The following is a 144,179-nucleotide window of genomic DNA, read 5'->3' as shown; positions in this document are numbered from 1 at the left end:
GGCTGTGATAATGAGTACCACGTGATAACACGGACATGGAGCCATGTGGACATACAGAACTGAAAACAGTGATAACAGAGCACCCTGTGATGACAATGACATGGATCCACGTGGACATACATCACTAAAAACAGTGATAACAGAGCACCCTGTGATAACACAGACATGGAGCCATGTGGACATACAGAATTGAAAACAGTGATAACAGAGCACCCTGTGATAACACGTACATGGAGCCATGTGGGCAACCAGCACTAAGGTCAGGGACAACAGAGCACCTCATGATAACAGGGACATGGAGCCATGTGGACATGCAGCACGAAGAACAGTGATAACAGAGAAACCTCATGATAACAGGGACATGGAGCCATGTGGACATATAGGACTGAAAATAGTTCAATGTTTTCTTTAAAAGGTCAATGCACAGTTAGCCTATAGCCTAGCCATTATACCTGTAGATATTTAGCCAAGGAGAATGAAGACATTTGTCCACAGAAGGCTTTGTCATGAGTTTTCACAGTAGCTGTAGTTATATATACTTAAAAGGAAAATAACTCTAGTGCCTCCAAATAGGTAAATAGAAAAACAAAATGTTGGGCTGGCCAGATGGCTCAGAGAGTAAAAGTTCTTGCTGCCAAGGCTGAGGACCCGAGTACAATCTGGCAAGATGGAAAGAGAGAAAAACAAAATGTTATAGACCTAAAAAAAAAAAAAAATAGAAATGAAAAATACTGGTTGTCAACAAAAAGTCATTTATGATATTCTTAGCCACTTAATTATCAAAGCTATTGTTCTGAGTTAGAATATGTGAGGTGTAATTCCAGTTCTATGCTTTTTAAATTTTTATTTTTGCATAGGTATTTTAAAAGAAGAGAGTAATCTGCAGGGAGAGAAAGGAGATGAGCAGGTGTCAGGTGGTTGTCTGGGAGTAAGAAGAGGTTGGAAGGGATCTTGAGGGAAGTTCTCAGAACGATGGAAGTGATAATACCCTATCATCCGTTTCCTGGGTGGAGAAACCATCCCAACAGCTCAAAACGGATATTTTAAACCTGTCGAGTGTATTCCTAGTCACAGTGTCTCAACAGAGCTGTCAAAAGAGAACTTTCAAGTCAGCTCTGCTGGCCTGCACCTGTAATTCCAGTACTCTAGAGGCAGGGTCACCAGTTTGTCGTGGGATAATCTTTCTCTACGCTCTGAAGATGTGTCTCTGCCAAGGCACCTTCTGATTGGTTTATTAAAGAGATGAATGGCCAATAGCTAGGCAGGAGAGCATAGGCGGGACTTCTGGGCAGAGACAGGAACTCTGGGAAGAATCTGAGAGGCAGGGGATTTGTCAGTGAGACACAGGGGAAGTCAAACATACAGTGTGCAGGAAAGTGACAAGTCCCGTGGCAGAAAACAGATGAACATAAACAGGTTAAGTTATGAGAGCTAGTTGGAAGAAGCCTAAGATAAGGCCAAGCTCTCGTAATTAGTAAGAAGTCTCCATGTCATTATCTGGGAGCTGTCAGTAGGAAGAAATTCTGGCTACACCGGTTCAAGGCCAACCAGGACCAAATAGTGAACAGCAGTCTCCAAGGCGGCCTGGGCTAAATAATGAGGCCTCATCTCAGCAAAAGCCACACACACACACACACACACACACACACACACACACACACACACACACACAAGAAAACTGAGCCTTTCAGAGTCATATAATGAGGCCTCATCTCAGCAAAAGCCACACACACACACACACACACACACACACACACACACACACACACACACACAAGAAAACTGAGGCCTTTCAGAGTCATATCTAAATCAAGAGGAACAGTTAAAGGCCAGCAGTGAGCCACCAGATTGCTAGAATGGACCTAAAATGGGAGGTCTAGGGAAGGTGTTCTACTTCCTGGTCAGCACAGGAATAGAGGAAGTGGGTAGATATTCCATGATAACGATTTACAGGAGGGGCTTCTAAGTGACAGGAGGCACCAGCCTTCCCATTTTAATTAGATCGACTAGTTTCTCCGGGTCAGGACCATCCCGTGTTGCGTGTACTCAAGCTGAGCTCCATCCTCAGGTTGGACTGACTCCTGGGCTGGAGGGGATCCTTGCTGTTTTACCAAGCAGGGATTGCCTCAGATGCGTCTTTCTGTGTCTTCCCTCATGGCGCAGGCTTGCCCCGGCTGGAGGAGCACCCCTACATTCTTTGACTGAAGCCACTCATCCCATTGGGAACTTCTTGAGACCAGAGGGCCCAGGAGCATGAGTGGATCCCCAACTCCAGCTTCACCAGGAGGCTTTGTTTGTCTTTGTGTTGAATGTCTGTTTTGTTCCGGAAACATCTTCAGACCCACCGCAAAAGGGTTCTGCCTTAAATATCTTTGAAAACAGCACAACAGTTGTTTTCACTTTTCCACTTTAAAATAGTCTTATGTTTATAAAGGAAGTTTTAATTAAAATATTGGAAAGCAGGAAAAAGGAAAACATTGTTTTTGTTCTTCCCACTATTCAAATGCTAGGGCAAATAACTTTCTAACCCCCACTCCTTTTTTTTCTATTTAAAGGTTTTTGAAAAATCGTGCATATGGCTTTACTTCCCCTTTCTTCTCTGATAATCACACATCTCTGCATCATTATCTAGTCTTTATAAATGTTATCTTTGTGGGCTGTATGACAACCCATGGGGAGGGGACATGCCATTGTGTGTATGTGTGTGTGTGTGTGTGTGTGTGTATGTCTGTGTGTGTGTGAGTGTGTGTATGTCTGTGTGTATGTCTGTGTGTGTGTATGTCTGTGTGTGAGTGTGTGTATGTGTTGTGTGAGTGTGTGTATGTGTGTGTGCATGTGTGTATGTCTGTGCATGTGTGTGTTCACATGTGTCTGTCTGTTGGTAATACAAGTTAGGATAGAAAATGAATTAGGCACATTTTGGACTCACCAAAATAGTATAGATAATGGAATATTTTCTCTGAATTGGTCAATGCAAATGGACTAGACATTGTTGATGTATTTATTTCTTGGATATATTGTATATAGTTATTATGCTTATTGTATATAGTTTTTCTTATATTAGTTTTAACTCTTTTTAAACTTTTTATTTTCATTAGACAAAAAAGAGGGGAAATGTGATATTTTATTTGTGCTGAAATATGGTGATTTTTTTATTTGTACTTTGATAAATAAAGCTTGCCTGGAGATCAAGGGGGGAAAGGCCAGTCATTTTAGGTAAACAAAGTCAGGCAGTGGTAGCACACGCCCTTAATCTGATCATTTAGCAGGCAGGGTCTCTGTGTGTTCAAGGCCATACTAGGGAACAGAGCCAAGCATGGTGACACATGCCTTTAATCCTGGTACCAACCATAGAGACCTGGAGGTCTGTACAGACAGGCAGTGACAAGGAAGTGAAGTAGATGGGCTAAGATAGCCCATGAGAGGGCAGACAAGCAAGGCATATAAAGGCGTGGGTAGACAGGAAGTAGCTTGCATTTGGAAGCTGCAGAGTTGGTGAGGTAAGGTTAGCTGATGATTTTCCCTATTTCCTTGATCTCTCTAAGGCTTTAACCCCTATATTTGGCTCCGTGTTTTTATATTTAATAAGACCATTTAGAAATTCCTCTACACTGAGTGCTGGGATTAAAGGCATGCACTGCCACCTGGCTATTCCTCTGATTCTTAAACTGTGTGAAGTGACTATATGGATGTTGCATAACAGATTGGGAGGAGGGGTCACACAAAATTTGGCAATAACCAAAAGTCAAACACACAAAACAAAATATTAATTCAAAATCAACATGTAATGAATCCAGGATGTTTCTGGCAGCCCTCAGCCGTATTACATTACCTTGCTTCACTGCCACTCAGCGCCTTAGCTCAGATTTAACCGTGGGTTTCACTGTGCTGTTGTGCATACAGTTGTCTGTTTTGGTGAAGGAAGTCCAAATGTTTCCCTGCTATTGCTCTGAGCATGTAGGTGTCACTGATGTGGCTTTAGGTTATACTGTGCTCAAAGTTTTGATTTTTAAAATTGTTGTTTGGTCTGCTGACAATTTTTTTAAAAAGTCATTTAATGAGTTTTGGCTTAAATTAGGATGAAATTTCCAACCACTCTGAAGTGGCCCTGAATATAGTTCTGCCATTTATATTATGTATTTGTGCTAAAAGGTGTTCTCAGCATTGACTCTTGTAATATTCAGATACTGATCAACTTGGACAAGCATCACAAATGTGCTGTGTCCTGCAGTATCAAATATTCAGCCAAGAGTTAATTCCTTATGTAAAAATCCTTCTCATTGCTGTGAACATTTGCTTTTGTCTTTAATGAGAGATAAAACTATATGTAACCAAAGGATTATTTTTAAATGAATTTATGATTCATTATCAATAAATATTTTATTTGTATACCTATTTTATATCTCCATACCCAGGGTCACTTAAAATTGGGGGTGTAAAAGGGATCATGAATGGAAAAAGTTTTAGAAGCTCACTCAATCTTCTTTATCTGTGTGTGTGTGTGTGTGTTTGTGTGTGAGGGAATTTATGTATGCATGTGCAAGTCATGGTCAGAGGTCAAGCTCGGATGTCTCTCCTCAGGAGTCATTCACCTTGGTTTTTAAAGACAGGGTCTCTCACTGAGCTATGGGACTCTCTGATTCAGCTAGGCTGGAAGGCCAGTGAGTCCTGGGGACCCACCTATTGCCACCTCCCCAGTGCTGGGGTGGTACGTGTGCTTTTTATGTGGGTGTTGGGATCAAACTTGAGTCCTCCTTCTTTGGTGCAAGAACTTTACTGAGTGAGCAATATCCCTTTTCCCCTTCTTAAATGAAAAGCCTGATTTGGGCCATCCAGGATCCTACCCATCTATTCATTCCTAAAACAACTCAAGATTAAAAAGCAGGTGCCCAGTGAGGTACTTCATACTCATTTGAACTGAAGTCATCAGAGCTCACCTGAACTCTTTTTGGCAGATTCTTCAAGGAAAAATAAGTGATTTTGTTGAACTCCTTGTTTGTGGAAATAAGTGGTTTCAAAAATCTTACCTGTATTCTGCACGCCCACCCAGAATAGTTATAAAGGCTCCATGCCAAACATAAACCATGACCCAAATCAAGCCAGATGTGATGGCACACCTGTAATCCTACTGCTCAGAATGCTGAGGCAGGAGGATCAGGCAGTCAGGTTCAGCCTGGGCTACATAGCAAGGACCTAACTCAAGTAGATAAATACTTACCTTAATCAGCATGGTGAATCTCAGTTTCAAAAGTGACACAAAGTCCAGCCACAGGAAAGTCTGGGGGAAGAAGGACGGTGACAATTATCTCATTACCATCTACAATTAACAGCGACCTTCAGGCTTGGAGAGGCTGCTGAGAATTACATGGGGTTCACTGGATTCATTCCACACTTTACAACATTAACTCTGCAAGATTGTACAACTCCAAAAATAACAGGAGAGACTCCTTCCTGGCTGTCTGGAACCCCATAAACACCTCTGTTAATTAAAAGGCACAGGTCATTAGCATGGGTTTCTCCTTGCTCTACATTCTCCTGAGTGTGATTTCCATCAGCCTCCATGTGCCAGGTTAAACTCCCTGCTTCATCTGAGCCTTTCATTCATTTGTTTTAAACAACAATCTCTATGTAATGTTCACTGACGAGTACTGTAGTGGGAAGGGTGAGTTTCTTCATTTCTCCAGGGAGAGCAAATCTAGTCTTAATGTGACCACCAGTTTCAGAAATTCAAAATACAGGATACACGATGCTCAAAAATATAAAACAACACATGAAAATGTCTATTTAATCAATAGTCCATGTGCTGTCACTACTTAACAATTACAAACATCATGTAAAATACTACAACTATGGCTAGAATAACACCAAAAAGGATTATTTCAAGTAATTTAAATAAAACATTTTAGCAAATTGGAATTATATTTATTATAAAAAAAATAGAGGAATCCCTTTTTCTTTTTGTCTTTAGCTTCTCTTCTATTAAGAAGAAACTTTGGTAAACTGAACTGTGAAATTCCTCTGGAATAAATTTCACCACTAGGGACAATCTCTTCAGGTAACAGGACTTCAGGAATACCACTCAAACAAACAAACAAACAAACAAAAAACCTACTTAACTTTGCCAAGTGAGTTCAAAATTTATGAAGAAATTTATATTTGAGTTGTTTTAAATGACCAGAAACAATATAAGCTTATTGATTTTTCAACATGTTTTAAAGGGGAAAAAATCCAATATTCCCCCTGCTCTGCAGACTTAGAAATGTCTCCATCTGCCACAATGACTCGTGGATGTCTCCTCGTTCAATTATCAAAGGTACCTTAGGGTAGGAATTCATTCACTCAGGAGAGCTATTGATCAACAAAAAAGCAGGGAAGTCCATTCATTCAGTTTACTCATTCAATAGATTTATGCTTCCAGTGCGCCAGGTGCACAAGAGGGAAATATTTAATTACGGATCTCCACAATACAGTCAGAGGCTCCCGAGAAGTCACTACAAAACCTCCTGTGTCACACCCTCCACTGATTTTAGTTCTCAGAAATAATTCTAGTAATTAAATTGCTTTTAGACATAAAACGGTGTTCCTCTATCCACACCATCAATAATTGTTTACGGGAAACGTCTTACAAAGAAAAAGCTGCAGAAGATTCGTGGATCAATAAGATAAAGTCCCCGCTGTCCAAGAGTTTGCCACTGGGTCAGAAGGGGAGACAGTGATCACACGTGAATAATAGCGGTAACGGAATTAGAGTGAGTGCGGCAGGTGTCCAGGGTCTGCCAAAGCTCTGGGAGGGGAAATTCTGCTTAGGGATGGCTGTCACTCATTAGATTGCCCCGCCTCCGTGCTCTGAGCTCTCAAAGGAAGGGCAAGGAACCCCATGTCTTGGTTAAACCCTAAAAAAACAAATGCACATCCCGTGTGTGCCTTTGCACATATAAGGTGTGCCAAAAAACCCAAAAACTTGTTGAATAAATGCGTAAGTGAGTAACTTGGCACTTGTCTTAGGTCTTCAACAGTTATGTTGAACATGGGAAGGCGGTGGTGTACCTGATAAGGGGAACCTAGGCAGTAACGTATCAAGAGCAACCCTACTTTTCCAGTCTGGAAGAAGCCAAGTGTTCTACAGAAGTTGCCACAGCAGACAAACCCCTGTGTCCCTGAGGCTGACTTACTGCCTGCTTCGTTCCTCCCTCAAGTTAAGTCCTGTGGGGGTTGGGCAGCCCTCTTGGTACTGCGGATGGTCCTGTAGAACAGATGTAGAACAGTGTAGAATAGATGGTCCTGCTGTTTGTCACAGCAAGGGGATGGGAAGGCTGAGAACGCCACCTTGACTCTTAGCTGCCTGTGGCGTTGGCAGATAGACAACTAGAACTAATCCTGTGGCCAGTCTAACCTCGAAGAAGACTGGGGAATGTGAGATGGACAGGAATAGTTGGACATGGATATTCAGAATTTTCTGTCATTCAAGTCTATGTCCCTGTTCATCTGTAAATTACTTGTGACATATTTCTTATGTCTTACGTATAATTATTTCAGATGTTTCATCCACCACCACTTTCTCTTCCTTTTTTCAGACCACATGTCAAAAGTCTTATTTCTTTTGCCATTCTCATAAATTAAAGGCAAATGCTTTGTCCTCTCATGCTACTTAGTAAGTACTGGCCTCCATATAATTATGATTACATTCAGATCTCAAACTTTGCACATAAATGATAGGAACTTTTCATAGCTATGAGCAGTAGAATCATCTTCTAGCTTATCAGATATTTGGATGTTGGGTTTTTTGTTTGTTTGTTTGTTTGTTTGTTTGTTTGTTTGTTTCTTAAAGTTGCCCTAGGGATCTGGTAGGACTGAGTCACGAAATGACTTAATACTTCATTTTGTATATTGCAAACAAGCATGCAAAGTGGACAGTAGAAAAAGGAAGACCATGGAAGAGCACGGATCGGTGTATCTGACACTCAGACTCCGCGGGGGGCCTCATACCCTTGTGGTCTGTAACATCCTCCTATCCATTGTTTATTCTTTAATAAGAATTCTCCCAAGAGTGGAAAATGAGGTAGGTTTACCATAGGAATGATGGGTGGATGTTTAATTCTCTAAAAAGAAAAAAAAATGTTTAGATAAAGGTTTCTGAGAGGCTATGTTTGAATTTGTGAAATAAAAACTAAGATGAATCACTAAGAATTATAATTAGGCATGATTAGTTGGGTCTCAAGAAAACCATATATAAGTGAACATTTTCTTGTAACCTCAGGGTCATAGATTTTGGGTACAATATTAGTTTGCTGTTAAAAAAAATATTGGTGGTAATACACTCCCTAAAACAACAAGGCATCAGGAAACACCCAAAGGATGGATGCATTTGTTCCTAGCTATCTTACAGGGATGAGATTCTCTGGATCTCTCCAGCCTTGGGGGAGACTCAAGATCATACAGAGGATGGAGGGCACTGATGATGGACACTGAGAATCAGGATCACACCAAGGCTGGAGGGCATTGATGATGGGCACTGAGAATCAGAATCACACCAAGGCTAGAGGGCACTGATGATGGACACTGAGAATCAGGATCACACCAAGGCTGGAGGGCACTGATGATGGACACTGAGAATCAGGATCACACCAAGGCTGGAGGGCACTGATGATGGACACTGAGAATCAGGATCACACCAAGGCTGGAGGGCACTGATGATGGACACTGAGAATCAGGATCACACCAAGGCTGGAGGGCACTGATGATGGACACTGAGAATCAGGATCACACCAAGGCTGGCAGGCATTGATGATGGACACTGTGCATTTTCATCTCCAGCACATTATGCTACTGCTGCTGTCAGAGACCATACTGAGAACTGCTGTTTCGAAGCCTTCTTTGTAAAAAGGTCTCAATGAAGGTGGCAATGGAGACCTGCACACTACCTGAATGCTCATGAACTTCACATCCTGATTATGTCTAAGTCTAGACACCCATTGACTGAGATGCTGTCCTTTAGGCATATCTTGCTACTCTAACTTCTGCAAAAGCAATGACATTTTAGACTGTGTCTGAATAAGAGATCATTTCCACATTTTGGTTATTTCACAAAATTTGAGACCTGAGCAGGATACTAAAAATTCTGTGGTGGTCCACAAGGCTTGGAGAGCAATCCCCGGTGAAGAAAGCCACCAGAGTGCAGCTTAATCCATTCAGTTTAGGACTAGAACAAGAGATGTACATTTGACTCTTTATGTCAGTGGGCTCCATAGCTAAGGATTCAACCAAGAAGTGCTCAGAAATATTGAGGGGAAATTACATTTTCCTGAAGACACAACTACAACTACAAACATTTTTCTTATCATTAGTTTCTAAACAATATAGTGTGAGGACTGCAAAGCTAGCCTAGCTCTTACATTTCATTAGATATTGCAATTAACCTGGAGATTATTTAGAGAATACTGGAGGATATTCACATATGCAAAGTACGTGTGTATGGCACACATTTTACACAAAGGACTTGGACACCCATGGAACTTGGTATCAGGGAGAACAACCACTCCAGTTCCTGGTTGATAGCTGTTGTGGAAAGTGGTCCTTGCAGCCAACACAACACTCGCACTGACCAGTTAGCTTTCTACAGCACTGTGATTTTAAAACTTACCATGAGAGAAGTCTCACAACTTCATAGAAGAGATTCCTGTGTCAAATAAATACCCGGAATGAGGAATGATTAATAATAAAATGCATTTGTCCAGTGAATTTGGTAGAAACCAGAAGCTCAGTGAAACAAGAAAAACTTCCAAATTAAGTCATTATGCCAAGAGGACCCTTCCATCCTACTTAAAGTTTCTTTCATTGTAAACAAATGGCACTACTTAGCAATTTTTATTAATGGAGTTTCTGTATACACAATACCACTTTTAAGTTTGACATCTTATTACTTAAGTGCCTTGTAAAGCATGTAATAAACGCCAAATTATAAGGAATATAGAAACGCCGCAGCAACCTTGCAGATCAGTATGAAAATAAACCAGGTCCCAGAAAGTTTCAATCACTCTGCCACCCACCAGGAGGTTCACATGGAATAAAATAATGAAAATGTTATTATATCCAACCTGTCTGGCATGCCACTCTTGGAGGTCTTTAAACTTGGTCAGAAGCTAGGCAAGACAACCTAGCCACGGAGGTAATTTTTAAAGAGAAACTAATGAGCCGAGCACATCTAATTTTTCACTCAGATCCACTCTGGATGTTAACTGGCCTAATTCCATGCCTATATGTCCCTTCTCTAGGCTCTGAGAAAACCCGCTGACAAAGCCCATCAATAGAATCTGGAAAAATGCTCAACAACTATTTCTCATGTGTGTGTTTGTGTATGGGGAGGTAGGTGTGCACGTGCCACAGCAAAGGGTGGTAAGAGCACAACTTGAGCGTCCATTCTCTCCTTCCACCGTGTGGACTGGGGATTGAACTCGGGTCACCCGACGTGGTGGCAAGCACCTTTTACCCACCCTGCCATCCCACTGGCCCCTGTGTAGAATTTTTAAATCACTATTCAGGTTCTTTGTGAACTTCCTTCTGAGCACTGATTGTCCATGTATGATCACAGGAATTATAAACATGGACAGGCACATTCATCTCAACTGGGTATGTGTTTGTATTGGACAGAAATTTCTGGTGCTGGAGAGATAGCTTAGCAGCTAAGAGTGCTTGCTGCTCCTGTACAGGACCTGGGTTCAGATCCCAGTGCCCACATGGTGGCTTACAAATGCCTATAACTCCAGTTCCAGAGAACCCAGCATCCTCTTCTGGCCTCCAAGGGCACTGGCACACATATGGTGCATGTGAACCTGCTCAGGCACATGCACATACATATAAATTACTTTAAAAATCTACAATAACCCATTACCCTCAGTGTAAAGAAATCACAATATGTCATTAATACAAGTGTATCTTCTTCCCATGAGATTCTTGGCACCCAGCCCCTTTAACGCATTTAATCCACAAACTTCTGTCTCGAGATGTAGCATCCACAGGCCTCAAGAATCCTGTGTCTGTCATGTACTACACAGCCCTGCCCCACCTTGTTTTTAGCCCCATAACCCGTAATTCTTATAAAAACTTTGGCAGTCGTGGCCCGTTTCTCATTAAGACTTAATAACAGTGATCTACAGTCAGGGCTCATCATTCTAGGTCATCATTATTTGGATAATATATGCTATTAAGAATTATCACAAATAATTGAAATTAAATCACACTTGTAAAAAATGAAACACAAAGTCCATATTGAAGTGTGACTCTCTGGATGATTCTCCCAGACACGGTGATGCATCAGTCAAGGGTCAAAGGAGTGGGAGGGACCAATAGCTCAGTGTGGTTTCGCTTGCTTAGTGCCTTTGGTTAGCTGAACTCTGCTTTAGTTTTTATTCACTGATATTTAAATATCACATTATGACATTTTATTAGATGACATCTTAATAATCTTTATTGAATGCTGTACAGTTTATTCTTGCTAGAAGACAATATTCAGTTTCTTAAACATAACCGAATTAAGGATGGTGGTAGTGGCATAGGAAGGCAATGTGAGTGACTATGAAGACAGCACATTGCTGAGCTATAAGCTACGGAACATCAGAATGATGACAAGGGATGTCCAGTTCCCTAATAATAGTCACAGTCACTGTGCGTGGAAAGCTGCCCAAGTTCCATTTTAGTTTTAGAACAATGTAGGTATCGACTGAGCTCCTTATCTGAAGTCAGGGAGTATTGGCGGCACCACAGTTTGAATACAGACAGGTCTGACTCAAGTCCTGGTGCTCCCTCCCCGTAGCTAGCTCTGTGCTCTGGAGGAGGACAGAGACTCAGTTACTGGAAGATGTGGGGCTCTTTCTGCTGGTTAGGAAGTTACTGCTCTCTACTGATTCAGGTCGCAGGCAATATCCCAGCCACAGAGGAAAGCAGCCCAGAGCTCTGTGTCCCCAAAGGCAAGTTTGAGAGGTTTTCATGTGTATTTTTTCCCCCTGAAGTTTCTCTCTATTGCTGCTGTGCCAGAGGGAACTGCACTGCCTCTCGGTTAGAGACGCTGCCCAACGACGGATAGAAGAAAAGATGGCAATGCTATTCCAGGCCGCAGTACCTGTCAGGAGGCCTTGCCACCCTGCTCCAGATGAACAGGCTAATATTCTGGTGCCGTTACGAGGTCCTGAGCCGAAACTTACAGACATGACCACCACCCTCATCAACTAAGGTTGTTTCAGTTTGTCCCCCAAACAACTGATTGGCCAATATTTTAATGGGGAATCTATGGTGCCTTATGAGAATCTCTGGGGACCCTGAGAGAGAAGCCTAAGGCATGACAAAAGCTACTTATTTGGAGACGATCTGGAGAAGACTGGATATCACCTGACACACCCCCTCTCATCATACTCACTGACAAGAGGATGGTACATGCCTCAGATTCCTATATAGACCCACGAGGAGAATGGAGGTGAGGAGCAGTATGTTTTCCCTTGACTAATGCAGACAGTTCATCCAACAGCTAGTCACCCCATGAGTAGTTTTGGTCCTGAGACTATAGTTCACTCTGGATGAGATAGCATCAGGGCTAGGGAGATAAGTCAGTGGGTAGAATACTTGCTGCAAAAGCTGAGGTCCTGAGTTTCATCCCCAGCACCTGTGTGAGAAACTGGGCATGACGAACACCTGTAATCCCAGACCTCAGGAGTGGAGACAAGAGGACTCCCAGGGCTCACTGACCAGCCAGCCTAGTCTAATCCCCCAGGCCAAAATTTCAGTGAGAAACCCTGTCTAAAAAGCAAGGATGTATCTTGAGGAATGACATCCAAAGTTAACCTCAAGACACACACACACACAGACAGACACACAGACATAGACATACACACACAGACACAGACACACACAGGCAGGCAGACAGACAGACAGACAGAGACACAGAGAAAGACAGAGACAGAGAGCAATAAAAGGCCAGTGTCCCGCAAGATCGATGATTGGTTTTAGGAAGATTCTGCCCTCTCACATTTATTGCTAAGACTCAGGTTCCAAGGTATCTTAGAATGCTTGGATGCTTTGCTGGGCTGATATTACCTTCAAAATCCTCAGTGTATCTAGTCACTACAGAGTAACATTAGGGTCAGGTGGGCACTCATTCCTTTTATTAATTAATTGGTCTTCCAGTCCCAGTGTCTCTACATGCCTTATACTCATTGCTACACTTCAGCCATCAATTATACCCAAAATGCCCATTTTGAGCATCCCTTTGATTGTGTTTCTGCCTTCTCAAGAAGCCATTAAAAGACTTCCATTTTCCACTCCCAGCCAATAACAGCTCTGATCTCAGTCCTGGTTTCTGGTGTTTGTTTCACCCAAACAATCCGGCTGCTCCATCTCACAGTGTCTGTTCTCCTCCCGAGCAGTTAGTGGCTTGCACTTTGCTGCCATGAAAACCACATCCTTTATTTTTAAAAACTCCAATAAATATATAACTGGGGGAGAGAAAGCACTTCTTTATAGCATCATTCAAATTAATCAATGTAGGAAGAATGATTGAAATGGAAAATTACCATTTGGCAAGCACCACAGTAAATAATTATATGCAAGAAGCATGGGCGATGGATAAAATTAGTGGGCAGAAGTCTAATGAGGAAGAAGATACTTGCACAACCGCCACGTTCAACCTCATAAGAAACTTATTAATTATAAGGGAAAAGTAGTTACACTTTAGTGGGGAAACCTGTCCAATGCCACCACAGCTAAGTGATCAAAGCTGATGCCATTCTCAGCGCAGCATGAGGTACAAAGAAAACATCACGTCATTCCCATGGTAATTCTTGCAATAAAAAATTATCATTTTTCTAAATTCATTCAAGAGGGCATACCAGACAAACACAAATTCGAGGGCCACTCTACAAAATGACCAATCCTCCACCCAGGTCACAAGGGAAGATTGACTCAGATTGCAAGTGGGTGAGGACAGTGGTAAGTGAAGGTCACATGTGACCTTGAATTGAATCTCACAAAAGAATATGACCAGTAATGGGACAAACTGAAAACACTGAAGAAAATCTGTGGATGAACAGTAGTACCATGATATAGTAACCCCCGGTTCTGCTAAGATCGTATTAGATGTTAGCATTTGAAGCTGGGTAAACGGCCTTTAGGGATTCTCTTACAGTACTTCCCATTTCTCTTTCTTTTTCCTTTCTTTCTTTTTCTTTTTCTTTTTGGTCTTTTGGAGACAGGGTTTCTCTGTGCTTCCACTTTTCTTAAAGTCACACATTACTTAAAAATTCAAGGTTAAGTTGACACTTTAATTTCTTCTGAAAATCAGTTCAAGACTTACCTTCCTCAAATCTGTCTGTAGAAATTTCCGACAGGTAAACCAAGCATGCTCCCTCCCTCCCTGGCAGAGTGCAGGTGTGTAGTGAGTGAAAAACTACTGATCTGACAAACATCTATTGGTCATCCAACATGCCCTAGAAATGCCATCAGGTCCCAGGACTACATGGTTAGATGCACTTAATCAGTTCTAATAAAGTGCCTTGTTTCTCTTAAACGGAGAGATCCTAAAAGATCAGTTCAGTCGTTCCTGGTGTTTCCCTGTGGGATACAGGAGACAATGGCACTTGCACAGCATCCCCTTCGTAAACAATATACTAGATAACTTAGTGGTTGTTCCATGAATAAACATGGCCTAAATCAGCCTGTTGTGGGTTATCTTCCTTTGGTGTGAAGCTGCTCCACCAAGATTTTTCTGTGTCCTGTCCTTCTCATGACACTGTGGGAACACATCGTTGTCCCGCCTTTCTGGGCTCTGTGGAAACACTGTGATGTAAAGATACACATTATCTGTGACCGTGAGCAACCGCTTGGCTTCTTGCCTCCTTTATTCTGCCTCTAAAATGGGGATACTGATAAGGGTTTGTCAGAGCCGTGGCATGCCTCTTTCCCAACTCTAAGTACAAATTACCCCTAATTGAGAGGAAGAGAAGCCGAGCTCCTTGTAGGAACCCCCTTTCAGGAAAAGGCAACTCCACTCCGAGGACTTAGGCAGAGAAAACGTCATGCGTTAAGAGATCTGGACTCAGTCACATATTCTTCTGGGTAAATCATAGCTAGGACATGGCTCATTTGGTCCCCAGAAAGCTTCATCTAGACAGGAAACAAAATCATTTAACTTTCAACCTTATCATCACCTGGGATAAACAGCACAGACTACAGAAGCCTCCAACAGCTTCACAGTCGTGTGGAAAGCATTCGTTTTGTCTTGTGCCACCCCGGGTTGTTTGGGAGGCATTGCCAATCCTGCCCTTTCTCCCTTGTCTTGGGTTTGGCCCTGTGACAGGATGCATAGGATGTACTGTTTCTAGGGCAGCCAGCCTGCTCATTGTACACTGCAATATCCAAACCATAATTATTAGTGGTATCTGTGCTACTGTCTATTGGAAAAGATTTAGTGTTTAAACGTAGACCAGCTACTTTGTAAGGGTAGTTTCCAGAACCGTTCTGATATTGGCAGTTTAGAAATAAATAGCTCTTACTGCCTGAACCAAGATATCAGCGTTAAAATGCACATCAGTAATAAACAAACCAGGATTTGCAAAAGAGGAGGCTGTAGAGTTTAGAACAGCATGTGAGCTTCTGTGCATAGAAGGGCTGCAGCGGGTGATGCATGGGGGCTAAAAGCAGTCAGAAGACCATAGGCAAGCATGCATAAGATAGTCACATTCAAAGCAAGTATGGTCATGTTCCCATTGTGGGAGCTTCCACTAACCACCTGGGACAGACATTCAAAGAAGAGTGTTTCAGGAGCTGTAATAGAAGAGGGGAAACCCAGAGATTTTGCTGCTCTAGGAAGGGAGCAGAGAGATCCCCTGAAGACTGAAAACTATATAAGCATATGCATGCCATGGCTGCCGATAACAGAGACTAGGGCTGCATGGGAGGACTGGCCAGTTTAGCCATACAGTGCTCAGCATATTCAGTGCAGGAAAGAGGGAGAGAAAATTAATTTGGTTCACACTCCCGGTGGAGGCAGAGATGCAGGGGGCGGGGCACATATAGCTGGACCTGGGATGTGTTCCTCATGAGTGGGAGAGAAGGTGGAACATCCATCAAATATCCCTTAAACTAATGGAGACAGACTAGCTGAAGATGAATTCGTAAGAGAAGGAGAAACAACCTAAGTACATGTGAAAAACAAGCAATGAAAACCCAGTACCCAGTACCAGATGCTCATGCCTGGTACAATGCCGGCTCCAGATACTCTGTTCCTATGAATAACTCCTCAAAGTTTGGCTACATGGACACTATTTGAGCTTAATTCATTCACTCCTACTGACCAGTGTACCAGTACTTAGATAGCTAGGGGCCTTTGTGCATGAACTTGAAATCTCCCAGAAAGCGTGTCTTCTGCCATCTAGCTAGGAATAAAAGATGTGCAAGAGTGCAATGTCACCTTAAAATGTCTGTGGAAAATAGATAGCCGAATGCTTCTCTTCTGGTTCCTAACTCTTGGGAATGCTGTTGTTTATTTGTCTAAAGGGGTATAGGAAACTGTAAATGCAAACCTTCATGGCTCAGGGTGTCCTTTCGGAGGGAGCTGGTTAGTGGCAGTGGAAAGTGGGACAGGCTGGAGCCCTTGGGGTGGAGTCTTTAAGGAATGTCTCTGACATGCAGGGCTTCCTATTGCCCAGCAGCCCGTCTAATCAGGATAACCTGCATGAAGTATGGTGTGGGGAAGTGCGTTGTAGGTTGCAGAACCCACTTTATAAACCAAGGGCTTCTGTGCGAACTTACTGCTGGGGAGACACGGATCTTAGCTTCACCAGGCTGATCAAAAGCAATACTGTGGTTTGGGAAACACAATGAGGTGGCCTTCCCAGTCACCTTCACAGATGTGTACAACTTGACACAGGGCACACAACTGATACTAGAGTCTCAGGAAAACCACTCGCTCTGAACAACTGAAAATTCCCATAGTTGGTTCTTTCAATTTGATGACCCCCAAGGTCCTCAGGCAAAGGAAAAGTACTCTGATAATAAGTTCTTAGCAGCTCAATGGTTAAACAAGGCTGTGATGTCACCGTCTGCTCCACCAATCCATGCCTAGCAGGGAACTTCCTGCATCAGTGGCATTGGCTCCACTTACAAAGTTTCACTTACGTTTTTTTCCTCCAGTTTGGTAATTAATGGCTCAGGCCTTTTGTGTCTCGGGTTGACACCCAGGGACTGCTCAGTTATTCTGAGATTCTGGAAAGTTAATATGAATAGAATTCAGTTTGTAGCATTTTGTGGAGTTGTATAAGGTGTAATTTAGGAGTAGCTGGAAGTGGTTTGGATGATGGTTCTTTTTGGAGAAATGCCTAATTAGAAGAAACCCAATCTTTGACATGGCAGAATACTGTATACAGCCAGGATCTGAGGTATTAACTTGAGAATCGAAATTCTCAGAGACGAGGGTCATGGGGCAGAAACCACATCATTAATGACATCTATAAATAAAGAGTTATTAATTATAATAGTAATAAATTATTTTCAGATAATTTCTGTAAAATTAATTCTTGTGAGAAAATAAGAGGCGAGTGCTTAACCATTTCACTGACAATATTGAAATGATGTCCATGCTTTGCTGCCCATCGTTGTAAGACCTGGCATTAAAATGATGTGTTAATAGACAAGCCTTACACTTTTATAACACTTACAGCTTCCGAGATTAGCTTGATGAATTCTCATGCCAGAGCAACTGAGATTCAAAATTGGCTTCAACTCAGTAGCAATGTGCATTGAGGAAGAACCTGAACATTGCTGACCCTCGGTTTCCTCTTTTGCAGGAAGATGGTAACACCTGCCACGAAATGTCTTCTTATGCATTAAAGGGGCTATTTCTAACACCCCCAGTTTCTATTTCTAATACCATGGGCAGTTGCTTAAAACTAATTTTTCTCTCTTTAGTGAAAGCGGACGGGTTTAAACAGCTTTGGGGAACTAAATTTGAATGAGCCGATGGGCAAAACATGATTCCAACCGTTTTTGATTCTGTTGGTTGGAGTGACATGAGATCCCTCAGAGAAAAGAACGATTCCAGCACCTAGTGATAAATTATGAACTGTTTGCTCCTCCACCAAGGGAGGGTGCTTATACAATGAATGCGGCAGAAGCTCCATTCAGGAAGCTTTGCGTGCCCCAAGGCTTGATCAGTGCCTGGAGCTGGTAGGTGTTTAAACATTTGCTGAAGAAATGAATGGATAAAGGACCCCCATCACCAGGTGGCATGTCTCTCCCTCCCTTAGCCCTTCATTCAGGTGACCTACGCTTTACACTCAGCTCTCTGAAAAATTTATTTCTTATATTTCTCCCGGGCTTCTCTAATACCTTGCAACAACAGAAGAGTAATAGAGCACTCTCATCCAGACTGACAAGGAACGCTTCCCTCCTTCTGTTCCCTGTAGGTGTTCCCAGAGCAGAGCTGTGGCGCTCTCAACAAGCTGTCTGGTTCTGAGCTGCTGGGTGAGACTCCCTCTGCAGAGAGCCTAGTATGTATGCCCCACGCTCCTCATCAGGTCCTAAGAACCCCTCACAAGGACACCCTACCTTCTCTGGTCAGCTCAGTGGGCACCTAGGAATGTCTACCTTGTCTCACTGGTAGAATCCGATGCAAAACAGACCGGTTGGGCCTGTTTTCTAAATTAACTCTAACAGTTAGGGTGGAAGTGACAGCTTTCTGTATTTCATTTCCTATTTTACACTGTCAGATTTAAAAAAAAAAAATCAGGGGGATTTGATAATTGTGTGTTCTGTGGCCTCATGTGGATGGTTGTCTCACAATGTTGTTTGAGAAGAAAACACCCACAAATAAAATAATGGAAGAATATGCCAACAATAGCAACTTTTTAATTGGTTATTTTAGTATTTTTAACAATCTCCTACCCATTTCTGCATGTGCAAATGTGTGGTTTTGCATGCATTTTCAGACTGAGGAAAATGAAAACCCGAGAGGGCTCAGCTCCTGGACACTGAGTCCTCCTCAGTGGAAGGGTTACTTTAAAAAGCAACTCAAAACTGAATAGACTGAGGCATTTTTAAAGTAAAGCTCAGAATAGACAGCGCTGTTTCTCCTCTGTTTTTCTCTTTTGAGGATTGCATATAATTTAATATTTTAAAATTGGAAAATGTGCTGTCTCATGGACCACACTGAGATGGTGCCCTTTGGAAATTTGGGAGAAAAGCAGACAAAAGACCTTTTAAAAATGTAGGCATGGCCCATGAGAATGAATGTATAGTCAAAATATGTGCTACATGAAAATGCACCAGATTTTCCAGCATTATGACCTATCTAATTAAAGGTTACAGTTTCAAATATATGTTTAAAGGCCAGAGCTCCAGGTACTGGGCTGAGGATCGTATTTTGGGCAATACCCAGTAGTTGATAATGTTTAGGATTCGGTCTTTAAGCTGTCAGAGGGCAGTGTCGACAAGTTCCAAGGAAGCTTTTAGACCCATTTGCACTTGAACATACAAAGCCACCATTCCCACAAGACTTTTTTTGAACAGCCTGAGCCTTAACAGGCTCTGTCTCCGTGGCAGTGCCTGGTGCCCAATACATAGTAAATGATATTAAACAGGTAAAATAAGTCTTTGCTCGTGTTGATTAAGAAATTGATGATGATGATGATGATGATGATGATGATGATGATAAGTACTAAACCAAGCCTAAAGCTTTTTCATCTTTGAGCAAATGGAAACCCACAGAGCAAAAGAAAGGTTTAGATTTGGGGCCACGGCCATCCTGTAGGCTAAGATGGGTTGTCCTTAAAGTTATCGAGTGATAAGGACTGGGTCAAGGCTGCCCCCGCTACTCGAAAAACACCACCAGCTCAAATTCAGAGCAAACTGGGGCCGGAATAAGATTCCAGGCTCCGTGTTTGGCCGCACCGCGAACTGGAGCACCTTCCTCACCAGACCCTGGGACCCGAGCTTTGTGTGATCTTAAGTTACCAAGAGTTTGCGCAAAAGGCCATCTTTAAGGGAGCTGCAGAGACTCCCGTTCTTTAGGCGCACATGGTTCTCCTTAACACCACCCCCGCCCCCGTGGAATGCAGAGATGGAAATTTCTAGATGGGGTGGGGTGAAGATCTGGGGTTCGTGAATGCGAACGGAGCAGAGTCCTGGTTTGAACGTTGCCTGTCTTCTAGCAGCCGAGAGGGCGCTGCTGCCAGCTGGAGGGCCGGCCAGCATGTACAGGCTAAGCACGTCTCCAGCGGATCTGCCGAGCTGCTCTCCGGTGAAAGGCCGCTGCCGGGAGTTCTTGCCGAGAAGGGGTGGTCCAGGAGTGCCCACCAGGGAAATTCATTCAGCCCCAGCCTGATGGGCTAAAATATCACTGCGCGCTGCGCGCTCCCGGAACCTTCCTGCCCCATCCGCGTGCCCGGAGTTGCAGAGCCTGGAACCCGGAGTTCCCGCCCAGTGTCCTCTGGACCCTGAGGAGGAGCGACAAGACTCTTTAAGGCAGCGTTGGATTTGACTTGTCGCGGGTTCCTAGTAGCTCTCTGCCCCCCCCCGCCCCACGCCCCACCCCCACTTCCAAAGTGCCGGGAATGCTCCTGCCTACGTCCTGATGTGTGGTTCCCAGGTGCTGCGCTGAGGACCACTGGGAGAAGCAGGGAGGGTGGCCAGACCGAGCAGAGGGATGGGATGAAGGAGGGTCTGGGCCTCTCCCAGCCTGCAGAGTCGCACGGAAAAGAGAAAAGGAAGCTGGCCGGACAGGCAGCTGCGATCGCCCGCAGGGAGGCCAAGCGGAAAAGGCACCCTGGCCCCAACCCGGGCGGGCAGGGCTGGGGACCCTGCGGAGCTCCGGTGCCACCCTCGCCCTCGGCGGCGGCGGGACCCCCGGGAGCCTTGTCCTGTCGGGAGCCTCCACGAGCTCGACCTCGGGAAGCCCAGTGCCAGCAGTGAGCGGCGAGCTGCGGATGACTGCGTCCGGCCGCCGGGGCGCCCGGAGACTCGGCCGCGCATCCCTGCAGTCACCTCGCAGTTGCTGCCACCCGTGGCGCCCTGGCGCAGCAGCTGCGGGAGGAGAGGCAGGCCCAGCGTCCCACCCCCTGCTCCCCGGGAGCCCTTGGATCTCGGACCAGCAGGCTAGAGACCTGTTGAAAACTCCAAAGGCCGACTTCAAACACAATCAAATCGCCCGAGCAAAACCCTCTCTGTGATCTGATATTTTCAAGTGTCACAGACGCTGCGTGGCAGTTAAGATTGCTGCCCCCTTAAATGGGCCAATAATTTGCAGTGCTCTCCCCCACAAATTCCCCCATCCTGGAATCTCAATGTGAAGCAATTCAAATAAGTAAAAACCATTTTATTGCTGTTGGAAAATTCGCATGCATTTATTCAGTTTAAAATTTGATATAGGGCATTTTTTTGTATTCCCATTTATCGCTTGCCAAGAAATAATTAAGAGCAGGAGCTCGAAGATTAATTTTAAATAAAAAATCTTCTCGAATGAAAATGTCAGGTCATAAAAATTCCTTTTAAATCATAACAGCATATAAATCTTTGAAATTAACCATGTAATTACAATGTCTATCAACTTTTACCTGGAGCTTTGAGCCTCTCTTTTTAATCTTCCATTCTTTTTTTAATGAATAGCTATTTTGAAATTAAAAAGTACTGTTCATTACACATGCCCCACTATAATAGGGTTTTTATCATATTTGCGCTATGTAAAAATACTTGCTACTTTGTAATTATTCACACGCCGATCCTTTCCTATATTGAGTGGAAAATAAAAAATGAAATAGAAGTCAAAGGTGCTTTGGAGCTGAATGATTTACACAATTCATTAAGGACGGTGATTTTTCAGTTAGCATCAGATTAAATGGTTACTTACTCTCAAATAGCCCTTGGGGAGTTGAATTGCTGGGTAGCAAACAGATTAAAGTTTGCATTGAAAGAAAAATTGAATTCAGAGGTAATCAATAGCATAATAGGGGCAGTGAGTGGTGCCTGCTGCCTGAAATGAAATTACCATATTTTTAATCTTAATTTTCCACTCTGTTTATCTGACAGTGTGGATGTGCAATCCAAACAGATAATGAGAGAGTGGGATATTGACACCGCTGTCCTCTGGAGTGCTTGTTTTCAGTGATTAAATGCTGTGATCTGTGATTACTTTGTGCAGGGATGTCGGGGCTGCTGGCCAGAACCAAGGGAGGGGCCGGCACCAGGCAGCTGAGCTCTGACTCTCCCAGGTCCTAATGTCTGAAATTCATTTTCCACAGCAATACTGGGGAAAAAAAAAAGAATAAGACTTACCTATTTATGTATCTACTCCAGCTGCACAAATTGCAATAATTAATCCCATTATTATTGTTGTCCCGACTCAAAACGTTTTAATTAGATCAATATGTAACTTCTGTATTAATGAGCCAACAAACTTGCTTCTAATCGGAAGAAGTGTTACAGAAAACAGCACGTTGGGAACTTTGATGGGAAGATGTATTGTCATTGAAGAAAAAGTCGAGAGAAGAAAACTACAGGCATTGTTAAGGAAATCCAGTCCTGGTGGCTGCAATCGTATAGCAAGCTGCCATAATTTTTTAAATGCAAATTTTGTTCTTTGGATATTAGGAGAAAGTGTTTTTGTACATTTAATCAGATTAATGTGTCTAGCCAAATGAAAATACTTAATTACAAAACTGTAGGGTCATATAAAGCTGGTGGTCCTCAAATTTGGTGTCTTTTGATGTCTACTGCTTTAATGGTGGTTCAGGTAGTTCTCAAGGATACCATACATCAAAGGCGTTGTTCTGTTTTGCAATGAAGAAACCGAGAATGCTTCACCACAGACAGCATATTATGGGCACATCATTTGAATTTTAATTTGTGCAACCCTGTGGGAATAAGTTTACAATAGATGACGGCTGTCTACTAGCTATACCAACCACCTGCAAAGCACAGCCTACACACTGGGTGAAGTCTGCGTGTGTTTGGAGAATTTTGTGATTATGCAGAGTTATTCATCCTCCCTTGTTGTGTATGTGGACTCAGACAAAAAGGAGTGAAGAGGAAGGGTGATGGGAGCCGGCAGTCATCCGATGGTAGAGTGTCATATGACATTGATCTGCTCATGCTGGAGAGTCACGGCAAAGCGAGGGTGACCTCCACTGCCCAATTTCTCCTGGGCTTTGGTAGACATGGTGTCATGAGATCCTAACTTGCATAACATTTTTTTCTCAATTATTTTTGATATACACAACTCTCTGAGAGGGGAAAGGGAGTCATAGGCTAAGAACTCAGGAAGGGAAGTTTTTTCAAAGGTGAGTGAGCTCCACAAATGGGCATGAAGTTCAAGCCTAGTAACCCCACGACTGGCGGTGCCCCTCACAACCTCCCTCCAACTTCTCCATAGGGCCAACTGGTTAAAACAGGAATTTTTAATAAGTTAATATCTTAACCCTTGAGTGGCTACCCCACTCTTGTAGCACATATTAACCGGGTAATGAAAGTGTGTCGGGGCAAATACACTCATAAATATTGACCGACAAATGTTGGTAAACTTCATGTTATAAACACAGACTAAAGAAATTCCCATGTGCTGTATAAACTTACAAAGATAAATACACAATCTCCCTTACCAGCCTACTGTAGGGACTTGTTTTGTAAATTGCTTTAAAGAAAGATGACACAAGGCCCACCCACTGAATCAGGGCAAAGGGATCCTGACGAATCTTCACAGTCGTGCTGGAATGAGCTCCAAATTTTCACTTAGAGTCTTACACATACACACACACACACACACACACACACACACACACACACACACACACACACCGGATATAGCAGGAAGACTAACAGAATTTGGACTGATGCTTTCACATGGAGTTCTTGCGCCATCTTGACAATTTATTCAGTATTCAGAAAAACCCGCAGGCGTGACTATTAGGTGTGCACAGAACTGTGCGCACTGCACCAAACTCACCCCATGTTTTGATCGCTTCCACTGTGTTCTCTAATTTTTTTCTTTATTGATACTTAAACGTGCTGAGTCCTTCCTCGAGGGACTACGGCTGACACACATCCCTCGACATGGACAGGAGTAAAAGTGTTCGAACTTTCCCCTAGATCCCGCCCACGTCTGTAATCCAACTGAAACCCAGGTTTTCTGAGGACACAAAAGCTTTCTGCTACCCCTTTACCTGCAGTCACCATTCAAAGTTTATTGAGCTTTGGAGCACACAAAGAGAGGGAGAAAATCCAAACCAATCTCTTCCCTTTCACTCTTTAAATCCCGACATGGTCCATCACCCTTTTAAAATGGTGAGCTGGCCTTCCTCAAAAAAGGAGAAAGGAAGCAAAATCCAATGAAAACAATGGAAGACGGATAATCTAATCTCAAACAAGAGGGCTTGTTTCTGGAGGCTTAAGAAGAGTAAGTCTCTCATTGATGTCACCTTCTCCTGAAAAACGTGAACCCTCCAGGTGGTGAAAAAGAAAATATTAATGCCCTTCATTCATTGTCCTTGGCCTCTCCCTAAATAGATGGGACTCAAGGGAAGGCTCCAGGTCACAAAAGTGGAAGTATTCATGGAAAACAAATGGCTTGCTCCTGATTGGCATCTCGTGTGTTCAATCATGAATCAGCCAGGCTCTGGGAAAACCTGCTGGTTCCAATGATCCAAGAGGCGGCAGTTCTCACCTCCTGCATGGGACCCAAGCTTCCTTCCAAGCCGGTCAGGTCTAGCAAGGACAGCAAATGTCCTTATCATGGACTCTGGAAATGGGAGCTTGCTCTGGAACAAGGGTGGTTGAGTAATGCCTCAAGTGTATTTTATGCTGAGGAAACAAATCCCCAAAGGCTTTCCTTCAGAAATGTCTCCAATGGATTTCCCACGGCAGTGTCAAATGCTTTCATGAGTTCCCCCCATGTATGGGGGTGTCTTAGTTAAGCTTCTATTGCTATAGCAAGCACCATGACTAAAATAAACCTGGGGAGAAAAGGGCCTATTTCAGTTTACAGTTGTAATCCATCATGAAGAGAAATGGACGCGGGAACTCAGGGCTGTAACATGGAGATGAAAATTGAAGCAGAATCCATGGAAAAACACTGCTTACTGGCTTGCTCCTCCTGGCTTGTTCACTCTGCTTTTTTATGTACTCCAACGCCTAGGGATGGTATCGCCCACAATGGTATGGCCCCTTCCATATCAATCATCAGTCAAGAAAATGCCCACAGACTCGCCTACAGACCAATCTGATGGGGATATTTTCTCAGTTAAGGTTCCCTCCTCTCAGATGACTCTAGCTTACATAAAACTGACAAAAAACAAACAAACAAAAAAAAAACCCGCTAACCAACACAGGAAGTCAGAAGGTTTGCTTTGGTTTTGTTTTCATTTCTGAGTGTGTATCTCCCTCCATCCTCTCCCCCATATGTGTGTACGTATGTGTGTGTACATATACACATGGATGATAGAGGTCAATGCTGCTGTCTTCCATCCCTGTGATTTTATTTTTGAGATGGGGGTCTCTCACGAAACCTGGAGCTCACCAGTTGGCTACACTGTCTAAAGCAAGCCTTAGGGATCCACTTGTCTCCAGCCCACCAGCAGTATCTCATTCTGCTCTTCCTGCTTCCTGGCATGCACTGCCGTATCTGGGTTTCACTCAGGTACTGGTTCTGCACTCAGAATCTCGTCTTTACCCATTGATCCATCTCCCTAGTCCTTGATTTGTGGTTTTGCTAGAATGAACATAAAATAATTATTGAGATCATAAAGCCAGAAAAAATCTAGTTTGAATATAAGTTATTTTCTTTGGCACTCTAACCTGAAGATTAAAAAGTAGACATAAATTTGTGGAAGGACTGAGAGTGACCATTTATTGAGCATGTGTGAGATGATATGTACATTTCATTCTGAATTCAAACCTGACTTTGAATGGCAGGTACTTCTACAACATTTATGGACATGAAACCAAAGCTGGCAGGGTTTAAATAGACTATATCCAACTGATAATTATGGACCCAGGGTTCCAAGCCAAGCTTTTCTGAATCCTAGGTTCATGTTTTTACAATCATACTATATTGCCATTCTCTCTTATTATAAATATTGATGATATCAATAAAAACATTAGCAGTTGTTGGTCTTTAGTATAGATTAGTAACAATTCACTGAGGGCACCATTATCATCATTCAGAGAAAGGTTTTTACATTAAGCCCACGATGAACACTAAGAAGATACTCTGGAAGGAGCAGGAGAGGAGAGGGTGTGTGTGTGGTGGCTTCTGAGGATGAGGATGCCATCAGTACTTCATGGTACATGTCCATCACATGCCTGTGTTTGTAATTGTCACTGTCCCCTGCATTTCAAAGTTGGCCTTTTGTCTCAGAATATCATTTCCCTTCAGTTTTCCTATTGAAGGTAAATATGATTCTAATATATTTCTGGGTATTCAGTACCAACCTTTAAAAAAATCTATACACATATAATTAGATTTTTTTTCCAGGGGAGAAGGCCATTTATGTTATTCATCTTCCTGAGAAGTGTGAGGGAGTCCTTTGGTTTTCTCGTTAGGATTCAAGGCAGGCAGTTCCTTCAGAGAATTTCCAGGCGACAGTCATGCCAGTGCTGTGTTTGGTTTGGTATCTGGGACTTCAGAGTAACAGGAGAAAGGAGGATGGCAAAGCTTGGTAAGCTGTCAGAATGTGCTTCTTCTGCAGTCCCGGCCACCCCTTACCCCCCCACCTGAACACGTCCTCAAAAGAAAACAGGAAGAGAAACAGTGGGTTTCAGAATGGCACAGAAGAAGGGACACTGGTGACCACTCATTAAATATGTGCCAAGTAGTCGTCACCACTCACGTAACAGGTCCAACAGAGTCAGAAAAGAGTGGGTTAAAAGTCATATAAAAGAGTTTATATGACTCTCTGTGGGGTGTGTGTGCGTGCGTGCGTGCGTGCGTGTGTGTGTGTGTGTGTGTGTGTGTGTGTGTGTGTGTGTATTACTGTGTATGTGTCTCACTCTGTATGGTTCTTTAAGTATGCAATGCTGCAAATTCATTGATTCTGAGCTGTTTTTCCCCCATCATATTGCAGGAAGCTGCTCCATTTTAAGGATAATTTGCTAACGTGTCACCATCACTGCTGAGGGTAAATGGGTCTGGGAAATTGACTGTGTAAATGGTTGTCGGATCACTGTGCTTGGCTCATCCCTCCCGTGGCCTCCACCGCACACTTCCCAAGTCACGCCTTTCTTCCTTATGCTTCTGCTTTTGTTGCTGTCTTCTTTCAAACAAGACACTCTTTTCTTCTTCATGTCATTTTCCCCATCTCAAAGACAGAAGGACATGAAAAACATGGCAGTGCTTTTCAAAATCATGAAAATAAGTTCCACAGTGGAGGTCTGCAAATCCTGAGAAGTCCATGCCTGGAAAGAGCCCGTCTGTTGGTGCTGGACGTGAGCCTGCTCATACCGGTCAAAAGCAAGTCCTCCAGGTCACTGACATGGTATTTTTTTACCAATTTCAAGTTAACTTGTGAAGTTACTGTTTGGAAGGAGTCTGGTGGAAGATCCACCTCAACTTCCCTCCCCATCTCTTTCCCTAAACCCACCCCTTCAAAACCCGCCCCTTCAAAGCCCGCCCCTTCAAAGCCCGCCAAACACAGCTCCTCCCCCAGAGAGGCTCAAGATCACTCCCACAGGGTATATATGCAGCATCCCAGAAAACAAACTGGTGGTTCTTCTGGTTTCTCATCCCAGTCTCCTGTCTGAGGGGCCGGGGAATCACCCGGGAACGCTTTACCCATTAAACCTGGGCTTTTCCAATTCGGTCTGATTCGGTTTAATTTGGATTGCTGCATTGGGGGAGAGGCCTTCAGGGTGCAAAGACTTATCAGTTACCATGCAAAGTAAAGGGCCCCAGTATGGGGTTTTCACATACATATTCCAATATACTTTGTTCTAGTTCATCTCTCCTACTGGCCTCTTCTAAATCCCCCAAACAGTCTCCCTCTACTTCTCCTCATGTCACATGTATTCCATGACCATTTTTCTTTCCCTCCTCATTTATGACTTCCTCTTCATTTATTCTTCCTCTTGCCCTTTGCTAGTTTGATCACTCACACTTACACACACACACACACACACACACACACACACACACACACACACACACAATTTTAAATTTAGGCTCCATGTATGGTGTTTGTCTTTTTTTAATTTTTTTTAAAGATTTATTTATTTATTATATATACAGTGTTCTGCCTACATGTGTCCCTAACAGCCAGAATATGGCACCAGATCTCATTACAGGTGGTTGTGAGCCATCATGTAGTTGCTGGGAATTGAACTCAGGACCTCTGGAAGGGCAGTCAGTGCTCTTAACTGCTGAGCCATCTCTCCAGCCTGGTGTTTGTCTTTCTAAATCTGATCTATTTAACTTTACACAAAGATCCCCAGTTCCATTCATTTTTCTGAAAATGTCATTGTTTTCTTTTCTTATGGCTAAATAAGATTCATTTTCTTTATCTACTCACCTGCTGGCAGACCACAGGGTGAGTTCAGATTCCTGGCTATTGTGAAAAGCACAGCAATAAATGTGGATCTAAGTATCTCTGTGGAATGTTCATTTAGAGCCGTTGTGTATGCACCCAGGAATAGGAGCTGGTCATACGGTAATTCTGCTCTTATTTTTCGAGAAAACTCTCTGCTGACTTTCATAATGGCCACATCAGCTTGCCTTCCCATAAGCAATGGATGGCTGCTCTTCCCTCCCATCTCTACCAGCACCTGTGGCCCTTTGTTTTCTTGTGGATAGCCATTCTAACTGGGGAGACAGCAGACCGACCTTCAGCGCAGTTTTCATTTGCAATTTCCTTGATGGAACATTGAACATCTTTTCAAGTATTCATTGGCTATTTATGTTTCTTCTTTTGAGAACTGTCTACTCAGTTTATTAGCCCATTTATTGGTTGCAGGATATTTTTGTGTTTATATTTTCAGTTCTTTATATAGTCTAGATATTAATCCCTCATCTAATGCATAGTTGGAAAATATTTTCCCCCTCCATTCTGTAGACTGTCTCTTTATTCTGGCGAAGGTCCTTTGCTGTGATTTTTTGTTTGTTTGTTTGTTTTTCCAGACAGGTTTCTCTGTATCCCGGGCTGTCCTGGAAGTAACTCACTCTGTACACCAGGCTAGCCTTGAACTCACAGAGATCCACCTGCATCTGCCTTCCGAGTGCTGGGACTAGAGGCATGTGCCACCATACTCTGAGGATTGTGCAGAAGCTTTTAATTTCATGTAACATCACTGTGTCGATTCTTGGGATTACTTCCTGTGCTGTTGAAGTCTGAAGTGTTTTGTCAGTGTTTTTCTCTAGCAGTTTCAAAGTTTCAGGTCATATGCTAAGGACTGACAGCAGCCTTTAGGGAATATATTATTTTGACTCAGGCAACTGCTGTAACTGTATCAACAATGTTAGAACAGAAAAAGTAAATTAATGGTTTCAAATTAGATTAAATAATGACTAAAATACAATTTTATTTTTTTCCTGTTATATAAATTAAGTAATTTTCACTTTCATTAGAGAATTGACATCTACTTAATCAAACCATTAAAATAATGAAGTGAACATTAAAGTTCAGTTTTTATTTTTTTTTATTGACACAGTCTTAGGCCATCTTGCAAAGTATTTCTGCTTCATGGAAATTTGTGACTTATATTAGTAAATTAGTAAATTCATTTCAATATTGAAATGAAAGGAGAGGACTCTAGGCATTTTTAAGGAGTCATGTTCCTTTATAACTGAGGAAATCCAAGCATGCTCTCCCACTACTTGCTCATTTATGTGGTACGGCACATGTAGACTCCATTCTATGGTCAACAGTAGAAAGCTTAGCTGCTTTCTTTTCATCTGCAACTATCTGCAACCCAGCATCTTCCTTCCTGCACTGCAGAAGGTAGTTTTTGGCATTCCCCATTTGGAGACTGCTGGTATGCACTCTTATAGAGTTAACTGCTTTTTCAAATGAAAATCTCTTTTTCAACTTTAAAGAATTTATATTTTAAGATTTGTGTACTTGAGGCCGGGCGTTGGTGGCGCACGCCTTTAATCCCAGCACTCGGGAGGCAGAGCCAGGCGGATCTCTGTGAGTTCGAGGCCAGCCTGGGCTACCAAGTGAGCTCCAGGAAAGGCGCAAAGCTACACAGAGAAACCCTGTCTCGAAAAAACCAAAAAAAAAAAAAAAAAAAAAAAAAAAAAGAAAAAGAAAAAGATTTGTGTACTTGAATCACATACATAGCTTTTTAGCTGGATTTTCGTCATTTACATAGCCTCATTGGAATGTACACACAAAAATCAGCACCCCAGGATTACAAAGTATATATAGTGCTGCCCTCTGAGTGTGATTAAATGAAGAGAAATTGGGTGTTTGCTTTCATGATGTACTGAGGCAGGAGGAATCAGAGAAATGAGAATTGCCAGGGACCCAGAGTTCTCCTGTGAGAAAGAGGCTCCAGGTTGTTTTGAATCTTTCTAAACAGGCCATTCAGAACCCAGTGGGACGTATAAGGAAACCTTTGCCCAAAGAAGTCTTCATTTTTTATGGATGCATTTACCTTTCAGGCTATCCCACTGCAGACCTCTCTATCATTTATCTGGCAGGACCAGTCCCTTCAGAGCGGTATTTGGAGCTGTAGAGAACAGGTGTTCCTGCATGGAGACTGTTGCAAGTAATATTGTAATTCTTATTAAGTTGTATCATTTCACAGTAACCAGAGAACAATAACGTAAAAGACTAGTAACTGGGGATTCCCTTACCACAAAGATGTGTTTTAATTTTGTTCACACTATGAAGTAATCCAGGAGGCAGTGGCTGAAGTGGGGGTTCCACTTGCCCAGAACTTCAAGAAGCAAATCCAACTTCAACTAAGCCAAATTGTGAGGACCTTAGATTTCCTTTACTATAACCAATATGAGACACAGTCAACCTAGAGAAGAGGTTGGTTTGGGCACCTCCCTTTGGGAGGGTCCCGTCTCTAAAGGTAGACGTGCATGGCTGAGCAAGCATTTGCATCGTGGTCAGGAAGCAAGAGAAGAGGAAATCAGGGGGTCCCTAACACTCTTTGGGGGGCATGTCCCTAATGACCTAAGGGCCTCCCACCGGCCTCCACTTTCCTCTCAAAGGTTCCAGCATGTTCCAGGAGTGCGACCGACCCAAGGCTTTAACCCACAGGTCTTTGGAAGACATTCAACATCGAGCTACAGCAGAGTGAGTCTGGGGATAAAACAGACACAGCTGAGAATATTAGTCCGGAGACACTGTACTAAGTGAGTTTGGGGAGAGTCTCTCCTAAGACATCTCTACAGAAGAAATAAGTCGACCATTGAGGAGGGTCTCTGTGGTGATATTGTATCCCCCAATATATTGTGCACCCTAATAAACTTATCTGGGGTCAGAGAACAGAACAGCCACTAGATCTGACATAGAGGCCAGAAAATGGTGGCACACACTCCTTTAATCCTATCACTTGGGAGGCAGAGATCCGTCTAGATCTCTGTGAGTTCAAGGCCACACTAGAGCCAGGTACACACCTTTAATCCCAGTACTTGAGATCTCATGTCTTTGCTTGGGAAAGACACATGAGACTTTAATCCCAGGAAGTGATGGTAGAAAGCAGAAAGGTATATAAGGCGTGAGGACCAGGAACTAGAGGTCTTTTAAGCTTTTAGGCTTTTAAGCAGCAGCCGGTCCAGCTGAGATCCATTCGAACGAGGACACAGAGGCTTTCAGTTTGAGGAAATAAGATCAGCTGAGGAATTGGTGAGGTGAGGAAGCTGTGGCTTGTTCTGTTTCTCTGATCTTTCAGCATTTACCCTAATACCTGGCTCCAGATTTGTTTTTATTAATAAGACTTTTTAAGATTCGTGTTACAGGTCTCAGTCAAGAGTGACCTGGTTCCACAAAGTCTCTCGTGGCATTCTGGTTCTGTGACTCATAGCAACCATGTGCTGTCATTTATCAGCAAAAGCTACTGCCCCTCTCCCAAAGGAAAAAACAAAACAAGCAAACAAACAAACAAAACTTCCCCTGAAGAACCAAGGGCAAAGCATGCTTTAAGGCCCCGTCGATTGCTTCTTTTGTTTATGAGAGATTTACTCCCAGTCAGTGGGCAGGATCTCTTTAATCACGACAGATCTTCACAGATCCAGAGCCAAAGACTGTATGTGGGTTTCTGATCTGGGTAACATCTTACAAAAATAAATGCCCTGGAAAATAAAGATAAGAGGAAAGTTTTATGACTGTATCGCTCTAGAGGCAGCAAACCTGGACCCTTCCTCCCGGGTGATAAAAAGGGCAGCACACCCCGTGAATAGTTCTCCTTATTGAGGACTTCTGGGAGCCGAAATCAACGCTGGTGCTGGCCGGGCAGGTGCAGGGAAAATAAAGGCCCTCAGTGCCATTCCCCGGCTCACAGAGCCATGAGATCACACAGTTCCCACAGGCCACAAGAAAGCTGCCAGCGCAGCCCATCTGGAGGCCGCTCTGGAGCAAACTCCCCAGGGGAGCCGGGACCCTGCTTGCTCCTCTGCCTCCACCCTTCCTCAATGGAGGCAGGGGAAAGCAAGTCCTCAGCCGCAGAAGCAGATCGGCTTTGCCTCTGCCTGTTGTACGACCCAAAAGTGCCAGCTTTACCAACTGAGCCGTTAATGCTCGCCAAGGGCCTGTGATGGTCTAAACAAAAGATGGGAGAGTCCTGTCTGCAGAATGAAAACCCGTGTCCCTAACGCAGGCCCGGGACGAGGGTAAATACAATCAAGACTTTGTACTCAATCGCAGTTCAAATCCTCAGGCCAGCTCAAGTCAGGATTTAGAAGATGTTCCCTGGAATAGTTTATTACTCGTCTCGAATTAGCTCTTATAAATGACAGCTATCGCTTAAATGTGTGCATGTGTTTTCCAGTTATATTTAAAATAAATTCCTAATGTGTATTAAGTTCACTGAGGTGATATCAAAGATGGACAGAGTTACTATTTGTACTCTTCTTATTTTTTTAACAGATTCTTGCCATGTACCCCAGACTGGCTTCAAACTTACTATCCTCCTGCCTCAACCTTCTGAGTGTTGGAATTAGAGGTGTGTGTCACCATGCCTAGCTTAGAGTTAAAATAGTTTTTCTTTTAATTTAGAGAACAAAAATATTGGAGAAAAAGTGAGTTGGGTGTGGTGGTTTCTGGAGGCAGAGGTAGACATGTAGGCAGAGCTCTGTGAATTTGAGGTCAATCTGTTCTACACAGGAAGTTCCAGGCTAGCCAGGGCTACATAATGATAGCTTCTCTCAAAAACAAAGCAACAAAACCCTGGATAAAAATAAAATATAGAAAATAACAGTCAGATCTTGTGTATTTGTTCACATTGTAAAGATGTGTCTCTGCCTAAGGTGCCTTCTGATTGGTTTAATAAAGAACTAAATGACCGATAGCTAGGCAGGAGAGAAGGGTGGGATTTCCTGGGAGAGAGAGGAAGAGGAGGAGGAATCTAGGCTCCAGATTACACTCGAGAGAGGCCCTTGAGACTCTGAAGAAGTCAGACACACGGTACAGAGCAGAGGTAACCCTTGGCAGAATGTAGATTAATAGAAGCAGGTTAATTTGAGTTATAAGAGCTAGTTGGAGACAGCTATAGGCTGAACTTCCATAATTAATAATAAGTCTCCATGCCAATATTTGGGGGTGGCAATCCAAGAAAGTCCTACAAGAAAGCTTGCTGTAGGATCTTGACTGTTCTGCTGCTAGCTCTGACAATCACTAAGACTCCAGGTAGACTGGTATGGTTTGAAGTCTAATTGAGATTTATTAGATTCAGCCTAATAATTGACAAATTGAAGTGACTTGACTTGCACAAGGTATGAAGTAGTTTGTCTTTGTGCAGCCTGTAGAAATACTTTTGGCAAAACAATGAATCTGGTAGAGGGGTCCAGAGATGGCCAAGTGTAGTAGAGTTTATTTATGCAAATCCAAGTCACAAAAGACAGTGCTTCAGAGGCAGGCTGCAGGCAGTTAGTCAGGTACCCCAGTCATGTCTCGGCTCCTCACTATCTCCCAGGCTCCTTGGACACGCTCACAGTGTACTGATTCTTGTTGTCTGTTTGTCTGTTTCCAAGTGTAATCTTACATCCAATGTCTGGGAATATTTTCTTTTAGATAGTAGGCAGTATTATATAGGAGATAAACACAGTATTCTAATGTCAGAAAATAAGTGACTTCTGTAAATCCTGTGGGTGCCAACTAAGTTCAAGCATGAGGGGTTGCTGGCCCACAGTGCCAGCATGCAGTGCCTTCAAAGGGGGGCCATAGCCCTTATGCTCCAGCCATACCAGACAGCACTCTGATGAGGCGTTATTTTAAAATAGGTATAACTGCCATATCATATAACTAACACATGTTAAATGTATAATTTAATGGAAAATTTTTCATTAAACCAGGGTTGTACAAACACTACCACAGTCTTATTGTAGAAAATGTCTATCTCTTCAAAGAGGTACATTGGTTCTCTATGCTGCGAATGTGTTGTTCTGATTGGTTAACAAATAAAATGCTGATTGGCCAGTAGCCAGGCAGGAAGTATAGGTGGGACAAGCAGAGAAGAGAATTCTGGGAGCAGGAAGGCTGAGTCAGGAGACCCTGCCAGCTGCAGCCATGACAAGCAACATGTAAAGATACTGGTAAGCCATGAGCCATGTGCAATTTACAGATTAATAGAAATGGGTTAATTTAAGATATAAGAACAGATAGCAAGAAGCCTGCCATGGCCATACAGTTTGTAAATAATATAAGCATCTGAGTGATTATTTTATAAGTGGGCTGTGGGACTGTGGGGGCTTGGCGGGACCGGAGAGAAATTCTTCAGCTACAGTCTGCCTGCAATCAATCCTATCCCACCCCAAACCCGGCAACCACTCACCTGCTTTTGACTGTTTCCACTCCCTTTGGTGACATTTTTGTACCAGCATAACCACACAGAGTGTATACAGCCATTTGCACCTAGCTTTTTTCACTTAGCCAGCATTTTTGGTAATTAATGCTCTTGAGGTCCATCCACGACAAAGCATAGATCTGTGTTTCCTTCCTCTTGTATTTCATCATATAACTGTACCATCTTGTGCTTATCTGTCACCAGTCTGTGGACACTAAATTTCTCCCACCTTTTGACTATAATAACACATAAACCGCTAACACTATTCATATTGTGTAAGCGTGTATTTTCATTTCTCTTTGCAGAATGTTAGGAATATATATGCCCATGCATATGGTAAACATATGTTTTCTATAAAACTTCCAGACTGGTTTCAACATAGTTCTCCTGTCTTACATTCACACAGCAATGCATGAGCATCTTAACATTTATTTGGTCATCCTTGCCAGAATGTGTTATTGATACTTATGTGTTTTATGCAGAACAGCTACTTAATGCACATTTATTGTGTGAGCTGGTTAGAGCTCTGAGCACCATGTTCAGGGCCACACCATGGCAAATGGGGATGTGAGGGCTTTATCCATCCTACTGAAATTCTCAGCTGGAGTTACTGACCCATCTCCTCATAGAGATGAAGGAACCAGATGGCCCACAAAGTATGTGTTGCATTTGGGGATGTTAAATAAATGATGAATGGGGCATGAGGTTTCTAGAAAAAAGAAGACAATGCAGAGGTGACCTCTCAGGGGATCACAATTTGAGAACTCAGGCAGAGTTAAAAAAAAAAAAAAGAAAGAAAGGAAGAAAGAAAGAGAAAAAGAAAGAAAAAGAAAGAAAGAAAGGAAGGAAGGAAGAAAGAAAGAAAGAAAGAAAGAAAGAAAGAGAGAGAAAGAGAGAGAAAGAGAGAAAGAAAGAAAAGAAAATCACACCACGAAATGGACATTGGGGGAGGGGTGGGACTGAGAATCTCAAAGACAAGACCAGTCACCAGAACCTCACACTGTGGGTCATTCATGGGAAAGGAACCTTGATGAAAGCTGTTGGATTCCAGGGCTGGAGTCCACAATAGTCTTCAGAGTATCAACATGGGACGCCTGCTGGGAGGAAGCAGATTGCCAGGGTGTGGTGGTTAATTTGATTCTCAGTTTGATGGGGCTTAGAATCACCACAGAAATACGCCTCTAGGTGTGTCTATGGCAGTGACTCCAGAGAGGCCCAACCAGGGAGGGGAAGTGACCTGAGTGCCGGCATTCAGCTCCCTCTACTTCCTGACTGCAGATGCAGAGCCATCTCGAGTTCCTGCCAGCACCACCAGTTCCTCCCCCACCACGATCGATCGACTGAACCTCACAACAGCAAGAAAAGTGAATAATCCCTGGGCCCAGTGTCTGACTTCTTCCAGCTAGGTCCTCACCTGAAAGATTCCACAACCTTTCAGAACAGTTCTTGGGACTGGATCCAGTCAGTGGTAAACACATGAGTCTTGGGGGACAATTCACATACAAACCACAACACCTGGTTATGGTAATCTGACTTTAATTTCCAGATGAATGTGTATATGTTTTTTCTTCCCTACCCTATGGCAACCTGGCTGAGGGCTATGGTGCTATGCCTTGCTTCACTTAAATACCTGTTTTTGAGAAGCCAAGTCTTTGGCCTACGTAATCAACAGATGGATGCGGAATACCTGATGCTGACTACGTATCTGGGTCTGACGCTGATATTCCTGCCATTGGGGGAGTGTGTTTGCATAGTTCTTTCTGCTGGGGGAGGGTTGGCCGATGACATCCGCAGTTTCTATCACGCATCCATTGTGTTCACAAGGGGAAGATGGCTGACTGGAGTTACAGGTGGAATGTGGGGTTTCAGGACAGTTGGCTGGGTTTGGCTTCAACAGTTTCCATTTTTTCTAGTTAATGTTCATTGATCTAAAAGGGTCCCTCTGTCTGTTGCCTAAAAAAGCAGGCTGGGTGGTCACCAGTGACCTCTGTACAAGAGAGCCAAATGGATCCACTGGGAGGTGATCCAGAAGAGCAGAGAGGCATTGCCATTGTAAGGTCATTTCTCTCCAAATGTAATCTTTGGATTGCTCAGAAGGGAGAGGTAGCATCTGGGCAGAGGTATCTTTTAAAAATACTGTTTTCTGCCCCTCCACACCTATGAGACCTATGAGATTGTGACCTCCCTAAGCTTCATTTTTGAAAATCACACGGGAAAGTGAGAGAATTGCTGCCCGAGGAAAGGACAACTAGGTGTGTGGAGCCCAGCCCTGGGTTTGCTGTCCAGGCCAGTGCTAGGCTGTGCTACTCTTCCTGAGACGTTTGAAGATCGTAAGGGGCGTTAATTACCATCGCCTCCAGGGAAAGGACCTGTGCTTTGCAGAAAGAACACCCCCCCCCCAGAACTGCTACAGTTTGTGTGTGGGTCCCCATCCCGCCCAGTTCTCATTGGTGTACGAATCTCTCACTTGCTGTTAGAGCTGTAAGTTTTCCTGGAAGTTCTACAAATGTTTCCCAGGGTCAGTGAAGTCATGGTTTTTAAAATCCTCTGATATTTTGAATATATATATATATATATATATATAAGAATAAGAGCAAACATTTATTTAGATTCATTCATTTAACTTCTCTCAGCAAGCTTGTAAGGTAGGATAGCCCATTGTATGGTTATTAAAACGGAGGCTCTTGGAAGGTAGGGGCCACTCAAGGTTAAACAGCTAAACAATCAGTTACTTTTTCACTGAAATTAATTGTTTCTTTTTAAGAGATCATTCTTATTTATATATATGAGTGTTTGCCTACGTGTGTGTGTGTGTGTGTGTGTGTGTGTGTGTGTGTGTGTGTGTGTGTCCAGAAGAAGGCATGGGATCCTCTGGAACTGAAGTTAAAGTTAGGAGCCACCATGTGGGTGCTAGGAACTGAACTTGGGTCCTCTGAAAGAACAGCAAGTGCTCTTAACCACTGAGCCATCTTGCCAACCCTCAAAGTGATTATTTCTATGTTTAAACTAAAAGTATTTATAGTAAAAAAGAGTAAGAAGGCATGGACAAAGAGTCTGGTCTAGCCTTAGCTATCATTACTAGTTACATGAGTATGACTGGTCACTGACTCCCTGGTATTCATTTCTTCCCCAGAAAAGTGACATTCCAGGGCACTCTAGGGCTTGTCTTAGCTCATAAACTCTCCTGGTATTTTCCTTACTAACCTCCCTTAATCTATTTTGTGTATACATTAAGCCTTTAAGCACATCTTAAGTGTACATCAAAGAGTGAATACCACTAAAGCTTTGTTTCAAAACCAAAATATTAATACATTAAACTCCCACTTTAACCATGTCTGTACACATTTGCTTTTACTGGATTGAGGGATACACGTTTTAAAGACAGGCATTACAGGTCCAAGGGCTTTCTTAATTTTCTGCTGCCGGATGAAAAAGGAGGAGTCCCTGGCTGCCAGAAATACCGAATAGCTTGACTAATCTAACTGAAGGTAAAGGCTTCCTGTTTTAAAATCGAGGCGAAAGCTTGCAGAATGCCTCGTTTTTCGGTGAAAACTTCCCTGTTTCTCTGGATGGGTTTCCAGCGGGTGACAGAGACTCCCGTAAGCAAGCACGCCCCGAATGTTTCCTTTTCATGACGCTCGGAAGCACAGAGGAGTCTTGGAGAGACAGTGGCAGAGGTGCTGGTGTCGCTTCATGGGCCTTAAGTGCTCACAAAGAGGACTCCTTATGCTTTGGTTTCTCTTTCTTTTCTGACTGTAAAGACCCTTGGGGTAAATGCCAGCCCACAATCCCGCTGTTCTATGGTTACTGTCAGCCTGCTCATATGATGCTTCCTGTTCATTAGGTCTCTTTTCATCTGGCTACAATGTCCCGGCTTTGCTGCGATTCTCCGTCTACGCCCATCTCTTCAATAGCCCGTGAATAGTATTAAATGGTGTTTATGCTAGCTATTGTTGCCTTTTGTGTGGTTTGTCTAATTCACAGAGAAAAGTCTGCCTTTGTGGCCGGAGACCGGCTACGTCATGGCACACCATGCGCCTTCTGATGGGACCCAGTCCTGCTGAGTGATAGCATTACAGGGCCGGCCGCTTTGCAACACAATCCCGCATTCTTCCGCAGTCAATGCGCTCACAGGCAGGCTGGTTTACTCTTTTTATTAACAGGTAGGGAAAAGATAAAGCACAAACAAATACCAGACCCAGAAACAAAGCAGAAAAGAAGGCTAAATTCAACTGATTTGCAACTCAGTCAGCCAAGTCACGAGCAAGAAAGCAAAGGAAAAGAAACCCAGATTCATTCTGTTAGCGACCAGGAGACCCAGGTGTGTTCACGGCCGCAGCAAATATTTCGAATTTCGGGAGTAAGATTGCATTATGGTTTCAAGGTATTGTTTAAAATGACATTTAATCCCAGAGTCACGACTCGCCTGAGCTTTCTCTAAAGTGCTCACAAAAGAGAGAGGATATTGTATTGATGATCACATTATCCTCTGGTGGAGAGAGTCTGCAGGGCAGGTAAGTTGCTGCTCATGAAAGGGCTTTTGATGTAAGAAGATCACTGTGGGCTCAGGGTAGCTGATTCCCAGAAGCCCTGGCTTTCGGTGCTGGGAGTTACTCCGTCCTCTTGTGCCGTAATCCCTTTCCCAGATATCTGCTATCTTTTTACACCTCTAATGTTTGAGTCTGTGTTCTTCACCTTTGAGAAGAGCAGAGCCTGTAAGAGCGGAGTACAGAAGGGGGAAGATTCCCCTGCTGGCTGATAACAGCCCATGGTTCTCAGTATCAAAAATGACTTTTTTTTTTAGTTAAAAATTTAATTCACGTACAAAGTAGCAGGCCTTCTTACAGCATTTTCATACATACCTTGATTCAGCTGACCACCCTCCCATTTCCTTCTTCCTCCTCTCTGTCTTCCAGGGAGACTGCTCAGATCCTTCTACCCCAGGGCCCCTCCACTCTCAGGCCAAGGTTCTGTTACTCAGCCTGTCCCCCCCCCCCCCCCCCCCCCCCGCCCTGTCTCGGGCCCTTCTGGTTCCCTAGCCTCTACACACACTCACTGCCCTACAAAGAGGCAAATGGCATTTACATGCTAGGCTCCACGTACGAAAGCGCATTTCTGAAAGGTGGGTAACATTAGCTTTCCTTGTGTCTCCACTCTCTGATGCTGAGATCAATCCAACTGTAGCCCTGAGCTCAGCCCCGAGCAAGAAAGACTCAACAAGCAACCAGGCTAAAAACAGTCCCATAGTTCATGTTTCTGGGAAGGAAAGAGGATGAATAATAGGATTGTACTGGAAAATAATGCCTGAAGGGGGTTGTTTTAAGAATGGATGATTTTAATTCCTGAAAATCTCGTTCTTTTCTTTAACATCAATTGGTTAGAGTAGAAAGTATCAACTCTCTCCCCTTCCTCTAACTCAAGAAAGGCACAATAAGGAGTTTTCAAAGGGTCTGGAGGTCATTTTTCTAAGATGGGTCATGTCAACCCATGCAAAACACCTTCTCTAACTCAGGTGACACATTCATTGCGCCTGGAATGACTCTAGCAGCGAACAGGTTGCTGTAGTAGGTTCAAATAGGAGGAGCTGCAGTCTCCTGTGGGAAGGGAAGGAACACTCTAGCAGGATCGAGGAAGGAGTAGAATGGCAGGGGACGGAAAGCCTCAGTCAGTAGAAAAAGCCTGAAGACAGGAGTGAATTTGGGGAATTTGATTTGAACTTCCCTAGGGAATCCTAAGGAATGTGCCCTGCCCTGAATAGCGGCCTCCCCATTGCAGTTGCTGTGAGTGATGGAGCAGCTGTGAGAAATGCCCTTGGAACAATTGAATGAATGGGCTGGTCTGGTGGTCAGGAGGCTGGGGGAGGGCAGGGAGAAGTGGCTGTTTCATTGAATGGGTGTGACCAGACTGAGCAGAGGAAAAGGATGTCCTTGGGAGAGGTGAAGCCAGACTCCTCTGTGTGAGTGGTACTGGGCCACACAATTGTGGACATCTGGAATGAGGGAAATGATGTGCACTTGGAAAAAATGGGCTTTCGTGTACTAATTCTTCTATCTGCTCCTGCGTGTGATGTGTGTTTAGTGTGAATCATCATATTTATTAGACAGAATATGGAGCCAGGGACTCATGGAAAATGTGATATTCTTTACAGTTGTATGCTTGATTCTCTATCCCAGAAATGTCTCAACCTCTGGCACCGGGATTCCTCAGTCCCCTGGAGGGCTCAAAGATGAGTTGAAAAGAAGAGGAGATTTGCATCCGCAGTATAACCTCAGCTACACTGCCGTTCACTGCCCATGGTACCTCATTCATCCTTCTATGCATATAAATTAGCTACTTTTCTGTGTTGATTAAACCCCACTCACAAAAACAACTTGAGGAGGAGTTTATTTTGGATTATAGGTCCAGAGGGACAGAGTCCATCATGACGGGGGAAGGCATGGTGGCAGATCCAAGAAGCTAGCTGATCACATTTCATCCACACACAGGACACAGAGCAAGTGAGTAGGAAAACGGGGCAAGGCAACAACCTCCACCCCACCCCAGTAACGTGGCTCCAGCCACGCCCCCGCACAAAGATCACCACCAACCAGAGATCAAGTTTCCAAACACACGAGCTTACAGGGAATATTTCTCATTCGAATCATCATCAGTACTATCCACTCACCACACAACTATTGATCTATAAATAAGCTGGCTCACTTAAAACACTGATGGTAGAAAAATCAACAGATCACGGTTCCTCGTTTTGAGTGGCTCGTGGTTGTATGGGAGAGGCAGACATGTGGATATAATTTAGGAAAGCACTCCTGTAAAGGATGCCGTTGGAGCACAGAAGACAAAGGCCTGCATCTGTCTGGAGAAGATATCTAATCCGAAGCTGTTTACTCCACGTCATGAGGAAGACCAATGAGCAAGGTCGACAGGGGAGGAGATGGTGCTTCAGAGGAAGAGGCCTGTGACCCTGTGTCCAGGGACTGGCAAGTTTGGTGCTGGTAGGGTGAGGGTGGGGGTGATGCTAAGGGAAACTGGCTTGTCACCAGGAGAGATCTTGGTTTGACTGGATTTATGCTACCAAAAGCTAGTCTTCTACTGTCTCCCATGTAGTGCCCCGCCCTCCACCCTACCCCCCTCCCCTGTTCACACCCCCTCCCCCAAGTCCTTCACCTTCCATTGGTTTGTTTACCACCCAGGCTCCACTTCCACGGGGGGCCAAACCACTCTTCACCCCAGATTCTAGCTGTTTCTTTCCTGCCAGGAGCTGCTTCACCCCAAACGAAGCCATGCCAGCTTTCCCAGATCTACACCCTTAGGATCTCAGCACTTAGAGGAAATGCAAGATCACTGAAGCACCGATTGTTTGCTTATTTTCCCTCTCTCTTTCCGTATTAACGGACATGGTAGACGATCTTTGCTTGGGAGACACAGGTGCACGCCTATCATTGGCTGAAGCTCCGCTCCTACCTTCCGCCGACTCAAGCGATGTTCAGGAAGCGGCCAGCTCTTGAAAGGGGCATCATGCCAAGGCTCACGCTGAAGCTGCAGACCCCATGTAAGTCGCACACGACAACACCCCCTCCCCTCCCCTCATCACCACCTAAAACCCGAGTTGATTATTCCTACAACAGAGTTAATTCAATAGAACAATGATCTGTTTTTCATTCCCGGAGGAACTTCATTTCGCAAATATGTCTCTTAAAACATGACACTCAGGGTAGACACAGTCACGGTAGGCATGCCGGCAAAGCATATATCTGGGGCCGGCGCTGTTTTTATTCTAGACAAACTGTTCCTACTAATGTAATTCAAGATCCCATTAACTTTTCTGGTAATTCTGTCTGGTGGCCAGAATTGCAATTTCCATTCAATTAAACTCCCCAAACAAACGTCTTTGAATTTCCAGTGGCTTGAGCTTCGCTCATCTTCTGACCATTTGGACAGTTTGAAAACTCATAGCAGAGTTTACATTTCCACCCTACTAATCCCTGTATTTTCTTCCAATTGTTCTGATTTGTCGGTATCAACTCTACTTTGTAGCTGATGTACAACATGTTACCTCCCATTTTCTGGCATGGCGAGTCTCCCCCACTGCCCTTATTTAATCCTCTTTAGAAATGCCATCACAGATAGATTCAGCGTGCATTTTACAGTCTCCTGAGTGCCTCTAAACAAGCTTAACATGCACCCAAGCACACCTCTTTTTTTCTTCTTTTTTGGTTTTTTGAGACAGAGTTTCTCTGTGTAGCTTTGGAGTCTGTCCTGGAACTCGCTCTGTAGATCAGGTTGGCCTCAAACTCACAGAGATCTGCCTGCCTCTGCCTCCCAAGTGTGTGTGCCACCATGCCTAGCTCCAAGCACACCTCTTGTCAACCTGACACCCCAAAATATTTCCTTAGACCATCACATACTATCTCTGACTTGCAAAGGGCTCATATCTATTTTATAATAAAAAGCATGTTCAGTTTATCTTTGGAAGTCCACAAAGTCTGAGTATTTCCTTTACTATTAAAATACGAAAGTTTCTTGAGACTGAAGTCAAATTTTTCTCTGTGAACCCCTCCCTGTAAAATAAAAAATAATATTAGACACTTTAATATTTGATGCTGTGGGGCTGGAGAGACAACTCAGGTGTAGAGGGCACTGTCTGCTCCCACAATGGACCTGGGCTCAGTTCTCAGCACCCACATGAGGCCTCACAGTGATCTGTATCTCCAACTCTAGGGAATCTGACGCCATCTTCTGACTGTCACAGACACTGTATGCACATGGTACACATACATACATGCACACAAAACAGATATGTCAGGGACAAGGACAGAATCTCTAGTTAGTGGAAAAATACAGACCCCCGATAAGACAGGGAACTAGATCAGCTTACAGTCAGGTTGCCTAGCAACAGGACATTGAGTCAGAGCCCTTGACCCTCTCACCCTGTAAACATCCTATACAAACATCCTGTTAGCTTGCCGCACCTTATGCAGATAACAGCTTCTTGCTCCCCCCCACCCTGCAGAAACTATATAAACCTTTCTGGAAGAGAAATAAACTGGCACCTTGCTCAGAATCTAGACTTGGTGTATTTCCTTTGTATCTCCTGTCCCCACATTCCCTCCTGAGGGTGGTCAAGAACCCGTTGTAGCCCTGCAGGCGGGGCACAGATATAGAAAATAAAAACAAAAAAATTTAAAAATTCAATGGCCTGCAGTAAATAAATGGTCTATTCCAAAAGAGAGGATTGGGGAATAGGAAGAAAGGCCGACTGAAGCAAGACCATAGTTGAACAGAGCAAACATTCAATCTTGTATGTCACTTCATGTTCGCAATCCAGAGCACAAGGCATCATACTTCAGTCTGTAGTGGGCCTGGACAGTCCTGCCCCTCGGACACTGCCAGCTGCAGCCCACATGGTCTCCTTCTTGGGCTGGCTCTACTCATCGCCCGTGGCTCTCCTCTGCAGATGCTCCACATTCCTTGATCGACAACAGCCTTTGGCCTCTGTTGTAACTTGGGCTTTCTCCTCATGCAGCACCCTCTCTGGGGCTCTCTGCAGAATTCTAATCCTGTTACAGATTTCTTAGCTCCAAGGCTTTTCTCTGAAATCTGGCGGAAGCCTCTATGACCTCATAACTCTTTCATTCTTCATGTCTAGGAAACCAGTACCTGTGGATGGAACAAAATCTGTTGCAGCTCAGGCAATAGTTAAGTTCCTTGGACCATCTTGCAGTGGCCTGTGAGTGTCCTAATGGCTGTGGATGGTGAAATGAATCCTGGACAAATGACTTCTAGATGGCTCTATGCTGGTAGGGTTCCCTGGAGCCGTTTTCTTTTAGTCTTTCAGTGAGTTTTGTCTTTATACTGTTTGTTGACCACAGTGTGGTGGGTAGATGTTGTCCAATTCCTGAGATACCCTTAAGGTATCCTTCCTATTGCCCTGCTGCAATGTACTTGGCTTATTTTTAATGTTATCAATCTCTTCAGAAACCACTCCTTCCTTATCTCCAACTTTACTCAGGTGTTTCTGATCAAAATGTAAACTTTTCAAATGTTTTGTTAAGGTTATTTACTTATTTATTTATTTATTTTGCTCCCAGCTCTACTATAACCCAGGCTAACCACTGTCAGAAGCAATTACACCATACATAGTCCGAATGCTGACTACCTGGGGAATTCTTCCACTGGATTAATTCATCCATCACTTTTAAACCCAACCTTTCACAAAGATTCAGAATATAACCAAGAGAAGTTCTTTGCCAGAGCACAGCATGACTGGTCCCTACTCCAATTCCTGGTCGACTCTTTGTTCCCACTTGAGCATCACGAAGGAGAAGCTTTTGACTGTCCGCATTGCATTCCTCCAGCATTCTGGCTTCTGAACTCCCATCAACCAGTGTTTGCAGCATTCCGGGCTACCTCTAGCTACGGTCTCCAAACTCTTCTGAGTTCTGTTCTCAAAAATTTTCCAAAGGGCTTTTGAACCATGTTACCAAGTAACACCAGCGGTGACCACGAAGGAGTGTCTGTGGGTGCCGATTTTACATACGTCAGGATTTTCATCACTGCCATATAATATTTGACAGAGGAACCTAGGAAGAAAGACTTATTTTGCTCATGTTTTCAGGCCACCAGTGTGGGGAAGGTGAATAGTGTCGCTCATATTATAGTGACCAAGATGCAGGTCAGGGAGAAGAGGAGGAAGAAAATGCCTGTGCTAACCGAGAATATAATATTTTAATGGGATGTGAATCCACTAGACTCATTTTGGACATAGATCTCCAAAAGTAGCAAGGAATTTGTTTTTTAATTGTATTGATGTGCATGTACATGTATGTGTGCAAACCACATGTGTGTCTGGTGCCTGTGTAGGTCAGAAGAGGGTATGAGATCTCCTGGAACTAGAATTAAGGATGGTTGTGAGCTACTATGTAGGTGCTGGGAATCGAACCTGGAACCAGAAGGAAAAAGAGTTAGTGCTCCTGCCTGCCCAGCCTTCCCTCCAGTCTTATGTGGAATAAATAAGCAGCTGATTCAGAGTGATATTCCTTTCAGAAATGTGATTGAAGCTGGTGTTTAAATTCAGCGCTCCTGATACAAGGAGAATAGCACCTTTTAGTTCTCAGCAAGAGAATTAGGAGGAATCGGAACTACGGTATGGGGCTGGAGAGGTGGCTCTGTGGGTGCAGGGTTTGCTGTTCAAGTGTGAAGACCTGAGTTCAGATCCCCAGGACACAGGTAACGCAGGATGTGGAAACATGTCTGTAACCCCCGCATCTCTACAGTAAGATTGGAGACAGAGCTAGGAAAACCCCAAGATCTCACAGGCCAGCTAGCCTTGCACACTCAGCAGCAAACAATAAAAGATCCTGTGTCACACAGGTGGATGATGAAGTCTGACATCCAAGGTTGTTCTCTGACCTCCACGTGCATGTGACAATATGTGTGTACCAAGCTCACATACATGAATATGCACATACATGTTTATACACACAAATAACAATTATGAGATAAAAATATGGTAATTTGATTAGTGTTCACATAGATAAAAGAAATCCAAGAGAGCAAAGGAAATCTAGGTCCATATATGACTGAAGGATGATTTCATCATAATAGAGAGAGTGCTTAACGAGTTAACCTAAAAGAAAGACAATGATAACAAGCCAAAAGAAACTGAACAAAGGCCTTGAACAGGGCGTACACACACAGTTAACAACACGAGGAACTGTCCAGCTTCACTCAGAATTAAAGATAGGAAAATCAAAACAGAGATGAGATTGCATTCTGAGCCTGTCAGCTTACAGAGATGAAAACATACGATTGCTCTCAATGTTATTAAGAATGTGTACAAAGAAGCCTTCACAAATGACTCTTGATAGATGGGTAGTAACTCTGGCAGGCAGCTGAAATTTTCCAACAAAATTTAACACACACTCATACATGCAACAATTTTGCTTGTAGGATTTTGTCATGCAAGGTAAAAAGGCATAGAGAAGCTGGGGAGATGGACGAGATTTGCTGTGGGTGAGCTTTAGCAAGTCTCTGGGATTCTTCTGTGGTTTAGTGTCCCGAATCTGAAAACTTGGGAAAAAACAGAGATAATGGTCTCTGCTTATTAAAATGTTGTGAGAAAATGAGTTCTTTAGAACAGTGCTAGGTAGATAGTGAGCACTTCGTGTGTGTGTGTGTGTGTGTGTTCACTTTTTAACTAACATTACTTAAAAACCTGTCTGTGTAAAGTCTCAAAATTCTCCTTCAACATGGGACAGGATAATTAAATCAGGAAACATGCATGCAGTGTGTTAAATAACCATTACAAAAGACACTGTAGTTTTGTAAATATTGATTTGAAATTATGTTTAAGTTAGATGCTGTGTAAGTTGCTTTTCTCATGATGAAATCATTGACAGAAACAACTTAGGTAGGGGAAGGTTTATTGGGCTCACAGCTATAGACGGTTCAGTCCATGGCTGCTTGCTCTCATGCATTTGCCTAGAACATCAGGGTGCTGTTGGTATGTGGCATAGAGGTGTCTTCACTCCACAGTGGATAAGAAGGAGAGAGCGGAGGAGAGAGGGAGGGAGAGAGGCAGAGACACCTGAGGATAGGCGTCGCTGACAAAGACACAGCTCTCAACGCCTAACTTCCTGCAGCCAGGCCCTACCTCCTAAACGTCCTTTACCTTCCCAAGTATCACTACCACCCAGGGACTAAGCCTTTAACAAATGAGTCTGTGGAGGACGTTTCACATATATTCAAACCATAACCTATCCATACTAGAGGAAGGGAACATAAGAAGAAGAGCAATACAATCACAGTTGAATAAGTGCTAGAATATTCTGCATGTGCGTTATATATGCAGATTGTAAATTTTTGTGCAATAATGGCTATAAGTGCGCTGTGGAACTGGGGCAAAAAGAGAGTTTCAGTTTTCTCCTCTGTAACACGTGAATTTTAAAAATCATGCATCATATTTTTATCTTAAAAAATATGCCACTGTTATGTCCAGATCAAGGGGACCCCCAAAAGACCACCATGGAGACAGAATTCCATATGTAAAAGCAGAGACCCTGTATTTTCAAGCTCCAGGGCTTGGTCTGCCTGTCCCATGCAGCAGGGAGAGCAGAGAGCCTGGAGCTCAGGTGGGGTGGGGTTTTGATCACAGCAGAGGCTGTGGGGAGGGGATTGCCAGGCTTCAGGACTCTGATTGGCTGACAATTGTCTAGGGGTATGTACTAGGCTCAAGGCCATCTGGCCATCTTATCCAATGGTTGTCCCTGCAACAGCGCCTCTCTCCATCAAGCATCCCCTCAAAGATCTGCTCTCAGAAGAGTCCCCCCTGGTCTTCCCATCTCAGGGCTCTGCCTTCACACCATCAGGGACTGAGCTCCCTTGCTGAGTAGCTGATCTTGGATGTGCACACTCTTCACTCTGTGCACCTTGGACATGCACACTCTTCACTCGGCTCCATTCACAAGGGCCTCTTCTCATGGCTGGTTCCTACCTAGGAAGTCTGTATTTGCCATAAAGCCTAGAACTCCTCGCTAAATCTCCGGAAGGACTGTTCCCTCCCTCACTTCCTTCAAGTCAAACCTCACTCTTTCTCCCTGACGATTGTTACTTCCCACTCACGGCAGGTTTGTGCCACAGCCCTGCTTTATCTTCTCCCCAGCATCAGTTAACAAACTCTATTAGCTCCCCAAGACTAACAGGGTGATGCACCACAAGCTGAATAACACAGAGATTTATTATCTCATAGGTTTATTTCTTTTTATTAAGAGATTTTCTAGTCATTTTATTTATCAGCCATGGATTCACCTGTCCTCCCTCCTCTCACCCCCCAGACTTCCCCCCTCCCCAACAGACCCTGCATTCCCACCTCCTCCAAGACAAGGTCTCCCCTGGGAGTCAGCAGAGCCTGGTACATTCAGTTGAGGCAGGTCCAAGCCCCTCCTCCCTGCACCAAGGCTGAGCAATGTGTCCCAGCATAGGCACTAGGTTCCAAAAAGCTGACTCATGCACCAAGGACAGGTCCCAGTTCCACTGCCTGGGGGCCCCTAAACAGTTCAAGCTAATCAACTGTCTCCCTTATCCAGAGGGCGTGGTCCAGTTCCATGAGGGCTCCTCAGCTGTTGGTCCACAGTTCATGTGTTTCTACTAGTTTGGCTAGTCATCTCTGTACTTTTTCCAATCATGGTCTCGATATCTCTTGCTCATAGAATCCCTCCTCTCTCTCATCAATTGGACTCCTGGAGCTCCGCCTGGGGCTTGGCCATGGATCTCTGCATCTGCTTCCATCAGTCACTAGATGAGGGTTCTATCATGACAGGGTGTTCGGCCATCTGATCACCAGAGCAGGTCAGCACAGGTACCCTCTCGACCATTGCCAGTAGTCTATAGTAGAGCATCTTTGTGGATTCCTGGGGACCTCTCTAGCACTCTGCTTCTTTCTATTCCCATGGTGTCTTCATTTACCATGGTCTCTCTTTCCTTGTTCTCCTACTCTTCCTGATCCAGCTAGGACCTCCCGCTCCCCTAAGCTCTCTTTCCCCTGACCCTTGCCCTCAATTACCCTCCCCCAACCCCATTTTGCTCATGTAGATCTCACCCATTTCTCCGTCACTGGGTGATCCCTGTGTCTTTCCTAGGGTCCTCTTTACTATCTCATAGTTTTGGAGAGAGCAAAAATGCCAAGTCAAGCTGTCAGCATGGCTGTGCTTCCTGTAGAGTTCTGGGTAGAACCACTTCTTGCCTCTTGAAGTCTCCTTGTGGTGGCCCTGCATCCTTGACCTCTCTTGGCTTGCAGCTGCGTGTCTACGGTCTCCCCCTCTCCTTCTCACACAGCTTTGCTCATTAGAGTTGTCACACCCCTCTAAAGCCTCATCTTGACTTGACTGCTGCATCCACGGACACCATTTCCCAATAAGCTCCCACTCCAAAGACCCGGGAGTTAGAGGGGACGTCAACACGTCTTTCTGTGGGAAAGAATCCGACTGGTAAAGCATAACATACTGTACAATTGATTTATTTGATCAGATTCACTGCTTTTATTGCCTGTCCCTCTTCATAAAATAATATATTATACAAGAAATGTCTTTTGTCATTTCTGTTGCTGGTGAAACTCAAGTCTCTGCAGCAGTTTTTTGACAACTGGTAGACCTCCTGTGATGGATGCCCACGTCACTGCATGAATAGGCCATTCAATTAGATCATTCAGCTCTGCAAGCTCTAACTGTACAGCTACTAAGCACCATTCAGTTTCTTTCTAAAAAAAGCATGGCCTGCTGTTGGAATATTCTATCACCCAGTGGTTACATTTCCCATTGAAAATTTACTCTGCACACTCAGCCTCCAATACATTATCAGAATTATCATCTGCGATGCCTGTCTTCGATGTCTCTAGCTGTTTTGTTTTCTAGAAAAACAAAACCAAACCCCCAAAATAACAGTGAATATGCTGCACTCCCAGCCTCAGAAGATTGTCCTAAAGATACCATAAATGCCTTTGATGTGGGTTTTGTTGTTGTCGTTGTTGCTGTTCCACCCCCCACCCACCCCCAGTCTTTTGTAATGGGGAAATCCAGGCAAGGCAGGTCTGTTCATGGCAGTAGCCGTGTGTGGCAGAGACTGTTCACATCATGGCAGGCCAGGAATCAGAGAGCAGGATGGGAAAAAGGAGCCAGGCATAACCTTCCAAAGCCCAGTCCCAGCCACCTACTTCCACAAGCTAGGTCCTACCTCCGAAGTTTCCAGACCTTCGAAAAGGATGCCACAGTTTGAAATCCAAACATTCAAAACCTGAGTCTTTAGGAAACATTTCACTTTCAAATCTCAATAGCGCTGTTTAGCCTGAAGCTTTCTGGAATGTTGGGGGTATAGTCCCTGATTCTTTTTGTTTTTCCATTTTGAGTATAAAAAAAAAAACAAAAAAAAAAAAACGTTTTATTAGTTCTTTGTGAATTTCGCATCATGTACCCCAAACCTACTCATCTCCCCAACCCTCGATATTCGCCCTCTGCCCCTGCAACCTCCCTCCCCCAAAGAAAACAAATAAACAAACAAAATCTCACCATGGAAGCTGTCAAGCGTCACACAGTATCCCCCTTTGCCCAAGCAGCTTTACTTGCTGTGTTCATTGCAAATCTCCGTATTTACGCCCTTGGGTGGGCTCTCCAGAGCCGGGCTGCTTCACGAGCTCTCCTGCCTCCAGGGCCTCCTCTCCCACACTGTCCAGGCAAGGGGTGGGGCCAACTCTCCCGAGCTCACACCCTCGCAGCTGGCTCACCCACACCCACACCACCAGGGCCAGTTCTGTGCTTCCCAGGCACAGAGTGGACCCACTCCCCTGCTCTCCTGCGCTCACTCCCTCGGTCCAGGTCCAGCTCTCCCACGCCCATGCCACCCAGACCCTGATTCTTAGCGGCTTTATTTAGACTCTTTTTTATTGAGGAGATGAGCGCCCAATCCCAGCCCTAGACTCAGGCAATGACTTAGTCAACAACCCTCTAATTAACAGCACTGATAATCCCCTCCGCTACCCAGGAGCCAGGCCTTAGGGTCTTTCTTGCAGTTTCTGATGAGCGGAGTACTCCAGGCCAACTGGCTCATGAGGGCCATTCTCCTGTCTCCACTCCTCCTTTCACTGTAGGAGAGCTGGGATCACAGGTGGATGGCAAAACATCCAGCTGTAGGTTCCCAGGATCGAACTCGGGTCCTCAGGATCGCACAGCAAAGCCCGTTCGCCTGCCTGCAGAGCCATCTCTCTGACCAGATCCTCATGTTCAGTGAGTTATATGGGGTGTGAGCAGCAGGTGTGAGATGTTGCTGCAATATTTTTCTTACACTTTTTTTTTTTTTTGACTCCCTCTCTTTGTTAGTGGCAAACTTGAAGGCAGCTTTAAGGCATGTCTGCCCAGGCTTGGGTCTAAAAGGCTTGAGACCTAGCTGATGATTTCATTTCCTGTACTTTAGGGATAGGTCCAAGTTCTAGGAAGCCCTCCCAGCCACTGACTCAGGCTCTAAGCCTACTCTGCCCCTCTGAGTCTACATCACACCTTCTCCACTGTCAGCCACACATCTGGAAGAGCATCTTTAGTCTTACCAAGACCTCAGTGGACACAAGTAAGTTAAAACAAGACTCTAGGGGGGACTCTTTGAGCTTCGTATTGTATATGGCATGATTTTTAGAATTAAAATCGGGGTGGGGTGTGACTCAGTGGTAGAGTGCATGCCTAGTATTAAGCTGTGAGTTCCATGTCCAGCATGGTGGTGGTGGTGGTGGTGGAATCAGAATTTTAGAGGAGTAAGTTAGGCTTGATTTTCAGAGTATTTAATAGTCACAAAAAGCCATGGTAAGCAATATTCCGGTCTGCCAGGATTTAATGACACAGAAATTGGAGCCTGCTGTATCTACCTCCCTCCCTCTATGTAGAAAAAATTGATTTCCAATGGTTGAAATTTACCCAATAAGGAAAACCTTTGTTTTCAGTTCTCCTGATGAAAGAGACAACATATGCAACCTCCTCATTGATTGACTCTGTTGTTTCTTTAAGTTCACTTCTCAAGAGAATCATTAAATGTAAGAGAAAAAGATTTGTTCCCATTGATTAGGTGTGTGCTCATCTGACAGCCATGTTTTTTATATTAAAATTATTAATTATGTCATTAATACCATTTTCTAAATCAACAATGAATCACTCGGGATTTGAATTTATGGTTCATTGTGTACTTTAATAAATAAAAACATTTTTCATAATAAATAAATTAATTTTTTTCATAATAAAATCTTGTGACAAGAAGAAGGCATGAAAAGACCAGAGGCTCACTAATCCCTACAAGCCACAGGAGGCTTCTTGTTTATGTAAATGCTGAGTGTCAGAAAGCTGGACCTCTCAAACTGTCCATCTTCATATTGGGAAGATCTTCAGATCGTAGGACATGCCTTCTGATTGCTTAAAGAAATTCCTTTCTCACTGTTGAACCCATCTCATCACTTGAGGCTAGTAAGTCAAATGGTGCATGATAAGATGATGGGTTTGACTTATGTCTTCCCGAGGTTTCCTCTGAGCTGTGTGTTCATTCAGAGAATGTTGTGAGCTGGTCCAGTTCTCTGTAACTTTTCTATCTTGACAATTACTGTTAGAAAGAAAGAAAGAGAGAGAGAGAGAGAGAGAGAGAGAGAGAGAGAGAGAGAGAGAGAGAGAGAGAGAGAGAGAAAGAAAGAAAGAAAGAAAAGAAAAGAAAAACTTGAATATGATAAGCAGGCAGGTAGTTCTGTTGTGCAGCCTGGCTCTGGATGATTACAAGACTCTAGACTTGAAGGAATCGATAATTTGAATTTTGTTGAAAAAAGTTAATTTCAACAGGTGCAATTTGAGGATGTTCTTTTGCCATTAGAGTCTAAGGCTTTACCTGTAATAACTTACCTGTAATAAATAACTCTTGAGGTTATGTGGGAGCAGAGGACTGGTTATGTATTCTCCCAGTAGGTACCGGTATAGAAAGGGTTTCTGACTTAGCATGTATTTAAAGGTGGCGTGGGCTGGGCTTGTGCTGTGGGTCTGGCCTCGCGGTGAAGAGGCTCAGCATCACTATCTTAGTGATGTGTAAATCAGAGGCCAGCACTGTGGTGCTGCCTTGGCCTATGCAGTCTGTCCTGAAGGAGGTGATGGCATGCTGGGCAGGCACGAGTGTCCTGTGGAACCAACCCATCACACAAACCAAGCGTGGAGTGATGGCTTCCTCCATGGTATGAATTTCATCTCTTTCCCTTTCCTTTTTGCCAAAAGTAGAAAAATGATCATAATAGAATTAAATAAAAAATAAAACAAACAAAACAGCTAAACAACAACCAAAAAGGGGGGAGAGGGTGTGATCAGGTGTGATCGGGTGTGATCGGGTGTGATCGGGTGTGATCGGGTGTGGTCGGGTGTGATCATGCAGTTTTCTCCTTTGGGGAGGGGGGAGGGTGTAATCATGCCTATTTTCTCATTTTGGAAGATGCTTTAAGCTTTCACAGTTGTGTTTGAAAGTCTCCAATTTTCCTGAAAACTCACATTTCCTGAAGCTGCCAGAATGGTGTTGTGGCTTTCTGCTCCTTTTTGGAAGCAGGTTTGTTAGAAAATGGACTCTGGGGTCTGGAACATTCTGGGAAGCCATCTCTCTACTGCTTTGCTCCCTCCCAACTTATTGTTTCTTATGCTTTTTGTCCGGAAGAGGCTGCTGCCAGGCTCTGGAATGGCAGAACGTCCCAATCAGAAAGAACCATGGGATGAAGTTTGAATCCCCTTCTGAAAAGGTCAGTGCTGGCTAGACAAACCATCATACGCTCCTGCCACCATGGAGCTGCTTGCCGACATGGTTTCCCTGCCAGGAAGGACCATATCACTTCACACCATGAGCCAAATAAAACCCTTTGCTCTTAAGTTGCTTCTATTCAGTATTTGGTCACAGCAATGAGAAAGGTCATTAATCCACCATATGAGGAAGAAATAAATACACTAATCCACACTCTCAAAAAAATTTAGGGCATGGTTTATTTGATGAAATACTTGCTGTACAAGAATAAAGACCGGAGTTTGAATCCTGGAACTCACAGAAAAAAGCCAGGCATGGTGGTGACAGTCTATAATCTCAGCTTTGGGGAAAGAGACAGGCAGATCCTGTTTGATGTTTTATAAAAGGAACGCTGATTTTTTTGGTACAAGATCTCATCTCTCCAGGCAAGATTATTAATGTGTATGTAGGTACTTCTAAAGAATATGCACTGATAATTCATAATTAATTACCAAAATATTGTAAAGTGTTTATTGTTCTTCTGGGTTGGTATTAATCTATTTGAAATAGTTGCAAACTCAATATGGATCCTCCTGGTGCTTTTGGCACTGAGGGAAATATTCATGGCCTCTTGGTCACTACACAGCATATGTGCACTATTGGTGTTTCTTCACATGTCTTGGGCATCATCCTTATTAAAAAATTTACCAATAAATAAAATAAAAACAGTGTAGAAGTAACCAGGAGACTGCAGCATTCAGTCAACACAGGCACACCAAAGGCTCCATGTCTGCCCCTGAGGTCACGGTCACTGGCCCTCACAGGTGATACAGGCTGTAGGTTACAAGTTGCTTTTTTGCCCTGTGGACAGTTAGCTGGCCACATCTGAGCCCACCCTCTAGTCTGTAGGTAGAAAGGACATGATGCTCTGAGATGGTCTTAGTTCCATTTACATTATCCCCAAAAAGACACTTCTGATTGTCTGTTTGGCATCAAGAATCCGAACACCTTGTATTCTAACGCCAAGCTGTAACCAGTGTTCAGTGCAAGCACAGCCATCCTCTCAGTGAGGGGTGAAACAAAGACAAATGAGCTTAGCCCCACCCCCAGCCCCTCATCGCCTTCCCTGCAAGTGACTCAGCACCACAAAGAGCCGATTTCAGGGCATTCAAAGCTGATAACACTGGAAGCTGTTTGAAATTATTTATTTACAGGAAGAAAGGATAAACCGTTTATATAAACGTTGCTCAATCAGTATGACCTAATAATTATATTTTCAATAAGAAAACTCTAGATCTTTAATAAACCTTAAATTCAGCTATTTCTGGGACAGGTGAGCGACAAAACTCTTCTATTAACGAACTGGCAGTGGGCTGAAGGATTCATGTCACAGTTGATTGTGTTCAACATATAATTCACCTATGAATACATTTATATACAAATAGGCCTTCTTGGCTTATACGAACTTTTAGCCAAACAAAAAGCCAATAAAACAATCCCTCATCTAAAATAGTGAGGCTTTAATATTCCTAACTCAAGCACCGATAATTTTATTTCAGTAATTTAGTAAGGAGGAAATGTACCCCAAAGGCATGGAACTGTAGTATTGAGCGTGGGGAAAGGAAAGCAGGAATGACGTTTTTTAGGAGCCTGATTTAAAATTAAGATCCTTAGGTTTCAGAGTCTGAAGTAGTAGTTTAACTTCCTGGCCAGTTAAAATAGTTGGCCCTTCTGTTGGGTATGCTTTCTGAATGTCAGAACATGAGATCCTGAGCTGCGATGTTATTAGTGTGGGCATTAAGTTCGAGTCCCAATGTGTTTCCACAATTACTTTAAGGTTTACTCAAGATGAGAAATAAATGCTAAAAAGAGAATTAAACCCATCACATGGCTCCTTGAAAAGACAAGCTATAAAACGTAGATAACTGAGGATGAATTAGTTTGACTTTTCTAAATTGTGTGGACAGCTACCTTAATCGCCTACCTTGGGGTGTCATGGTTGCCTCTGTCCTGAAGTGTCTCTAACTGTTAGTGTCATACTCGGAGCCGTTAGCAAAGGCAATGGTGATTCCCTTCAGCACCGACTTCCGGGCCTGAGGAGAACAAACCCACGCCTTTGTGGAGAATTGAAGAGTGGAGATTGCTCGGAGAGCACTGACCGAATATCTTTTCAAATATAAAGCATCACTCACCTCTGACTGTGACACTGCACCTCCACCTCCCCAGGCCGATGCTGAACACGAGCGGTGTGTTGACTGACAGCCTTAGTCACAGTCACGCAACACAAAATGTCGTTACCGGTGGATGGAGATTTAACAGATGCCAGCTGTATAGAAATTGCTAAACACTGGCCTGACTCATTCTTTTTTCTTTTTCTTTTTTTTTTTTTTAACCCAATTGACCTTATTTTGGGTTAGCTCAGCTGGCAGTGTGTCGGCAACACATCCAGTCCAGAGGCGTTTGGGGAGAGACCTGAAACCCCAGACCTAGGGAAGGATGCTCTCTGGTCTCACCTCTTTCAAAGTCTCTGTGTTTTTGCCATTTCACCTGTCTCTCCCCACAGCAAACTGCCGAGCTCACAAAATAAAAGAGGAGCAGAAACAAAGGGGCTCCTGTCATCTCTGTTGACTTTTCACTTAGAAGACTACTTTATGGATTAAAAACTTTCTTCCTGTCTTCTTGTACAGCGGTGCTCACTGGAGCCTAGCCAATAGATGGTATCATGCCTTCCCGAGTCTATGCTATGGGCGGCCTATGGAAGCATATCTGTTCGAGGCATTCATGCAAATTATTACTTATTGCCCTATATGCTCATAAATTAATAGCTTCTCTGTGGATGAAAAACAGGAATTAGACAACCATTAAGGTTGAACAATGTTTAAAGAATATTAAATATTAATATATGAAATGAAAAAAATTGCAAATGATATCAGCAGATATGCCAAAAGCACGACAAGCCAAACCTGAGAATGCAAATAATGAAAACATGTTTTCAGCTAGATATTCTGGATGGTTTGGTATTCAAATTAAAGTCGATCCCCCCTCCCCACCTCCCCGCTTTCAGTAAAAAACAAAACCAAGTATTTACTGCTGTTGTCGTAGTGCGTGAGAGTTTATTTTCACACTCAGAACAAAAACAAATTTAATGGGATAAACTAACAAGGTCTGGATTATTTTGGTCACTGTGCTTGAGGGGAGAATTTTCTTTGCAATATTGAAAACGCACAGTGTGGGTATTTAGAAAACGCACTTTTATGAGTCTCAGCTTTCTTTTCTTCAACACCCGCATGTTCATAAATGACCGCTGAGTGGAGGCAGTGGTTGTGTCTGCCAGACACTGAGCAACAGCAGATGCCGACTGAGGATGCCTCTGGGAGGGGCGCTGCAGTAAACCGCAGCCCTCGGGGTGGGAAGTGACCACTAGTCTTTGGCAAGTGGGGATGTAAAAGAAATACTCCCATTACTAAAGTCCCACCCTTAAAACTCACTGTGCTTCCAGGAGGGAAGATTAGACATCCAGGCATTGATTCTGCACCCATGTTGAGTCTCAGAGTTGGCACTATGATCCTACCCACAGTTGGAGGGAGTTTTAATCTTATGTGAGGAGTGGTTCTCCACTAATTCCTCATGTGTTACACAGGACGAGAGGAAATACAGCCAACCTTGAACTGTGCTTGATTTGGCTGCCCAGTCAAGATAAAACTCTCTACATCATGATAATACTTGGTTGTCACAAGTTTGCTTTCCGAGCATTTCCTTTTAAAAGAGCATTCTGTTAATTGTGGTGGGCATGAACTCGATAATCAAAGTGATACAAATGTGTATGTCATATTTGTATCTACATATATAGGAATGCATGCGTATATTAAGGAAACAATGGCTGCCTTCATCAATGACTTTGCGTCCTTACAATGACTTTATGAAGTAGGCATTTCAAGTTATCCTCTGTTCATAAATAATGTAATGTAAGGGGGTGGGGTACTAATTCAAGTTCATGTGTCTAGTTAGTGACAAAGCTGGAACCAGAACCCCATCAGCCAGTTCCAGAACCACCTCTATGCTAGTTGATTCTAGACTCTCATTTTTCCAGGCTTTCACACCAGAGGTTGATCCTGGTCAAACAATATAGAATATGGTAAGAACACTAGACTCCTGAGCATCAGCTTGTGGGCTCTGAGGGGCACACCCATTTAGAGGTATGTGTGTGCCTTGCTGACTAGATAGTGACAGCCTCCTAAGATAAAGGAGCTAGCTCTTGGCTGCCTCCTGGAGAGTGAGTAAATGAGAGTGGTGTCCCTGGGGGAGAGGCTCAGAGCAAAGGCACCTTGGTCAGTGTCAGCTTGAAATGTACAAGGCCATGCAGCTGTGGTCGGGTTGGGGCAATGGACCATCCTGGAGGGGCACTCCAGTCTCAGCACCTCTGAAAACAAACAAACAAAAAAAAACCAGGCAGGTTCAATCTGTGAGTAGCTGTGAAGACTTTATTTAAAGATGTTGGATTTCTATGTCAGGCATCAAGAGGTCACATGTTCTCACCTATTTGAGAGAAAGACTTTTGGATTCTCAGATGCATTGGAACATAACATAACCATATAGATTTAAGAGTCACAGCTCTTTAGATCTGATAGGGAAATCTGATAAAATGGTTCCCCCAAGAAAGGGGTCAAGGTACTTTGCAGATATGAGGTTCACACCAATTCTTTCATATGCCTTTTCTTTGCCCATCACCAAGAAATGTGTATGTATGACTGAAATTAATTCTGGCGATCCGTGTGCAAGGAGCAAGCCTGAAACCAAGAAAGAGAAGGAAAATAATCCCAGCCCAGAAGTAACACTAAACAAGCATTCCTAAGAAGCAGAATGGGGACCAGCTAAAATGTGTAAACATCCTGATGAAGTAGTTACAAATCCTGACTGAAAGCCTCTGAGTCCTCTGAAAGGGGGTCCAGCTGAAAAAGTTTCGGCTCTGGTTGAAAAGGCTTAGTTCCTGTCTCCTCACGCCTTGTATACCTTCCTCAGCCCAGCCATCACTTCTTTCCAAGTACTGGGATTAAAGGCGTGTGCCACCACTGCTTTGCTATTTCTCTCCTAGACAGAATCAATCTCATGGACTCCAGGGTAGCTTTGAACTTACAGAGATCCAGACAGATCTCTGCCTCCTGAGTGCTAGGATTAAAGGTGTGTGCCACCACTGTGTGGTAGACAGAGGGACACACTCATTGTCTGTGGATCTGCATGGCCTCAATAGACCATAGTCAAGCATGGTAGACAGAGGGGCACACTCACCAGCCTAGTTATATGTTTGTAGATCTGCATGGCCTGGATAGTACGTAGTCAAACAGGGTATACAGAGAGGGACATCTTCTTCAGCTAGTTATATGTCTGTGGATTTGCTAATTACTCTGAAACTCTCCAGACTGGATCCTACTCCACAGGAAAGCCTTGTAGCCTGACTGGGCCTCTTTACACTGCAAGCCTCTCTTTCTTTCTGTTTTTATTTTACTTAGTGAAACACGGGTACCTACAGTTCCCAACTAACTTTCTACAGGTTCTATAATGATGAAAGGTTCATGGGCATGTCCTCAATCCAGAGAGTAGAATTCTCTCAGTCATTGTCCCATTAAAAAGGATGACACCAAATAGACATGCTAACATGGAAGGGGGAAATCTCACAGAACCTCAACTCTAGACAGAGACCTGTAGGAAACTAAACATTCAAGGAACCTTATACAGACTGAGCAGGTTGTATTTATATATTTAGGAAGATAAGTTTTCTTAGTCAGGGCTTCTATTGCTGTGAAGAGAAATCATGAGCATGGCCACGGCAACTCTTATAAAGAAAAAAAAACATGGTTTAGTCCATTATCACCATGTCAGGACATGGCAGCATGCAGGCAAGCATGATACTGGAGAAAGACCTGAGAATTCTGCATCTTGATCCATTGACAACAGGAAGTTCCACACTTGGAGTAACTTGAGCATAGGAGACCTCAAATCCCACCCCCAGAGTGACACGCTTCCTCCAGTAAGGCCGTACCTACTCCAAAGAAGCCACAACTCCCAATGGCACCACTCTCTATCAGGGCCATTTTCTTTCAAACCACTACGTTCCACTCCCTGGCCCCATAGGCTTGTAGCCATATCATAATGCAAAAATGCATCAGTCCAACTTCCAAAGTCCTCATAGTCTATGACAGTTTCAAACTTATTTAAAAGCCTAAAGTTCAAAGTCTCTTCTGAGATTAATGCAATCTCTTAACAGTAATCACTTATAAAATAAAAATAAAAAATAGACCACATACTTTCAACATATAAGGGAACAGAGTATACATTACCATTACAAAACATTGAGAAGGGATCATAGTAAGGAAATACTGGACCAAAGCAAGATCAGAAACCATCTGGGCAAATGCCAAACTCTGTATCTCCAAATCTGATGTCAAAATGCTCTTCAGATCTCCAACTCTTTTCAGCTTCTTGGCTGCAACACACATGTTTCTCTTGAGCTGTTTCTACTCCCTGTTAGTAGCTCTCCTTGGCAAGTATGCCATGGCTCTGGCATCTCCAACATCTTGGGGTCTCCAAGGCAATCCAGGCTTCAACTGCACAGCTTCATGCAATAGCCTCTCTACTAGGCCTCCATTCAGGGACACCCTGATACATGCCTGGCCTCAGCAGCCTTCTTTAGGCATGGAGGAAAATTTCATAATCTGTTTCTTCTATTTTTAACTCTAAAGCCAGAACCATGTGGCTGAAGCTGACAAGTTCTACTGCTTGATGAGGCTAAAACATGACTCCCTCATTCAATTACATCTTCACCAGCTTTCTGTTTTTGATGGTGTCCTTTACTGCCTAAGCTTGACTGTCCTGAAACTGGACCTGAAGACTAAGCAGGCCTCAAACACAGATATCCACCAGCCTCTGTCTCTGGAGTGCTGCTCTTAAAGGCATGCCCCACCACACCCTGCTCTAAGCTTATCTTTAATTCCTTTTCACAAGTGGGAAACTTAGCTGGGTGGGATCTTGCCCTGAGGTCACCACTCCCTTTATTCCATTTCTTAATCTGTTAATCTCCTTGGACACAGGACTTAGCTCCATTCCACTTCCTGGTGCCCCTTTCCTCCTCAAATTGTACATTTTGTATCTTTCCTTGCTCAGCTTCCTCCTTTTCATTATAAATGTTCATTAGAGTTAACACTAATAACTACATGACAAAATCTACACTAAGCTGTTTTGAAATTTCCTCTGCCGATAGAATTAACCCACACAGTGGACTCCATAGGCTCATATGTTTGAATGCTTGGTCCCTGCTGGTACAATTGTTTGAGAATGATTAGAAGGCATGGATTTGTTGGAGGAGTTTTGTCACCGGGGGATGGACTTTGAGGTTTCAAAAGACACTTACCATTTCCAATCTCTCTCTCTTTCTCTCCCCCCTCCCTCTCTTGGATCAAGACATAAGCTTTCAGCTACTGTTCCAGCACCATGCCTGCCTAGCTGTCATTGTACTTCCCACCAGTATTCATGGACTAACCCTCTGAAACTGTGATCTCTAAAAAAACCTCTTTCTTCTATGAATTGCCTTGGTCATTGTTGTCTTATTACAGCAATAGAAAAGTGCTAAGACAATAGTGTCCACTCGAGGAGAAACAAGATATCCTTTAGCTTTGTGGGAAGGTGACATGAGATTGTGTTTATGGGAACAACCTTAGTCAGTGTCCCATTGTTGTGAAGAGACACCACGACCAAGACAACTCCTATACAACAAAGCATTTCATTGGGGCTTGCTTACAGTTTCAGGGGTTTAGTCCATTATTGTCATGGCAAGAAGCATGGCGGCAAGCAGGCAGACTTGGTAGTTGAGAGTTCTATATCCAGATCTGCAGGCAGCGGTGAGAGAAAGACACTGGACATGACCTGAGCTTCTGAAACCTCAAATCTGAACCCCAGCAACACACTTCCTCCAACAAAGCCACACCTCCTAACCCCTCTCAGGTAGTGTTACTCCCAAGCATTTAAATGTATGTGCTTGTGAGGGACATTCTTCTCTGATTCACCACAGGAGTAAAATGAGTTGACAGCTGTTTGTCTGAGGAACTTATCTAATTGCTTCTCTGATACCAGAAGCAATCTGATTGCTTCTCTGATACCTTTGCAGAAGCAAAGGGGCCTTTAAAGCTGTCTTGATTAGGGTTTCTATTGCTGTGAAGGGACATCATGACCACAGCAACTCTTACAAAGGAAAACATTTAATTGAGTGGCTTACAGTTCAGAGGTTCAGTCCATTATCATCATGGTGGGACATGACAACATGCAGGCAGATATTGTGCTAGAGAAGGAGCTGAGAGTTCTATATTTTGATCTGTAGACAGCAAAAGGAATATGTGTCCACAATAGACATAGCTTGAGCATAAGGGACCTCAAAGCGTGCCCTCACATTGACACACTTCCTCCAAGAAGGCCACATCTACTCCAAAAAGGCCACACCTCCTAATAACACCACTCCCTATGAGCTTATGGGGGCTAATCACATTCTAACTACCATAAAAGCCTAGGATGAAATGAAGGTAACAGAATTAACAAGAACATAGATTTATCACCTGGAGTCAGAAGTTTTCCTGTATCCTACCTGTCCTGCAGCTACTCAGACAAGTAAACACACAGAGGCTTATATTACCTACAAACTGTATGGCCTAATGGCTGAGGCTTCTTGCTAGCTAGCTCTTATAACTTAACCCATTTCTATTAATCTATAAGTTGCCATGTGGCTGTGGTTTACCAGTATTTTCACATCTTGCTTCTCCTGGCGGTGCTGGCGTCTCCTGACTCTGCCCTTCCTCTTCCCAGCATTCTCCTTGTCTGCTCACCCTGCCTATATTTCCTGCTTGGCTACTGGCCAATCAGCATTTTATTTATCAACCAATACAAGCAACACATATTCACTGCATACCGGAAGACATCCCCAGCAGTCCTCCTCATTCTGTAGCTCGTACAGATAGAGAGGTGCCTGATGTATAAACTCTGGAAATGGTTAAAATATTTGATCTGAGAGAGTCACAAATGAAAAAGAAATGGAGTTGAGGTTTCTTCTTCCTTGGAAAGATATTTCAATCATATTTTTGTCCCATTTCCATTTCTATAGGAGGTCACATGTCTAGGTAATAGCAGAGCAAAGGACAGGTCCCAGGTTGCCTGTCTTTCCTACTCAAAGGCATGATATCAAAATAGAATTCCTCTGGCTGGCATTGGTGTGGTCTCCAAGGGGCCTTAGGGATGTAGAGTGGAGTCAACCCAAGACAGAAGGTTTTGATGCACACTTACGAGGCAGTAGCTTAGTTTGTTCAATGCCTGCCTTGTACACACAAGACCCTGGGTTCTACTCCCAGCACCACATTTATAGGGTATGATGGTGCATACCAATAATGTCAGCATGTTGGAAGTAGAGGTAGGAGGATCAGGAATTTTAGGTCATCCTCATCCTCATCCTCCCAGTGAGTTAGAGGCCAGTCTGGGCTGGCCACATGAGACTCTAGGTCAAAAACCAAACAAGAGATGAGTCCGGGTGGATGACACAGTGGAGGAAGTGCATGTCATATAAGCATGGGACTGGAGTTTGGTTCTCAGAACCCACACGGATGCTGAGTGAATGTGATGGCTAACACATCTGCCGTTGCGGTGCTCAGGAGGCAGAGACATATATCCAGAGCAAACTGGCTAGCTGGACCAGTCACACTGGGTGAGCTCAGGTCTTAATAGAGAGACCTTGCATCAGTGAATAGAAAGGAAAGTGATGTAAAAAGATGCCTACACACATGCACATACACCACATGTTCACACACACATGCACACACATGTGCATTAGTGGCTCCTACATATGCAAAAAAAAATAAATAAAAACAAAAAGTAAAACATAAGAAAAAGGAAAAAAAGATTTCTGATATACAATCTGTGGTAGCAGGTATCAATGTTTTTTAAAAGGTTTCTACCATTTAAAAAGAAACTTGAAAACTGCTCTTTTAGAGAAGAGAAGGAAATTTTATCTTTTTCATTCTCATTTTTCTCTTATGTCTGCATTTCCAAAAAATTGCACTAACTGAAAAATTAAAATTTCTCTATTCTCTTGTTTTGGACTGAACTCTGGTCCAAGAGACACTTTGGGGGCTTCTGAGGTCCAAGCTGCTTCACCGTTTACAATGAAAGAGGAGAGCCCTCTGAGAACTCACCACCCAACTGTGCAGTTAGGTGAAGTCGACCCTGCAGAGTCCTTGAAGGTCACCAACAGCAGCTCTCAGTCAGCAGGGGTGGGGGAGATTTGAGTGCATGGGAGCATTAGTCTTTCTAGAGAGATGCAGAGGAGCTCTTGGGGTCTGCTGGGTGCAGAGGGTGGGGTTAACCAGGATGACAGAGCTCCCTGAAGAACCTCAGCTCCCATCTGAGCTCTGTCAGGTAGCAGGTCTCCTAGAGCTGACTCATCGACAAACAAGACTTCCAGAATGAAACAGAAGGCAGTCACATGACTTACTAGGATGTCACCTTGAGTGATTGGTGTGGTCTCTGTGGTCTAGTAGATACCTGATAAACAGGCTCACCTCTTATCAATGAGTGAATACGCAGAATACTGGGCAAAGAAGGCCCCTGCTTTGTGTGTTTGTATTGCTTTTCTAGTCTCAGCAAAGGCCTCTCAGGGAGCCTCAATCATCCCATTTCCCCCTTTTCTCTTCTCTCATTAGAGTCATTATTGGTCACAAAAGGCTGCTCACAAACACCAGTGATTGTAATTTCTGTGCATCCTGCAAGGAAATTAACACAGAGAGCTGCCTGGGGCGAGGAGAGCAGAGACAGGGGCTGGACACATAGCAGGCGATTGCTTCATCTGCTCCTAGTCCAGTGTTCCCCAGATTTCCAAGCAGGGCTGACCCTAGGCAATTTGAGGAAGTCAGAAATCACTCTCTTAAAATTAAAGTCAAATGGGGAGCTGTCCGAGAGAGGAGACTGGCTTTGCTTCTGAACTGTGAGCGAACACCGAAATGGCACAAAGTTGTGGCAGCATTCAAGACCACCATGGAACAGTCACATGTGTTGGCTCTGGCTCCCAGGAGGGATCTATATCAAGTTCAAAGCTTCCCTACTGGGAGGAGCTGGCCATACTGTGCTTAGTGGATTCTCTGCCCAGCCTTCCCTACTATCCTGTCCATCACTGGCCTCGGAGTACTTAGAAATCAGATCCAGGTGCTCTGTTAATACAAATCTAGAATATCGGTATGAGGAATATTTAGCAATGGGAATAAGTACTCTTCTGGTAACACATTGGATAAGAGGTCTGATTCTCAGTCATCAGTTCTCCCTGCACCCCAGTGTGTGTGTGTGTGTGTGTGTGTGTGTGTGTGTGTGTGTGTGTGTGTATTAGTCAGGTGCACTTGTAGATGCATGTGTGTGGAGGCTAGAAGTCAGACACCATCCACCGTTTTTTTTTTTTCTGTCTGGCCATTGAGCCTAGACATCTGCATCTGCCAATCCTCGCATCCCCTACACCACAATTCCACAAGTGTAACACACCTGGCTCTTATGTGGGTGCCTGGAATTGAACTCAGGTCCTCAGGCTTGTGTGGCAAGCACTTTACCAACTGAGGTAAACCCCAGGCCCTCAGTTATCAGTTTCACAACGGTTTTCTCTTCTTTCAGAAAGTCCGAAGTCTGCATTCTCTGTTCCTGGGCCTGGTCGTTTACAGATATGTTCATTTGAACTAAATTGGTTTTTAACCTCAGTTCCTTTGGTCCTGCTAGTCAGGTTCAAGTCCCCCCAGCTGCCGCAGGGGGCGCTGTAGATCTTGGTTCATGTGACGCAGTGAAATGCAGCAAAACAACGAAGAGGGGATGATTTCCCAGTATTTGTTATCTTTTTAAAAATAACGGTCTCCTGCCTCCCGCAAATGACACTCTCCCTCCCCCATATGAGCTCTAAACTTAGTGGTCCACACACAAAAGGAAGACATGACCAGGGTGGAAAGTCATGCTGAAGGGTTCTGGGAGGGAGGCTGGAGAACGGAGACGGAAACGGGGCTGGAGGAGACTAAAATCCATTATATTAAAATGCATGAAATGGTCAAAAAACAGAACAATTAAACTATAATGTCATGTGGTGAGTTTATGCGATTTACCCTTTTAATAATCAAAGGTGCTTGGCAGCCGGCTCTGAAGAGCCCCCAGGAACAACTCCAAAGAAACACGCAGCAGCCCCGGCCCTGAGTGAGGAGCATCCTCGTGGAGTGCCGGCCCAGGGAGTGCCCAAGCTTCCGTTTGCGGCAGCCAGTATGCAGAACGAGATCTAAGAGACCTGCCCCAAGCATAAGCAGCAAAGATCAGACTTCAAAGATCCCAAACTCTCCACCAGTCCCCACCCCCACCGGACCCGCGGCAAATCCATGCCACGTCTCTGCCGAACGAAGTGCACCCTTCATTGTTTGAAATCAGCTCGTCCACCCAGCAGCTTCACAATACATCCTTGTCTCCATCCTCGGGTGCACTCCGTGAAGCTCTTCTCCCTTACTTCTTCGCTTCCTCTGACTGTAAGGTTTTTTTTTTCTAACTTCATCATCACAGTGAGGCCGGAGGCCCATGATTATCCAAGCCACCTTCCAATTCACAGGCACCCCTGGTGTTTTGCATAGAATTCTGGACAATGCTGCCGGCTGAAAGCGCACCAGAAATTTATACAGCATCGTAATGTTCTTCTGGTTCCCCAGGGGCCTCTGTTGATTGCAGCGCGGGATCCTTTTACTTTCTGCAGATACCGGGGCTTTCTTCCTGGGTCGGAACTCAGGGCAAGGTTTGTTTGAGAAGAGAATGAGCGCACAGAGGAGTCTTTCTAGTCAGCAAACCCAAGACAGAAGGTTCTTTTCTTCTCCCCCACCTCCACCCCCCAAGAATACGCTCAAGAGAATATTCGTAGGAGATGTTGCCAGTGGCTTTTGTTTTCACGTTGCTCCAAACCAGCAAGTGACATTTTGGTACAGAAGATGAATGTTTCCATGGAGTAGGGCCAGAGAGGGACAAGTTGTTCTAGAGTGAACCTTCTCGCAGGAAAACGCCAGAGAGCTTTGGCAAAACACAGAAGTGCCAGTCCTGTTCTGCTCTTGGAGTCTGATTGTGTGTGTGTGTGTGTGTGTGTGTGTGTGTGTGTGTGTGTGTGTGTGTGTGTTGGCTAAAAAATAACATAGCATCTATCATCTTAACCAGTTTTGACATATAAAATTTTATTTACTGTTTTCTGTGTGTAATATGTACGCTGGGACACGCATGCCCATGTAAAGGACGGAGGGCAGCTTGTAGAGTCCGCTTCCCCTTTCCCCTTTCTGTGGGTTTCAGGGACAGAACTTGGGTTATGAGGCCTGTACAGCAAGTGCTTTGCCCACTGAGCCACCTTGCCAGCCCATCTTAACCATTTGACTGCCCAGTTCAGTGGCATTAAGAACGTTCGTATGTTGTGTAAAGCCATCGCTGACATCCACACCTAGAGCTCTTTTCGTTTGGCAAAGCTGAACGTCTATGCCCGTCGAAAGTGATGCTTCAAACCCGCTTCCCTCAGCCCTGACACTAGCATTCTAGTTTTTAGTTTCTAGGAATCTGACTACAGCATTTCTCCATTTATGATGAAATTGTTCCCCCAGCACCATGTCTTCAAGATAACCACATGTTAAAACATCTGCCTGATTTTCTTCCTTTGGAACACGGATAGGTTCCGTGGCCTGGACATACCATGTATTGTTTTCTCATTCATCAACGGACGCTCGACTGGATCCCACCGTCTGATTGTCTTGAATATATTCTGCAGTGACTTTGGGTGTACTAGTACCAGTTTGAGTCCCTGTTTCAGGGTGTATGTTCAGAACTGGAGTCAGGGGGTCACATGGACATTCTATTTTTCATGTTTTGAGGGCGCCCTGTACTATGTGCCACTGTGTGGTGCCACTTGACGCCCCCCCCCCCCCCCAGTGGTTCACAGGATTCTGATTTCTCTACACCCATGCCAAGATTTTTTTATTTTCTGGTGTTTTAGTTAGTAGATATCCTAAAGGGTGAGACATGGTGTACCTACCTCATTATGGTTTTGGGGTGTCACTACTATTAAAAGTCCTGTAGATGCTTTTAATGAGCAAATGGGAACCATGGCCAGGGTGAGCTATGGATGCATCAGGTATAAACCACAGCAGTTCTGCCCTGATGTGGCACACCGACTCTATCGTCCAGAGAAACCCAAAGAAACAGCCTTAGATTGAGCACTAGATCGGTGTGAATGAAATTCGAGAAAATTATTCACCTCCCACGCTGGTTTCATTTGTTTCTTGAATGGAGATGACAACATCTTCTCTTTCTTTTCCAGGCACACAGTGTCTGAGGCACACCGGGAGAGGGAGGGGGGAATGTTCAGAGACATGCAGTCTCACCTCCTGTCTCTGGAACTGACAGATAATGGAACTGGGCTGAGGGAGAGTCGCAGATTCTTTTTTTCCCTTCCAGAGTCAGAACCACCAGGTTCTGAGCCACTCTGCCCATGCCCACCCACTCCTTTCATCTGTGACACCACCCAGAGAGGAAAAAGAGGACTCTTACACAGCCAAGCACGGTTAGGTCCGCCTCCAGCTCCCTCCCCAGACCCTCCAGCTCCCTCCCCAGCCACCGCCGTTTCCAGCCGGACGGTAGGAAGCAAGATGTCCCTCCGTTCACCAGAAAAGGGAAAGCACGGCTGTCTTTGGCATTGTTCTTCCTCCCAGTTGTGACCCCTCTTATTTCTGTCATGTCTCCTCTTCTGTCACTGCACCTTCATGACTAGGATCCCACTGTGTCCTGTTGCTGGAGGGCTTCTCTCCAGGTTCCCCAAGCCCCGCAGTCCCACAATCCACGTATAAAATAATCACTCAGACGCTTATATTACTTATAAACTGTATGGCCATGGCAGGCTTCTTGCTAACTGTTCTTATATCTTAAATTAACCCACTTTTATAAATCTATACCTTGCCATGTGGCTGGTGGCTTACCAGCGTCTTTACATGCTGCTTCTCCTGGCGGTGGCTGCAATGTCTCTCCCTTCTTCTCCCTGTTTCCCCAATTCTCCTCTCTCCTTGTTCCGCCTATACTTCCTGTCTGGTCACTGGCCATCAGTGTTTTATTTATATAGAGCGATATCCACAGCAGTGTCCCCTGTGAAGAAGGCAGAGCAGAGCGGCCGCACCCTGATTCAGACCCAGGCCGGGTTGTGGTACAAGGTCTCATTGTGGCCCAAGGTCACGGTTTCCTGAACAGAAGTCTCAAGTTGCAGCAAAGTCTTCCCTTTTAAGTAATGTTCACTGCTCAGCTATGAATTTCAAAAATTTGTCTTTCTTTTGAGAACAGCTCTCACTGTGTAGCTTGGCTGTCTAGGATCTGGCTCTACAAATCAGGCTGGCCTCAAACTCACAGCAATCCCCCTGCCTCTGCCTCCCCAGTGCTGGGATTAAAGGTGTGCACCACCACATCCAGCCTTTGGAAACCAGACTTTCCTTCTCACTGCTCCCACAGGGTTTTCACCTTGGATTTAAGCTCCAGATAAAATCTACCCCTGAGGAAGAAGAAGTGATGGCACATTCAGAATGACACTGTAACAAAGAGTGTGTGTAGAAGAAAAGCTGATGTCAACTTTAAAAGAACACAAGTTACAAACCAGCGAAAATGGGCATGAATATGGAAAAAAACTGCTACAAATCTAGAATATAAAATATTTGCTTCTCAACTCATTAATCTAAATAAGCAGAAAGCCACTCTACTTGTTATTTATGCAAATTTATTATATTGTTTTATTTTATTTTGTAGTGCTGAAGATTGAACTCAGGACCTGATACATCCTAGGCAAGTGCTCCACCGCTATGCTGTACCTCCACCACCAATATATTTACTAAGTGCAAATGGATTTTCAATACACTGCTGTAGGCAGATGGACTTGTAAGAAGAAAGTAAGTATTTAGTATTGGGGAAATCCATCAACCTAGAATTCTATATCCAGACAAATGATCCTTCAAAAGTAAAAGAAAACTAAACATCATCAGGTCAATCAGAAATCCAGGAATTTAATCATCATCAAACTTATCATGAAAGATGGAAACAAATACAGAGACATTATGCTGAGAGTGAGAGACCTTGGAACACTCAGTCCTACACGGGATGTCTCCATCAAATCCCTCCCCTCAGGGCTCAGTGAACTGGGAGCAAAAGGAGGCAGGAAGAGTGTGAGCCAGAGGGGATGGAGGACACCAGGTAAAGAAAGAAGGCCCTCAACTGAGCGAAGTTCGCATGAACTCAAGGAGTCTGAGGCAACATGCAGGGCCTGCGTAGATCTACACCACATGGGGCCCTAGAGCTGGAAGAAGTGGACACACACCCCCATTCCTAAACCAGAAACAAGCTCTAACTGATAACCACTTGCAAATGAAATTTACTTTTCTACAAGAAAGTCTCACTGGGAAAAGAAACAACTCTTAAGGGTAGGCTGTGCACCCTGTGTGGCCAGCAGAAAATGGGTCAACCAGACCTTTGGAGGTTCCTTGTCTTATAGTGTCAGTTCAGGGCTGTTGCTTCCTCCTCCTTTTCCTCCTCCTCCTCCTCTTCCCCTTCTTCTTCTCCTCCTCCTCCTCTTCCTGTTCTCCTCCTCCTCCTTCCTCCTCCTTCTCTCCCTCCTCCTACTCATCTTCTTTTTCTTGTTCTTGTTTTTTCCATTTTGTTTTTTAAGTTATTATTTTTTCTCTTCTTTTGCCCTAAAGGTCTTTTACATACATATTTTGGCTTCTGGTTTTGTGCTTTTATGGGATTCCTGAGTGTGTGAACAAGTGAGTTTCTGCATCTTTATCTATCTATTTCTTTTTCTTGGGCTCTTTTCCTTCTATTTATTTTGTCTTATTTTGAAGTGTTTATTTCTTGTTTTACTATATATTATATATTATATTATATTATATTATATTATATTATATTATAATCTGATAGAAGCCTGTTTGCTCTCTAATGAGAGACAGAAAGGGGGTAGATCTAGATGGGAAGGGAGGTGGGGAGGAACTGGGAGGACTGGAGGGAGGGGAAACCATAATCAGAATATATCATATGAAAATAAAATCTATTTTCAATAAAAGAAGAAAAAAGAAAGTATTTCTTAAAATAAAGTTGAGAACAGGAACTTAAAAAAAATTAAGAGAACTTCTAGGAAGGGCCCCATGCCAGAGACTTGGCTCTACGTGAAGGTAGAAACAAGCAATAAGACAGCAGTAAATGGCTGTGCATGCCAGGTTTGTGTCAACTCGACACAAGCCAGACTCATCCGGGAAGAGGAGCCTCAACTGAGAAAACACCTCCATCAGACACGTCTGTGGGCAAGTCTGTGAGGCATTTTCAGTGACTGGTGTGGGACATCCAGACACTGTGGCCAGTGCCACCCTGGAAACAAAGTCCCGGAGTGGGTAAAAAGAAAACCTGAGCAAGCCAGTAAGCAATGCTCCTCCATAGCTTCTGCCTCAGTTCCTACCTTCAGGTTCCTGCCTTGAGTTCCTGCCCTGATGTCCCTCAGTGATGGCCTGTGACCCGGAAGTGTCAGTCAAACAAACCTTTCCTCCCCCAAATGCTTCTGACCACGGCACTGGGAAGGAAACTGGGATAACAGGTTATTTCTTCATATTCTTAGTTAGCCTGAAAGACAACTTCTTAAAAAAATTATCAATAATAATAATACATTGAGGGGTCATAGCATAGGAGTAAGTGCATGGCACACTCTTGTGTGATATGTAAGGGAGAAATTGAGGTATGCTGTTGTAAGGAACCCACATTGCATGTGAGGGTGTGTGGTACAGCTTTATGTAAAGATGGGTGTTGGAATAGTCTTTTTGTACACTGTGTGAAGATGTACCTCACCTGCCTAAGGTACCTTATGATCGGTTTAATAAAGAGCTGAATGGCCAATAGCTAAGCATGGGAGGCTAAGAGGGTCTTCCAGGAAGAGATAGGAACTATGGGAAAGAGTCTGAGGCTGGAGATTCACCACTCAGACTTGGAGGAAGTCAGATATATGGTACTGAGGAGAAGCAATGTAGATTAGTATAAATGGATTAATTTAAGTTTTAAGAGCTAGTTGGGAACATGCCTAAGCTAAGACCAAGCTTTCATAATTAATAAAAAGTCTCTGTGTCATTATTTGGGAGCTGGCTGTCCACAGAAATACCTGTTATAGATGGGCTTAGCCAGGTGATCAAGGCACACAGCAATGAAGATAAAAACACATTGACTCTGGGTGTTCTCAATAGAAAGGATGCTTAATTTTGATCTTGACACAATGTAAAAATCAGCTTGCGTGGGGGGGCTTAATGAGAGACTGTCTAGACTAATTTGGCTTGTGGTTATGTCTGAGCGATTTTTTAAAAAATATTTTTTATACAATATATTCTGATTACAGTTTCCTCTCTGTCATCTACTCCCATATCCTCCCCAGCTCCTCACCCATCTAGATCCACACCTTCTTTCTCTCTTTCTTTAGAAAACAAACATGCAAATAAAACCAACCAGAATTTTTTTTAAAAGAAAAAGCACATGAGAAACATACACACACAGACACACTCACACATCACATACATTCCGTAAAAATACAAAATTGGAAACCATAATATACAAGCAAAAGACAATAAAAAAAATTGCCCAAAACGAAGCAACATGAGACAAAAAAAATCTGCAAAAATACTTGTGTGATTTTTTTTGCAATGGTCATCTACTGCTGGGCGTGGGGCCCGCCTTTAAGTGTGATTTGCATACTCAATGAGACGCTGTTGGAGAAAACTGCTTTTTCCTTTGCAAGTAGTCGTCAATTGGACCTAGCTTCTGGGTTAGGAATGGAGTTTGCGTCTCTGTCCCCATCTCAGTGCTGGAAGGCCGTCTGCCTTGGACCTGTGCAGTCCAGTGCATGTTGTCGCAGTCTCTGAGTTTATGTGCGTGTCAGTCCTACTGTGTCTGGAAGGCACCGCTTCCTTGGTGTCCTCCATGCCCTCTGCTCTGGAAAGCTTTCCTCCTCCTCTTCCTCAGTTCTCTGAGCCCCGAGGGGGGAGGGGGGTTTGATGAAGACATCCCATTGAGGACTGAGTGCTCCAGTCTTCTATGGAGGGTTTTTATTTAAAGTAGGATTAATTGAGTAGAAAAACAGAGCTGAGCGTGGTGGAACCATTCACAGCCTCGGTCCTGGACGGAGTAAAGTGAGGGACTGAAATGAACACCAGCATGCACGTGTTAATTCACTGTTCTCTGCTTCAGCCCGAACCGCCCCTTAACGGTGCTCTGCCTTGGAACTGTGAGCCAAGCAAACCTTTCCTCCCCTAAGCTGTTCTTCTCAGGGTATTTGTCACAGCACCAGGAGACAAAACCGAGACAGCACAGTGACGAAAAGGGACTTCACCTAAGCGTCTCACAAACACACAACCCCAGACTAACCACGGAAAAGGTATCAGGCAAATCCAAGCTGAGAGACGTCTACAAAGTAATCAATACCCTCAAATCTGTCAAGGTCAAGGAACACCTGAGAAGCTGTTATACTTAACCTGGCCTCAGGAGACTGGACTGAATGTGTTAAGACATCCTAGATGGGAACTGTAACGGAAATGGTAGGTAATGATGAAGCTGATCTGAGTGAAGTGTCTGCCTTTTATTTTTAACTTTATTTTATTTAATAAAATTAGTAGTTGTAGTGACTCTCCCAAACCCCATAAGATGGTGATGATAGAGAAACCTGAGTTGGGGGGGAGGCTGTGAGGATGGAGCTCTGGCTTCAGGAAAAGAGGGTTTCATGAGAGAATGGGAGGGTGAAGAGAACATGAGGAGTCACACGGAAAATCCACGGCAGACCACCATATGTACTGCTGCAGGCAGACGCCGGCAGGCATGGAAGCACGCGCTGGAGCAGGGGAACACACAGGCTGGAATGCACCTCCACAGAGACCAGTGCATAGGCCACACAGGGGTAAACACATAGGCCTGCAGATGGAAAGACACAGGCAGGTTGGTCAAGGTAAAGGCCTTGACCACAAGGGTTACAAAATCCGTACAAAAAGATAATTATAGAACACATTGCATTAATGTCTACTTTTAGGTTCACCTTCCTAGCCAGCCAAATCAACCTGGCGATCAATGAGGGGGGACAGATGTCGCAGCCAGATCGCCCTCACATCCAGAAGTTATAATTGAATGGATAACACATAATAACAAGATCTGACTTCCAGAGTTAATGATATAAACAAAGAATTAGATATCTCATATTTTTTTTTAACAATCATATCTATAACATTTAGCAAAATTGGATAAATGCTAGTTCACATAGGAAGCATCGATTTTTTAAAATTGCTGTCTAGTCAGGTATAGTGGTGAATGATTTGATCATCATACTTGGGAGTCTGTAAACCACCCGCTCAAAGTGTTTGGTCATGGTCACCCAAGCAGACCATGACAAGGCAGAGTGTTCACCCCTAGGATCTGACTACAGTTTGAAATTTGGCTCATAGTTTAAAAGACGTTGTAAGATGCATAAGCTTTCTCTGTGCTTTCTTCCTTTTCCTAAACGTGTTCACAGAAATTTTTGTTGGGGAATTATGATTAAAATTAGAAATTACACATGCAAAGTGGCTGAACCCATTGTAAGAATAGCTATAGAAACACATTTTACCAACTTCGCCCAGATGTCTTAAGTATATGTAAATGAGTAGTCACTCTTGCTCACAATGCCTTCTGGCCTATAATACAGTGACCGAGCTTGTTAGAGTGAAATGTCAATCTGCACACAATCGTTTTATTTATATATTTCCTGAACATGCTTCAAAATAGTAACTCTGACTGAGAAAAAGTAGCATACTTTTTATGGCTGTCATTAGGAGATATGCCTTTTCTTATAAAATTAATCCTAGAAAAATATCATATAAAGCTTTGAGAGGAAAATAAAAAATAAAATTTCTCTAAACCAGAACATATGTAAATAATTCTTTGAGTGTTCTACACTTGCATTCAAGGCCATTCCTGAAAATAGTCAATAAAAATTTCTCAAGTGAAAATCAAAATTTAAAAGACGTCAAAATGCAGAGAGAAGAATCTGGCGACCAGCGCTCTAGGGATGTAACCGTGAGCATACAAAATTGGCAATCTGAAGGTCTCCTTCAGGCCGAGACACCCTGACTTTGGCGGCAAATGGGGTGCTGCCAGTTGGCCAGTGAGTGGCTTCGTAAGGTTGGCAGGGAATCATGCGTGCCTGGAACCTGGTGAAGCTTGGTTTGGATAACAGATGGATGTTTGAAAAAAGCATTTCTGTAGTTCATGAGTATAAAAGGAAATAAGCATAAGAGTCTCTCCTATGAAACATGTGTAACTTTTAAACTTGTTTAAATGCAAAAGAAATAGCAAATTTGAGGTTAACTGGGAAAGTTACTATCTAGAAAAGTGTTTTTATCAAATTCTTAAACTCCGATCTCATAGCCAGAAAATATCTTCTTGTCCTCTTCAAAGACAAAGTTGTTCTCACACTTACTTGTGTGTTTGCTGAACTCAGCCATCGTACCTGTGATGGTGAAATATTCAATAACATCAGGATGCTGCTGTCTTGGACCACATTCTGTCTGAGCGCTCAGCTTATGGTGCTGTCCCTGCTGTTTTCTTCATTATCCTTAGACATTAATGGATCTAGTGCACCATGGCTCTGTCTGGGTTCCTCAGATGCTTAATGCGTAGTATGGGAAGCCTGGAGAGGCCTCTGCAATACTCTCATTGCTTCATGTTTTCATTTTGAAAATAAGCAAATGTATTATGAAATCAACATAGTTAAGAAAAACAGTGGAAGAATTAAATGATCGCATGCTACACGGCACATGACTTCTTAAAAAGCCTATGTTGTGGCAATCAGCTTGCTTCCTGTTACAGGTTTACAACACTGCTCCAGCAGAGAAGTAATGCATTTCAGTGTTGGTAACTGGGATTTTCGTATTGTTGTTACACTGGATTTATCACAGACTCACACACATCAGGATGTCCATCTCGTGTTGTATGTGCATTTCTATGACACCCAAAAACAGAATCATGGTCAACACTGGACCTAACTTGCCTCCCAGAAGCATCTATACCTTCAACTGTAAAAATTCTAACTTGACTTTCTCAACAAGCTGGTGTAGCCTGTCGGAAAGCAGAATAATACTAGTTAAGAAAATATGACTGCCCTAACTGTGGGAAAAAGTTAGTTCCTCCAAAAATAAAAATAGAGCTGTTGGACATGAGACATGATCTAGAAAGCTTGTTTCTGGATATAGATGTGTGTGTGTGTGTGTGTGTGTGTGTGTGTGTGTGTGTGTGTGTGTACATATATGTATATGTATCTCCAATAGAATTTAAAGCATTGCAAAGAGATTCATTTTCTTGTTAGTTCTGGCAGTTTTCACTACCGCCAAGACGTAGAAGCAAATGTTCATCAATGGACAAGTAGATGAGAAAATAATGACTAAGTTCAATACAATGTCACCTGGCCTCTAGAAGGAAGTGAGTCCTGTCATTTGTGACCCATGGAGAAACTTAGAGAGGTGATTATGTCAGGCAAAACAAACTAACCATGAAGGACAATTGCTACATGATGCCACTACATGGGAATGGTTTCTGGGGACAAGGAGGAGGGAGAAATGTGGAGGGGAAGTGAGTGGGGGGGTCCTAGAGTCCCATTGGCACTTCAATAACTGTGGTAAACAGTACTGCATTCTGAATTTAAAAACATGTGATGAGGGGTGTGCTTATAAGTATTCGTATCACACTCACAAACTAATGATAACGAAGGAAGATGAAGCCTTTGGGAGGTGATAAAGAGACTTATAACTTAGATTTCGGTGACACATTCACACACATACCTTCAAAGTGAAGTTGCATGCATTGTGTGTATAGCTTTTTGTAGATTAAAAAATAACTCATTAAAGTAGTTTTAATAAAAAAACACTATAGAAGCCAAACACCAAGGCTGCCTGGGTTCTAAGACAGCCCCCCCCCCCCCACACACACACACTGAAAAAGCACTGACTCCAGGTCTCCTCAGCTCAGCGTTTCCAAGTTTGGGTCTGAATCCCTTTTCCAAGATAAGCGTATCAGACTCCATTCTTTCTACCTATGTGTCGTCATGCTATGATGTCACTGAGCTTTGGAATTTCAGTCACCACAGCAGCACATACATGTGCACGTGTGTATTTAGAAACAGTAGTCCTCACAGCAGTACATACATGTGCACGTCTGTATTTAGAAACAGTAGTACTCACAGCAGCACATACATGTGCATGTGTGTATTTAGAAACAGTAGTCCCATCGCAGTAGCACATACATATGCATGTGTGTATTTAGAAACAGTAGTCCTCACAGCAGCACATACATGTGCATGTGTGTATTTAGAAACAGTAGTCCTCACAGCAGCACATACATGTGCACGTGTGTATTTAGAAACAGTAGTCCTCACAGTAGCACATACATGTGCACGTGTGTATTTAGAAACAGTAGTCCTCACAGCAGTACATACATGTGCATGTGTGTATTTAGAAACAGTAGTCCTCACAGTAGCACATACATGTGCATGTGTGTATTTAGAAACAGTAGTCCTATCTGCCCAGATGTTGTTGATCCCTCTTCAGAAAAGGCTTGCGCAGAAATGCAGGGACACTTCACAGCCCGCAAAGTTCCTCAGCCATCGGCTCCCCGGGGCTCTTCCTGCCTACAGTGTCCACTTGGAAAGTGAACTCTCAGCTAGGATCAACACCACCCTTCCTGACATGGTTAGCGTTACCAGAAAGGTGGTACTAGTGCACAGAGAATAGTGAGTGGTCGAAATACCTGACTATGTTCCCTGAGCTGAGCTGCTGTGAGTGCCTCTGATAGACAGATATTAGATCGACATATGTGAACATATACAAACACACGCATACAATTCTGTCATTCACATGCAGACCTGAGCTAGAGATGTTTCTTTTGGCAAAACACCAGCAGATTCTTTCTCTATGTAGCACACAATGTAAGAGACTTCAGGAAGCAGGAAAAACATGACTCGCTTTAAAAAAAAAAAAACCCTCTGTGGCCCCTGTCCCATGTTGTCATGCCGCCCAACCCCCCCTCCCCCCCACCGCCCCCCCCCACTGCCGCCCAACCCCCACCGCCACATACACGATGTGGCCACTTGGCAGGCACTGTCCAACAAACCAAACCCTGGTGACACACACGGGCCCCTTGAAGAACTTCCTGCAAGCCAACTTCAGCAAGTGGCTGAATTCCAGAGTGACTTGTCAGGCGCAGGAGGGAAAGGTTCACACCTGTTTAAGCACTGCTGACTGATGGATATTCAAAAGCAAATCCCACAGTCACACCCACTCTTCAGGCCTCGGGGAAGCCAGATGAGTTCAGGGGCTGAGATACTGTGTGGTTGGAGGAGGGCATTTCCTTGTTCACTTTGCCTCAGCCCCTTTTCCCACAAGAGGAGTAAGAGAAGGAAGGAAGAATTGAATTAAAATGTAATGTTTATAGATGACTGTGGTTTTATTTTTTTCTAAAAAAAAAAAGAAGGCAGAAGAGGAAGAAGAAGATTCTGGCAGGCCTTGAGCAAGGTAGGCAGCCATCTGAATACATTGGTAATGGAGGGCTGATTAGTCTGGAGGGCTGCCTACAGGTTAGCGGGCCTCATTTCCAATCTCTGACAGCAATATGTGTCGTTTCATGCTTCATCCTCATTCTCCATGTTCAACACAAACCGGGGTCACTCTATATATGGAAATCACTGTCTCCAGGGCAAAAAAATTAAAAAAGGTGAGATTGCCGCTTTAACCTCGCTGGCCTCAGAAAATATGTTTTAGTCTGATACATTATACTAGTAGGAATTATTTATCAAGAAGATACAAGCTTGATATTTCAGAAATAATGAGATGTTCTGGTTTTGCAGCTGAAATTTTATGGTCCACAGAGCATCAGCTATGAATCCAAGGGAATAAAGTAAACTTGCAATGAGTGATATGCACTATGCAGCCAAAGAAAAATGGCCGCAGAGAGGGTGATATGAAACTTAGATCACAGGACCAGGCTTTCAGAAGCTAAGGCCCCTTTGTCTCTAGGAGAGGAGCTATATCTGAAGAAATGATAAAAAGAGAATTAAAAATAAGGCCCCATACTTAGAAAATCTCTCTGACATTCCTTCCTGGTATTTTATTTGGCAAAAGATCTACAGGACAAGGTAATTATAGTAAACATCCCAGTCACAGGTTACACGAACTACTTACAAATCCACAGCACAGCAATCCAAGGCAGCTCAGCATCTGACTGGTGCCACAACACTGATGTAGAAACAGATAAGAAGCAGGGCAAAGGCAAGCATGACAGTGTGTTCCGGACATGTCAATTTTGCTTACATATGCCTTGTCCTAAAAGTTTTAGTGATGAAAGCCGTTTGTCCTCTCTGGTTTTTGGGACTCAGAAAGGACTCCTTGGAGAAGAGTGGGAGTCTCTTGACTCCGTCACAGCTCCCCAGCACACAAAGCCAGAGGTAGCTGTGCCCACCCCCAAGGTCAGCTGTCTGAAACCATCCCTGGGGAATTCTGGGCCCCTCTGGGAATATTTAGCCAATAAGACTGATCAGAAGAGCCCTTCATTTACACATACAGCTTTGAAAGGCTTGCTTCCCAGCACAGGGTGTTAGCAAATAAATATCAATGATATAAAACCTCTTGTAAACATAATTACCCAAAGTAATAGGCTTCCATCAGCCTCTCACAGACCTGTGCATTTACACTCTTATCCAGGGTCACCCAAAGCAAGAGATGCTGTGCTGGGTGATGTACTGGGTGTAAACACCAGAATCATCTCTCAGAACGCCTAATTTCTTTTTCAGCTGAAGAATAGAGTTACCAACACCCACTTCACAAGGCTGTTATGAGAAATGAATTAGTTAACAAGGGCAGAACATGTCAGCATCTCTGGTAGGGGACAAGGCTTCATTACAGGTTGTCAGCTGTCTTGTGTAACAATGATAGCCATTGACCCTCCTATCTGTCACATTTCCCGGTCACAGAACACCTGAGATTTAACTGGTCACATGGCTACATGGTATCAGGACCGTTACACAGCTTCCTGTGCAGCGAAGTGTAGCCAGATGTGGAGCCAGTGGTTATAGGGAGTGTCATGCATGCAGGTTCCAGGGAGTTTTAGGAATGCATTATTCACTCCATTCTGCTATACAGCAGGTGGGTGTGATGGCTAGTGCTCAAGCAGTCATTTTGGGCCTCTAAGGAAAAGATCTATGCTGAGCAAAGCAGAGAGTCAGAGACCCTGACAACACCCTGAAACTGCATGAGCAGCCCAGATGATGAACAACTGTGGACTGATTTTATAGAGGGAAATACACCTTTCGTTCAAGTCACTGTAATTTGTGGTTTTCGTCACTTGCAGTAAAATCCATTCCTAAGTGACATACCATCTTTTTTCTTTTTAATGAAGTATCTACCTTATGTGTATAAATGTACGTGCACAAGACAGAGGACAACCTCAGGTGTCAGAATGCTGTCCACCTTAGTTTTGGAGTTTATTGGGCTGGAGTTTGCATGAGGCTACACTGGATGGCCGGTGAGATGCCGTGATCCTCCTGTGTCTGCTCCCCTAACATGGGGAATTCAAGTGCTGCTCCTATGCCTGACGTTCTATGTGAGTTCTGGGGGTGGAGCCTAGGTCTTCGTGCTCACAAGGCAAGCACTTTACTGGCCAAGCCATCTCGTCAACCCAAATGTCTTTAACAGTTTTTTTTATAAGTGGGTATGGTGACTGTTCTGGCCAGTGTCTCAAGAGTATGAAGCTATTGTTGTCAAGACAGACATTTATATATCAATATTCAAAATAACACTTCTCACCCTAGGCATCTGTAAGGGGGGCAAAACAAACAAAAACAAGAACTAGGTTTCATTTTTTAAAATGTTGATGTCCATGGGCCCTGCATTTACCAGACCTGCATTTATTATAACCTTAGATAAAATGAGTGCCAGGAAGAAAGGGGAACATCGTCTAAGAAAAACTGGGTCAATTTCCGTGGAACAAGCCGGAGTGTGCAAAGATGAAGACATCCATGGTCCATAAACCATCCCGTGAAACTTGCTCGTAATCAGATGCATTTTAACATAATATCCACATTGTGCCAGATGTCCTCACCAAACACAGCAACAAATAGGATTTGGAAATGTGAACTGTCTATTTTGTCATGTCTTACTTCTATGACATCATCGGGATTTTAAGGGTGAGTACTTTTATTACATATTTTACTCTGCATTCGATTATACAGCTAATTTTAAAAATTATGCTTTCAAAGTTTGTATTTTCTTCCTGATACATGATACTGCTATTGGCTACCTACTCATTTTGTTCACTTCCTTGGAAATTCTAATTTTGTTCAGGCAAAAAAATACTCAAATAGTATGGTCTTCAGCTTGCCAGATCCAACAGAGTCATGTATCCTATCTAGTTTTTATTATCAGTGCGACACAATCTAGAGTCCCCTCGGAAAACGGAACCTCAGCTGAAGAATTGCCTCCTTCATACCGGTCGGTGGCTATGTCTGTGAGAGCTCGTGTTTGGTGCGGGAGGGTCCAGCCCACTGTGGGCGACACCAGCCCTATGCATATATGCCTATGCTATGTCCAAAAGCCAGCTGAGACCAAGCCAGAGGGCTGCAAGCGCTCCTGCTGGAGTTCTTGTCCTGACTTGCCCGGATGATGGACTGGGGCACTGCCAGCTGAAATAAACCCCTTAGTCCTCCCTAACTGCTTTTGGTTGGAGTATTTTATCACAGCAACAGAGAGCAAACCAGAATATCCTATGACACTATCTTTCTCCAATGAGAAACGAAGATCTACACCAGAAATCCTTGTTTTCTTAGAAAGGAAGGCAGATATGATTGACGCTGTTGGCTCCACCCTGCTGCAGATGCCAGTGTAGCACGGGATTTACCCAAGGCGACAAGCGAGATAAAAGCCAACACACTAGAGAGGACAGAGCAGGGACGTAGAAAGCCTCGTTTCTCGATAGCGTCACTGAGAAGAAGAATGAATGCTCTCAGTCACCAACCTCCAGACTTCTTTTCATGGACGAGAATAATAGCTCTTTACTCATTTAAGCTCATGCTGTGGCGTTTTTGTTGCTTGAGGTCAAAGACTATCTTAACTGATCCTCTCTCAAGCAAATGAAAAGAACCTTGAAGACTTTTCTCAATTACTGTGCCCCCCATATGCACATAGATGAAAGCTTAATTATTTCAGTAGACATTTCTGAACTTCATACATGTGCCTCTACTCCCATCCCCAGGGTCCATGAAAGAAAATGTAGAAATATTTAAATGTGCAGTCCGATGCAGAGATACTGAAGGCGTCTGTCCTAGTTTCCTTATGGTGGCTATTACAAAATACCCTCAGGAAGATCAGTTTAGGAGAGGAGGGGGTTATGTAGCTCACAATTTGAAGTTACAGTCTATCAGTGCAGGAAAGCTCAGGGGTGAGAGCTTGAGGCAGCTGCTCACATCATATCACAGTTCACTACAGAGAGAGAATGGATGCATGCTTGCTCACCTGCATCCTTGCTTGTTCTCAGACAGAGCTCCCCAATCCTATACAGGTCAGGATCCCCTGCCCAGGGAATGGTGACTCCCAAAGTGGGAGTCTGGGTTTTCTCACATCAATTTATTTATCTATTTATTTATTTTTGTGTTTTCAAGACAGGTTTCTCTGTGTAGCTCTGGCTACCCTGGAACTTGCTCTGTAGACCAGGCTGGCCTCTAACTCAGAGATCTACCTGCCTCTGTCTTCAGAGTGCTTGGATTAATGGCAGGCACCACCACCACCCGGTTCACATCAATTGATTTAATTAAGTCAATCTCCCTGCAGAGACGCCCATAAACCAACCCAAAGTAGATAGTCTTTCACTATCACTCGTTTCCTATAAGGCTCTAGGTTGTGCCAAGTTGACAATGAAAGGTAACCATCACAGCATCTTGTTGCTGGAGAAGTTCTCTCCAGCTCCCACTGCCAAGCCCCACCAGTCCCAGAGACCACTTAAACACACAGACGCTTACATTATTCAAACTGCTTGGCCATTAGCTCAGGCCTATCACTGTCTAGCTCTTACTCTTATATTCAGCCCATTTCTATTAATCTATACTTTGCCACGTGGCTCATGGCTTACCAGTACTTTACATCTTCCTTGTCCTGGCGGCGGCTCCAGGCCGCTCCTTTCCTTCTTCCTTCCTCAGGTCTCCTCTCTGTTAGTCCTGCCTATACTTCCTGTCTGACAATTGGCCAATCAGTGTTTATTTACATATAGTGATATCCACAGCAGCATCTTGGGTGGATGAAGAACAATAATGATTAGGAAAGTTCTGGCTATGACTGGGAATATAAAGTAACCACATCCGTTACACCCAGACACTGTCTACAAAGACATAGCATGCCTCCTCACAGCTTTGTTCCTACATAAAAATGGTCAGCCATGAATCAGCAGACATGTGAAGAAAGCCAACAAACAAAGTTAGCAAACATGGAAATCTTATCAGGAGAAAGTAGAGACAATTCAAAGAATAGAAAAACAAAAAATAATTAAAACAATAGAAAACAAATCTGATCTGAATTCTTAGACATCCAGGAAAGTATTGAAAGCAATACTATCTTTAAAACTAATAGAGAATATTTGAAATTGGAAGACTTAATTGTTGAAGTAAAATTAACAGATTAATTAAAATTGTTGAATTGAAAATTAATTGTTCAATTAAAAATTAACAGAATAATTTGAGGAATATCTGAAGAAAAAAACATTAAAGGAAAAAGGTAAAGGACTAATGTTGAGATAAGAAGTACAGGACAGAGATCTAAGATGTAGAGAGAAGTTCAGGCATGCATTATGTGTTCAAAAGAGTTCTAAAAATGAAAGAGTAGAAACACTGGAGATGAAGAAATTAGCAAAATCACAGTGGTAGCAGCAAAACCATAAGAAGATTCCCAGAGCTGAAGGGAGAGGCACAGCACTGCAAATCCTACGGGACAGTTAGCAACGAGTAGATCACACAGGACATTCCCGTTTCAGATAGGACAGTTAGCAACGAGTAGATCACACAGGACATTCCCATTTCAGAAGGGACAGTTAGCAACGAGTAGATCACACAGGACATTCCCATTTCAGAAGGGACAGTTAGCAACGAGTAGATCATACAGGACATTCCCATTTCAGATGGGACAGTTAGCAATGAGTAGATCCCACAGGACATTCCCATTTCAGAAGGGACAGTTAGTAACAAGTAGATCGTGCAGGACATTCCCGTTTCAGGACAATCTTTTAAAAATTGCAGAGTGACAAGAACAGCCACATATCTAAACTATTTAATGAGAAGAAAAGTAGAGCATTTGCAAGAGACTCAGTTCTAAACTTTCATCAGTGTTGCATGAATCTTAAAAGTTCTTATTAATAAAAACAAACCTGGAGCCAGGTATTGGGGTGAACACTGGAAGATCAGAGAAACAGAACAAGCCACAGCTTCCTCACCTCGCCAATTCCTCAGGTGATCCTGTTTCCTCAGACTGGATGCCTCTCCGCTGAACTGTGCTGCTCAAAAGCCTAAAAGCTTAACTAGCCTAGTTCCTTGTCCTCATGCCTTAAATACCTCCTGCCATCACTTCCTGGGATTAAAGGCGTGAGTCACCATGCCTGGCTGTTTCCAGTGTGGCTTTAAACTCACAGAGATCCAGATGGATCTCTGCCTCCCAAGTGATAGGATTAAAGGCGTGTGTGCCACCATTTTCTGGCCTCTATATCTAGTAGCTGTTCTGTTCTCTGACCCCAGATAAGTTTATTAGGATGCACAAAATTTTGGGGAACACAATATCACCACACATTAGCTTCCTTGTAAGTGGCAGTGGGAAATGCTTTCAAATCTCTAAAGGGAAATGTATTTTAATGGATTTCTGTATCCTGCCAGAAGTTGTGAAGGCAGAATGAAGATACCTCAGAAACACGAAAGGCTGAATCTTTGTTTTTTGCCTGTCCTTCTTTGAGGAGTAGTTTGAGACTATGCTCCAGTAAAATGGGGAAGCGAATCCAAAGAGCGAAGAAATAGATCCAACTAAGATGTCCCAGGAAGAAAGCTGCACAGAAAATAACGAGTCCAGGCTTGTGCATGTGGATGAAGGGTTCACTAGAGGGATTTTACTGGATGGGTAGAAAGACGAAGAGGTGGGAAGAATGAGATGATTTTTATCTTTTTATTTGGATGTGTGTGTGTGTGTGTGTGTGTGTGTGTGTGTGTGTGTGTGTGTGTGTGTGTGTGTACCTGCCATGGATGTGAAGGTCAGAGAATTAGTCATAACTGTCTTCTCCTCAAAATGGGGCCAGGAACGGAACTCAGGCAATCAGGCTTGGCTGCGGGCAGCCTTCCCACCATCTCACCGCTGGACTTGGATGATCTAGGAAAGGCACCGAATAAGTAATAAACGTTTCACGGCAGTAAAATTTAAAAAAAGAATCAATTCAAAGAAGTGAGAGTCTAAATATGAAGCCAGTAGTCCCAACAAGCAGAGAAAGTCAGTAATTTCGTGGAAAACGATGACATTGCGTCCAAGTCGAATGACTGAAAAGCTGAGGCACGCCAGGGTACCCTGGTAAGGAACACGGTTCGATCGAAAGAGTCGCTCGGCGTCTCACAGAGCCCCAAAGCTGTGCAAAGCAAACAGGAATGTAGCAAACTTTGCAATAAACCCCAGGAGGCAGCAAAGAGGGTTTCATTGCCACAGCACTTCCTGCGTGGAACTGGGAACATCTCTTTGCAGCTACAGAGACGAAGTAAAATCCTGTCATGGCGCTACGTCTCCAGTGAACAATTAAAACACAAACGAGCAGAAAGCAGGCCTGGTGAGATGGCTCAGCAGGTGAGGCCGCCAAGCCAGGCAGGCTAAGGGTGCGTCCCCAGGGACCCACGCGGAGGAAAGACAGAACTGATCCTCCTGGCTGTTTTCTGACCCGCACACACGTGTGCACCCCTCCTCACACACACTACACAAATAATTCACTTCTGAAAACGAAAGAAGCACCTTTGAGGCAACAGAAACCGGGAAGTAAAGATTGGGAGAAGACTGAGAGAGGGGAGAAGAGGCAAAGAGCCTTGCCCAGCCGGAGTCACGGTTTGGTGTTTCCAAGGGACCGGGGGGGGGGGGGGGGGGGGGGGTGTCTCGAGGCATTGGTTAACTTACGGAAGGAAGTCAGTTAAGAAGTAAGGGTGGACCGGGCGGTGGTGGCGCACGCCTTTAATCCCAGCACTCGAGAGGCAGAGCCAGGCGGATCGCTGTGAGTTCGAGGCCAGCCTGGGCTACCAAGTGAGCTCCAGGAAAGGCGCAAAGCTACACAGAGAAACCCTGTCTCGAAAAACCAAAAAAAAAAAGAAGTAAGGGTGGAGCACGCTTAAATATGGAGATGAGAGCTGTAAGTGAAGCCAAAAATTGAGAAATAAGGAGATGGGAGAGAAACGCATCATCCAGGGATTTAGAAACAACCACTAGAGTAATAAAGATGGATTAAAATGATTACCTCTAGTGGGGGATGGGAAGGCTGGACAAGAACGCATCCTTTCCATTACAAGTTCTTTGTCCTGTTTGATTTTTCTTAGCTATGTGCGTATATCAGTTTTACTTTAATTAAAATTCCTTCCACATAGAAATTTGCCACAGGAATTAAGACAGATGATCAGATCAATTTAAATGAATTTAAAGCAATATGTTATTTGGTGTAAAAATATTTTCATTTATTGAGATCGTTTCCCCAAGGGAAGTGAATATTATTTCAAAGAAATCAATTTCTTCATAAAGGATGTTTCTAATCATAACAATATCCAATTTTTAATTACTTTGTGTTTTTGAATGGATGTCTCTTGGTTAGTTGAATTCAAAGCACTCGGAGTATGGTTGAGGGGTTTTCAGAAAGAAAAGGTTTCTCCAGATACATGGATCTGGTGTGCCTAATACTTCTGAGTAAATATTTTGTCCAGTAACACTTGCCCCCAAAAATGCTCTCTTAAAAAATTCTAACTGTGCCTTTAGGTGATGTGTAGCTAAATGGAATTTAAATTGTTGCTCTTTATGATAATCAGCTTTATGTGTGACCTTAGAACATTCAAATATTCCAGCGGGGCAGTGGTGGCACATACCTTTAATCCCAGCACTCGGGAGGCAGAGCCAGGCAGATCTCTGTGAGTTCAAGGCCAGCCTGGACTACAGAGTGAGTTCCAGGGAAGGCGCAAAGCTACACAGAGAAACCCTGTCTCGAAAAACCAAAAACAACAACAAAAAAAACAAAACAAACAAACAAAAAAAAAACATTCAAATATTCCTTGTTTGTGTATGGAAACACTGACAGCTCCCCGCCCCCGCCCCCTCCCCCAACTCTTTCCAGCAGCTCTCCAACCTCATGCCTGGCAAAGACCAGCCACTCATGAGGGTTCAGTTCACACAGTCTTTGCCATGCCATAATCCCTTTGCGTTCTCACTGTGCCATGATACCCACCTGTTGAGGTATTGTTTATATGCCTACTCCACATGGATGGTGACAATAAGCCTGTGTGGGGTTCTTCCCCGCCAGGCCATGCCCCATCGTGATAGCAGAAGTCCTGACAGCAGACAGCAGCCCCGGTAGTGGTTTTGGAAAGACAGGTACATCAGTGCCCTGTTGCATTTTGCTTAGGATGTTGTCATGATTCGAGTGTGAATGTCCTCCCACAGACTCGTGGGCTTGAACACTTACGCGATTCCGACCTGGTAGTACTGTTTTTGAATGCCTGGGGAACCTTCAAAAGGTGGAGTCTTGCTGGGGGAAATGGATCTCTATGTGTTCCTCAAGCCTCATGGGCTATATAGCCAAGCCTGGCTCCTTCCTGAGCTCTCCATTTTCCTGATCTGCTGAGACAACATCAGTCTCACACTGCTGCTCTCACAGACAGGAGCTGAACCTGTGGCCCTCTTTACCAGGGTGGACTGTATGCCTTCCGACTAGGAGCTCAAATAAGCCCTTCTCCCCAGCCCTGTCCCTCCCAGGAATTTGGTCGCAGCAGTGTTAAAAGGAACGAATACAATTGCACACACAATGGCTCACGAGTTGCTCTTGTTAAAGCATTAATACGAATGCAGATTTCAAAGAAGCAATGCTCAGACACCAGCGCTGCACTCTCCTGTAGTGGGGTCGCTCAGACAATCTTCACTTGACTTTTCCATTTTCTGTTTTCCTCCCCCATCACTTTCTCACCTCCTTTCTTTACCATCTTCCAACTAAAATTTAAAAATGGATTTAAAATCATATACAATACAAACTGTCTGGTAATATTGTATACAAACTGTCTTAGTCAATGTCTTATTGCTGTGGAGAGACACCATGACCATGGCAGCTCTTAGAAAGGAAAGCATTTGACTGGGAACTGCTCTGTAGGCAGCAGGAAGAGAGAGCGAGCCACGCAGCCTGTCTTGAGCTTCTGAAAGCACAAAGCCCACCCCCAGTGACACCCTTCCTCCAACAAGGCCACCCTCACTCCGATAAGGCCACACCCACCCCAAGGCCACACCCACCCCGACATGGCCACACCCACTCCGATAAGGCCACACCCACTCCGATAAGGCCACACCCACTCACTCCGATAAGGCCGCAGCTCCTGTCCTCTCTCAAGCAGCACCGCTCCCTAACGACCAAGCATTCAAATATTGGAGCCTATGGAGGCCATTCCTAACCAAACCACCACACAAAGATGTCTAAGATAAAAGATGGCTTAAGGGGTAAGACAATTGTATCGCCACCAGGATGTCTATTGATTTTATAAATGTTTATTGATCATCTACATGCCAGGGAATGTGCTTGTCGTCAGAGACAGCCTGATGGTGGATCTTGTTCACATGGAGATCATTGTAATGGAAGACATTTTTTTCTTCTCTAATTAAGCAGTGAGGTTAGCTCTGAAGTTTCAAAATACAAAGGAAAAGGGAACTATTAGGATGAGTTGTTTTTATTTTGTGTATGTGTCAAGAAAGACCATATTTCTGTACTGGCTGTATTAGTTACTTTTTGTTGCTGTGATAAAGCATCAGGATCAAAATTGATTTAAGGAAGAAAGACTTTGACTTACAGGTCCAGAGGGAGAGTCTGCAGAAGCAGGGGAGTCTGTGTGGGCAGGGGAGTCTGCGGGGGCTGGAAAGTCTGTAGAAGCAGGGGAGTCTGCAGGGGCAGGGGAGTCTGGGGGGGAGGGGAGTCTGCGGGGGGAGGGAGGGGAGTCTGCGGGGGCAGGGGAGGCTGCAGGACAGGGGAGGCACGGCTGAAGGCAGCTGGAGCAGGGAACCGAGAGACCACATCTCAACCTCAGACCTGAAGTAGAAAATGACCTGGAAGAGGACCGAGGCTACACACCCTCAAAACCCTTTTCCAATGACACACTTCCTCTCCATCATGGCTCCACCTCAGAGTTTCCGTAGCCTCCCCAAACAGTGTCACCAGCTGGGGACCTAGTGTCCAAATGCATGAGCCTGTGGAGGGCATTTCTCATTCAAGCCACCACAGCTGTATACAGAGAGAAGGTGAGTGGGATAGTTATTACACAGAGGGCCTTGAAATGTTTCAATGGTGGCTCTGTTGGAAGGCACTGATACAAATGTCATGGAGACCAGTGCTTAGGTTTAATACAAACCTACCAGAACTTTCTATTTTAAATCCCCACTGCACTAACCATGGTTAATGGTTACAGAATGGAAATATCCCCCCGCCACCCCCGTGTCTCTCCAAGACTTAAAATTGAAATTCAGTCATGTAGACAATGATATGACATGCATTACATTGCTACAGGTGTGGACTGAGTCATCCTGGTACATCTGAGGGCATGTCTGGACTCACTGAGGATCACTACAGAATGAAGTGACCTATGGCATAATCACAAGAGAGAATCAGAGCCAACTCAGTTGAGCGGGGCCTATAGGGAAAAATGGTAGCAATGATGGTATGGGCTCTTGGACGCCACTGCCAGGAACGTATTTTGAACATTAAGGAAGCATTCAGCTCCCTGGTCAGACATGGTGCAATGAAAAGGCTGTTAGTCCTTGCTGTAGTCTGGAGATGACATTCAGTGCTTTGATTCCCAGGAGAATACCCAGAGGGGGAGCATCACCAACATAAGGAGTCGACTTCATCTCTCACTTGATGGCTGGCTGCTCCATGCCACTTCGGCCCCACGTCTAGACAAGCTGGAAAGTATTGCTATGCAGGCCTTTGGAGCTCATGACTAACTATAAATTAATCTCTCTCTTCTCTCCCAAGTACTTTCAAACCCTGACTGGGTCTAGAAGAAAGAGTCACACAGAGTAAAGTGAAGTTCAACTCGCTTCAGAGGTGTGCAAGAAAGGAAGGAGAAGGAAGAAGGAAGAATTCTGAAAACACAAAATGAGGGAATCTGCTTCAGAAATCATAATTAATATGAGGAGATTGAATTGAAATCTTTTTAAACCAAATGGGGGTTTTGTAGTGAATTAAAATTATAATCCTGCTACACATGATTTATAAAAATTACATCTTTAAAGTAACTGCTCGAGAGCTGTGAGATGGTACAGCAGGTGCCAGTCCTGATGACCCACGGTCAAGCCCATGGACCCACACAGTGCAAGCACTGCTCTGCAGATTCAGTGGAATCCTCTTACCCTCACATGTACACCTAGCATGCCATGTGCGTGCCCACACACATATATGCAATAAATAATAAAGCCAATAAATAAGTAAACCACTACTAACAGCTGAAAATAAAGGCTCAGGAAATATAAACCAGGAAATCAGGAGGAAGAAAAGGGTGATATGGCGACATATTCAGACAAAATTGAGTTCCCTGTGAGAACCCTGAATGGAACACAAAGGAATGTTCTATTTGGCAAAGGTGCAGTAAACTCTAAATTGGAATGATCCCCAGTCTTTTTTACACCAAATGGCATAGCTATGAAACGTATGAAGGAGCATTAGCCAGACTATGTGAGCGAAGTGGTTCATGATTCTTATGGGGATTTTCTCAGAAAATCCACTTACTACCTGAATATGAGATGATACGTGGTTTTATAAAGATTTTTGGAAGAATGCAAACAGTTACAGACAGTTGGATTTTCTCAGGGTGAGGGTGTTTAGGAATTGCTTGACACTCCAACAAGACTGATTCTGATTGGTTGATGTGAAATATAGTAACCAGAATAAAGTTATTGTTCATTGGCTGGCTTTCAGAATATACTTTACTGATACAGAATCATCATCAGTTTATTAGGATATGTATAAACCTAGTTCTAGTGGTGATTTGCTGCTCCAGACAAAGAACAATCAGTTCTTATTTTTTTAAATGTGTGTATATGTGGGAGCATGTGCATGTGGTTGTTTGTGCATGTGTGTGTGTGGTGTGTGTGTGTGAACATATGCATGTGCACCTGTATATGCAAGTCTGTACACACTTGTGTGTATACACATGGAGGTAAAGGAGAACACTGATATCCTGCTCTATCATTCTCTACCTTCCTCCCTTGACACATGGTCTTTCACTGAACCAGGGCTAGCAGCCAGCAAGCCTACTGATCCTTCTGCCTCCATCTCCTAAGCAGTGGAGTTACCGGAGTTGGGTCAAACCTGGCTGTTCACATGAGTGCTCGGAATCTGTGTTCTGTAAGAGCTCTTATTCACTGAGCAATCTCTCCAGCCTCTCAACCAGTTCCTTCCTATAAGAAGAGAAAGTTTCATTATCAGAACCTTGCCTGAAAGAAGCTTAGACTATAGCACCAGGAAGGAGAATACATGAACAATTGTCATATAAAATGAAGAAGTGTATTCTGCAATTAATGTTGAAATTTAATCTTGGAATCTGGGCTTGAATGGTAGATATATAACTTTGGCAAGTCAATGAATACTTCTTGGTGTAAGTTTCTTTAAAATGCTTGGCAGACTCTGTTTGGAGGTGAAAAAGTTGAGAGATTTGCAGTGGTCCGTGAGACACTGAGGTCTATGGCAGAAAGTGAGATCTATGTACTATATGAGTGTATGAGAATGTGTGCACAAATAACGTGAGTGAATGTTGTACAAACAGACCACTTAAAACAGAAATTTGGGAACTTTTAGAAAGAAAAATTGAAGCATAAAACCACAGGTGGATATTATGACTTGTGGTTGTTTGAAAAAAAAATGGCCCCTATAGGGAGTGGCATTATTAGGAGATATGGCTTTGTTAGAGTATGTATGGCCTTGTTAGAAGAAATATGTCACTGTAGGGGTGAGCTTTAAGGTCTCTTATGCTTAAGCTATGCCCAGTGTGGCACAGAGTTCACTTCCTGTTGCTTGTAGATAAAGATATAGAACTCTCAGCTCCTTCTCTAGCACCATGTCTGCCTGAATGCCACCATGCTTCCCACCATGATGATAATGGGCTAAACCTCTGAAATTATAAGTCAATCCCAACTAAATATTTTCCTTTATAAGAGTTGCCATGGTCATGGTGCATCTTCCCAGCAATAGAAACCTTAAGTAAGACAGAAATTGATACCAGGAGTGGGGTTTTGCTGTGATAGGCTTGACCATGCTTTTGTTTGGAGGAATTTGGACTTTGAACATTTGGGTTAGGAAAGTAGTAGAATGCTTTAAGTACAGCTTAATGGGTCATGTTAGTAGGAATGTGGAAGACAGTGGTGCTGAGGGTGATTTGAACTGGGAGGAAGGCCTGACTTAAGAGGTTACAGAGGAGAAGAATTTTAGTATGCTGCCTAGAGATTATGCTTGTGATATTTTAGTGAGGAATCTGGCTGCTTTTTGCCCTTTTCTAAAGATTCTGTCTTAGGGTAGACTGAAGAGATTTGGATTAATTCTGTTGGCAGAGGAAATCTCAAAACAGCTTATTATAGACTCTGTCATATGGTTATTAGTGTTAATGCTAATGAAGATTTATAATGAAAAGGAGCAAGCTAAGCAAGGAAAAATATAAAATGAACAATTTGGGGAGAAGAGGAGCACCAGGAAGCTGTTAAAGGAGATAAACAGCTTAAGAAATAGAATAAAGAGTGTGGTGACCTCAGGGTAAGATCCCCCCGAGCTAAATTTACAACTTGTGAAAATGAACTAAAGAAAAGCTTAGAGCTTGGTGTGGTGTTATAAACCTTTAATAGCAACACTCCAGAGGCAGAGGCTGGTGGATCTCTGAGTCTGAGGCCTGCGTGGCCTACAAATCCAGTTTCAAGACAGCCAAGTTTAGTCAAGTGAAGGAAACCATCAAAAACAGAAAGCTGGTGAAGATGTAATTGATAAGGGGGCCATGTTTCAGTCCCAGCAAGAAGCAGAATTTGTCGGTTTTGGCCATGTGGTTCTTGGTTTAGAGTCAAGGATAGAAGAAAGGGGTTATGGAATCTCCCTCTGTGACTAAGGAAAGCTTCTGAGGCCAGGCATGTGGCAGGGGTGCCCCTGAATGGAGGCATAGAGAGATCATAGTGTGAAGCTGTGAAGGTGAATCCTGAATTGCCTTTAAGACCCCAAGATGTTGGAGATGCTAGAGTGAGTGGTGAGGGGTTACCTCCTGAGGAGAGTACCTAACACAGAGTGGAAACAGACCAAGCGAAAGAAGTGTATTGCAGTCAACAAAGTTGAGAGAAGTTGGAGATCTGAAAAGATTTTTGACATCAGACATGGAGATGTAGAGTTTGGAGTTTGCCCAGCTGGTTTTTGGTCTTGCTTTGCTCCAGTATTTCTATGCTCCCTTCCCTATGTTTTGGAATGGCAATGCATATTCTGAGCCATTGTATGTTGGAAGTATTGATCTGCTTTTTGATTTTGATTTTATAGGAGATTACAGTTAAGAGATTGCATTAATTTCAAAAGAGACTTTGAACTTTAGCCTTTTAAATAAGTTTGGGACTGTTACAGACTATGGGGACTTCTGAAATTGGACTGAATATCTTTTTGCATTTTGATATGGGTATCAGACTGTGGGGGCCAGGGGGGTGAATGTGGTGGTTTAAAAGAAAATGACCCCCATAGGGATTGGCACTATTAGGAGGTGTGGCCTTGTTGGAGGAAGTGTGTCACTATGGGGCTAGGCTTTGAGGTCTCCTACGCTCAGCTATGCTCAGTGTGGCACAGAGTTCACTTCCTGTGGTCTGAGGATCAAGATATAGAACTCTCAGCTCCTTCTCCAGCACCATGTCTGCCTGCATGCCACCATGCTTCCTACCATGATGATAGTGGACCAAACCCCTGAAACTGTAAGCCAGCCCATTAAATGAGTTGCTGTGGTCATGGTATCTCTTCACAACAATAGGACCCCTGACTCAGATAGGACTCAAATATAAAATGTCCCCCATTGACTCCAGTGTTATACGTGTGGTTCCATCCAGGGATGCTGTGGGAACTTGGCTTAGTTGGAGGAAGTAGGTCACTACGGTGTACTTTGAAGGTTATATCCACAAAGGAAACAGCCTCCTCCATTTGCTTTTGCCAATATGATATTGTGCCCAAGCTCATGGGGCCAGGAAACCAGGCACTGAAACCTCTGGACCCACCATCAAAACAAGTCTTTCTTTTCTACAGCCATGTCGGTCAGGCATTTCAGTCACAACGATGTCAGCGTAGCTACTGCATAGACACGGTAGTCATGCAGAGGTGACTGGGGCAAGAGGTGAAGTTTGAAGTGATTTACACTCAGGGAAAGACTAAAGATCAAGGATGGCCAAGGCTGCACTGAGCTAGAGTGACATGAAGTCTCTGGAGTCAATGGATTCGAAAACGAAGCCATCTTCAAAGACATTTCTAGATCTCGATAGGAGACATGGAAGTGAGTATGGGACACTTTTTAAGGACGTTAAACAATGAAAGTAGAATTTTAAGAGGGGAAACATCACCAAAAGGATTTTTTATTAAATAGGCAGAGTGGAAAGAGCCAGAGAAGAGGGAGAGATTAAAGATGCTAAGCGAAGAACGAGGTCCTGACAGCGTGTCTGCAGAAGGAATAGGAACAGTGTTGTTCTCTACAGGAAGAAGAGTCCTTCCCAGCAAAGAAGGATAGAGGTAACTGCTGTGATACAAAGATGGAGGACTGAGGTGGAGACGAGGAAATGAGAGAAGTTGGAACTGACTGGTCCTGGTTTTCTCTGCAGGGAGTGCATTCGTGTGGACAGGGGCCTGAGGTTACAAGCACTCTGTAATTTCAGACAGGAAAAGGCTTGGGTCAAAATGCAATTAGAAGCCAGTGAAGAGAGCTCAAAGGGATCGTCAGCTGCCAAGTGAGAGAAGTAAGTTCACATTTTGTCAAGTCTAAATCAGTAAGTAACTGAGATACTGGTAGGTCACATTAAATAAACAACATTCTCCTAACTAAAATCTTCAGCGTGCTTGCCCGAGAACAGTGACTCTGTCAGGATGGAAATAGGCAAGGTGGTCCAGTAGAAGGTCGAAGGAACAGAGGCTTCAGTGGGCGGGAAGGGGTCAATGGTCAGAATGTAGCACAGAATCAAGCAGGGTGGGGATGAGGCCAATGAAGGCAGCTCCCCTGCAGAGCAGGGAAGGCTGGAAAGGCAGGGTGCTCCCAAAGACAAGGTGGTGGAGCCAGACTGTTCAGGGCAACGGAAGGTCTGGGTTGCAGATGAAGGGGATTTCTTCTGCAGGTAATGTCCTGAGAAATGGAAGCTCCTTGATGATGAAGACTCCCATGGATTAGAATCTAAAATAGCGATGATACCCATGTGTAAGAACGAAGGCTGCTTGGTGAACATGAAACTGTCGCCAGCCATGAGAACAATGAGGACAGAAAGCCATGGGCAGGAGTGTGAAGAAGGATGATAGTGCCTAGAAGATTCAGTGGTGGTTGAAGAACAGGAAGGGAGAAGGACAGGCAAGCTAAGGTGATGAATAACCATGGCACGACAGCGTCTGGTTGGAGGATGGCCATGCATAACTCCTCTTTAGGAACCCTTTGCCAAAGCTTCCGTTCTGTTCATAGGGCACTTGGGCAGAAAAGGAAGTATTCAAGAAAGCAGGGTGACCTGTCAGGCCTCTCAAGGTTAGGTGTGTAAGCGTGCTCCTCCCTGAGGCTTGCTGAGCAAGCTCATGGTCGCTTTGTTAAGTTTCACTTTGCTTTAAGCTAACTCTGAGATTCCTGGCTTTGCTGAAAGGACAAGCCATGTGGAGGTTGGACTTTTGCATAATCTGTCATTCACACTGACATGTGAATGGGTCTTTGATACATACCACGGGGATGGGGTCGGAATCAAAGGATGGGGGGTAAGGGAAAGGAGCCCAAGGAAAGGCTGAGGAGTTGGGGCTTGCTCATCTGTCCGCCCTCAAGAGCAAAGAACAGCTTTTACAGGCCTTAGAAAGACGTGTGCCTTGGAGAGAAGCATGTAAGGATGCTTGAGATTTGGCTTTCATCTGATGAAGTGTGTGTGTGTGTGTGTGTGTGTGTGTGTGTGTGTGTGTGTGTGCACATGCATGGGTGCATGTATGTGTATCCGCATGAGAAACATAAGAAGGCCAGAGGTCAATCTTAGATGCTTTTCTTCAGGACTGACAGGGCCTTTCACAGGAGCGTGGTGCTCACTGATTCAGCTAGTGAGCCCCCGGGATTCTCCTGTCTCTGTCTCCTTAGTGTTAGGATTTCAAGCATCTGCTATCATGCCCAACATTGTATGTGTGTGCTCAGGACTGAACTCAGGTCCGCAGTCTTGTGCAAGCACCTTGCTGACTGAACTGTGTCTCCGGACCCTGATGAACTTGTCTTATTTAAATGCTGCAGTCAGTCTTATACTCAGGACACAGACTTCTGTCGACACCGTGTAGGAAGGATGGAGGTGTTCAAAAGCCTCCGCTGTGTGACACAACCAGACGTGCAACAGAAGATATAACACAAGTCATAAATGTGAGCTACATGTGATACAGTTTAAAGAGCCAAAGGAGAAAGGGGAAATTAATCCTTATGGGATTTTATTGAAGCCTATAAAACTAACAAAGGTATCATTTAGACATAGAATCAAAATGGTAAAACCATTGACATATGCCATTTTTGTATTAATGTTTCAAAAACCCTATGTGTAATTTATACCAGTATTCCTCAGTTTAGTCTACCCATATTTAAGGGACATATTGACAAACATGGCTGGTGGCCACCATCTTGGATAACACGTAGTTTAATACACACTTGTAATGAAAGTGTGACATGGATAAGATGTGAGTGGGGAAATAAAGAAGGGGAGAGCTTAAAGAAGGCTGAAGTTGTCAGGGTGAGGAACTCATCAAGGAATTTAGAATGAAGCTTAAAATTAGGGTCAGAGCAAGCGAGGTGAGGGTAAGTCCTACGCCAAAGGTCTTCAGGATGCTGGGAGAGAACGCAGGAGGGCGGGGAATCAGTGGCCAAGAGCAAGGGGAGCAGTCAGGAGTCCACCCAAGTGTCCGCTGCTGCGTGTAGCTGCACTACGCTCACCATTTTTGCGATTCTTGCCTCGTTGGATGTGGTGCCCATGCCCCAGGCTTACACTCAATCCCAAGTTCCCCACTGGCAGGAGAAGAAGTGAGGCTGGGGTGAGCTGTGATGATAAAATGCTGATTGTCTATAACTGGACTGAATTTTCAGATTTGTTCTTCCTGCCAAAGCTTTTCATTCTCTGTCCAACAGCATTTTCTGAGGGAGTCAGAGAGGGAAACACATGTGCACGTACACACACACACACACACACACACACACACACGTGCAGAAAGAAAATTTGCTCACAAAACAGAAACAGTATTTTCAGAATTTACTCTGCTTTCAGACTCCTTCCATCAAGCCTCTTATTCATTTTGATTTATTTCCATCCATAAGCAGACTAACGCTTCTCTCTGCTTTTATTGTTCTTCAAGAATAGGTTTTCTATTGGAGGAAATGATGTCTGTACGACCACCACTTTGCCCACTGCAGATCTTCATTAATCTGCAGCCGCAGAGCAGGCTTTTAGCAGCGAGCACTTTTGATGGGAATTGAATTTGATATTACATTATGGGTGTAGGGCACCTCACAATAGACTGTGTTCCTTCTTGTGACTGAGCACAATCAGAGGGACCCAATTAAATAATTTAGTGCAATAATGGAGGACAAAAGAGTAGGAGGGCTTACAGAGAGGGCTCCAGCTTCTGCATTCTCCCTTTTCTGTATCATGTTAATTAATTTGCCTCAGAACTAAAAGAAAGAACACAATGTGGAAGAGCAGAGCTCTCCGACAAGATGGAGACGCTATTTTCATACAGCTTCTACAGCAAATGGGTTCTCAGGGAAATGGCCGTGTACAGGTGTCTTAGGGCTGTGGTAACAAAGGGCCCCAACCCTGCTGACCTAAGAGAACAGACATATGTCCCACAGTGCAGGACTAGAAGTTTGCCATAAGGCATCAGCAGAGCCATGCTTCATCTGAGATGCTGGGTAGAGCCTCTCTTTGGTTTGGTCCACCTTCTGGTGGTGGCCAGCAACTCTTGGCCCCTTAACTTGCAGCTTCAGAGTCCACTCTGTTGTCAGCCTGCATTTCCCCCACGTGTCTCCCCCGCCATTCTCCTTCTCTAAGGACACCAGTCATAAAGACTAGGGCTTGCATCATATTAGCTAGATTGTATCTGGAAAGGATGCATCCAAGGTACTGGGTTAGGAAGGAAACACACCTTTGTGTGGGGACACAATTTAACTACCAACAGCAATCTATGCATTCCCATGCAAAGGTTTCTTGTGTTGACTCCGAATGGTCCTTTGGTTGATTCAGTGATATCACTGTCTGTGTGGATGAGCAGAGAACTCCATGGTCCCCCAGGTGCCTTACAGTAAATGGCATAGCTTCACAATACAACTGTGAGCGGAAAAGTGAACACATCAGTCTAAGATACAGTGACCCGGATGGAAAATGGCATGGTCACACAAAGAGTACACTGCAAACCCTGATCCTCAACTCTGACTCGTCTGAGGCTGGTTTTGGCACACTAAGAACGGTCACTGTTCCTGTAATGTAGTTTACTGGGCTGGGAGAGCCAGCAGGGGATGCTCAACTATGACATGTTCATGTATCACTTCTAGTCCCAATCTCGCCCACAGAGGCTCGTGCTGGGTTTCTGGGAAACATGGAAAATTCTACATCTAAGAGATGATCATGCTAAATGGAGGAGGAGGTAAAGTTTGCTGTGTAGTGTAGTTATCATCCTTGCTTGCTCCAAGCAATTCAGGGGACAAACTCCCTGTTATCTAGGACCTACCAAAGTGACATCTAGATGCACAGCTTGCCCCAAGAATGTCTATTCTAAAGCTTAGCTAAATGGACAATTATTGTGTATTAGCAGCAAAGGGGGAGCAATAATTTGCACAGAGGCTGAAGCTTGCTCATTAGACTGGGCCAGCTGGCCTGGGAGCCCGAAGATTCCACCTGTTTCTGCCTTCCTGGTGCTGGGATTATAGGAATGCACCCCCTCATTTAGTAGCCTTTTTATATTGGTTCCAGGAATCAAACTCAGGTTCTTATGATTACAAAAGCAAGACCTTGACTAACTTAGCCGTCTCCCCAACCCCTTGTGCAGCATTTTATTGTGATAAGATATTCAGAGCAGATGTTTTCAGCATCTTTGAGTGCACAATGTAGCAGACCTGTTGGCTCCAGGTACTGTGTAAATGCCACCATCATCCAGTCCCAGAACACTCTCACCATCCCACACGGAAACTCCACCGTCATCAAGTGACTGTTCCAACCCCCTCGTCAGCCCCCGTCAGCACCACTGTCTGTCTTTGTGGCGACGGTGAAGGTGCCTGCTGTGGGAAATGCTGCCTCGGCTTTTGCAGTGTCGCAAGAGAGCTTTCTCACCTCCAGGTTACTCTGGTGTTTGAGTGGGGAAGGAATCGGCCTTCCCCAGCCGTCTGTATAACTGCAGTGCTGGGAGAGAAGCCAGGGTGGGGGCCAAGGGGCTTTAACAGAATTCTGTGCTGTCTAACCCGGAGGGAAGTCAGAGAGCGTCACAAACTCAGGACGCTGGTAGTTCTTGACTCGGAGATTCCCAAAGTGGGAAGCATTGCACCCAAGTCTGGACAGTCAGTGGAAGTTGGGAGGGGGAAGCTGAAGTGGACAGGGCTGCCTAAGCATTTGGGGGGAAGTCACAGGCTCTCTTTAAAAAGTAAGCTGGACAATAAGGCATTTTTTTTTCCATTTAGGAAGGCACCTCAATGCTACCATCTATTTCAAGAAATATTTACCTTGAAGTCACCACCCTTGAACTTAGGCCATAACATGTGTTAGGCCATAACACGTCTGTGCTTGTGGTCACGTGCACAGAGGACAGCTTCAATCTTGCTTTTATTCCAGGCAGATTATAAGACTTGAACACCTTCCAGTCCTTATCTTCTGATGGTATTTCCCAAACATTCCCACAGTTGTCAATTCAGTCATCCCTTCGTAAAGTACCTGGGGCCACACCTTTCCAACTGTGCCTTGGTGATATCGTGATGGTTCAGCAATGGAGACCCAAGGGCACTTGCAACCTACTTGAAGTGACTCAGTTTCTACGGTGCGACATTCCATAGGCTGGTAACTCCACTCGCTCAGAAGCCCGGATGTGGAATGAGACTCTATCACTTCATCAGTCCCTTTGAGACAATCTGTAAGTTACTACTGCCAGGCCCGTCCATCCTGGTGGCCCTTTGGATCCAAAGTGAGGCATGCTGTAGGCTAGAGACACTGAGTCTGTGACGGCCTCACAAGAGGAGGGAGACAGACGACCACAGCATCAGAGGTTCTCTCAGGCCTTCTTAAACGCCTCCAATCAGACGGTGGAGGGGTAGGAGGGGCGGAGAAGGGGGGGGGGAGATGGAAGCACAATCTACATTTTTCCATATTTGCAGTTAATTCCGCCCAGAAGTATCACTCTCCTTCGGCGGCAGCTGAACAGGGCTGTGAGGAGAGCACGGCAATTTCCAGCTAAACTAGAGGATAATTAGAAATGCCCTGTAGCGGGCAAGCCAGTGCTTCGATTTATTTGCTGTTTATTACCAAGTCCCTGCCCCTTGGGTGTAATGACTGTAAAACCGTGCAGGCGGCTTCTCGGGGTTTGATTTAGTGGCGTAAACGGTGCTCAGAGAGTAGATTAAGCTGGAATGTGATCAAACCTTATTTGCAATCCGATTATACAAACTGCTCCTTGCACTGACCAGATTGAAGTAATTTCCCTATAGAAACGTTACACTCACTTTGGTATAAAAATGATTAACATTTCCTGACTGCAGGTCAGCCTTTCACTTCACCGTAATCCTTTATCAGGCAATATGCCCATCTTTCTCTTAGGTTCGTCTTGTTCACATCCTGCCCGGTATCTAAGCAAGGCATGGCAGCTGGACCCAATTAAAAAAAATCTAGTAAACTCTCAGGCTCCCAGTAATGAATAATGACAGTGAGTAAACACTGGGAGACAGGGATGAATGGTGTGTTTTCTTCCAGTTTGACTGTTCAACATTATTGACTTCTTTAATGATCTAATGGAGTACTCCTCTTCTGACCAATGAGAAAATTTCCCTGTCTATTGGGAAGGGCTATGGAGGGTCTGAGAAGCAAGTGTCATTAACCTCATATGGCTGGATTTATGGTGACTAGTATCCATCACCGAGCCATTCTTCCAGAAGTATTTAAATGCTGGTAGCTATTATTCATCCCTCTTTTAAATAACCATCCACATAGAGAGTGGGGTCTCCCCTCCCTTTGCCCTATCAGGATTTCTGGCTGTGAAAACAGTTTTCTTACAATTAGCCTCTGGTAGTGAAATGCCACCAATTCCACGCCAAACTCTGAAAGCAGACCCTTGGCTCCTCACATATTTTGGTGACAATCAAAGAAAATATTTGAGTCTGAAATTCATTATCATAGCCTAACTCCAATACCCACAATAACATGTTCTGTTGTACAACATATTTAAGCTGATTTTCTTCAAACATTTTTGGCCTTAACCCTTGAGAAACCATTCACCGTCTATAAACATTCTCAGGCTTCAGCTGGATAATTGAACAATGTAGACCGAAGGGCTCGCGGTTTGGGGGTATTCCTAAGTGGCTTAGAGATGCAGATGGCATGAAATCAAAAGGGCCATGTCTCCATAAATTCTTTCTAGGGCATTTTTGGGTGAAATGTAAGCAATACATCAATTCTATCCAAAGTCCACAAAGATTAGACAAGGAGACTGGTTTCTAAATTTTCTCTAAATGAGAAGGGACATCGTATGTCTCACTGTTAGGGAATTTCAAGTTGCTGCTTCTCTTTGGAATTTACAGCATACAGAATGTAGGGAAACAACTTCACTAACTCAGACGAAAACTTCCAGGGCAGGGATGCGCGCTGTTTTCTTTCCAGGATTTGGGGAGCATCCTAGAGGCAGGATGTAGACTGTTGTGGGGCGGGATTTGCTATGACCATATACAAAATAGCCAGCATTTTTGTTACTGGTCAGACACCGGTGAATGGGTAACAAGACACAACTCATTTTACCTCCTCCTCCTCTGATGGAAATGGTTTCTTCATGTAGAAGTTAGGTCTCCCCAAAGTCATGCAGCCTATTTTTCACTTATATGTCACAAAAGCAACCTTCTTTTATAACATTTGAGAAAAAAACCTGACACAGTTAAAAAAACAAACAAACAAAAAACTCATCCTAACTATTCACATCCCTCTCGGCTCCTGCTTGTAGACATACGAAGTCCAGCCACGACAATCAGACAAATCTCACAGCCATCGCAGATGTCCCTTAGCTGCAGCTACCACAGCAAATGGCTGTTGTGCACCCAAACCTCAGCCACCAGTGAACAAAGCTGCCAGCTCTTCATTGTCACCACTGCCACAAACCAGGAACGTCAGGTTCAAAGGTACAGATTTCCACTGCATCCCGGGATGACGTTCCTCTCTGCACGGCCACAGAATACCTAGTTTTTCTGGCAGCAAGAGGGGAGATGATGAACTTGGCCTGAGCAACTGGAACTAAAGACAGCAGTAGGTGCTCTCCTGTTGTTTGGTCCTGCCCTGGGTCTTGAAGGGATGGGGGAGGTGCTAGGTGGCCGCCCTGTCCAAACCTGGAAGGCATCCTTTAGGACGCCTGGGAGGGAAACGAGGCAGTGAGAGCACCCAGACACAGACACACAGGCAAGGATGGCTCCCACTCAGACCACACCCCGACTCCGGCATCTTCAGCTGCTCCCTTGCAGTGGCCGGGATTTTCTTTTCTAAACACTCTTAGTACCTGCAGCTTCTGCTAATGGGAAATTTTAGGAATAAAGAGGTTATTAATTTGTAAGTGCAGAAGAAAATGAATGCATTCCAAGGAGGATCCTGAGGACAGGAGTGTTAGCAGCTCATTTCAGAGGTCCCCGGTTACAGAGGGCTTTCTGCGCACTTATTTTTAAATTATCCCACCTTCAGGGGAAACTTCAAGGTTGGGACACGATGTGAAATTTATCTGCAGTGTGACAGCTCTGAAGCTGTCTTACGAGCAATGCTTTGTTGGCACAAATAAAATATTTTCACATTGAATATAAAGGGCAGAGCCTGTTTCCACTTCTCCTCCAGGTCCCTGAGGTCTTCCTGTTTCTTGTTAGGCATTTTTACAAAGTGTGCTGACTGGTTAATTTCTTAGTGCCATGTATAAAATAAGTAGCATATGTATTATTTCCAGCCTAGAAATTTCTATTCAAATACATAAAAATCACTTCTTTGGCGATACACACACACACACACACACACACACACACACACACACACACACACACACACACTATACACACAAAAATATATAACATTACATATATATTTACATATATATACATATATGTTGGTTTTCTGATTTTTTATGCTGCCTAATTAAGAAAACAGATTAGTGATTGTAATCCATTTGACTCCTGAAAAATATCTCTTTATAATAAAAAGTTTATAACTAATTATTAAAAGGAAAGATGAGTTATTTGGAAACACTGCACAGTATGAACTGTGCTGCATACATTCTAACACACTGAGAAACGACACTCAGCAGATCCCAACAGCTCCGAGGATGCAGAATTCATACACTGCTCATCTCTTCCCAGGCCATCACCCCTATGACTTTGCAGACAGCTCCATGTCCTTTCTGCCGACACTAGCATAAGTTTAAGAACTTGAAAAGCTGTCAATTGTACAAAAAGCTTCTTGTTTATTTCTAGGAGGCTGAGCATTAATGATGCTATTACATCAGTAAAAATCTTGCCACAGAAAACCGGGGGAAAGGCTTCCATGTCCTCTTTTTCTGTTTCCTCTCCCTCTCCTCCGCCCTTTCCTGATGTCACTTCCTTCTCTCTCTTCTTTCTGCTGTCCTTCCCTGTTCCCATCTACCTGCCTGTGTTCAATCACTACACACAGAACAGAACAGACCCACCTCTGTGAAAAGGAAGACCCCCCCCCCGCCCCGCCTCCCCCAAATGCCAGAGGAGGTGGGAATATGGAGGTTTGGACAAGTGTTCAGTGTTTATTTTTAGCTAAGGAAACATGCTGTGGGATGTTCTGTATGTCCTGTAGGAGCCCTTCTTGGGTTCTTTGTGGCGTTACCCAGCAGGTCCACATAGAGGATGATTAGGACCATGGGCCTGAGTGCAGGTGTCTGAGATGGTCTGCACTTGGCTGTGCTGGGGGATGGTCTGTATGTCAAGTTGCTCTGATTGGTTAATAAATAAAACCTGATCGGCCGTGGCTAGGCAGGAAAGATAGGCGGGACTAACAGAGAGGAGAAATAAAAGGACAGAAAGGCAGAAGGAGACGCTGCAGCCGCCGCCATGACCAGAGACACTGCAGCCGCCACCATGACCAGCAGCATGTGAAGACGCCAGTAAGCCACCAGCCACATGGCAAGGTATAGATGTATGGAAATGGATCAATTTAAGATAAAAGCACAGTTAGCAAGATAAGGACAGTTAGCAGGAAGCCTGCCACGGCCATGCAGTTTGTAAGCAAAATAAGTCTCTGTGTTTACTTGGTTGGGTCTGATAGGCTGTGGGACTGGCGGGTGACAGAGATTTGTCCTGACTGTGGGCAAGGCGGAAAACTCTAGCTACAGAAACACAAAGTGAAACAGAGTCCAGAGCAGTGAGGGTGATCTGCAGAACACAGAGACTCAAAGGCCCGGAAACTAAAGCCCACATTTTTCACCCACACTATGTGACAGTGGCCAAACCATGGAACCTAGGTGTGCAGCAGTCTATACGACCAGGGTTTGTGGGAGCACACGCTATGACGTATGCACAAAGATGAAGCCGACCAACATTTCTGAAAGCATACCCCATCCTTAATCAGGGTAGGGCCATGCTTGCGGTGAAGACCATTCAAGGAATGTGATACATACGTCACACAAGTCTGATCATTTGCAGGAAAATGCTTATATAACTGGAGATAATCACATTAAGTTAATCAAGCCAGTCTCAGAAAGACCAAGATTATATGTTTTCCTTCACTTTGGCTCACTGGATTTTGTATAGATACATGAAATCATATATATGTATAGATATATAGTATGTGTATGTATATAGTATATATAGCATGTATCTGTGTGTGTGTGTGTGTGTGTGTGTGTGTGTAATATAAAGTGAAAGTAAAACTTAGGGTGGGCAAAGAGGATTAATGGGAGGGGGAGGGGCAAGAACAGGGAGAACAGGAGCAAGGGATCCATGCTACATATAATACATGAAAGTTTAAAAAGTGAACAGAAACAAAAGAAAGAAAAGCCAGAGAGGCTGTTGCGTAGATCGTATATGATGTCCTTAAATGCAGGTGACACAAGTCACTGAGAACACACCCGTGGCTTCCAAAATAGAAGGCTCTGGCACGAGGGCATGTGTGCATGTGTACATGTGTGTTCACAAGTGCCTGTGTGTGCACACATGCGGGTGTGGGTGGGTGTGCGTTCAGTCTCCCTTTGCACACATAATGGGATGCACGGCATTTCCTTTAAGCCTGAGGTTTTGCACAAGGCTTTTCCTTCGCTGCCTTCCTGTTTCTCAAATGCTCCAGTCACATCGTTTGCACAGGGCAGCTCACATGCCTTCGCCATGCACGACTGTGTTTATCTTTCATCCAGTGGCTTGTGATATTGCAGCAACTGCCGTAGAACTGGCTGGCTGTGTGCTGGCACCAGGCAGGCGGTAGTTAGATCTCATACTGCTGTCCCATGTTCTGTGGTAGTGACGCCCGCTGACAGGACAAGATGAGAACAACCACGTCTCTGCTGGGTTTCCAGGATCTTTGGTCATTATTTTGCCAGCTGGGAAAGGTAGGTGACCAAAGCTGTGCCAGGTACCAAATCCAAGCGCCATCCCAATTTGCTCTGTTTGTTTACTATGTCTTCTTTGGTAACCAGGGGATTTCTGGACTTCCTGGTCTGACTAATGGGCTCATTTGGCATGCTGGATCAAATTCAGTTTTTGAAGTGAGGCAATAGCCATGAGATGATTGGCATGCCAGCCTTCACCTTCAAATGTGGGGGCTTACGTCATCAAGAGCATGGGGCTGTCCCTTTAGGGATGCACCCGACACAGAGCCTTAGGAGGTCCTGGGCAGGCAGGGGACAATACGGAAAGCACTGAGCCTTGCATTTGTGATCGATGCCAAGGAGATGGCACCAGCCTCATCCTGCTACAGTCTGGACAGGCTGGCCCAACATCTCCAGTAGAGTCTCCTCTCTGGGGGGTGGAGGTGGGTGGCTGAGAGAGGGACTGCAGATGGGCACTCAGAGCTCTGCAGCTGCAGCAGTGTTGAAAAGCCTACATCTTGTCCTGCATGAGAAGTCCCTGAAAGCCTGCCAACTGCTGCCCAGCAACGCCGAGCAGCAGAAGCCTGGGAACAGCCAGCCTCACCACCGCTTCCACAGAGTGGTGACGTAACTCCTTCCCGTCGGTAGCTTCCCCAGGACCCAGCAGTCCCCCTTCGTCCCTAGATGGCCCCCAATCAAGAGGACACATGTACTCCTGCTTCCAAGCTATGGCTCAAATCCCTCACATCCGCCCAAATGCTAAAGAAGAGAGAGGAGCGCTATATACATTTGTCCCAACTTGACTCTTTCATGCAGTCAGAATCAATAAAGGAAACACAAACTGAGCGAGTTCTGGAATAAAAAATTTAGGAATTTGAACAAGAATTACAAAGGGAGGCTTCTCAGGCATTGAAGATACAAGAGAAGAAATTGTAACAAATCTTAAAAGGTCTTTTTAATTAAAAAAAAAAAAAAGCCCAGAGCCAGATAGTGGGTGATAGCTGAAAGATCAGAGAAACAGAACAAACCAGCCATGATCTTACCTCTATGAAATCCTCAGCCTCAAGAGAGAGATTTCCTGTTTACTCATGCCTTATATAACTTTCTGCTTCCTTATATAACATCTCACTTCCTTCCTAGTGCTGGGATTAAAGGCATGTGCCACCACGCCTGGCTCTGTTCCCAGTGTGGCCTTGAACACACAGAGATCCAGATGGATCTCTGCCTCCCAAATGCTAGGATTAAAGGCGTGTGCCACCACTGCCTGACCTCTATGTTTAATATAGTGGCTGGTTTTGTCCTCTGATTCCCAGACAAGCTTTATTGGGGTACACAATATATCACCACAAGAAATGAGTACATCTGTCAAAGAAAAACATTAAATCTAAAAAACAACTGAGATAAAACATCCAGAAAATTTGGTAAACTATGAAAAGGCCAAACCTAAGAATAATAGGAATACAGTAAAGAGAAGAATCTCAGTTCAAAGAACCAGAAAATATTTTCCACAAAATCACAGAAGAAAAATTTCCCAACCTAAAGAAAGAGACACCTATCAGGGTATAAGAAGCATACAGAACACCAAATAGACTGGACCAGAAAAGAAAGCCTCCTTGTCACAAAATAATCAAAACATTAAACATACAGAACAACAACAACAACAACAACAAAAAAAGAATATTAAAGGGTGCAAGAGGAAAAGACCAAGTAACATATAAAGGCAGACCTGTTGGGATTACACCCAACTTCTCAATAGAGACTCCAAAAGTCAGAAGAGCCTGAACAGATGTCCTGCAGACTCTAAGACACCACAGATGCCATTTCTGACTCTTATAGCCTGCAAAACTTAATCACTATAGATGGAGAAAATATGATATTCCATAATAACATTAAATTTAAATAATATCCATCTACAAATACAGCCCTATAGAAGACACTGGAAGGAAAAATCTAACCTAAGGAAATTAACTACACCCTAAAAACCTAAGAAATAAATAAACTCATAGCTGCAAAATAAAAAGAAGGGAAACACACACACACACATACACACACACACACACTCACACATACATACTACCACTACTATCACCATCACCACCACCAGAACAACAGGAAACTATCATCATTGGTCATCAAAAATCTCTCAATATCAATGGTCTCAATTCCCCAATAAAAAGACACAGATGAACAGAATGAATGTAAAAACAGGATCCATCCTTTTGCTGCATACAAAAAATACACCTCAACATCAAGAATAAACATTACCTTAAGGTAAAGATTGAGAAAAAATATCCCAAACAAATGGATCTAAGAAACCAGCTGGTGTAACCATTTTAATATCCAACAAAACAGACATTAAACACTACATACTCATCAAAGGCAAAATCCACCAAGATGATATTCAATTCTTAACATCTATGCCTCAAACACAGGGTACCTAAGTTTGTAAAAGAAAGACTACTATATCTTAAATCACATATTGACCCTTATACACAAGTCATCCAGACAAAAACCAAATAGAGACATACTGGAGCTAACAAAAATTATAAATCAAATAGACCAACAACAGATATTTACAGAACATTTCACCCAACCCCCCACCACACACACACACACACACACACACACACACACACACACACACACAAAATATCTTCTTCTCTGCACCTCATGGAACTTTCCCCAAAATAGACTACACTAGGACACAAAACATGTCTCAACAGATACAAAAAAATTGAACTAACTTCCCTAATTCTATCAGACCACTATGAATTAAAGCTGGATATCAACAACAGAAACAGCAGAAAACTTACAAACTAATTGAAAATGAACAACTCTTCTCTGAATGAAAATTGGATCAAGACATAAATAAGAAAGAAATTAAAGACTTTCTAGAATTCAATAAAAATGAATACAACAGCAAACCAAAACTCATAGAACACAATGAAAGTGGTGTTTAAGAGCAAAGTTATTAACTGCCTACATAAAATGAAAAGAAAATTGGACAGATTTCATACTAGCAATTTAGCAGCTCACCTAAAAGTCTGAAAACAAAAAGAAGTTATCATATCCAAAGGGCATAGACAGCAAGAAATCATCAAAGTTGGGGCTGAAAGCAATATAATAGAAATAAAGAGAACAATATAAAAAGTTAATGAAACATGGAGTTGGTTCTTTGAGAAAATCAACAAGATAGACAAACTCTTATCAAACTAACTAAAAAGACTGGAAAGAGAACAAAATCAGAAATGAAAGGATGGATGTAGTGACAGACATCAAGGAAATCCAAAGAATCATAAGACATACTTCAAAAACCACAAAATTGTAAAATCTAAAAGAAATAGATAATTTTCTCGATAGATATACCAAAGTTAAACCAAGATCAGATAAACAATTTAAATAGACTTTAACCCCTAAGGAAATAGAAACAGTCAAAACTTTCTGAACCAAAAAAATCTCAAGGCCATATGGTTTTAGTAAAGAATTCTACCAGAATTCCAATGAAGATTTAACACCAATACTGCAAATTATTCCACAAAACAAAAACAGAAGGAATATTACCAAGTTCATTTTATAAGGCACAGTTAACCTGATACCCAAACATCATAAAAACTCAACAAAGAAAGAGAATTACAGACCAATTTCCCTTATGAACATAGATGCAAAAATTTTCAATAAAATACTTGCAAACCAAATTCAAGAACACATCAAAAAGGTCACCCACTATAACCAAGTAGGCTTCATCCCAGAGATGCAGGGGTTGTTCAACATATGAAAATCTGTTAATGTAATTTACCATATAAACAAACTGAAAGAAAAAAAACCCACACAATCATCTCATTAGATTCAGAAAAGAATTTTGACAAAATCCTTCATGATAAAAGTCCTGGAGAAATTAGGGATATACCTAATATCATAATAAACATAACATAATAAATAATAACATAATAAAGGCAATTTATAGCAAACCTATAGTCAACATCAAATTAAATGGAGTGAAAATCAAAGTAACTCCACTAAAATCACAAAGTAAAACAAGGTTGCCCACCCTCTCTTCATATCTGTTCACTATAGTACTTGAAATTTTAGCTGGAGCAATAAGACAACTGAACCAACTGAACAGGTGTATACAAATTGGGAAGGAAGAATTCAAAGTAACAACACTATTTGCAGTTAATATGATAGTATACATAAGCGACCACAAATAGTCTACCAGGGAACTCCTAGAGCCAATAAACTGTCTTTTAGCAAAGTAGCTAGATATAATATTAGCTCAAAAAAAATCAGTAGCCCTCCTATATACAAATGACAAACAGACTGAGGAAGAAATTGGGGAAGCAATACTTTTTGTAATAGCCTCAAATAATATAAAATATATTGGGGTAACTCTAACCAAGCAAGTGAAAGATTTACATGATAAAAACTCCAAGGATTTGAAAAAAGAAACTGAAAATGACATCTGAAGATAGAAAGATCTCCCATGCTCATGGATTGGTAGGATTGACATAGCAAAAATGGCCATCTAGCAAAATAACCTAAAGATTCAAAGCAATCTTCATTACAATTCCAACATGCCTCTATAGACCTTGAAAAGACAATTCTCAATTTCATATGGAAAAACAAAACAAAAAACAAGCAAACAAATGAAAAAACAGAATAGCTAAAACAATTCTGAACAATGAAAGAATGGCCAAAGGACTTACCATTCCCAATTTCAAGGTGCACTGCAGAGCTATAGTAATAAAATCCATGTACCAGTGGCATAAAAACAGACGCACTCATCAATAGAATCAAATTGAAGACCCAGGTACATAAGTCCACACACATATAGACACTTGATTTTTGATAAAGAAGTCAGAAACACACACTGGAAAAATGAAAGAATCTTCAACAAGTGGTGTTGGTCAAATTGGATAGTTGCATGTAGAAGGATGCAAATAGATCCATATTTACCACCCCACACAAAACTCAAGTCCAAGTGAATCGAAGACTCCAACATAAAACCGGATACACTGAACCTGATAGAAGAGTAAGTGGGGAGCAGCCTTGAACTCACTGGCACAGGAAAGACTTTCTGAACAGAACACGGATAGCGCAGGCACTAAGATCAACAACTAAAAAAATGGGACCTCATCAAAGTAAAATCTTCCCTAAGGCAAAGGACACCATCAACAGGACGAAACAAAAAACTATGGAATGGGAAAAGATTTTTCCAACTCTACATCCTATAGGGGCTAATAGCCAAAATATATAAAGAATTCAACACTAGATACCAAAAAAAAAAAAAACCCAATTTGAAAATGGAGTAAGTATCTAAAGTGAGAATTCTGAAAAGAAGAAATTAAAGTGTCTGAGAAACAAAGAAAGGTTCAACTTTCTTAGACATCAGGGAAATGCAATTCAAAATGACTTTGAGATTCCATCTAAAACATGTCAGGATGGCTAAGAGCAATAATACAAGTGGCAGCTCATGCTGGGGAGGATGTGAAGCAAGGGGAACATTCTACAGCTATTATGGGAATCAATATGGCTGTTCCTCAGAAAACTGGGACTCTATCTCAAGACCCCGCTACGCCACTCTAGGGCATATACCCAAAGGATGCTCCATCCTATCACAAGGGCACTTGCTCAACCATGTTCATTGTGCTTTATTTATAATAGACAGAAACTAGAAACAACCTACATGTCTTTCAGGAGAATGGGTAAGGAAAATGTGGCTCATCATGGAAGCTGTAGTGAGGCCCATTGAGTCACACCGTTTACCCTTTCGTCTTTTCACTTTGGTTTGCAAGTGTTCATTGCCACAGTCACGTCTCACCCGTCTGCGCTGTACATATTTACTCAGGGACTTTGTGTCTTTGTTTATTCACTTAGGTCCTTGTAGCTCCAAGTCAAATTAAAAGGATGACTGGTACCAGGTCTCAGCTCATGCTCGTGGGTGAATAATGTTTGATTTTTTTCTTGGAATTTTAGGATAGCTGTGAAACCAATAATATTTCTGCATGAAGAAAAATGAAGATGAAACAAATAGAATCCAAGGACTTAGAGTAGTGAGGGAAATGAGTATCCAACAGTGACACAAATAAACTAAACCGATGTTTGTGTATGTGTGCAAGTGTATGTGTGCATGTGTACATGTGTAGGAGAGGATGGAGACAGACAGACAGACAGACAGACAGACAGACAGACATAAACACAGTAGCTATCTTCACACATAACACATTCTAAAAATTTTATTTTTATTCCTCCAGGAAAAAAATCATATCCCTTCAGATTTCATATTGACCGCATTCTTTTAAAAAAGCTAAAAGAAAAGGTTATTAAGCAGCTTGCTTGCTTAATCAAAGTCTATTAACATTCTGAAAAATGTTAAGTTGTGATGAAATCAGATTTATTTTTGTACTTATAAAAATTCTCCTGCTGACACAAGATTAGTTGGCAGCATTCAAATCCATGAATTACTTTTTGTATTGTAAATTATTATTTTGGTATATTTAGAACAAAGAGGAAAAACTGTCCAATTGTATCTGATTTAGCAAAAATTAATGACATATAAATGAAGTTCAGTTTTAGTCTTTAAACAATGAGTCATTGGTCTGACTCGAGGCCTCTGGTCTATGTTGCATCATCTATAATGAACTGGGGCTTCTCTTGGATATCCTGTTGTCCTGTGTCATGGAGATCCTGCAGTTTTGGATCTGTAAGTTCGTCCCCTTCACATGCTCCAACAGTTCATAGATGAGGTGGATGTTGGGGGTGGACCAACTCATAGTCCTGGTTCTGGGCTTGGGTAGTAGCTGGGCTGGTCAGCCCTCCACTTTCTCCCATTGTCACCGCTGGGGTGAGCTCTCCATCACTGTCTGGGTCAGCCCACCCAGCACAGCCTGCAGCAAGGAACAGGGTCAGTTCTCTTGCTCTCAGGCCCTCTGGTCCATCTTACCCACACTCACACCACCGGGGCCAGCTCGGCTGTCTTGCACAGGCAAGGTGCAGGACCCTCTCCCCCAACTGCTATGGAGGGTGTCAGCTCTCCTGCTCTCCTGCCTTCAGGGCTGGCTTATCTGCATCCCCAACAGGCTTAGCTCTAGTGTGCTGACCTGGCAGGGTGTAGGGTCCACTCTCCTGTGTGCTGCAGATGGTGAGGGGCAGGGACCGGCTCTGTTGTGGGACATTTGTACACAATGTGAAAGATGCATTGCTGTGATTGGTTTAATAAAGAGCCGAATGACCAACAGCTAGGCAGGAGGTATAGGCAGAACTTCAGGGCAGAGAAAGGAAGGAGGAGGAGAAAATCAAGGTGCAAGGGAGGCTCCATTGAGATGCAGAATAAGTCAGACACACAGAATGGGAGAGAGGTAAAAGCCATGTGGTAGAACATAGATGAATAAAAATATGGGTTAATTTAAGGTATAAGAACTAGTGGACAAGCCTAAGCTAAGGACAAGCTTTCATAATTAATAAGAAATCTCCATGTCATTATTTGTGAGCTGCGGCAGCTGTCTCTCCTGTCACAGGTAGCAAGGGGTGGGAGGGGGAGGGCATCTTTCCCTCACCCAGGCCACCACATGGTGGATGAGGGGGGCGGGGTCAGCTCTGCTGTTCTCGGTCCTCAGGGCTGGCCCACCTGCATCCCCGACAACAGGGCCAGCTCCAGTGTGCTGCCCAGGTGAGGTGCACACCAGCGACTCTTCTCCATTTTGTTTTGTCTTGTTTGTTTGCTTTCTGTTTTGTTTTTGTTTTTGTTCTGTTTGTTTTCTTTGTTTGGTTTGTGTTTTTCTTTTTAAATTTTTGTTTAAAAAATTTTGTTTTGTTTTTTTTTGGGGGGGGGTGTTGCAAGGATGGAGGATAGATGTGGGGGAAGGGAAGGGAAGATGGGCAAGGTCGGGATGCATGATGTGAAATCCTCAAAGAATCAGTCAGTAAAAGTTAAAAAGAAAAAAGGAATCTTAGGAAGGGAGAAAGAGAAAGGGAAAGATTAAAACAACAACACAAGAAGAAGAAAGTGTAGTTCATTTACACAATGGAGTATTACTCAGCTGTCAAAAATGACATTATGCTAGGTGGTGGTGGCACATGCACGCCCTTAATCCCAGCACTTAGGGGGCAGAGGCAGGTGGATCTCTGTGAGTTTGAATACAATCTGGTCTACAGAGCGAGTTCCAGGAGAGCAGTTACACAGAAAGACCTTGTTTCAAAAAAGAAAAAGAAAGAAACAAATGGCATCAGGAAATTTGCAGGCAAATGGATAGAACTAGAAACAAATCATCCCGAGTGAGGCAACCCAGATCTAGAAAGGCAAACATCCACTTCTAAGTGCATGTTAGCCATTAAACAAATGATAGCCAAGCTACAGCCCACATATCCAGAGAGACTAGGTAAAGAGGAGGGGCCTGGGGGAATGTGTGGATCTCTCTGGGAGTGGGAAATAGAATAGACTTTAGGGGTGAACTGTATGGAGGGATTGGGGGAGATGGGGTGGGAAATGCTGGGAGGCACTGCTTCAGCTGAGGGCTGTAGCATGAATCTTCACAGGGCTTACTAATAAAAACAAACCCGGAGCCAGGTATTGGGGTGAACACCGAAAAACCAGAGAAACAGAACAGGCCACAGCCAACCTCACCTTGGATATTCCTCCGCTGATCTTGTTTCCTCAGACTGAAAGCTTCTGTGCCTCATCCAAATGGATCTCAGCTGAATTGCTGCTAAAAGTCTAAAAGCTTAACAGAGCTGAAGTTCCCGGTCCTCACACCTTATATACTATTCTGCTTCCTGACATCACTTCCTGGGATTAAAGGCGTGTGTCACCATGCCTGGCTGTTTTCAGTGTGGATTTGAACTCACAGAGATGGATCTCTGTCTCCTGAATGCTAAGATTAAAGGCGTGTGCTACCACCGCCTAACCTCTGTGTTTAATACAGTGGCTATTTGGTTCTCTGATGCCCAGAGAAGTTTATTGGGATGCACAATGTATCAACCACAGTGGGCCTTTGTGGGGTGGGGTGGAACACTGGTGCAGGAAACTTCCTGGAACCTGTGAAGGCGATCCTAATGAGGACTGCAAGTAATGGGGGATATGGAGTCTCAACTGGCCGTCTCTTGTTGCCAAGTGAGGCCTCCAGTGGTGGGACTGGGCTGCATTCGATTGAGTTGTTGGTCAAGGGGCCTCCACGGAAATCCCCAAACAACCAGGCTCTTGCTAAGACAAAGGGTTGCTCTGTGCAAGCTGACAGTGGGGCTCCATTGTGGTGGGCAGCCATTCCAGCTTTGGTCTGGAAGTTCCAACCCCCATTGAGGCTTCAGTAACTATCACGCCTACAAGGCGGGGCTGAGAGAGGACCCTGAAGACCCGAGATGCACTGGCTCTCTTGGTTCCTGGATCCTGGACGCTGGAGGCAGACCGAGCAGAGTTCTCCAGAGAACACCGCCGGACTGCGCTCCACCTTTCCCAGATCCTATAGCCTATCCCTTCACTTGTAAGTTACCCCACAAAGTAAACCTCCCTTTTAACTACGTGGAGTGGCCTTAATAATGTCACCAATATCTCACGCTCACATGGGGCAAATTCCAAAGGCCTGGGTGGGCACTTGAAGCTGCAGCGTACTGCCTGCAGAGCTCTGCAAAACCAGGAAAACCCTGCAGGGTTCCATTCCTGAAAAAGAGCTAATCCAATCTCAGTTCCCCGGCAAGTTTAGCATCCAGACCAGCGAAACCACTGTGAGTGAGGTGTTCCCCCTCCTCCCTGAGTGCCAGCTCCCCGCCCTAGCCCGAGGCTTCCATAGTTTCACCTAGTTAAAATAGACACGGCACTGTCCCCGGGCAGCACCCAACTTCGGCACAGAGAGGGCTGGAGCCGGGCCTGCTGGCAGACCTCCTGTCTGCAGAGGCAGAGAGGGGCTTAGAGAGGAACTCAACACGCCCTGAAGCTCCAGGGAGTCACCGGCATATGAGTGCTGTCCTTCTGGACAAGCGGGACACAAGGAAAAGTGACTCCTGAACTCTGCCAAGACAGGGTAAGATGGTCTTTCAGAATTCCTGCTTCTGAAAATGGTCTGTCAGATACTCTAGGCCTGTAGCCAATTTGAATGCACCAACAATGCTGAGAAACATTAGGTGACTGTCCAGGCTGCCAGCTGTCTCTGTCTACTCTTGCAAGATTCCTGAAAGTTGCTTTCATCCTGTAGCTTGAGTTTTCCTGCCTTGCCCACAGTCAGGACAAATCTCTCTCACCCGCCAGTCCCACAGCCGCTCAGACCCAACCAAGTAAACACAGAGACTTATATTGCTTCAAACTGTATGGCCGTGGCAGGCTTCGTGCTAACTATTCTTATAGCTTAAATTAATCCATTTCCATAAATCTATACCTTGCCATGTGGCTCATGGCTTACAGGTACTTTACATCTTCCTTGTCCTGGCGGCTGCTTCAGGCAGTGACTCCTGCCTTCCTGTTCTTTTATTTCTCCTGTTAGTCCTGCCTATACTTCCTGCCTAGCCATGCCCAATCAGGTTTTCTTTATTGACCAATCAGAGCAACACATTTGCCATACAGACCATCCCACAGCACAGCCAAGTGCAGACCATCTCAGACACCTGCACTCAGGCCCGTGGTCCTAATCATCCTCTATGCAGACCTTCTGGGTAAAGCCACGAGGAACCCAAGAACGGGCTCCCACAGGACATACAGAACATCCCACAGCAGCATCCATCTTCCATTTCTCAGGTACCATCATATTCCTTCTCAGGTCTTTGATGGGATTGAAGACTAGTAGTTATAGTTACAACTATATATATATATATATATATATATATATATATATATATATATATATATATATATATACACAAAATATCGTAGATAGAATATAATAAATATTAGATTCAGGTTCTTTAGGATAGGACACCTTTTGGAATTATCTTTGTAACATGCCATTTACCTACGCTCTAGACATCTCTGGATTTTAGTATGTGTTTCTTGCTTGATATTGTTCACATTGGTTGTAGTTCCATCTTATCTAGGGCATCATCCCTCATTACTCCTGGACAATAATTGATAACCATTCCTTTGTATATAGTCTTGTATTAGTTTAGAAGTTTCCTATTTAGACAAAATGGGGAGATGTAGTGGGTAGCCATTCCAGCTTTGATTTGGAAGTTCCAACCCCCATTGAGGCTTCGTAACTGTCACTCCTACAAGGCGGGGCTGTGAGAGGACCCTGAAGACCTGAGATCCTGATGCACCAGCTCTCTTGGTTCCTGGACCCTGGACGCTGGAGGTAGACCAAGCAGAGTTCTCCAGAGAACACTGCCGGACTGCGCTCCGCCTTTCCCAGACCCTGTTACCTATCCCTTCACTTGTAAGTTACCCCATAAAATAAACCTCCCTTTTAACTACGTGGAGTGGCCTTAATAATTTCACCAGTAGTCCATTGCTGAGGACAATCTCCACAACTCATTGAACGTGGAGAAACCGAGCTGGTGCCTACATGGAACCTTTCACCCCTTTGCTCTAGTCTCCGAGGAGGGGAGGTACTCCATAAACTACTGAAAGAGAAGTGCAGACACCAACCCAGCCACACACCTCTGACCTACAATCTGCACGGGATGAAAATTATGCTAGGGCAATGGTGGCACAGAACTTGTGGGAATAACCAACCAATGTCCGACTTCACTGAGAGCCACACCACAAGGATGACCCATAGCCAACACTGCTTGGGTAACCAAATATATATATATATATATATATATATATATATATATATATATATATATATATATATATATATATATATATATATATAGTCTCCTAATGATATTCTGCTATACTCATAGGTCAGTGCCTTATTCAGTCATTATCAGAGCAGCTCCCTCCAGCAGCAGATGGGAGCAAATGCAGAGACTCACAGCCAGACATTATGTAGAGAGAGAATCTAAATTGGAGGTCTCCCTCAAATCCCTCCCCCCAGAGCTCAGGGAATCCCTTGGAAGAGGAGGAAGAAAGACTGTAAGAGCCAGAGGGGAAGGAGGACACCAGGAGAACAAGGCCCTCGGAGTCAGCTAAGCCAGGCTCATCTGAGCTCACAGATGAGACGGAAGCAGCAGGCACAGGCCTCCCTGGGTCTGCACAGGTCCTCTGTGTGTATTACAGCTCAGTATTTTTATGGGACCCCTGACTGTGAGAACGAGCAGGTCTCTGATTTTTGTGCATGTTCTTAGGACTCTTTTCCTCCTGTTGGGTTGCTGTGTCTAACGTCAATGAAAGTTTTTGCTTTATCTTTTTTATATTTTATGTTGTCATGTTTGGCTGTTATCTCTTACAAGCTTATTATTTTCCAATGAGAGACAGAGAGGAAAAGGATCTGGAGGGGAGGGGTAGTGGGGAGGAAATGGGAGGGATGGAAGGAGAGAAAACAGTGATCAGGATATATTGTACAGGAAAATTATCTATTTTAAATTAAAAAAAAGAAGAAAAACAGGAAAAGTTATGGGGATATGGGAAAGGATACCCAGAAATCTGGCTGAAGCCTCTCATCAGTTAACAAGTCCAGAATTCTAATGCAGTTGACAACTTCTGCTTAAATCTTTTCCCTTATCAGCTGGAAAGTCTCCAGGACCCTTGGCAGAAATGCCTGCTGTGTCAAAGGACATCTAATGTCTGCATGCAATCCCAGGGGCTCCGGGCTTTATGGTCTCCATCCATGGTCAAGGCGTCCCAGGAACCACTCTACAGTCACACTTGTCAGAAAGGGGGGATTTCCTAGCAACCAGTGGAACGTGAGATGGACCAACATGGAACACTGTGACTACTGCAAGGACACTTAATTGTGAGTCTGCACTGGGAAGCTCACACTTTTGCACTCGAATGTGGTTTATTCTTTCCTTGAATGCCTTTCTTTCAATTTGGCTGTGTGCAAGTGTACATGTTGGTGTATGTGCATGTATGTGTACACATGTGCTTGTGGGTGAAGACATGAGGTATATACATGTTTGTGTATGTGCATGTATGTGTACACGTGCTTGTGGGTGAAGACATGAGGTATGTACATGTTTGTGTATGTGCATGTATGTGTACACATGTGCTTGTGGGTGAAGGTAGGAGGTGTGTACATGTTTGTGTATATGCAGGTGTGTGTACACGTGTTTGTGGGTGAATGCAGGAGGTATGTACATGTTTGTGCATGTGCAGGTGTGTGCACACATGTGTTTGTGGGTAAAGGCAGGAGATAAACCTTGAATGTCATTTCTCAGGAGTCGTCCATCATGTTTCAAATTGTTTTGAGACAGGGTCTCTCCCTATGGCTGCAGTTCACTGGGTAGTTTCTCAGGGATTCCCTGTCTCTGCATTGGAACCCTAAGCTGTCTTGGCCATCCTGTCCATGGATGCTGGAGATCGTCCTCATACAAGCACATCACCCGCTGAACCCTTCCCCAGCTCCATTTCTTTCCATTTTCAGATAAAATCCAACTGTGTTTCACACCAGATGTGGCCAAGGATTCAATTTTTCCAGAGTCCAGGTTCCTGCACAATTGAGGGCTAGCCTTAGGTGGCTGCATGTAACCCTGCAGAGCTGTGCCTGTCTCCATTACCGGGGACAGTACCGCATCTTCTCATTTTGTGACTGGTTTTTTGTTTCTTGGATTCCCATTTTCTTTTCCTTTGAATTCTGAATCGTTCCCACCTGTGTTCCAGCACGGGGTGAGTGACATCAGACTGTGTGTGGAGCCTCCTCTGTGTTCTATGCTGAACGTGTGCTGAGTGCTTAGCCGTAAACAAGGCAGGCACAACCCTGCCCCCCCCCCGAGCCCTGTGCCCCCCACCACACACAGCAGCATCTTGCCACTGAGTAATTTTCCAATGAATGGATGTCTATAGAGAGGATGTTTTAACCTGCCTGTGATACAGGCAGGCTACCATGTTTGGGTATTGGCTGACACCATTTGTAAACTTTCAGATTTGACATTAATGGGCCCTGTGATAATTACATAGAAAATGATATTATAACTGGCTTTCCAGTGCTGGATTTTTGAGTCTGCTATCTCTTGGGTTACATAGTCATTCACCTGTAAGAGCATTTCTCTCTGAGAAGAAAGGCCATGCTAAGCTTCTCACTGCTGTCAAGACAACCTGAAATTAATAACAAAAACAATTAGCTGGAGGCGGAACTTAGCAGGAGAGCATTGTCCTGCAATGTTCCGTGCCCTGGGTTCAACTCCCAGGACTTATGAGAAGAAATAAAAGCAAGTAGTGTGAGTGGACCTGGAGGTTGATGTTTTTACCAGATGGCAGCGTTGCTAAGTTCGGCTCGGTCGTTCTAATAATGGTTGTGTCTGGGGCAGATGAGGTTGCGAAGTGGATCCCTGGGGACGGGCCCCAAGCCCTGTGGTCTCCCCTTGTGCAGCCTTTGCCTTTGCCTACCCAAAGCAAGAGGTGGGCTGTCGGGAGACCAGTTAGAGCTGAGGTGGGGAGTAAGGGGGACAGGGAGGGCCACATGTACCTGTTAATAGGTACTGTAGGGTCCATTGAGGTGTGTGATCTCCGTCAGCTGGGGATGGCCATGGAAAAACAAAACAGAGAAAGTAGGCCCATCCCAAAATATTATAAACACAGGAATACAGCCCTACGTGCTTCCTACTGGAGAGGCCCCTGGAGGCTTCCTGACAGACTATTTGCATTAAACACAGAGGTTACCAAGTCTACCTCTTCTTTTAAAACTGCTTTGGGATAGTTTCTTATTCTCTTAATGGACTTCAGATGGAAATCTGTAATAGATGCAGGAAAAACTGTTAAGGAGAAGTTTGTCCCCAAGTACTTGTTAGTACTCCAGGCGCCCAAGAGTCCTGCAGTGTCTTCCCAAGCTCAGGTAGGGCAGCCATGCTTCCTTCTGTCACTTGGCAGCTAGTTTAGAGGAGACTGTGTGAAGGTGAGGGGTGGTGAGACCAGGCCACTTGCCGCCGCCTCCTGGCTGCACGTGAGAAGACTTTAGAATCCACACCCCATGTGGAGAAAGAACTCTGAGGGGTTATTTCTAGTCCTTGGGTAGGGAACTCCTCTCAGGCCCCAGAGAACAAAGATAATTATGAACTCTAAATGCATCAGAAGAATCTCTCCAGTGATAGGTGTGTGTGCGTGCATGAGTATGTGCATGGGTATGTGTGTGTATGCATGTGCTCGTGTGAGTATGTGTGTGCGTGTGTGTATGTGTGTGTAATTCTTGAGAAAATGTATGACTTATGAAATTTTGATTTTAACAATCCAGCTTGTGAAGAAATCCGACTGTCAAAGCTGGCTGAGACAGAGAATACCCTGATTCCTCCCCGATGCCCCCCACACATACTCAATGATCTAGCCTTCTCCTGCTTACAGCCCAGATGTGGGGCTGAGCAGAAGAGCCCCGGGTGCCTCCATGGAAATGGCAGATAAGTACTAAGCCCCACTGGCTGGAACTTGCTTCCTGTCTCAAAGCATTCTTCCCTTTGATGACCAGAGTCAGGGCCTTTTGGGGGCTTTGAGCATTAGAGACAGCCAGATGACGAAGTGTGCCTGCGGACGAAGGAGTAACCATTCCTCTCCCTATCCACAGGGAGCTCCAGGGTCCACTTCTCACCATCAACTAGGCTGTTATAGGGTCTTGTACTTTTTGTAAAACTTAATACACTGGCAAGTCAGTACCGGGAAAACTATATTAAAAAGTGGGTTGCAAGCTTTTCCATTAAAACGACATTATATGAGCAAGTTACTCAGGGGACTGCCAAACCCCTCTTTGTCCTCAATTTCTGAGGACAAGCAGCTCTCTGTATTACCTCTGTCCAAAATTCAAAACATTTTTGTGAAGGGAACATCTAAGACAACTAAATTGCACATGACAATTTAGGGTAGCATTTTCTTGTATTTCAGCTAGTGCTCTGAGTTCTTGGGTAAATTGCAGAGTCCTGAAATTATGGGAAATAGAAAAATAGCAGGAATTAACCTTTCTCTGTAAGGTAAATCTTCAAACATTTGCCACAGTGTAAACAAACCAGGAAAAACTCTCTGAGACTCTCTGAGGCTGGATACTGAAGGTCATTGTCTAGGCTTGAAGACCAAGTTCCAACAAATAAGCAAGGATGAGCCCTGCTGCACTCTGCTTGGGATTACAGATGTCGGACAAATACGGGTTTCTCATCTTACCTTATCTTCCATTCTGATTTGATATTCTTTTTGAGACTATTATATGTTAATAGTCATGTTCAATCACTTCCTTAAGCAGCATCAAAGGGGTTTCTTAAAGTGTTTAATCACCAAAGAAATTCAATATGAAACGATATCCATTGTTTGAAGTACCAAAAACTAAATATTTAAAATGTTATCATTGAGTAAAAATGTGGTTAAATAATAAGACTCATTACAATTTATATATCTAAAAATTGTTTCAGTTACTAAGAATGTAGAAGCCTGAAAGTAACATGTATGTTAAACCTTTAAAAAAGAAATGTTACTTCTTGTGGCACCGACCTAAATTTTCAGTTACTTGGGAGGCTGAGGTAATAGGTTAGACAGGTCAAGTGTGAACAGCTTAGGGAGATCCTGTCTCAAAATAAAAGGTAAAAAGGGACTGGGGATGTAGCTCAGCTGAGCACTTGCCTAGCATGTGGGATGTCTGGTGTTCTCCACAAACATCCTGGACATGGCGCGCTGCTGGAGTCTCTGTGCTTGGGAGAGGGAGGCAGGAAGATTAGATGATCCTGGACCACATAGAAAGTCTGAAGCCACCCTGAGATACAGAAAACTCTTTCCCCAACACAAAACAACAGCCTAATATACCTCTTTTGGAGCCCTGCTACAGTTATGACAAGCAAGCCATGGGAATGTCAAATGTGGAAAAAAGCTGGGTGAGGGATACAGGGGAACTCTCTGGATTATTGCTGCAAACTTCCTGTAACGCTAGGACTATGCTAAAATTATAAATTCATTCTAAGCTGTATTCTGGATGGGTCAGATGGCTCAGCAGGTAGAAATGGTGGCTGAGAAGCAGAATTCAGTTCCAGGGACCTACATGTCGGAGGGAAAGAAGTCACGTCTTCAGCTTGTCCTCTGACCTCCACGTGTGCTCCATGGCAGATGCACGCATGCTCAAGTGTGTCTCTGTGTGTGTGTGTGTGTGTGCGCGCGCGTGCACGCGCGCGCGCGCGCGCGCGCGCGCACACACACATTCACAAATAAATAAGTGTGATAAGTTAAAGAGCTCACATTTTAAAAATATGCCCCCAAATTCAGCTATCATGCAGGTCTAAGTATATCTTTGATTTTTTTACTTTATTTCTCAGGAGAGCAGAATTGAGTGCACATCTCTTTTCAGGCTTTGTTTCCTTCCCCTGTGATGAAAGCTCATTCACAAAGTAACAGCAAGTATTTGATTCGCCTGTATGGAGCTGTTTGAAGTCTGTGCAACTGATGTATTCTCAGACTCAAGCCACTGGACTGAGAGTATCACTCCTATGGGACAGGATTCCTGGTACAAGCCACAGTTCCCAGAATGACCTCTATGATGAAAAAGTTCTACATGTGAACAACATGCGGAGACATCCGTAAAGTCTTTATCTGCAAATGAGACACGTATATCATGCCCTTCCCCCATACTGAGGGTCCCTCAAGGAAGATGGGGCAGAAAGATTGTGAGAACCAGAAGCCAGAGAAATACACTTAAAGAATTGTTCAAATTCGTAGTCATGAGGGAAATGCAAATCAAAACCACTCTGAGAACCATCTTACACCTTTCAGAATGGCTAAGATTATAAACACTGATGACAGCTTATGTTGGAGAGGATGCGGAATAAGAGGAACACTCTTTCACTGATGGTGGAAGTGCAAACTTGTACAGACACTTTGGAGATCAGTATGGCAGTTTCTCTGAAAAGTGGGAATTGATCCATCACAAGACCCAGCTACACCACTCTTAGGCATATACCCAAAGGATGCTCAATCATACCACAAGGACACTTGCTCAACTATGTTCACAGCAGCAATATTCGTTATAGCCAGAACCTGGAAACAACCTAGATGCCCCTTAACCTAAGAGTGGATAAAGAAAATGTGGCACATTTACACAATGGAGCATTACTCAGCTGTAAAAAGCAATGTCCTCAAATGAATGGAACTGGAAAAAAATCATCCTGAGTGAGGTAACCCAGACCTAGAAAGACAGACATGGTATCTACTCACTCATAAGTGGATATTAGGAGTAAAGTACAGGATAACCAGGCTACAATCCACGGCTCCAGAGAGGCTGGGTAACAAAGAAGGCCCAGAGCGATGCATGGGAAGGAGAAATAGAAGAGATCTCCTAGGTAAACTGGGAGTGGGTGGGGGAAGTGAGGGGATGGGAACTTGAGGGAGCAGGTTGGGTGGGCTGGGTACTGGAGGTGGGTTGGGCACAGGACGGAGGGGGAGAGTAAGGAAAAGGGTGCCCATTTCAGGATTAGGGAGAAACCTGGTGTCAGGGAAACTCCCAGGAATCACAAGGATGACCCCAGCTAAGACCACTAGCAGTAGTGGAGAGGGCGCCTGAACTGGCCATCTACTGTTATTAGATCGCTGACTCTCCTAATTGTCACCAGAGAGCCTTTATCCAGTAAGGGATGGAAGCAGATGCAGAGATCGACAGCCCAGCACTAGGCTGAGCTCCTGGAGTCTTGCTGAAGAAAGGGAGGAGGGTTTGGACCAGCCAAGGGGATTCATGATGTGGAACCCACAAGGACAGATGACCTGAGCTCGTGGGAGCTCATGGACTCTGGAACAATAGTTCGGGAGCCTGCATGGAATCAACCGAGACCCTCTGCATGTGTGTGACAGTTGTGTAGCTTGATCTGTTTGTAAGGCTGCTAACAGTGAGATCAGGACCATCCCTGGTGCTTACTTGGCTGGCTTTTGAGAAACTATTCCCCATGCTGGATTACCTTGCCTAGCCTTGATGCAGGGGAAGGTACTCAATCCTACCTCAACTTGATTGTAGCTGGACTTTTCTCCAGTCCTGCCTGGCCTACAGTCAGGACAAATCTCTCTCACCTGCCAGTCCTGTAGCTCAGACCCAACCAAGGGAACACACAGAGATTTAAATTGCTTACAAACTGTATGGCCACAGCAGGCTTCTTGTTATCTAGTTCTTATATCTTAAATTAACCCATATCTATCAGTCTATAAGTTGCCACGTGGCTCGTGGCTTACCGGCATCTTTACATCTCACTTTTCATGGCAGTGGCTGGCAGCATCTCCCTGACTCAGCCTTCCACTTCCCAGAATTCTCTTCTCTCCTTGTCCCGCCTATACTTCCTGCCTGGCTACTGGCCAATCAGTGTTTTATTTATTAACCAATCACAGCAACACATTTAACATACAGAACATCCCACAGCAGCTTGAGGCTATCTATGTTCAAGTCCATGGGAAGCCTACCCCTTTATGAATGGAGACTGAGGAGGAGTGGATGTGGAGGCGAGTAGATGAGAGTGTGGGGGAGGGAACGGGAAGAGGGAAGGAGGGGAAACTGTAGCCTGCATGCAAAATAAATGAAAAAAATGTTAGTTAAACGGTGTCTTCTTGGCATGCCAGGACCACTGCAGTGGTGAACTCACAGAGCTGTGGTTGCCTGCACATGATCAAGCCAGTCCACATTCTAGCCTAGAGTAGGAAGGAGTTCTGGGGTCCACACCCCTGACTGAGGAGCTGTGGGCAGCTGATGGCTTCTGAAAGAGCCAGTTTTCTCCACAGATTTGTCTCCTGGTGGGTCAACCACTCTCCAGTGGATGATGGCTCCACACCCAGAAGTCTACAGACAGCACAAACTGAACTGTGTGGGTTATTTTAAAATAAGAAACTATGAAGTTGGGGGAGGGGAGGGAGGTGGGTCTGGGAGGAGCTAGGGGGAGGAGTGAATTAGGGGGAGGGTTTGGGGGAGGGGTTAGGGAGAGGAGTTGGAGGTGCCTATGATCAAAATATATTGTATGAAATTCCCAAAGAATTAATAAAAATGTCCTCTAAAACCCTGTGTGGTTGGCAGTGGCAGCCCTGGCCAGCGGCCTTTGGTCCCTCCACAGCTGTTTGAGGTTTTCTTGAACCGTGGTTTTCAGGTGGCGAATGAAAACATCATTCCACCGCATATTCCTGGTAGTGCTCACGCTCCCCAAACAGGCTCTTCTTCAACAAATAACAAGGGTCTTACTCTGTGAGCTGGAGAGTCGGGTCCTAATATTGTAGCAGCTACTGGGCCTGTGTATTGTGGCCCATCAGAGAGCATGTCTGAGAGACTAAGGCACAAGGACTCTCTGGATAACTATGGCAGTATTATTTCAGCTCTTAAGTACCAAGAATGCACTATGTCTTAAAAGCACTTGGAGGTAAGGTATCCATGGCTTAGGGTGACAACAGAAAATCAGAGGCTGGACAGATCTGGGTTTCAATTACGTTTATTTGACCCTGGGCAAGTTACTTGAGCCACCCAAGTCTCCACTGCCTCCTCTGGAAATGAAGCCCTTTTGTCTCCTGAAGTACGTCTGCCGTAGATGGGAGTGGATGGAAGTGCCCGGTACAATCGCAACCTTTTAGTAAGTGGTTTTGAAGATTACTTCCAGGTGGACTGAGAGCTGTTACGGGTTTACACAGGTGCCTGAGCCATAAAAACATAGTGTCCTCTTTTAGAACTCCCAGTTTAGGAGGTAAAACACAGTCCTGCACAAAGAAAAAAAGAAAAAAAAAACCACCACCATCAGAAAAAAAACAAAGATTCTTTTCACGGAGAAAGAAAGCAGCAGAGTGGTTTCTGTGGCAGCCCGAGTTAAGTCACTGTTATTGGTGGTCTCACTGCACAGTGGCGACCACAGAGCCACATATTAACTGGAGGGAAACTGGACTGTTAACAGTTAAACCTGAACTTAGGTGCTGGGATGGAGTGGACATCATAGATTAGATCCTGGTTCTGAGACAGTGGCCAGAGATGGAGACTCTAAGGAATGTGTCCCAAGGGCTGCTGTTTCCCAGGTACTGAGGGGGAGGAACGTGGGGGGAAAGACGTGTGTGTATCCAGGTTCTTCCACATGCCTGGCTCAGGCTTTAGACAACGAACGCTCATCCACAAGCAATACACTGGTGAGGTTGGACCTCGTCCTGGCCTTCATGATGCTTGCAGCAATCAATAGGTCAAAAGTGAGAAGGGCTATGAAAAAGCCTACAGAAAACTTCCTGGCTTAAAGATTTTCTGATATCTGGTCTTCATTGTGTAACTGAAGTGACTGATCCTGGGCAAATTTGATGAGATATATTCTACCTATGAATCTGGAAGGAATGTGGCCAGATAATAGTACCTACTGAACAGACTGTTCGGATCTCCCAAATAAATGGGCCTTCCCTGAAGGCTGTGGAATTTGATGGAGATGGCCAAGGACCTAAAGTCCAGAAGGATATTTACCATACCTGCTCTTCCCATTTAGAGCCGGTTTCCGCCGCCACAGCACTTGAAGGGTCAGATCAATCAGGAGGATTGCCTTCCTCTCCTCAGCCCTCCCCTCTCTCTTGTGTCCTCTTGATGCGAAACACTTTAGCTTAAATTGCTCAGAAAAATTACCCAACTTTTCCTCTTCCTCTCACCAGAGAAACGTGGTCTGCCAGACTTACCCTGCTTCCAGAACAGCTTCTCCCGCCCATCTGCTTGGTAAGTGGTGGCTGATTGGGATACCCTGTTCTCTAGCATGCACCAGCATCTGGGGCAGCCAAACTCTGGGGCAGCCAAACTCAAGTTATGATCAATCCTATGTAAATAATGCCTTTGAGATGTGGAAAAGAAGTTATGTCTTTAAAAGTGCTAATAAATTGTTAGCTATTGGCTACAGTGAATCAGCAAATACTTTCTTGAGCTAGGTATTTTCACATAAACACATGGGAAAAATGCAGAATCAGTAGACTGTTTCTCAAATGGATGCTTTGAGCTTTTTAAATACCCACTAAATGTCTATAGCAATGGTGGTGGCTTAAATGAGCCATGTCCTCTGTCGGCTCCGATATTTTAATACTTGGTCTCCAGGTGGTGGTGCTGGAGGTGTGGCCTTCCTTCCTGGAGGAGGTGTGTCCTGAGAGCTTAAACCCAGGCCTACTCCCAGTCCGCTCTTTCTGCTTTATACTTGTTGTTGAGACCACGAGAACTCTGAGCTTCCTGTTCTTTCCACCACGCTTGTTGCCTGCCTTCCTGCCGTGATAGATCTGCACCCTTCAGAACCATCAGCCCAACTTCTTTTTATAAGTAGCTTCTGGCGATGGTGTTTTATCATAGCAACTGTGGTGGACTGAATGCTAATGGACTCTGTGTGGTCCTATGTTTGAGTGTTTGGTCCCCAGTCAGTGGAACTGTTTAGGAAGGATTAGGAAGTGTGGCCTTATTAGAGAAGGTCTGTCACTGGGGGATGGGCTTTGAGGTCTCAAAAGCCCATGCCAGGCCAAGTCTCTCTCTGCCTTCTGCCTACAGATCAGGATGTAGCTCTCAGGTGCTTCTTCGGCACTGTGCCTGCCTGCTTGCCTCCAAGCTCCCTGCCATGATGATGATAGACTAACTCTCTGAAAATGTAAGCAAGCCCCAGTTAAATGCTTTCTTCTGTAAGTCACCTTGGTCTTTTTACAGCAATAGAAGAGTGAGAGAGCCACGGAAAAGTAACTAGTACAGCAGTGCCATGATGCAGATTTTCTTAAATATAATAATCACAGTTAAGGGTTTTGGGTATATGAAACCAATTACTAGAGGAGATGAAAGCCAGGTTTCTAGTCTTCAGATAAGTCTACCCATAGTTTCCATACTGTGATGGTTAAGGCCTTTACTTACCATAATATTCTACTGTGTTTAGTACATGGTATGATAATGTTGATAGTCGACAGGATCTCTAACCACTTAGGAGATAAACTTCTGGGGAAATGTTGGTTGCATATCTGTCAGCTATCAATCTAGAAGGAATGTTAATGAAGGAGTTTCTAGACTGGATTCATAAAAGTGGGAAGACCCACCATAAACGGGCAGCACTATGCTGTGCCAGGATACTAGGACAGAAAAAAAAAAAGACATGAGCGGGACACCGGCGTTCCCCTGCTCTCTTTCACTGCAGACACATGCGAGCAGTTCTTGCATGCTCCTGCCGCCAAGCCCCCCTCCATGATGCACTGTACCCCCAAACAGTGACACAAAATATACCCTTTCTCCCTCAACTTGCTTCTTGTTACTTCACAGTATGAGAAAAATGACTAATGTACATGGTGATCTTCTAAGCAGCAAGCTGAGCTAAATAATAAAGTGTTCTTCAGAAAAATATTCAGAGGTGGAAAGGGGAAGATTTATATTAATGTGGGTTCATTTAAAATCTATCATGGCTTAAAATCCCAGAAAACTGACTTATGGTTCACACATAAATTTCTCCATGAATATAGTCCTATTTTCTCTTCCTTATCACAATTAACTTCTCAGTAGAGCCAGGTTATGTTTTTGCGAAGGATAATTATGTTAAAAGATTAATTTGCCAACATGCAACACAAAAGTATTTAAAAGGTGTAAGGAACTTTAATGAGAAGAAAGTGCAGGCAATGAGATTGAGCACATAAAAACTAAGATCAATTGTCTCCCCATTACATAATAACCACCGGTTTCAGGTCAAATGCCTCATGTTGCTATGAGTCACCAAAGCACACACTGATTTACCGCCTTATATGTGTAATCATGCTTTTAATTATCTTCACTCTAATGACTTTCAAGCTGTTGGTTTTCCTTTATGTACTGTGTGTGTGTGTGTGTGTGTGTGTGTGTGTGTGTGTGTGTGTGTGTAAGAGAGAGCAGGGAGAGAAATAAAGATAGTCATTAGATATTTCAGACCACTATCTGCTCGCTGTTGCATTTATAATATAACGTGTTAAGTAGAAAGTTTTTTTTCTGTGGACTCCAACTTCCAACTGCTCTTTTTTTTTTTTTTTTTTTAACAGAGCTGAGGACCGAACCCAGGGCCTCGCGCTTGCTAGGCAAGTGCTCTACCACTGAGCTAAATCCCCAACCCCCCAACTGCTCTTGTTAAAACCAGGGTAACCATATCCGAAGAGCTCTTCAAGAGCAGGAAGTGGCTGACTCTCCATCACCATCGAGTAGGAAACAGCGCAGTTGGGATTGAGGTTTTAAGCCACAAAAGGAACTTCTTGCTGGTTGTGGCGTTTAGTTGGTCTGTTTTGATGCAGTAGAGAGCGAGCCTGTTGTGGACAGTGATCCTGTTGTGTATCTGACGGGAGGGACGTGGGCATGAGAGGAAGGAGAGTGTGTTCTGGATCCTCGCCTGAGACCAAGAGGTACATCTCTCACGTTGAGAACCACAGATGCATCGCATCCCATCTTCTCTCTCCCTCTTCAGAGAACCATGTGTGTACATGCTGGACCCTTCAGCAAACAGACATAGGCTGGACACTCCCTCCCGGCAGCCCAGAGCGTGTGTGACCGGGACAGCTGTGCTGTGGGACGGTCTGTATGTCAAATTGCTCTGATTGGTCAATAAATAAAACACTGGTTGGCCAGTGGCCAGGCAGGAAGTAGGTGGGACAAGGAGAGAGGAGAATTCTGGGAAGCGGAAGGCTGAGGCAGAGATACACTGCCAGATGCCGCCATGACCAGCAGCATGTGAAGATGCCGGTAAGCCACCAGCCACGTGGCAAGGCATAGATTTATGGAAATAGATTAATTTAAGCTATAAGAACAGTTAGCAAGAAGCCTGCCACGGCCATACCATTTGTAAGCAATATAAGTCTCTGTGTTTACTTGGTTGAGTCTGAGCGGCTGTGGGACTGGCGGGTGACAAAGATTTGTCCTGGCTGTGGGCAAGGCAGGAAAACTCTAGCTACAAATGGCGCCCAACGAGAGGGCAAGAGTTTCCACCTAAAACCTGAGAAAAGATTCTAAAACGGAGCTAAAAACAGCTTTCTAATTGTCTCTCTCAAATGAGCAGCAGCTGCCGGTTTGAGTTACTGGCGGGTTCCTGGCGTGTGCGCTTGACCTGCAGTATGGCGGGAATGAGGCCTCTGCAAGTGGCACATTAAGCTGCGTGGTGGATTTAGCCTTTGCTAGTACAAAACAAAAAGAGGTTTCTGGGCTACACGCTGCTTGGATAAAAGCATAGACCCACGATGGCTCCCAGAGCTGGCGGAAAATGTACCACCGCCATGTTGGGAAGCTGAAGTGGGCGGAGCCAGCAGCCACAGTGCTAAGAAGGCTGCTGTTTAAAGCAATAGGCTCAAGGTAATATAAAAAATAAGCCATGTAAAGATGGCTACCACACAGAGAATCTGGATTATGTTCTCTTTGATATTTGTAACTGAAGAAAAACATTTGATTGCAAAAGCTGTTGAGTTATGCAAAAATGTGTATTTTAAAGGTACCTTGACTTCAAAATTTGGATATAAGGATATGCTGCTTTGGAAAAGAGGCTCTGGTTTTGTTTCCACAGAAAGCCAGAGGCTATGGATTTGTTCCAGATTAAGATACATCAGGTTTGACCAGCCAAGACCACCTGAAAGGTCTCCGATGACACCATGGCCCAGATGATCCAACATCCAGAATCGTTTCAAGGCAACTGGCTCAGACGATACGGTCTCACGGACTACTCCATGATCCTAAAATTTTCTTTGTGTCCCCATAAGATACAGCGCCCCCCTCCAGCAGGAAGTAGTAAGAGAAGCTACGCCCAAATTCCCAAATATACCAAGCTGACTTTGGAGATGTGTAAAAGTTAAAACCTTCCTTTAAAAAAAAAAAAAGAAAGGGGAAGTGCTGTGGGACGGTCTGTATGTCAAATTGCTCTGATTGGTCAATAAATAAAACACTGGTTGGCCAGTGGCCAGGCAGGAAGTAGGTGGGACAAGGAGAGAGGAGAATTCTGGGAAGCGGAAGGCTGAGGCAGAGAGACACTGCAGCCGCCGCCATGACCAGCAGCATGTAGAGACTCTGGTAAGCCACCAGCCACGTGGCAAGGTATAGATTTATGGAAATGGTTAATTTAAGATAAAAGAACAGTTAGCAAGAAGCCTGCCATGGCCATACAGTTTGTAAGCAATATAAATCTCTGTGTTTACTTGGTTGGGTCTGAGCAGCTGTGGTACTGGCGGGTGACAAAGATTTGTCCTGACTGTGGGCCAGGCAGGAAAAATCTAGCTACACAGCTGGGCCCAGGTCTGCTGGCGTCCCTGCACCATGTCTCGTCTGGGCGTGCAGACCTGAGGCCAACAGAGGCTACTGGAGGAAAATGGGCCTCGCTTTCCACGAGCCTGGCCTTGCACAGAAGTGGAGAGGAGTCCATTTGACCCAGGCTCTCTTTCAGGACTCCAAAGAATCCCAGTGGCCACATCTTCACGTGACATTTGTAAAAGGGCCCGCTCTGTTCTGCTTTAGCTGACAGCAGCAGGCTCTGACCCCCCACCCTCACCCCAGCCACGCCTCCAGGCTGACCTTTCCACGTTTGCTGAAGCTCTTGCCCCTAGCTGTGTCTTATAGCAATGCACCTCCTGCAGAAATCTTTCCCCTCTCCACCGTGAGACATCTGAGGACAGAGTGTGTGCTTCAGACACGTGTCATGTGTACACACACACACACACACACACACACACACACACACACACACACGTAAGATGAAGTTCCCGAGACCTGAAGCATCAGTTTTGCTTATCTGGATGAGTGATGATGTTTATGATAATAACTTTTACTATCAACAGGGTGGGTGCTTGGTAATTATTACCTCATTTATGTCAACCCTGTGGAGGAGGGTACCATTTCTATTTTAGAAACGAGCAGGCCAAGGCTGGTAGAGGTTTGAGATTTCTGCCAGTGTCCCCTCTTGGGGGGTAGCAGGACCAGTGATGGCTGGGAGGGTGACTTGCCTTTCCTTCTCTGTGATTTCGGCATGCTTCCTGGTGGTCTCCAAGCCCAGTGTGGAAACTCCACGGCTGTGGTGGTCTCACCCCATCATCCGGTCATGGGCTTTCTCAGAGTTTGATAGAAAAAGAAGTGGAGCATGTCCTGCCCTGTCTCATGCTAGACAGTGAGACTGGCATGGCCCAGGACCTCCTCTGCCTTGGGCAGGTCTGCTTGTGTGCTCTATGTGTGCCCTATAGGTGCGTTTGTGCCTTTTTCTGTTTCAAGGAGATCCCAGGACCTTAAGGAGATTGAGGAAAGGCTGAAAGATCAAGGAAATTGTGTTTAGATGTTAGGGGGAAGAGGTGGTTGAAACTAGGAATTAGGAACGAGGATACATAAACAGTGTACAGCTCTGAGCACTTAGTAACGCTGGCCCTGAATTTGGCTCAAATTTTTCAGTTCCATTATGAAGTGACCATGACTACTTAGTATGAATAGAGAGTAAGGATAGAGGACTCTATGTCTAATGCTGAGTCTGGGAGAGAATCCACCCTGGGGACATGGTTTTCTGTGCAGAGCAATGGATCTTGTTGGCTCTGTTGGCAGAGCAGACACCACATGACCCATCAGGACCCTTCTTCCGACCAACAGCCGAACATAAGGCCACTTCTCCCATTTCCATCTGGACCAGCACTCTGCCTGCTGGCAGCACAAAGCTTCCTGCAGAAAACAAAAAAGCAAATGATAAATGAGTAAATAAAACTGCTCATAGCCCAGAGAAGAACAGCTGGATCTCAAGCTTCTGGCCCCTGTACCTGTAGCCTATCCAGGGCCAACTAAGCCACCCAGGCCTCTGGCTTCCCCATCCCATCGCCTTTGGGCTGCACAGTGCTCTTCGACCTGACGGATGCCCCTTCCCTTCTCAATAATGGGTCTGAATCGGGTGGAATGCCGTCTCAAGAAGAATACTGTGTTCCTCGATTCTGTCTTTTTGTTACCCGGTGATAAGCAAGAGGGTTGGGAGCCAGGCAATTTAATGCGAGAACATACCCGTGTCTCCAGGGAGAAGCACGCAGGACACCATTTATTCTGCTTTCCTGCCTTCACTCTGATTGCACACAGCATTCTGCGGCCCGTTCTATCCGACTCCGGTTTATACCGGGCCTCCCTGTCTGTAGGGCGTGCGTGCGTGCGTGCGTGCGTGCGTGCGTGCGTGCGTGCGTGCGTGTATGCATGTGCGCATGTATCTGGATGTCAGAGAACAATACCCAATGTCAGTACCCAGGTGCCACCCACCAACTTCCTGGAGGCTCTTTGAATGTTTTATTAGCGTATATTAACCGTGTAAAGGAAGGGACTTCTGTCCTGACATTTCCATGTGTGTGTATGATGTACTTCAGTCAGATTCACCTTTCTATTCTTTTTCTCTTTATGAGTTTGGTTTTTATTATTTTTTAATTGAATCTGTACCTTGACAGTTTCATACATGTATGTAATGTATTTTGATTACTCCCTCCAACATCCTCTCGATTTATTTTTTCTTTGAGGCAGGGTCTCTCTCTGAGTAGGCTAGGCTAAGCTGGCTCCCCACAGTCCCCAGGGGTCCTCGGGTCTCCACTTCCCAGTGCTGGTTTTACAGCTCATGCCGTCAGGCCCAGCTCTGGGTTCTGGGACTCGAACTTGGGTCTTCGTGTTTGCAGGGAAAGCTCATTACCAACTGAGCTGTCTCCCCAGGACCTGGCTCAGGCTTTAGAGTGGCGCAGAGTGGGTTGAGCATGAGACAAGCAGGGTTTGAATACCACTTTGTCTGTTGTCCATTCCTCTTGTGAGATACGGATTTTCGTTTTACCCCCGAGACAGGATTTCTCTGTGTAACAGCCCCGGCTGTTCTGGAACTCACTCTGTAGGCCAGGCTGGCCTCTAACTCATAGATCCACCTGCCTCTGTCTCCCAAGAACAGGGATTAAAGGCGTGCGCCACCACCACCGCCCAGCAAGATGTGGAATTCTTAAACCCTGAGTCCCAGAGGATGAAATGTATCTAGAAACACTTTGTGACAGAATGCGTCAGTGCCTATTCCCTGGCAGAGCAGACACTCGACCAACAGCTACATCTGAAAGATCAACACAGGAAGGGTTTTCTCCTCTCCCTCTTTTACAGCTGCTCTCAACTGGAAGACTGCAGGTGGGGGGTGGAGGTCATCTCAGCGTTTGCCCGATGCTCCAGCTTGCCTCGATACCTGGGAGAGCTCCAAGGACAAGAGGCAGAAGGGTACCACAGGCCCAAATGTAGCATGCGGAAAAGGAAGTGCCTGGATGCACCTGTCCTCTCCTGTGGCCTGATTTTCAATCCCTGACTCTATTGAATGGTGATGTTTCATAATGAAAATTATAGCTCGGGTTACTCCTATTAAGTTATTAACTTTTATACTTTAAAATTATAGAATAAATATAGCCTTTAAGCTGGCTAAACCACAGCACTGTACTTCAAAGCTGAGCTCTGGGAAAAACCACACTGAGGCTCATTTTCATTAGTTTTACATTCCCTAAACTTTTATAAACAGTTTAATAATACAACTTACAAGCCGAAACCAAACGACGAAGTGCATTGTAAACAGAGGCGGCTCGGAAACCAGCGCGCTGACATGTACAAGGCTGTAGTTCACTTTCAACAGTCAGTGACACGCACTCATCCTCCAAGTTGATACTTTTCACTTCGCTTCAGAGTACAAATAAATTAAAATTTTATTTTCTTGGGTGATAATTGGCTGAGCTTTTCTCTCTTTAAAATGTGCTCTAAGTAATAAGTGCGAACTGAGTTAGACTGAAGTTTTGGATTCTGTTCTTAGAGTTTGCTTTAACTGAGAGACTAGAACTATCTTTAACACAAGCACATACTTCAATGTTTTCCAATTACTTTGATAGTTTTCTTTATAAAAATATCAGAAAATGCAGAAAAGTAGGATTTTCCAAGGATAATTCATAAGCTCAGCTGAGGACAGAAGTTCAGAGAGTTTCAGTCTGAGCTAGGAAGAGGCTCAACAGTTAAGAGCAATTGTTGCTCTTTCAGAGGACCCGGGTTAGGTTCCCAGCACCCCTATAGTGACTCACAACATCTGTAATGCCAACTTCAGAGGATCTGACATCCTCTTCTGACTCTTGTGGGAACCAGGCACACACATGATGCACAGACAGAGATGCCAGCAACACACACACACACACACACACACACACACACACACACACACACACACATCTATAATAATTTAATTTCTAGAACATCACAGTCTGGGGCTGCAGAGATGGCTCAGCGATCAGGAGCCCTTTCTTAGTGTGGCTTCTAGCACCCATGTCAGGCAGCTCACAGCCATCTCCACCTCCAGCACAGAGAACCGGCGCCCTCTTCTGGACAACTCAGACATCTGCACTCATGTGCACATACAACCTCGCTGCCACCCTCCCCATACACTTAATTTAAAAATAATAGAAATAAATCTTCAAAAAGCAACAGTTTGTTAGAATCAGTGTTGCTTGATGTTCCCATTTGTGTCTCTGTTCTGAGCAGCAATAGCGTTATTTGTTCAGTTTTCACGTGGTTTTTAAGGACAACCCATATGCTTCTTGTGGGTAATTTCAGTTTCTAAGATTTATGTAGCGCTGTATTTTTTTTAATGCTCTGTATCAAGTTGTTTCTTTTGTTGATTGGTATTTTATCTTCATCTGTTTCTTGCTTTCTCTGTGAATGTTTAAGCATTGCACAAAGCATGTCACATAAAATTTGGTTGTGACAGACATGTATGAGCACCTGACACTCGGCAGGATTTCCATGCCATTTAATCTTCCTACCATTTCTTCAAAGGTAGAGAACTGTGACTTCAGTCTTGCATACGGGAAAATGGAAAGTCTAAGAAACAGAGTTCCTTAGTTCTATGTTTTTTGGGTGTTTTTCTGGGGTAGCTCAGTAGGACTTCATGCCAAATTTATGCAGCATGTGAAAAGAGGGTCTCTACGAATAACCTCCTGATTTGGGTCTTGAACTATTAGGATTATGTAATTGCCTGTCTTTGAATGAATGGCTGAGAGGGAGCAAAATATGAAGAAAGATTTTTGAATTGGAGACCTACTTGAAAAATCTTAAAGAAAGACTGAAAAGGACGACAGTCTGTTTGAAAGTGAATAAAAATAATAAAATCTGTCCATCTTGTTTGTTTTGAGTGCTTGGGGGACATGAATAAAACAGTGAATGGTGTAGCAAAAGCCCTTCCCTTTCTAAAGATGCCCTGTGAGTGAGAGGCTGTATGTGGGAAACATTGCAGTGTAGCCCATGGCCTCGCCTTTGAACGGGAGGAGAACAAGATCAGTATCTATTCTGTGAACAAGATAGTATCACACTTGCCAACGCTTAATAGTATCCTTCATCCTGGTTAAGAGAAAGACAAATGATGGACAATTAGAATGATTCAGTGTGTGTGAAAGCAGTGTTCTAGGACAGGAAATAATGCGTTTATATGCATGGCTAAAATGAAGAGAAAAGAAGAAGTTCAATGGTAACTCTAGGACCTGAACTTCAGCATGGCTGACTCTTCCCAAGGATGCAGGCCTCATCTCTGACCTGCGGAGTCGAGGGCTCACTAACCCTTCTGGGAGCTAACTGATGAACTGAGTCCCTTGTATTTGATAGGTTACCATCCCCCACCCATCTCAGGTAATTATGCTTCTTTAATGTTTTATGTTGCAGAAGTTTGCCTTGTAAATAGTTCCATATTAAATGCTATAATTAATTTAATAGTACTTTGACTATACTACATGTAAGGGTGTGTCCTCTCCAAGCATCTCCGGAAGCCAGGCCAAGGACCTCCATGTAGAGGCAAACCCAACAGACCCCCTGACAGTGGAAGAACTGAAGGATGGGATGGGGCACAACCCTGAAGGGCAACTGGAATGTTACCAGGCATCTGGTTTTTTTCAGGCTCCATCACAAACAGGGCCTCAGGCCCATGGAAGGCAAACTACCGGTTTGCTGTCAAGACAAGGCCAACATCACCATATTCTGATTGACCCAAAGGAAGGCCACACGGGGAAGTCTGAAGAGCCCACAAACAGCCAAAGGCCATTTGCTTTCCCTTCCCAGAGATGGCAAAGAGAGTCTCCAGCTCTAGTGTGGCCCTCATGGTACTTGAAATAAAGATTTCCTATCCCAGCCAGTGTATGCTGCTGCTGGGCAGATGGGGCTGAAGATGAGCTGGCTTTATTTAATGCCTCTCTCCTCAAGAGTTCAGGGCAGAGCTGCTGCAGAAGTTGGCAGACGGCACACCAGAAGAGCAGGGTCCCCTGGGTGGCATGTTCTAGAAGGAATTGCTAGAAGGAAATTCTCATGAATGTCTGAACTCAATAGATCTGCCAGCCATTTCTCAGGTTTATCTCTCCCGCCAGCCTGCCCATCGTTATCTCTGAATCTGCCCCTTGATGAAATCTATTTGGTGGGTGATATGTTCTCACCTAAGGAGAAAGTCTGATTTAAATACACATCTCCCTGTAAATCACAGTCTCTTCATCTTTATGGATTCCATGGTGCCTATTTACAGTCTCAAGTTTGAAATAAATTCGAACACTTAAGAATGGGCTGTCTAGTGTATTAAATCTATCTGGCGGAAGTGCCACTCACTCACAAATGAGGGGGCCGTGCTCATGGCTTCTTTTGAGCAAAACTAGAATATCAGTCTTGGATTTGGTCTTTGCTTTTAGAGGCCTTAACTTAAAGATCCTACCTTGGTAACCTTGCGGCTGACACAGAGGCAGTGGTTTGGGGTTCCAACAAAAGAGCTGGATAGGCTTTTAAGACTGAGGCCTGTCGTTCACAGGTGTGCAACTACAATCCACACCTCTTGTCTTCCAGACACTCCCAGTGTGGAGAAATGGACAACCACTCAAAGTGACTCAAAAATAAACCCTGCAGATCTGAAGATGACCTTGAACTCTTGGTCTTCCTGCCTTTACCTCTCAAGTGCTGGGATTACAGGCATGTACCAGCAAGGCTAGTCTGTGTGGTTCTTGGGATTGAATCAGAGTCTTTGCACACAGTAGGCAGCACTCTACAAACTAAGCCATATGCCCAGCCCACGAATCATATTTTTTTTGTGTGTACATGTGTTTATGTATGTGTGAATGTGTGTGTTACATGCATGTGGAGGCCAGAAATCTATATACTGGGTTTCTTCCTAAATTACTCTTCATTTTATTCTTCTTTAAAAAAAATTTTTTACTACATTTATTTAAGTGTGTGTGTGTGTGTGTGTGTGTGTGTGTGTGTGTGTGTGTGTGTATGTGTATACATGTGTCATGGTGTGTGTGGATGGCAGAGGCCAACTTACAGGATTCAGTTCTTGCTACCACGTGGGTACCACAGATCAAACTCAGGGGTTCTAACTCGGTGGCAATTGCCTTTTCTTCCTCAGCCACCTCACTGGTCCTCCTCCATCTCATTTTATGAGACAAGCCTCTCACTGACCCTAGAGATTGCAAGCTGATACAATCCAGCCAACCCCGGGACGCTCCCATCTCTGCCTCCCCAGTGCTGGGATCAGGTGTCTGCTGTGGGGCTGGTGTTTCCCACGGGCCCTATTCTGAACTTGGCCTCACGCTCAGCCCCGGCAAGCACAGTACCGCTTGAGTCATTTCCCTAGCTTCCAAGATAGCCAACGGAACTGAGCAGGACCCTTATTATTTCCCACTTCTTCAAGAGTCTTCCCTCTCTTGCAGTGCTAAGGTAGATGCTGGTGACTGTAGAGCATGTATGGTCATTAAGCTAAATCAGTTAGAGTCACAGCTTTGGTAACAGAAATGGCTTTAATGAAAACATTACCATACAGTTATTAAATCAAGAGTCATAAAAGTCAGCCCCCTGGCATTCAATTTTATTCATACACATCACAGCTTGAAATAAATTGTCAAAATTTAACAACGATGAAAAATGAGTCATGTTGCACTTTAAATACAATGCTTTAAAACTCTTACACTAACCGTCCCTGGGATCCAGCCCTTGAAAAGACCAATGAACACTTCTAGAGAGCTTTTACGTAGTAGCACATAATAACGTAATCAGCCACACCAGCAAAGCCAACCAACTAGAGGTGCAAAGATGGCCCACTGGAAGTTAGATCTACTGTTCTGTGAGAATCCATTCTTTATCCAAATGTGTGTCGTGGGTGCGAGGTTGAAGTTCAGAGTTCCCGAGGCAGTTTTAGACAGATTAACTATGGCCTACTTGTTCATGGATTCATTTGCTGCAATAAAGACAGCATACTTTTCCTGAAGGTCTCTGGAATATGGGATAGGTGATACTTAATTTTTAAACAACTTAGTGCAATTTAGTGATTTTTTAAAAAAATAACAGTGCAAATTACACACAGTAATTAAAAAATATAATTAAGGCAAGTATAAAAAATACACAAATGGCAGCTAAAACCTCCTGTCTTTGTGCCCCTGGCTTCAAGGCCCTCACCCCAGCTCCCCACATGGGCACTGCGGGCAATTTGTGCTCTCTGGATCTTTGCTACGAGAAATGCATGGCAATCAAAAAAATTTAAATATCCAAGAGTTTGAGGCTGGGGAGACAGGGACCCAAGTTCAGTTCCCAGCACCCACATGATGGCCCACAATCATCTGTAACTCCAGTTCCAGGGGAACCAAGACTCATTTCCAGCTTTTGCAGGCACTGGACACACATGATCCAAGCACACACACATACACACAAAATAAATACTTAAAGAGAAAATCCAAGGGCATTCCATGAAAAGCAACATGTTCCATTTCAGCGCTTTGTATCTCTACCCCTGTTACCAAGGAAAACCCTTTGCGTAGTTCACTTTATTTCTCGGAGGATCTCCTCTGAAGAATGTGTTCTTCCCAGACCTTGTTCTAGGCCCCCTGAGAACTGTGACCCACCTGTCTTATGATGTCAGAGTTTTATTTTCAGTTCTACCTTTTCACAACTTAAACAATACACTTAGTCCTTTTTTTTTTTTTTAACTTTAGGCTTTAGAACTGGAGATGGTGTGTCTTGACTTCCTACCATGTGGCCCCAGACACCTTCTGCCATTCACCTATGATGTGTTTTAGGAGTGCCCACGCTTTTGACACTTTTATGTCACTTTTGACAGTTTTAACCCAGGGCTCACACTTGACAACTACACAAGAAAATTACACCCCCCAAAAAGAAATCGCAAAATGAAAAAGAAAGACTCATAATGTTCACCTAAGCTTATGATTTCGTGTTGGACGTCAGTCATAACTATGCTGGGTGAGGGCTGCGCCGGTCTAAATGTTCCTTATTCTTAACTATTCATAAACTGGAGTGAACTTTTCTATAAATTTCATCTTAAAACTGAGAACCACAACCAGCTTCGTCACGTACCCTTTAGTCAATTTTTACATTTCGGCCACCATATGTTACGACTCTTCCTTGTCTTAAGGTTCTTCTCTCACAGGAGACATTTGCATGCTACAGCCGGATGCCTTTGCAGAACTCTGGAGTATTTCTCTCTGGTTCATGGTTCTGTCTGGTTGGTTGTTTTTCTTTTTCTTTTTTTCCCCTCTGATTCATTGTTGAATGTCTCGTGGGTTTTGTGCACAGGTCACTGATTGTCATCCCAAGCCGGCTCTTCCTCTCGGCTCAAGGGTATACTTTACTTCCCAGCCACATGGCAGTTAAGGTTCGACCAAATGTGATGTGTCTCTTTTAGGTGACTGCTTCCAAGCTCTCCACATAGCCCTCCATCATGACACTCCGTTTTCCTCCAGGTGGAAGTGGTCCTGCTCAACGTGGGTGATGACTGAGCTGCTCATCCAGAGTGACCTCATGAGAAGAGTCATCCGCAGACTGGTTGGTTGCTGGATGATAATGGATTATACAAGTGCCTTCTTAAAATTTTAGCATAATTTCTTTTTTTGACTCTTTGAGAACTTCACATCACACACCCCAATTCTGCTCATTTCCTTATGATGTGGCCCCAGCAAATACTCCTTCTCAATTTCTGCAGCATAAAATGATCTCACAGCTGGGCTGCTGTAGATCCAGCATCCAGTCTGCAGCAGTTTAATAGATAACATGATTCTGTTGGGGGTCAACTCCCATAAGACCCACCATTAGCCAGATAATTCCTTAATCCTTGCAATAATGACACTGCCTGGTGGTCCCTCAGAAAGGGAGAGAGAAGACATCATTTGTTCTGGTGGTCTCTACTTGTTGAGAGAGGTTGAGGCGGGATTAGGATACCCAGTGGGTGACTTGATACAAGACTAAGGGTTTACTGCAACCACCTTAGCTCACATGAGCAACGACTCATCCATGGCAGCAACACACACACAGAGATCCAGGCACACAAACACAAACAGACACACAAGGACACACACAGACACACACGCACGCATGCACATACAGCCCAAGATCTACAGTTCAATCTGATATTCTTCCTTCCCTTGCATAAAAACTGGCTTCTGACTCCACTCCCTTCCCCAGCCTTTGGGGTTTCCATGCCTGACACCGGCTCAGGTAGGACTGGAGTATTCCCCATCTCCTGATGGCACTTCCTTGGTCACATACAGATCATTACATGCAAGCTCGCTTCTAAAAAGAGGCAGCAATATTCAGGTCATTTGTGGGGACTGAGGCTGCAGGGGAGGCTCTCTTTTACCAGAAATCACTACGGTTCCTCTTGTTATCATCTGGATATTGCCAATTTTTCCTGACTCTGTGTAATAATTGAACCACAAAGTAACCCTCAAATACCAGGAGAGCCCACTAGTAGCTGGATAGAAAGAGCTCTATTATATCAAGTGTTCCCACCTGGGCTACAGGCAGGGCTGAGTCTGGAATCTAAACCTGTTCATGAATAAATTTCCATCTTGGAGACAATTCTCCCTCTGTGGGTTTGAGAGAAGGTGCTGGGTGAACTCCTCTGGAAGTCAGGCTACATAGCTTCTTTTTTATCTACTAAAGTGGCTGAAGACCCATCCCAACGGGCCACTTGGCCCCATGGTCAGCCATGCTTGCTGGGATATTTCATTTTCGGGTTACACTGACTCCCTTTCCTATTACAGTGAACACTGAGGTAGAGCAGGGAGGAAGGAACTTCTCACCCTGCCTCTACGGAGCTCACTCACAACCTTGGCTGCTCTGCGCCTCAGTCTGTTCATTAGGAAAAGAACAGGAGTAGACTGGACTAATCAATTGTTTTGTTCTCAGCTTTAAAAAACTCTAACCAAAACAGAACAGGGAAGGCCAGTGGGTCAGAGTGTTGAAGGCATGAGGACCCCGACATTCTACTGCTTTTTCTTGTAAGACCTTACAGCCCCTGAGGAAGCCAGGGGGTTCCACAGTGTATGTACATTTAGGGTCCCTATAGCTGGAGTTTTCTCCAGTCCTGCCCAGCCCCGTGGACACCGCAACCGCTTATAAAATAATCACTCAGAAGCTTATATTAATTAAACTGCTCGGCCCATAGCTCAGGCCTACCACTGACTAGCTCCTACACTTAAACTGAGCCCATTTTTGTTAATCTATATGTTGCCACATGGCTCGTGTCTTACCTGTACTTTACATCCTGCTCCTCATGGCAGCAACTAGCAGTGTCTCCCTGCCTCCTCCTTCCACCTCCCAGAATTCTCCTCTTCCTTGTCCCACCTACACTATCCTTCCTGCCTGGCCACT

Source organism: Peromyscus maniculatus, chromosome 9 (genome assembly GCF_049852395.1).
Source record: "Peromyscus maniculatus bairdii isolate BWxNUB_F1_BW_parent chromosome 9, HU_Pman_BW_mat_3.1, whole genome shotgun sequence".
Classification (NCBI taxonomy): Eukaryota; Metazoa; Chordata; class Mammalia; order Rodentia; family Cricetidae; genus Peromyscus; species Peromyscus maniculatus.
Note: the sequence above shows the minus strand (reverse complement) of the source record.